Source organism: Centroberyx gerrardi, chromosome 17 (genome assembly GCF_048128805.1).
Source record: "Centroberyx gerrardi isolate f3 chromosome 17, fCenGer3.hap1.cur.20231027, whole genome shotgun sequence".
NCBI lineage: Eukaryota > Metazoa > Chordata > Actinopteri > Beryciformes > Berycidae > Centroberyx > Centroberyx gerrardi.
Window position 1 is genome coordinate 17397286 of NC_136013.1, and position 134254 is coordinate 17531539.

The following is a 134254-nucleotide window of genomic DNA, read 5'->3' on the forward strand; positions in this document are numbered from 1 at the left end:
AGCCCCAGTATGTCAGCAAGCACCTGGCTATACACTGGCTCCCAGACAGACAGCAGACACACACACACACACACACACACACGCAACATTCTGCACACAAGCAGCAAAAGATGCACACTTTGGCTTCTCGTTAGACTTATGAGGAACAAGATGAAAAAAGCACCTGCTTCCACCAAAGCCTTGCCATGAGAATGTGTGTAATGTGTATAGATGGAGCACTGCATGGATCACAGTGGGGGGTCACAAAGTTTGTGTGTGTGTGTGTGTGTGTGTGTGTGTGTGTGTGTGTGTGTGTATGTGTGTGTGTTTCAGTGAAACCCAGCAGCCTCTAGACCTATTTAAAGCGATGAGCGTGGGAAACAACATCAAAAGTGTTGTCTTCGAAAATGAGAGATGATGCAGTGAAGCACTATCATCTGTTGCTTAGACTTACACATAAAATCTAAATTTAAACACACACTACACATATATTACATATATGTAATGCTGTATCTTTGTTATCCTAGGGCACTGATATATGCTCCCTGACAGTGGTATTTTTGAAGTTTGCTAGTTTTGCTTCACACTTTACCACACACTTAGATACGGGCAAGCACCTACTATGGGCAAGTATCTGAACACATGTATTCACACATTTGTACACACATGCACACACACACACACATAGACACAAAAGCTAGTTTGGGCAGATGGTGAGATGGAATCAGTTGATTCAGGAGAAATAAGGACACACACTGAGGCCCAATCTAATAATAGAATCTCATAACAGTGAAAACCACAGCCACTATATATTGGACTTGATTCAACACACACATTAACTGCATTAATTGTATCACCATCCGCCTTATCGGCGTTACACCGCTCAACCTGCGCTGAGCACTCGACATTCAGTGCCAAAGGTGTTAAAACCACACAACCAGTGTCGATCTTTGTAACTTTCTCATTTCCTTATTGGTTGGTGCCAGTTAGGCACTCAAAGCCCAAGAGATCTGCCTATAATATCACTGTGTCAGACATTCCTGTTTGTTGGGGTTTCTGTATGTATAGCTGGCGAGACTTTACCACCACTACCTCTATTCCTTTTCATCCTAGACACAGTACCCACTAGTGGATCATTCTACCTGCATTTCCCTCCCTGTGAATAACCTGAGGAGCCCCGTCTGGATCAAACGTCAGTCTGAGGAAGAGAGTCATTAGAGTCAGTCTGAAGGTGCTCTTTGACACTGCAGGCACTACGGATGGGACAATATATCGAAATTCAATATATCGCAAAACAAAAATGTGACAATATGTATCGTGGAGCAGAAAAATAAATCGCGATATTAGCTCCATTTTATTCTGCTGTAGTAACCACAAATGAGACGGCTTGTCCATCACAATTTCATAAGCTCTCCATCAAAATTATATTATTTACACTTTCTAATGACATTTTTAAATTGTTGTTTACATTCTAGCAAGACAATGCCATTGCTAGAAAGATTTGTGGCATACTTTGTTGTAATTGAACTTATTTATTACATTGTATCGTGGTAGTACCGAATTGTGAACCCCATATCACATATTGAATCATATTGTGAGATAAGTATACTGTCCCATCCCTACAGTATATGTCTACACACTGCACACTGGAGGGAGGGGGGGGGGGGGGGGGGGTTATGCAGTGCCTACTCTGCTGTGCCCACCCTTCAGCCCCACCAGTCATCCAGCCTGCCAGCCAGTCCGGGGGGCCTGGGATGCATTAGAGGCCGGGGGAGAGGCCGCCCTGAGTGGCCTTCATTAGGAGCAGCCCCTGTCTCCCAGCTCTAGACCGCCCTGCACCCACACCCCACCCACCCTTCACCCCACAAAGGCAACACTGTCTGTCTCCCTCAGAATAAAAGCCAGCCCCGGCCCATACATCAGACACGTGTGTAGCGCCTGCTGCCTAGCCTGGCTCTGTACGGGTGAGGAGGGCCCGCCAGAGCCAGGGGATTCTGCCGCACACACACACACACACACACACACACACAGACAAAAGACAGCACAGGCATGCATCGCCATGGATGACAAAGAGCAATGAGCTCCAATATTAAAGAGCACAGAGGACGAACGAGGGTGAGAGAGAAAGAGAGAGAGAGAGAGAGAGAGAGAGAGAGAGTGTGTGTGTGTGTGTGTGCGTGTCTGGGGAGTTGAGACAGTGTTAGGGGCCGTCGAGAGCGCCCCGTGTCACCATCACCTCATAAAGCATCCTAATGGACGCCGCTCCTATTTGTCAAAGGGAGAGACAAATGAAAGAGAGACAGAGCGAGGGAGGGGTGAGAGAGAAAGTGAGAACGACATTTTGGAGAAAAATGGTGTGTGCTATTATGTTACTGGCTTTCAAAAGACTATAAAAGGCTTATGGCGCATATGCCTGCAGTTACAGTTACATGCACACACACGCAGACACACACACACACACACAGCCGCGGATTTTCAGAGCCCCCTTCCCTTGTTCTAGGTCAGTAAAAACCCACCGAGGTACTGAGATGTGTGGGCTACCAACTGAAAGCAGGTCATGTCCACACACACAAACATACACATGCACACACACACACACACACACACACATACAAAATACAGTGGAAGAGTGATGCGGAGCTGCATGGTTTCAGTGGTGACCACTGCAATGAGTCACGACATTCTGAGAAAGAAATGTCCCCCATCTGTCAATTGTGTGCCCTGCAAATAACGTTAAAGATAAACATCATTTAAATATGTAAACTGATCACTTTCTTCTTCACATAATGCCGCCCAGAGTTTGAGAGCTAGGAGTGTTTTCCAGCGGCCCTGTGGGTCTGTAAGCCGCCGGTCCTGAAATTTGTTAATTTTCTTAATATAGAAGACCATTTTGTGAAGAGAGGGTCGCACTCAGAAATATATCATTCACTTGATTTAATTGTTCATCTGTCACAGAACGTGACAGATGCCTCTTCATGGGCAAATTTGAGGAAGACTTTATTTACAACAACAATATTTATAGACAATATATTAAGCATTATTCCAGATTCATTGATGACATCTTTATGATTTGGTCAGGTGATGAAGAGGAACTTCTAAGATTCTTTTCTTATTTAAACTCGTGCATTGAATCAATTTCTTTCTCGATGGAAAAGAGTTTAGAATCTATACATTTTTTAGATGTTAAACTAATCAAAGATGGAGACAAAATAACCACAACAATCTTTAGGAAACCCACTGACAAAAACAATCTATTGAAATTCGAGAGCCACCATCCAATGTCCCTAAAAAGAAGTTTACCCCCTGTAGATCATGCACCTCATGTGGCAATATGGTGAAAACTAATTTATTTACTATTCTGTCAATGTAACAAATACTACATAGGTCAAACATCTCGAAAGTTGAAAATTAGGGTCAATGAGCACAGACGTAGCATCAGACGGGCAGATATGACATCACCCGTGGCACGCCATTTCTGTGAACATGGGCACAAAGTTGAGGATCTAAAATGTATTGGAATTGAAAAAGTGTGGCTCAACCAAAGAGGTGGTAATCATGAAAAATGACTCTTACAACGGGAGTGTTTTTGGATACATCAGCTAAAAACCCTTTATCCTGCTGGCATGAATGAAGAATGTCATTTGATCCCTTTTCTATAAACATAAGTCAAGTGACACTATATCTTCCAGAGTGTTATCTGTTCCTGCCGTTCAAAAAAAGTTCAAAAAAGTTTAAGTCACTTTGTAAGGAATAAAGAAAATTGTTCAAAGTTGCATTATACCAAATTAGCAAGTGTGGCTTTGATAACAGATGTAGCTTTGGAGGCTGTACTGATCCCTTGATTATATTTACATGTTTAAAGGTTTTTGCCAACTATTGGTTTGAACTGATTTATGAACAGTGAGAAACCTGAGGCCCACAGTGATAGCCATAGTTGTTTTGGAATATGCTTTGTGAATAATGCTATTTTAAATATTGTTATTTCAGTATGTCTAACTGGATGGTGGATGTACTTTAGATTAAATTGTTTGAAATTGCAATGCACAGTATTGACTGACAGTGAAATTCTATGTGATTCCATTCTATGTGATGTGTTTCCATGTGATTACAACACCACAATGATTAGAAATTAGGTTCACCTGGCAATCTACCTGTTCCCTGTTCCTTCATTTGTACACACTGATGAAGGCCGGATGGCCGAAAACGTTCTGTGACAGATGAACAATTAAATCAAGTGAATGATATACTTCTGAGTGCGACCCTCTCTTCACAAAATGGTTATATGCATCTAGGATAACGCACCAGGTGGTCAGAGCGCAGTGGCATCCCTGCAAACAGACTTAATATAGAAGACATCATCAGAAGTCTTTTTAGATTTAGATTGACCAATCAAACTGTGCACCATAACAATATGATCAAAATGACCTGCTGGGATGTAAAGAAACTGCGTATCAATGAAGTTGACAAAGTTGCACAAAAGGTAACACACTCATTTGCATAAGGTAGCCTGAAGACTCTGTTAGAGTGGGAATACTTTCTGAATATGGTCAAAATCTATGAAAATGGAGTAATCTTTGGCAATATAACTATAAACTAATTATTTGTACATTTTAAGGTTAACACCAAGGATCATTTCTCATGTTTTCTTTTTTGGTTAGGAATAGGGGAGACAATCAAATTTAGAGACTGAACCAGAAAAAATATTAATTTAATTATTACAGATTTTGTTTTTGGTTTAAGAGGAGGGGAAATAATCAAATTACTAATTATGTAGAGAGAGAGAGAGAGAGAGAAAGAGAGAGAGAGAGAGAAAGAGCTAGAGGCAGGGGGTGTATAAAAGTGACAGGTCGTTTCTGTCATCCAACTGCTCCGAACCTGTCAAACTCGTCAAACTCTAGAAAGCGCCTGATCAGAAAGCAACAGCATGATCCAACAGGGAGAAGCAATGAGCTTCACCCTGCCTCTCTCTCTCTCACAAACACACAGATACACACACACACACACACACACACACACGGTGCATCTCTACGGCACAAAGCCCCTGCAACAATGCGTGTTATCATGCTGCAATCTCTCTCAGTGAGCGGAGCGATTCTCTCTCACATATCTAGCTGTTTCTTTGTCTTATCGAGGGCAGATCTAGCATGACAGCGCCTGATCTCTGCCAACCTGATCTGATTAGCTTGTATAAGCAATGCTCAGATGCAACCTCCAATAGATACAGGTGGGCGAACTCTTCATAATACTGAAATGCGTCTCATTCTAACTGCAAAGTGTGTTGAAAGGCCTTCAGTTCGGGATACAGCAGCAGATATTTATATGTGGATGCACTGGACACACTTCCTTTTTACTTCTCTGAAATAAGCTGCAGGATTTATTTTCATTGCTTTTTTTACGCATCCACGCACTAAGACACACTGACACACACACACACACACAGTGTCTAAGCAAGCCGCTGTGCATCTGGCGTGGAGGAACATCCTGCCCCACACAGACAGACTAGCATGCTTGCAAGCAAGTCTGTCACATCCAAAACCCCTGTCTGAACCACAGGAAACACGTAGACGCACATACGTAGACACAAGCACACAGAACCCGTGCACGCATACGCACACAGGTAGTAAAACATGGTGAGCCGGAGTAGCAGTCTGACTTACTAACTGCAACCCTGCAAAGCGAAAGCCTCAGCCGCCCAGAAAGTATGCGTTTTCACATGAGTTACATGTCAGCGGGAGAGACGGCTACAACTATCAAGCAGTTTCAAAAAAATAAAAATGACTGCAACGTTGCAGCATTCCGCCTGCATGGGATCTGCAAGGTTTGAGGCAAGACTATGGTCTGGTCTGGTCTGGTCTGGGTTAGCCTGGTCTGGACCTGGCTGGGGGGGGGTGAGTGGGGAGTGTGTGCATGTGTGTGCGTGAGGAATGGGGCGTTTGGGGTAACTGAGGTCTCGGGTTTACTGGTGCTTTTTTTTGTGAGGCTGCAGCGCTTTTTCTTCCAGCTGCTCTATTGCCATGATGTGGTGCCTCTCCGTACCTCAAAGCATAGTGTAAATTTACCACACTGGTGAATACAAGCGGTTCACAAACAAAGATACACGCTGTGATAAGGATTGTCAACCAAAACATGTTACAGCTAGAAGGCACTCGGTAGAGCGCAAACCTTAAGCGCAACATAATTGTCCAACTTACAAAGCTGCAGCCTCCGTAACGGTTTGTGTTTGTTTATCGTTTGTCTTCCGGGTTTGATGTTCTGACAAAACACCATGTGAATGCAACGCTGTTTAGCAGCCGACTTGGAAGTCCCGGATGTCGGACGTTCCCACCAGCACATGAAGGCAGCATAATAGTTCCAGCGGAAAACACAAAAAAACAAAAATTCTAATGTCGGAAATCCCAGATCTGGATCATCACCAAAATCTAATCAACTATCTGGCCACCACATTTCAGTCAAAACCGTAACTTTTTTAGACATCTTGCTAACAAACAGACAGACAGGGGTGAGAAAATAACCTCCTTCTAACTTAAAAAAAACAAAAAAACAACTATATTTGTTGCGTGTGTGACTTCCCTATCGGTCACACCTCTTGGGTCCAGATTAAATACACTTTACATGTTAGCCTTGAACGTAATGTTTAAAGTTTAGTTTGGGTAATGACCCGCAACATTTTCATAGAAATAAATATCTGTTCTTTTGCTCTCTATTGCTAATTGATTTAGCACAATAGTGATTCGACCTATAGCCAGTTCATTAAAGCTTAAAGCTGTTCTAAACAGCCGGTGTCTGGTAGCTCTTTCCTGGGAAAAATCCTCTTGCGCACAGGGAGTGATGCGTTTTGTTTCCAGCAGCAGCAACAGCGGTTTGTTTGGAATAAAAGAAGAAGAAGAAGAAGAAGTGGGTAGTTAGCATGAGCAGCGATAGCCATCATGGCTGAACAGACAAAGAAAATAAACTACAGAAACTCAAACTTCATCAACAAAAAATCCAAGGAAACAGACGTCACAGTACTGGACACACTGTTTGATTGGCAGGTGATCTGTGGGAAGAGCAGTGCAGAAACACCACAGCAATGAACGCTTAGCATGGATAGCAGGGATTATGGATTACCACTTCATACTTAATCACTTATTCTTCTTTGCATAGGTTTGTTTAAATAGCTATAAATCATTATATCTGAGTTGAGGGGGCAGTAAGTGATTGAACTGTATTATATAAGCCTATTTGACAACCATTAATTCTCAAATTAGTTACACAGCTCATGCCAGTGGTTCTGAAGTTGAGGTCTGAGTTGACCTCCATAAGGAGACTGAATGCTTAGGCACACTGTGAGAACGAGCGTCATTGTTGGCTCAGTTTCAGAATAACAGGAAGAGCTTGGGTGAAGCGGGTGGGATGGAGGGTGAGACTACCTGTAAATACGGTAAATCTGTGTCACAGAGCTGGGTGACAGAGGGACGTAACCGCACTGAAGGAATAAAGCTACCAACTGTCACCTCACTGAACTTTCAATCAGTAAAATTCAACAAGGGCAAAGCCATACCAGCTCATGTGTTGCTGCCTGTATCGCTCATCTCTGCAGCTCTGAATGTCTCTCCGTCACCGACAGCGATCCCCTGCCATGTCTGAAGAGTCGATATCCATGTAGCAGTGACAGTGGTCTCCTAGTGTTACCTCCCTCCCCTCCCAGGCCGCAGCTATCTGCTGTCCCGGGCCCTGCCACAGGCTCTGTTGTGCAGATCCAGCGCTGTACAGGAACTCTGGGCTACGGCCTGCAGAGTGTGTGGCGACATGGCGGCCCTCCCTCTCCTCTCTGTGTGGTTACCACAGTCTCCATGTCTGCTGGAGCCAATAAATAAATAATGGGCCCGGTGATCACTTCCAACCGTGATACTGCACGCTAAAACCACTGCATCTGGGAGTGCCTCGCTTACAATGACAACAACAACACACAGGCACACACACACACACACACACACGTACAAAAACACACACACACACAGACTGAGCTGGCGGTAACAGTGAACTAATTTCTCATACAGCCTCAACTTTTTAAGAACTCCATCAGAACAGAACTAACGGCTCCAACTGTTTGGTCGCTGCGTTTTTAACACCAGGTTATTTAAAATGTGACAACTTGGGAATTTTTACACGTTTTATCTTCTATCTTTTTTTTTTCTTTTTTTTTGACACTGACTGGTACCAACTTCCCCTTGCGAGGGTTTTGGGGGTGCCACTGCTTCTAAAAATGCTGAGAAGTAACTTTAGAGTTTCCAGATAAAATACAGTCCTCTGAGTGTCTGGTGTTAGGCAGAGTTAAAGATAAAACTAAATGTCACGGCTGGTAATGCCAAGTCACTGGAGACTTCAGTATAACAGACATCGGATCTGAATGTCTGTATATCACATGAGTGCAACGTTACAATACTGTCAAAGTCATAAGAATAGCCTGTGTGCACGCTGTACCGAAAGCAGACAGGAATATCAATCAAAGGAATGTCCACTGTAATATAATTAGCAGGAAAAGGCCAGTCTGAGGTGTGAGTGAGTAGCTAGGACATTGGACCCGTGCACACAGCCCAAACAGGCTCCCATGGCCTATCCTAGAGGCAGGGCGGTCCGTAACCATGGTGTTTGATGCAATGACGGCCACTTCATTATAAAAGCCTCCTCAAGTCCCACGCTGCATTCCACGTTTATGGGGAACATATGGGGAAGCCTGCAATTTTTAGACCACAAAATAAGACCCTTTGCAGCTGGACGCACGACCGCACTGGGTCCTTTTTGCCTCGCGAGCCACACCCGAGAGGCGTAGGACCACTGACAGTGATTAAACCGCCACAGTTTTCTCAGCAAAACAGGAGTTATATTAAGCTTAAATACAGGGGCTTGATAAACAAGGCCTGGGCAGGGGAAAAAAGAATTGAGTGAAAGAAGGCCACAATGATCTTCAGACTATTTTCCCCTCACGGTCATGGGCAGTGCAAAGCCATGAGATACATTTCAAAACATGAAGCAGATGTTTACCTAGACAAAGAAGAGAAAATACAGAGAGGACTAAGAAAAAGGCCTTGACTCCAGAAGTTTCTTCAAATGTCAAGTTTGGTCTGTACTACAATGGAGCCAATTCCCGTTCTTGTGCAATGCTGCGGGATGATCCCATATTTGTTTTGCTTTTCTCTGTTCCTCATTGAAAATCCAGATGCAACGTCTTTCTTTCCACAAGTGGACAAAAATAAGGAAATTGGCAATAATCTGAAACAGTTTCCCTTGTGAAAACAACAGTAGTAGAAAAATATAATTCTCGCTTAAATGGAATACAAAAAAAATAATAAAACAAAATAAACTATTGCCAACAACAAGTCTCAATACTGATATGCACAAATGCACCATGCACATTAAATGATTGCACACTCAAACAACCACAAGCCCAGCCAAAGCCCCTGTACTGTGAAACCAATGATCCCATTACTGTTCCCCGCTAGCATCCCCCTTTCTAAACAAGCACAGATGAGGCCGGGCCAAAACCCTGCAGAGGCCCTCACTCCAAATGTACAGGACTGGAGGAGAAGAGACTGGGTCAGGCCTTCCACACGAACCCATTTAACTCTTTTACTCAGTTTGTTTGGTACAATGCATTTTACACTCATTCCCTAAAAATTGTTCATATAATTGCCCATGTAAGGGATTTCCCAGAAATGAAGTTGAAGCGGTCTGGCTAAATTAAAATATCATTCAGCATAAGGGTGCGGCCGGAGAGCAGTGTTTCCCGGCGGGTCTGTGTGACAGTCGTACCTCTTGTTCAGCTGAGAGAGACAGAGCTGTAATCTGTCCCCGGGCTGGCAGGCCAGGGCCGAGGCCATGTCGGGAGGCAGCGGAGGTGTGAGAAGAGGAAGCCTCGCTGTGTGTGTGAGGTTAAGTCGGAGGCCTGTAGTGGCCGGGTGGACGGATTGATAAAAGCCCTGGGGCCGCGGCTGTGGCCTCAGCCTTCGGCCACACTCGCCGACACGCCGTGTCATTTAGCCCGCGCTGCCGCCTAACCCAACGGCAACTGCTCATTTACAGGGCAGTGCGGGCTACCGGGAAGAGCGGCAAGCTCGCGCACACACACACACACACACACACACACACACACATACACACACACACACACTGAAAACATGGTACTGTATATACACATACAAACACACGCTGTGGTGCATGGAGCAGTTTTGTCCAGCAATTAGCAAGGGAGAACATGTGGGCTGCAAGTCATACACAAAGCAGTGTGAAACAAAAAAATACACAAGTGTGCAGACAGCTACACACACACACACACGTACAGACAGACGGGTTTTCCAGGGAAAGCGATTGGGTCACATGAGTGACCAGACGGTGGTTTGGGTCTGTTGTCCCGTGACCAGACATGGTTAGTGTGTCACAAAGAGACAGGAGAGAAAGAGAGGAAGTTTGGCCACCACAGGCTGGCTAAGGCCACCTATGACTCGTGCGGATACACACACACACGCACACACACGCACACACACACACACACTGTTATGTATGCTTGTCAGATGAATGTTATCTCAGTGAACATGCTTGTCTCTCTATCTGCCCATCTGTCACTCTGCCTGTCTGTCTGTCTGTCTGTTCTATAGGCATCTATCATTTCCTTTTTTCCTCATCACTGCTCATGAAAAAGAAACTTCAAATCAACAGCATCATAACTAGAGAAAATAAAGGCAAAGGCATTAGTGCCAATCACATCTCTGGGCGGTACTGTACTTTTAAGTACAAGTAGCTGCATCAGTGTAAACTTTTCAGTTCTTAATGTCAACCCAGAATATGAAAATGTGTGAAAACCACAATCAGGTTAAATCTGCTTTGCACTTTCAAAGGGGGAGACGACAGTAGCCCACAGATACTAACGTGTTGGCTATATTGCTAGTATTCTGTACTATTTAGTATTATGTTTTATTAGATATATTTTCCTCTTCTTAAATATCGGCTACATGATGAACTGCGATCAAATCGCACATCGGTAGGGTACAAATGAAACAATGCAGAGAGCAGGAGCTGAAGGTTTTGAAGAAAAGCCAAGTGAATTTGAAATGAAGTGTGGGGGTGTGCATATGTTTTGAGGTGGGGCAAAAATCAAAGAGAAATAAAGCCAAAGAAGGAGAGAGAGAGAGAGAGAGAGAGAGAGAGAGAGAGAGAGAGAGAGAGAGGAGAGAGACACGAGAGCGAGTGAGTGACGGCACGAATGTGAGAGAAAGAGTAAAATTGGGGCGCGAGGGGAGGACAGCAACGCGAAAGATATCGAGAGACGGTGAAATAAGAGAGCGAGGGAGCGGTGAGCGAGTGTGAGGGAAGAGAGTGAAGAGAGAGCAGGCAGAGCCGAGCAACTGGCACCGCTGCTTCTAATGAGGCTAAGATTATGATACTATCAAGTGGTAAGTGAGGGTGGAGGGTTGGTTTTGCAGGCCCAAAACCACCGGTTCTTACAAACACAGATGCGCTGTGAGTCAGACAAACATAAAACCCATGCAGAACATACACACACACACACACAGTCAACACACACGGTGTTGTTCAGCAGTTTGAGACAGAACACTCTCTGCTCCTTTCCTGTTTCCCGGCGGCGGCAAAAGCCACAGCTTAGCCTCTCTCTCTCTCTCTCTCTCTCTCTCTCTCTCTCTCAGTTTCTCTCTTTCTCTCTTTTGTTCTGCTTTGCTCCTGTCTTTTTCTCTCCCTCTCATTTGTGTTTGGCTTAATGCGTTTTAATGCCTCTCCGGTTCCTCACATTGGTTTCAGTGCCGTCTGAAAGCCTCGCTGAGCCACAGCGGCGTAGGCCGCTGCCTGGTTTGAACTCAAAAGAAAATAGAACGTTTCCAAAAACTTGGACGGCCAATGAAGAGTGAGGAGAGCGAGCTAGAGAGGGGAGCGAGGGAGAGCCACGGAAAGTAAAAACCAACCAGAGAAAAAAGCAAAGACGAATGAAAGAGTGGGAGGGAGGGAGGGAGGGAGGGAGAGGCCCGGTGACCTCACGTGACATGTGACGTGAGCTCCACCACTCGCGGAGGGGAGTGTGCATGTGTGTCTGTGTGTGGAGGATGGCGAGGAGGATGCAAGAGAGAGAGAGAGACTGTGGCTTTTAGCCTTTTGCAAGCGTTGACGCTCCAGTCAGGCCGCCACACATCGTAGCAGAGAGAAAGAGAGAGAGAGAGACAGAGAGAGAGAGAGAGACCACGCTATCAGGCTAGCTGGCTAACCTCAGACCCCCAGCCCGCTGCGTGACAGAGGACCACAAACCCGGCCCTCCCTGCCCGCCCGGCTCTACCACCCGGGTACAGTTAGGAGGACGCCCCCCCCACCCCCTCATGCCCAGCCCCGGTGAGTCCACCTCTACAGGCCAGAAACCTGTAGAGACCAAACGCTGCCGGTGCCTCTGTGTAAACTGGCCACAATTTCCTCTGCTGCTCTCTCAACTGGACTCTCTCACTCGCCCTCTCTGCTTCTTCTTTTCCTGCTCTCTCTCTCTGTCTCTCTCTCCCTCTCACCCTATCATTCTCTCTCCCCTTCTCTCTCTCTCTCTCTCTCAAATGTCTCCTTCCTCTGGTGCTGCTGCTGCTGCTAACATATGCTGCTGCTCTCTTCGCAGGCTTGTGGCTTGGGATTCCTGCGGTAGTCGCGAAACCCCAAATTCTTGGTTGCAAACGGGCTCCGAGTTCCAGGAGTTTTGTCCTCTCGCGCTCTCCTTCTCCTTCGCTCCTTAGTCTTTCATTCTGTCGTTCAATCCTCCCTCTCCCTCCAAGGTTGGTCGGCGTCGGCTGCAGCGAGGGCTCCGGAGCGTTCTGGCTTCCCTGTCATGGCATCCAACAGCATCTTTGACTCCTTCTCCAACTACAGCAGCAGTCTACTCCGAGGTGAGCGCCGTTTCCTCCCCTCCTCTCCCCTTCCCTCTCTCTCCCTCTCTCTCTCTCTCCCTCTCTTGTTTCTCCTCTCAGTCAGGTCCGTGGCTTGAGGCGTCAGAGGGAGGACAACTGTGGCATTCACCCCCCACCCCACCCCCCACCCCCCACCCCTCCTTTCCCACTGCTCCCAGTTGTTACGAACGTGTGGCCTTGTCAGTTTGGCAGCAGTATGCATGTGTGTGTGTGTGTGTGTGTGTGCGTTTCCACTGTCCAAAAAAAGCATGGACAGAAACACCTTCAGACGTGAGCGTTGGATGCTTATTCTGGTGTGTGTATGCGTCTATGCGTATCTGTACTCACATGTATGCATATGTAGTACGTTGTAGCACATGTAGAATGTCTCATATGTTACAATAGGAGTTTTACAAAAGGAGGAACTGCCCTGTACGGTAGCCCACATCTAGTTGACTGATATGGCCCTTAAAGGCCTTTGCCTCCCCACTGCTGTGTTTTCTGTAGACTTGATGGAGTGGGGCCATAATGGGATTCTCACCACAGACATTCATTATCAAGTGAAACTCGGGGCTCTCTGCGAGAATACGAGCTCAGAGGCTCCATGTGACTGGGCCCTTTACTGGAACACGGCAATACAATAAAAGAAAAAAGAAAAAAAAAAACATATTAAGCTCTTTCACTCTCCTTTACTTCCAGGAGGTACTTTTGGTCTGTGTGGTGAGGTGAGTGCACTACTTGGCGACGCTAAACGCTAGCTAGCCTCAATGAAGAAGCCATTTGTTGCCATGGCGATCTCAATCAGACAGCCTTTACTTGGAAGTAGTGAAGCCATTGAGTGGATGAGAACTAGGAGAACTCGAAGGAGAAGAAATGTCAAGACTTTTACACCAGTTTGTGTTTATGTGTCTGATTTTTAATAGTCTATTTGGCGAGTTTATTTGGAAAAGTTGTTGATAAACCTCTTGAAATATAGATTTCCTCAAGCAATCAATCTAAAAATCCCTCCACATGTCACTGCAACAGCAGCATGTCACGCTGACAGACGAGTCATTAATCTGATGGGGGCCAGGGGATTCAGTTGTTCCCACTGTTCCTCATGCAACCGCCGAGACAGCCACCGAAAGGCAGGAGGAAAAAAAAAAAGAAAAAATCTCCTTCCCGATTAAGGCCTCGTTGCAGTGTTAATTAGAGACAGCCACAGGAGAAGCACTACCAGCTCCTAATTGTTTGCAGAGTATATCTTAAAATCTCTGGAGCCTCAGCACACACACAAAGACGCAGACAGTCAGACATACACACACACACACACACTGAGTACATACATCTGTGGCTCACATGAGAACAATCCTCTGATATCCCCAGTGGAACCGCAGTGACAGGGGATGATGTTCCAGTGTTCTCACAGCTCCTACAGACACCAAGGCATTTATAGTTTCCTCCTGACAAGGCTCAGGCCTCTTCCTCCTTTCTTCTCTATAACCACCAGATCTGCATCCCTTTATCTCCTCAGTGTTTACTGTACAAGTCTACAGATCACTGTGTGTGTGTGTGTGTGTGTGTGTGTGTGCGTCTGTGTCACTGACTTCAGATTTCGTACATGCCCTCTGTAAGGCTTTGTAGCCGCTTTAACCTCTAATGTAATGTGCTTTTGGTCGCCTGATTTTGATTTTCAGCACTACCAGTGTAGCGAGGAGGGAAAGATGATGTGCTCACAAAAAGATAGGCCGAGGGGGAAAAAAAGAGACAAGCATTTAAAAGCTGTAATCACCATTGGAAATCATTAGCGAATATGCAATATCCTTTTACAATTCGTTCTGTCGGGAGACTGAAACCGAACTGCAAGAGAACAAAGGCCAAGAGTCATTAAATCCTCCAGTTCAATCTGAAAGCATTTCAAATAGGGACTACCTCATGTAAGCAAAATACCCCAGCGGTTAGTTTAACAACTTGCATTACACAGGCAAAGCAATTTGGCCAAGGTTCTCTTTTTTCAGACTCAAATCAAACTGAAATTAAGAGCAACAGTTAGAGAAAATCAAGGAGACTGTTAAATGTCTGTGGATAACTGTGGCTTTCCAAGCTCTGACTTTAATACTATGCTACATGAATCTTATGGAAATAAGAATGTGTTCATCTTTTCAGAAGTCAAGAGGTATTACTGTACGCAGAATTTTGCCTAGAGGGCAAAATGACACAAAAAGAGGATGAACCCACTAAAATTGCTAAGAAAAAGTGTCAGAATCATGATAAATAAAATAAAAAATAAAACAATTTAGTTCTTAATGACCATGTTTTTTGTAGTCTTCTTACCTCCTAATTTCATTTGTGATAAAATAGCACTAGCATTATCACAGATACATCAGCACGGGACAAACACAATGTCACACTATATACAGTCTGTATGTCGCTAACTGATACATTTTGGCTTATCTCACGCTGCAGAGAGAGAACACATGTAAGCATGTGATGTGCAACATCTGATGCACTTCGCGTGAGAAGAGAGAGGACGCCTCACCTCAGAAACCTCAGTCCCCCTGCTGAAGCTGAGGGACACACACACACACACACACACACACACACACACACCTACACACACACAAAAACACGAGACACACATGCACACTCACATGCATGCAACTCACTGACAGAACAGACAGACCAGCTGTCATTCTCATGGCACATCAAGTTCCATATACAAGAAATAGGTAGTAGGACCCTGACGGTTAGTACACTAACTGTGAGGGTGTATGTGCATGAGTGTGTATTGGAGGGAGAGAGAGAGAGAGAGAGAGAGAGAGAGCTTCCCTCCACGAGGCGCTAATCTGATGCAGACTCACAGTGCTCCTACCGTTCACTGATAATAACCACAATGAGGCTACACCTGCTAACTCTCACACAACAGCCCCACTATTTGGCCAGAGAGACGCTCACTTTCTTTCCTCTTTGACTTTAGAAAGCAGGAGGAACCAAAAAAAAAAGCAGCAGACTGACTCCCTGTGAAGCAGAATTGTATAAACTTTATTGGGTTTTCCGAACCTGACGTTTTGGCAGCGCGCGGTGTTTGCATCAGGTGGGGTACCTGGTTTATAGCAGCTGTGATTGGGCCTGTGCGGCGGGTCATATCCCTGGCCCGGGTTCTGTCACCGCATTTCCCTCCGCTTGGAAGGGCCGCCGGGTTCCCAGCAGGCTCTTTTACACAGGGGTCCGTTTTAGAGTGTTACGCTCTTGGGAGCCAGCTCCCTTTGTGGCAGAGAAAAAGGCCCCAGTTTATTAGGGTGGGAATGGTTTTATATGTTTGGCTTGTTGCGCTGTATGAATGGAAGTGAGGGTTTGTGTGTGAGAAACGCGCCATGCCTCACCACAGTAGTAGCGAGGTTATTTTGGTGGATTCTGGGAGGTGGTCTGGTTTGTTCAACAACTTTGGGGAGGGAAAAGCCTGAGAGACACATGCACAGTGAGAGAAAAGGACGTTTTTGAATGCAGTGCTAAAATGGATTCTTCACTGTGGATGAAAGTCAAAATCAAATTTATGATTTTCAGGCACAGAACCACTGAGAAATAAAAAGGCACTGTACAGTAGCTCAAAATACAAAAGAAACTATAAATTTGACAAAACACAAGGCCGGTCCTTGGTGAATTTATTAATGACACAGTCATGTGGTGAGGATTCTTTTCCTCTCTTAAATGAATAAAGCTTGATTGGAGTCCATTCAAAGCCCTTCTGCTGAGTGTTAGGCCTCCGACGCCAAAACATGGAGATTGGCTGAGCGCGCTGAAATCTGTAACCAGATATTAAGAGTTTCAATATTCTAAAGCGAAAGCAAATAATAGAAAACTCATGACAGCCACAGCGCGGCGAAACCCTGTCTCCAATTTAGCCGGGTATAATATCTATTTATAAAACTCTGAAGGCATATTGGATAGGAGGAACGCTCTGGACTTGATTAGGGCTGTAAACGTTTGGAGGTACTTATTTACTTTTTGGTCCGTCTCGCCGTTTTCACCGTCTGTCAACACGGCTTGATGGGGAACACTTTCAGGGGTTGCCAGTAAGATGGCTTCCAGGTAGAAGAGGCAAAGGGGCGTGCTGATTATGTGGTCGACTAATCCCAAACCTGCCTCCGCCCTTATACAGTTTGGCTCCAACCGCCAAGCTCCGCGTTTCGCTGGTCAAGGTTAAAGTCGTGCTAAGTGTTGTAGTAAATACAATTTTCTGGTGGTCGACGAGCAACCACAGGGGCCAGATTCCCTGCGGCTGGTCTCCAATCTGATAATATGGATTTATGCTGTAAAGGTCTCTTTGACTGGAAAAAAAAAAAAAAAAAAAAAGTCCTAACCAGGGAAGTGTTTTGAAAGGGTGAGCAACTTCTATCAACAAACGTTTCTGGAAGGGTTGGGCTAACGTATCGTGCTGTATGTTTCTGTAACTCTACTGGAAAGTAAACTGGAGGTAGAGTCTGGAGGAGCATGGCAACCCAGCAGAGAGCGAATGTGATCTGAGGCTGGTGCCGGGCCAGCGGAGGAACAGGAAGGCAGGGAGAGCGCTCGGCTCGGCTCGGCTCGGCGTCTCAGCCCCTTTCACACAGTTCACCCAGAGTTAGTCTGCATGTTAAACCCACTTCTCTGATTGTCCCTGGCAGTTGTGAGGGCAGTGAACTCGGTGAACGTATGCTGAATACATTACCTCGCCACCCTCCTGTGAAACAAAAAAGGAGTGAATATGTACTATAGTCTTACATAACAATTACGGAGTGGCGGTGTGAAATAATTGCTTTGGTGAGAGACACAAATGTCCCGAGTCAGTCCGGATACAATGCAAGTCGATGTCAGTGGAATTTATAATGTCTAGACGAGCTCTATTTTAACTGGGACCCTCTGACGTGGAAAAGAAATCGGAACAGGAACAAAATGCATGTAGGGAGGAAAATATGCAGACTTTGAAAATACTTGGATAATTGGATAATAAGGTGGAAATGATCACAATATGATTTTGTTTCATTTTTAAAAGGTCGTGCACACACACCGGATGTGGCTCTTATAGTTCGATGAGTCATTCCTTTAGGTTTAATTTGCTTCACTTCTGAGCTCCTAATGTTTCATTAAGCCTTTATGTTAAATTGATTAAATCCACATCACTGTTATTAAACTCTTCATGATCTCATCCCTATTGCTTGGTGGACAACTGAATTAAGAAAAAGCTGTTCTCGCAATTTTAACTTTATAACCTACGCCCTAAACCACAGGCCGACACCACAGCTTATTGCATGGTCAGGCAACACACACATATAATTGTACGTTAATTTAAACATTATTAACTGAAATTTATGCAGCAATTGGACTTCGCTTGTAATGTTCAGCACGGAATTCGGAGATAGCAGAGAAAAAATTAAAACAATTCCAAAGAAACTATAAAATAAAATATTTGTTTCATCTACACAAAGTGCAGTTCGTTTCAGTAACTCCACATATAATTAGAGACGTCAACACCCTTATGACCTGAATTTGACTCAGATTCAGAAGACTTATTGCTCGGACCCCTCCCTATATCGTTAAACAGATATTGTCAACAACATCCTTTCTGTCGCAGTAACATGAGGAAAAACAAAAAACGCCTATGACTAAGCACAACATCAATCGCTGTGTATTTTTGTTTTTAGCATTACAGTTGCGTTCTAATCCAGAACAAATACTTGCTCTCTAAATGGACGGGCAAGGGGTCTGGTCAACAGCACATGAAATGACTATGGAGATCCCACATGTTCAGAAACATAACAGGAGACAGTGAGTTTTTTTTATATACATGAGATGGAACACAGGTTTCAGAAAGCGAAGGGGTTATTTTATCATGTGTGAAAGTTTAGCAAAGATCTGAGGCCCGGAGGAACTCATTCTGTCACCATCAAAGGATTAAAAGGAATGTTTTTCACAGACAAATCCTTCCTCCAGACTGAATCTTCTTCACTTCATTACGAGCAACTTTAATCATGCTCAAAACATCCCTAGCCCATCCCTCTTCCCATAAGCAATAAAGCAAAAAAAAACAAAAAAAAAAACTTAATTACGGTGGAGGAAAAATGCAGATAATGATAGGATGTGAGAGGCTGCAGGCTATGAAATGGTTTTTGATTCTCTATTTTCCTCTATTTTCCCAGAATTTTTTTTCAGCTTGTTTACATACAGTTAATTGTCCTTGGTGCAATAAAACACGTTTCTGGGCTGCATCTAGCCTGCCCCCAAACATAATTCTAACCTAGGAGAATCGATTTTTGCAGAGATGGCATTCAAAAATGGGATTTTATTTTTCTCTTGGCCTATTCATCGGGGGGAACAAATAACTGAGGGTGAATCTCAGTGCTACTAACTGCATCAGTAATGGGCCACCTAATTGTGCTTTCCTACTCTGTGCTGCACATGGGGGACACAGATTTGAGCATTTAGTGTAATCACCCAAGTTTTGACTAAAAGATCATGAAGTGTAGCATTTCATAAAGCTTACATTTTACTAGCCAAATAGACGGCCTCCAGCCAGTCAAACTGATACAAAACTAATTCATTCACTATCTATTTCCCTGTATGCGCCAGGTTTGTCCTAAAGTAAACTTCAGCAGGCCTGTACTTTCTCTACAGCTGCTCACTTCTGTATTGGCTCGGTAGAAAACACCAGGCCAGGGATTCCCCCTCAGCTGTGCAGCAGAAGTGGCTCCTCCATCTCTTCTCCATTGTCTCACCCCTCTCCGTCTGCTGCGAGGTCACCCCGTCTGCTGCGAGCGCTCCCCTCTCACGGACATAGGAGAGTCATCGTGCGCGCAAACACACACGCACACGAACACGCGCAGGCTGCAACTGGCCCGCTCTTGTATGCATGCACGCACACAAACACGCACGTACACATACAGAAGCCAGCCGCCTGATTTTTCCCCCAGTGCTGAGTCAGAGGAGCAGCGCATGTCAACATGATGACCGTGACGTTTTCCCCCTCTAAATGCTGTCTGACCTCACCGTAATAGCTGGTCAGGGCTAACATATGGTCTCCCGATGCCTTAGTCCAGCACAGCCCACAGCCTTGACTAAACACCAGAGGTCTTAGCTGAAAAATATTGGTGACTGCTTTCTTGATTTTATGAAGTGCCAATTTATGTTTCATGCTTGAAAAAAATATTAAGCCAACTACTGTGTAGTGTGGTTCTCTCCTAGTGACAGGCCTGAAAATTCAAACTAATGGGCCTTTCCTGTGAGATACAAGCTTGTTGGACCCACATTAGCAGCACCATCCACATTACATCTTGTCTGTGTGACCAAGCATAGGGATTCCCAAACCTTTTTATGTCAAGGACCCCAAATATATGGCCTAGGCATTAGACCACTGTTTGATAAGACTTTGCCCTAACGGACCCCATTTTAGAAGATTTTAGTTGTTAGATATGACTTGTCATAGAATTATATAACTGTCTGTATTAAAAACCTATGATCATTATGGTAACCTCTAGTAAGTGAAATAACAGTGAAATTAAACTATTCCGTATTTTGATGGGGAGCCCCTGGAGCGACCCCCAGAGGTCCCCATACCTCACTTTGGGAACCTCTGATGTAGCATGTCACGGACAGCTAGCTGAGCCACAAAGCCAACCTGGCAGAGAGACGTTTGTGTTAGCTCGCAAAAGCCTGACGGACATGAACACAACTTTTCCCCTTTAATCAGTGTAATGACACAACAGGCAGACAGTGAGCCAGTCATTCAGTCAGTAGAGTTTGATTAACCTAATCACCAGGCAGCCAGACTCCAGGCTACTGATTGGGTTTACAAACGCTCCTTGTCATCGTTGTGTCGTTAGCTCGTCGTTAGCCGCGGCCGCCTTGACGTGGAGCAGCGACGTGCCGCGCCTAAACACAGCAATCAGGGGATTAGTGTGCAGTTACAGCAAAGCCTCAATGGACGCCTCGGGCTCTGAGTCAAAGAGAGGAAAGCCCTGCCATACTATGCTAGCTCCACGTGGCCAGGGTGCTAACTGTACACGGGCAACGCCACTAGTGATTAGCAGCGGAGATGATGAGAGGAAACATTCAGTCACCTCGGACACACAGGGGTGGTTTCCCAGACTCCAATTAAGCCAAGTCCTTGACTCAAGCAATGGTTTGAATGGAGGGACTCCATTGAAAATAAGTTTTAGCCTTGAATTAGGTTTGCTTAATCTAGATCTGGGAATCGGGCCCATAGGAATCAGAGAGAAAGAGTTGCATGCAACGCGTTCACTCTCTCCACTGCACAAAGGCTCAGTGACGTTTGGAGACGATTCATTTTCTTTTGATTTAATTTGAACTCAATTGGACTGAATTGGACTGATTGACAGTAATCATTTACTGCACAAAAGAGGGGATTTATGAGTGATGATAAAACGATTTATGTGTCTAAGTGCTCTCCTGAGCTCCTTGGCTTGCAGGCTGAGTGTCGCCACACCCTTGTTTCCTTACGATGAAAAGCCCTGAGGGCCAACCGAGTACTTTCCAAGAGTTGTCTCACGTCTGCAGAGGAAAGTGGCATGGACACTTGTCAGGAAACCAGCGCTGGGTCACTGCTTGAATCTGGTTGGATTCTGTGGTGAGTCAGATGGTGCTCGGGAGGCTGAACTCCTCTGAAGAGGGAAAGAAATGCAAATTCAATATCTGGGAGCTCTTTGAAGTCCGTTTACACTTGAGTGAGTGTGACAGAACCTGGGATGACCCCTTGTTATAAAACCCCTTAACAGTGATGAAAGGAGTTTAAAGGGACAAACTCTGAAGACAATAGTTGAAAAGTTGAAAGAATGTGTGCATGTGTATGGTGTGTGTGTGTGTGTGTGTGCATGTGTGTGCACGTGTGCATGTGTGTGTGTGTGTGCGCGTGTGTGTGCATGTGATTTTTTTCAGTAGTGCAGTACAGGCACAGAAAGCAGGAATGATTAAGAGGTACTTTGTCTCCATGTTAGAATGATTAAAATATAAATATGTAATAAACCCAAGAACAACACCTTTGGCACAGTGCCTGGTATGGCTGGTAGAGTCCCTTTTGCCTTTTGCTGGTTAACATTCATGCCATTCATTTCATTCGCTACATACCTCACCGTGTTCCTTCGCAGTTCTAAGTAACAGGGGCCTAGCCTTAGAAAATAAAAACATGTGGCTTTTGTTGCAGGGAGGAATGAACAACAGCATTCCATGTGCAACCACATCAAAGATCCCCCTCGCCATGGGGCTAAATGAGGGCAGACTCTCCTGCTTGCCTCTCCTGACGCGACTGCCACTAATTAAGCAGAGATCTAAAACTGACACTCCTCTCCATTCATGCCTCTCCATCTTCCTCTCCTTTCCCCTTTCTTCGCATCTTCACTCCATTCTCCACACTGTTCAAATGTGCGGCGCTTCTCTTCGGGTTCCAGCAAACGGGGACAGCCACACAGCTCGCACAAAGGGGCATTGTCTGCTGGTGAAAATGTGGTTTACAGGCTCTGCTATAATGGCTCGGTGGTTGCTGGAAGCCATGCGCACTTCCTAATATTCGGCTCACATGCGATTTCATTTTGAGAAAACACTGAGTTATGGGGCTTCGCCTTTGTGCGAGAGGGACGCCTCGCAACTTATTTTCGGAGCCGGCAGGCTTGGGCTCCCCACACCCGCCCCGCTCTTCACCCCCTCTTCCCCTCTCTGGTGGCGCTACTATATTTGTGTGGGATCTCGAGCGAGGGAAGAGTAGACGCAGGCTGCGTTGCCAGTCAAACGTGTTTGGGCTGTCAGACTGAAAGGCTTCCAGCGCTGCGATCTGTCTCCTCTCCTCGTCAGTGGGAGCCGTTTGATCTGACAGAGAGACTCCATTAGAGACGCAGGGAAGTTCAACTGCTGGGAGGTTGGATGGCTTCAGCAGTCAGAGTAGCAGCCCAGAGAGGAAAAGGTTTGCACACGCAGTCTGGTTGCAATCTTGGTGTCTGTGCTGTGTATCTATAAATGTCTCTGAGCATTACTCGTCCTTATACTAGGTGTGTGTGGTTACCCGTCGAGTGCAAAGTACGAAAGCCTAAATGAGCTGACATATCTTGGGGCTGTGTTGGGCAAAGGGGTGGTGACGCGGTGGATAATGATATCATAAACATGCGCCACAGCTGAGCCACAATGAGAGAGAGAGAGAGAGAGAGAGAGAGAGAGAGAGAGAGAGACAGAGAGAGAGAGTGAGTGATACATCATTTGCTGAGGTGGTGAAGGTACTGTCTTCATGAACACACGCCACAGTTCGTCCACAGTCTCGCACTGGAGCTGGGGAGGTGTGGGGTGGCGATGCGGTGGGTGATGACCTCATAAACCTGCGCCACAATCCAATAGAGGAGAGCAGACGCTGGTGTCAGAGTGGTAGAATGGTGGACGACGGTTTGATAAATATGCATCAATGGTCCGGCCACAGACCGACACAACGCTCCCTACATTTAACGTGGCTACAACTTCTACCAATCAGGAGGAACTCTTGACAAATGACTCAGTTCTCTAAGACATCTTTACAAGAAATAATAGGGGATTAGAATTAGACATACTGGGTAACACATCGGGGTAATTCCATCACCCATTTGTGCTGTGTGATAGCAAAATAGCTGTAAAAAAAAAAAAAAAAAAAAGAGCAGGGAGAGTGAATTGAGTGTGGCTCCTATGAAAGATTATTCTCCTGATCTGTGTGTGGCAGCTGGGCTCAGACAGGCTCTGGCACTGGAGCTGCATGGCAGTTAAACTGTCACTGGGAGGAACTGTAAATCTTTTGCAGAAGGTGAATGCAGCATGACAGTGCCACAGGTGTGTGTGTACTGCTCACCAGTTGCCAGTTGCTCACTATACTACAACTGCCTGTCTGTCTGTCTGTGTATCTCAGCCATCCTGAGGAGAAGTCTACAGAATTTTAGCTGGACACATTTGGCAAAGCAAAGAAAGGCAGAGTGAGTCAGGATACTGTGTTTGGCTGTGTGTGCATGTGTGCATGTGTGCATGTGTGCATGTGTGCGTGTGTGTGTGTGTGTGTGTCTGTAGGGGGTGGGGGTGCTGTCACTTTGGCAACGCCACTGCACATATTGCAGCGATTACCACAGCGGAAAAATGTTTTTCTGCAACATGCAATTACTACAGATTACAGATTGCCGTCCTTGCATCAGAAGCTCTAGCCAGAAAAGGAGAAACACTGTGCATTTGTATGTGTGTGTGTGTGTGTGCATGCGTGTGCATGTGTGGAGTTGTGTGTCGTTACACACAAATAGACAGACAGACACAGAGACAAAGAAAGATGAGAAATGATTATAGCTCACACTAAAAACCACAACTGAAAAAATGGGGGAGTTGACGTATTTATGGGACTCATTTAGATCTAAAAGTTATACTGACTTTCAGGGGTAAATAAAGACCCTGGAAGAAAATACAATCTGTCCTTCACTGAAATGAACAAATGTAGAGCAGGGTAGATTTTACAGGCCTTCGTCCATCATCATCAACGTTATGAAAAATGTAAACTGGCATTAATTCATGCCCTACCCACGAAGCACACAGCACTAAATGCTACACGTCGATTTTGAACTTGGCATTTTGTTCCAGGTTACAAATCACCCTGAATATCAAAAAGCTTCCTTCAGGTCACACTAAACAATATAACCCCAAAAGTGGTGCCCCGCAGCAAGGCAGGGCCCTATTTACATAACCCACCAGATCAAAACTCAACCCAAAGTGCTCCTATAATAGCACTGGGGCCTTTTGGTGAGCTTACCATCCAATGCTACTTTTAGTGGGTTCCAAAGAATAAACAGGCCCGGGAACCACATCACAGGCTGCTGACTGTCATCGTTGGGGTGAGTGTACCCGACGGATGATGTGAGGGCGGAGCCACCGTGACACCAGGGTTCACGCCGAGTGCCCCCCCTCCACCCCGCCTGCCTGCCTCGGGTGTGGTGTTACCCGCTGAACTGCCACTGCGAGGACAGGGAAGGGGCTTGACCGCAATCGCTGATCGCATTGAACACATCAGTGTGTGCCACCGTGCCCTTCACAACTTATTGTGTATGGCAAAGAGGTGAAGCTTAATTTTTTGAAGTATTAAAAACATGTTTGATCATACCATCCTATCTGCAGCAGCCCCTTCTAGAGGAGTGGGGAACATCAAAGTGGCACCACCAAACTCTCTTCCCATCTCCGTCCTAGTCACAGAGGTCACTGTCCTCGTATCCATGATGAATTAAATATGAAATGAGGATAAGGTGTTGTCATTAAGACAGATACGCGCTTGGTGTGTTCGAAAGCGAACGCGCTCATTCCGAAACCTGTCTGCATTCAGCGCGCGGAAATAAAAACACGGCCCTCCTTGAGTCGGAGCCGTCCCCCAACAGCCATTATGCAGCTCAATTGATTCAGAGGCCTTTAATAGGCCCTTGGCTACGCTCTGCACCTTTTATAAAATGTAAGCAGAGTATTAAAGATGCATGAGATGAATGTGCTCATTGTCTCCTCTGGTGACGGCCGTATCTCAGCTCGTCACGCTTACATAGCAATTAGCTGCTGGTTTTGGAAGTGTCACAAACTCGTTCATCATTTTAAGGGTAATGTATATTCTAAATGCCTTCAAGGATCCAGAATTGGGGCCTGACACTGTCATGAGTTACTGGATGTATACAATATTTAAATGGGTAAATTACAGAATTCAGTATGGCTCTCCAAAAGGCCTCATGTTGGGACTTTATGACCCAAAGCAAAGTTTGAGTGCAATATCCTACGCATGATTTCCAGTGATAGTTGGCAGAGAAAACTTAAAATAGGAAGTTAAATGATAAAAATTGGTCAATGTGTTCTCTATTTTCTTGTCTGAACATCAACATGGACAACAATGACCACCAATTGCAATGTGCTGACACATTATGTAATCACAATTTGAGAGCGAATCAGCCATCTGAGCACCAAAGCCTAAAACCCAAACAGTCTGTGCCTACTCATTGTTGTTTCAAAGTTTCTCCATATACTTGTGTATATAAACACTCCCGACGCTAGAATATGATTTGGCTTTGAGGGGACTGGCACAAATGGCTTTGGTGACTTACATCATGCTTGGAAGTCTAATCACAGACACTCTTGTCATATCAAGCAGAAAAAGTCCATTTCATAGCGAGCTACATTTCAAAAAGGAGGGAAGAGTAAACAAGTCCAGCATTCCAAGGCCACCGCAGAATTCATCATTCATACAAAAAAATACCCCGAGCCCCAAAGTAGAGCTAATTTAATCCGAGAGGAATAAAACTCCATTTCATAGGAGTCGTCCATTCAGAACACTCATATTTCCACTGAGCAGAAACCCCCGGCTGAAATTCGAGGAGACACTTTTCGGAAGGAATGCGTTCGGTGGGTTGAGGGCCAAGCTTGCCCTGTAATTTGTGAATGTACAGAAATGTGCGACCGCCACAGCCTCTCTAAAGATAGAAATCTTTGTCTTATGTCATCGCTGAACCTCAAACTATTTCTAATTGCCCCCATAGCCCCCTTTCCAAATGAATAGCTGCCCATCCAAAGGCTTATGTGTGCATGTCTGAAAATAGCCCGGGAGTTTGCACAGGCTAATAGATCATATTCAGATGAAAATGACAAGTTTAAAGGATCTCCACGTATCTGAGACTGTCCCCATCTTCAAAGTGGCTTTTAAGTGGCATTGAAGGCAGAGTGGGTGGCATTTAGAACCAGGTATAGGCTTACAGACCCCAAAGGCTTCCACTGCTTTCTCTGCTAATGGGGATCATGCTCATATTAGCTTTTACATTCTGACTCATTATCAGCGTAACCTAAAGTGGGTTTTCCCTTGGTTTCCCGCACACAGAAGAAGGAGGGTTCTTTAAGGATGCTTTGGTTAAGGTAGTGGTTCCATATAGAACCGTAAGGACTCTAAGAACCCTACAATTTGTTAAAATACATAAAAATGGTAAATCAGAACAAAAAAACAAGTGTGGTTCTTGAAATGTTCTTTTCTTTCTGCTGATTTGGAGCATTTTGTGCATTCTTAAATGGTTCTTCAAAGCACCATAAAGGTCAAATGCAGAACTATTTCAGCATGGTGCTTTAGAGAACCTTTCTTAAAGGGTTCTTAATAGCATCAAAAAGGGTTCTGCTATGCTACAGGCCCAAAGAACCACTTTCTGGGACTATATAGAACCCTTTTTGTTAAGAGTGTACATTTCAGATGAAAGTGTTATAGGGGTGAAGATAAACTCTCAGTAACAAGTTTTCAGAGAGATGCCATCAGTAAACAGTGATGACATTTACATCTGGAAAATACATACAGTTTTTTATCTTAAAAAATTGATCTTGCTTCCTTTTACCAATTGATGCTGGTATAAATTGTATATGCATCGGCCTACGTGAGGTGGGTCCGGGGTTTCACATATCCTCCAGGAGTTCTGTCTTGATTTCAGGCTCAACCCACCCGGATCATTAAAAATCGTTCAGGGGCACGGCGGGCTCGGTCCTCAATGTCTGTGCGGCTGAAACTGTAGAAACTGCGTGTTGAAATGTGGAGGTCTAAATGTGACAGGCGCCCGGAGCGCACATTACCGCTGTGCAGGGTAGTTTGGGCGTGTGGTCACATATTAATAATGAACTAGGGCAGGAGGACGACTGAAATATCACCGGCGTTGTCATTGTCCCAGTCAAGCTTTACTCAAAATAGCGGCCACTTGATAGGTGATCTTTTCAAAGATGATTTTTTTTTTTTTTTTGCATTTTGCATTGTAGGCATTTAGCTGCTGCTCTCATGCGGAGTGACTTACAATGAGTGTAACTGTAGAACAAGCTTCCTAGATCAGGGCTGCTCAAAGATTTTCATATCAAGAAAGACGCACATTAGGCCAGGGAACCCCATTTGATAAGATTTTCTGCCAGGAACCCCCATTAAAGGAAGATTTTTGTTACTGTTGTTGATTCAGTGTTGAATTGTGTAACTTTCCACAGTGAATGTGGAGGGATAATAATGATGAGATTGACACCTATGATTATTATGATCATTAGAATAGTCATTCCAATACAATCTCTAATTGGGATAATTTCTAGTAAATTAAATTAAACAAATTTTTGCTGTTAACCTGGGGTCTCCTCAACCCAGAGCCACTGTCATAGATCACCTAAAATTACATGCAACCAAAAATAAGGAGTGCAAAGGTCAGGGCCATAATCCACTTATAATATTCCTGTGAGCTCAGAATAATCATGAAAGACAAGAAGTGCTGAGAAAAGAAATAGAATAAGAGAGAGAGATAGAGAGGGATGTTTTCATGGATTCAAATGTAGACCAGGGCTGATCATCACTTCCTCCCTCTCTCTCTCAGCAGATAATTCACACTATGGTATATTTACTCAGTAGACTTTTCTTATAGACGTGTGAAATGCTGCTGTGACGCATCACCATTGACATTATTGGTGAGGTTATGTGGCGCGAGCGGGTCCCAAACAAACGGGGCTGACAGCTGAAGCCAAAGACGTGAGATAACGCTCAGAGGTTCAGACGTCGCATAATTATGGTTATCTATACGTTTTTGGCCCCTTTCCCTAATTAGAATTTCTCCATTTTTATTTATTTAATTTTAGTTTTGTTTGTTTTACTTCTCAAACGGCAGTCGTCTCATCCCACCCCCCTCTTTGCCTGTGGCTCCGAATGAGATCAGCGTGATAAAGAAAATTAAGGGTAAATCTAAAGCCACTCCGATGACTCCTCACACCCCTTAATTGCACTGGATTTATACTCTTGCAAGTAAACAACTTAAAAACCGCCACACACACACGCACACGCACACACACATGCACGCACGCACTCGAAAATAAAACAGTTATTTAGATGAAATAGGAGATTCTTAATCGATTGGAACAATGAGTTTTATAATGCGCATCAAATAAAATCTTGATGGTCTACTGAATGTTTCTCTTTATTTTAATGGTTGACTATTTAATGTTGTTTATTAGGCAATATTTAAAATTTCCGATGAAAGCAGCCAGGAATTTCTGAATTAATTTCTGCACCATTTAAATCACAAAATGCTTAAAAATAATCCAACCTGTCCCCATCCTATGATACTCTATTTAATGCTCACCAGTATATAAACAATATATAGGCCTATAGGCTATTTAACATCTGGTGACTAATTACTTTTTTTTTTAAAATAATATTAACAGAAAATAGTAAGGCATTGGCTTCCCAAAATGATGTATTCAACTCATTCAATTCATTATTTTCCATTGCAGGGCTTCAACATGCGGTTATTAAACGAATAAATCTCAGTGCATTTATAATACTTGATTTTTTAACAAGAATTAAGAATATTGTGATTCCAGCAAAATTCCCCAGTTTGGATGTAAAAAAACTCCCACAGGTTCTTCCTTCAGTAAAATAAAATACCTCGAAAAACGGGATTCGTTTAGTTGATTTGGACAGAGCCGAAATTAACTCATATTCCCGACTGTATTGGTGCACAAATAAAAGTTTCATTTTCTCTGCAGATTTGAAATGTCTGCCTCATGCTGTCAGCGCTGAGGGCGATTGAAAAGGCAAATGCGCCTACTAGTGTCTGAAAGCAGCATGACGGGGAGCTGGCAGGGTGTGCCGTCACCTCATGATCTAACCTCTTAACATATTGAGATTATAATTAATGCAGCCCGGGGAGATTTGGCACACACTTGCTTTGTTGTGTCGCTTGATGTAATGAAAAGATTACTTTGTTTGTTTTAATTTTCCAATTTATTAAGTTCAATTACACCAACGTGACATAAATCTATCATAAAGCCACAATTTCACTTTATGAAAAAGGTCCTGACCATAATACATTTTTGCCTTATAGGCATTGACTAATATGAAGCCGCAGAGCATAATGATAAATTAGCCTAATAAATGGGAATAAAACCTTAGGCCTATAGGCTAGTGGAAAATCCTATACTTTATAGCCTATAGGCCAAGGATAAATAATCAAAAATATAGTAAATAGGCCAGGCAGCCTACTGTGTTAACCCTATGTGAGAGGGGAAAAGGTGCAGAGCATTGAGATCTTACATATTCTTAAATTAATTCAGCTCGTGTTTCCTATAAGAGTAACAATTCACTATTGGTAATCTCACTGCAGACTTTGCTTTGCACTGAGCGAGAACAACTGCTTTTAAATTTGATTTAAAAACTCGTCTGATTTCTTGTCTTTAAAAACATTTCTGGAGTTCCTCCTCTTGATGCATAACGTGAAATACATTGGCTTTCTGACAATTACTGGCTTTAAACAGCGCACATGTAATATTAATTTATGGCGATGGATTGCTCATATTCATGCATGTATAACGTCTGATGAAGTTTCATTTTCAAAACCATAGCTCTTCTAACCTAAACACTTTTTTAATATATATATTTTAAGATACAATGTGATGCTCCATCTTTCATGTTAACCTCTCTGTATGCTAAATAAAAACACAGGGGTTTAAAAGCAGAGAGAAAAGCACAGATATTTATCAATAATTCAGGTCGTGTGTGGCAGAATAAAGGGTGAAGAAGGAGCGCCGGAGAGTTTGATTGGTCTGATGAAAGCCCAACCCAGCAGACTCATTGGTGGAAATCATCTCCACACTCCCAACCACTAAACACTAAAATGACTCGGGTAAAATAATATCACGGCACTCTGCACTCTGTTCAGCCACACGGCTCCTTCTCGCGCCCTATAACCCTGCGCTAAAGGATAACTTTAAAGGAAATCCAACTCAAACCAGAGGACAGTTCCTATTACGCAAGTATAGCATATTGTTTTTTGGGGGATTCGACGAGGATAAAGTTGCAAGAAGTCGTGCGCAAGAAAAGGACATTGATGTACTTCAGCAACTTCAGTTTGCCGTAGATATCCGGGCTTGAGAAACAGATTTGCCGACTTTATTTGAAGCGGCGTTTCCAGCGCGCACCGCGGAGTCTGGCGAGACCTGGAGACGCGCACGACTGGCTGTTTAGTCGTGATAATTCAGAAAAGAAGTTCAAGCCAGCGAGCCAGTCAACTGGATTGCCCCACTTTTTTTTTTACACAAGGACTGGATTACATTGATTGTTGCCAACAGATTGTCACTGCGCGGCAATAAATTATTTAGGGAAATCATTTTGAGGACTTCTGTAGTTCATGTGTTGCTGGTATATTGTATTTAAGCGGCTGAGTTTGTAATGTTCATTTGGGGCATTCCATCAAGTGTACTGTATAGATAAACGCGCCGATATAAGCAAAGCACGGGACCGTGAGAGACTTTGGAGAGCTCGTGCCTCTCGGGTTTTGCTGTAGTTAGTGAAACATAGCAATGTTCCTCAGGCTGAGACATCCTGTGCAGATGATCTAGCGCACAGTCACCAGGCTCTATCGTTTCTGTTAAGATAGCGGGGCTCTTGTTCACTCAGAGTTACCAGCTCGTCACTCTCTCTCAGAGGGGCTGCGCGCACTCGGCTCCATCCCTTGCGCTCAACCGCTGGACTTGACTGAGAGCTTCAGCGTCTAGTGGGGAAAACAGACAGTCTCTCTCTCCCAAAAGAGTTCCGCACTTCTGATACAGCCCAGTCAAGTGGCACTGACCCAAGCTGTTGTGATGCATATTCCCGTAGACCCGACCACTACCAGACGGTTCACGCCGCCCTCCACGTCCTTCCCCTGCAGTAAGATTGGAGACGGCAACGGGGCCATGGCCACCCCGGGGCCCCTCAGGTCAAGACCGGACACCAGGAACGTAGTGGACGTGCTGGCGGACCACGCCGGCGAGCTGGTCCGGACCGACAGCCCCAACTTCCTCTGCTCCGTCCTCCCCTCTCACTGGAGGTGCAACAAGACGCTCCCCGTGGCTTTCAAGGCAAGGCACATGGCTTCTAACTAACATGTATTATATTTTAATTATAGGAAACATGCAGGAGCATTTTGACTGAAAGACTTGATGGATTTTTTTTTACTGTTTTTACAACCAGTCAGATGGATTTAAAAGAGGCAATTTAATTCAATTTATTTATGAATCAGAGTGGGTAATATGAAGCTCAGCTTTTTAATTTCAAAATTTTACAGTTGATCTAGGCTATTAAATGATTAAAACGTAGAAATAAACATTGTTTTTCTTGGCTGTAGCCTGCATGCACAATGATCCTAAGGCCAGAAATTATTACAAATAATAAGTATGAAATTATCGACTTCAATTATTTGCTTATTATTTTGTATTATAATTTGGCTATTAAGATTTCGGTTTCACAGTTATGTGGATGTAGGTAAATGTTTGTGCCTTGTAGGTATTATGAATCACTATAAATCATGCGTTAGATAAGATCGGATGATGACACAAGGAAAAAATGACAGAGAGATAGAGGCCTATACTTTCGTTGGGAAATGAAATGGATCTCTAACAAATTTTATACAAATTTAATTTAAATGTTAATTTGTTGGCAGTGTCTGCTTTAGGAAACCCCACAGCAACAAAACAGTCAAATAAGCAGTTTTATAGTTTATTGTTGACCTAGTGGGGAAACGGCTGAGAGCATATTCGTGCTGAATATTGAGGGTTTGTGTAGTGAAACATTTTTCCCAGAACCGGATGCGGTTTTACGCATGCAGCGTGTTCATATGGTTTGGTGACCCAAGGTGACCGCCTGGTTTCTCCGTGCAGGTCGTGGCTCTGGGCGACGTCCCCGACGGGACCCTGGTCACCGTGATGGCCGGGAACGACGAGAACTACTCGGCCGAGCTGAGGAACGCCTCTGCCGTGATGAAGAACCAGGTGGCCCGCTTCAACGACCTGCGCTTCGTGGGCAGGAGCGGACGAGGTGAGCTGAGGAGACGCACGCGCGCACGTACACGTACACAACAGACACACACACACACACACACACACACACACACACACACACACACCATCTCCTCCTCTCAATTCACTAAAACCCTGTATGTAATATCATTTCAGCAACTCTTGGAAACCAGCTAATATAAATAGACTTGATTTCTGTTGAAGTGGAATGATGACTGACAAGATATTATTATTTAGTCAGTGTGGTAAATTATTTGACGTGTAGGTCACCAAACTGTGTTGCACAGACGCACACAGCTTGGAGGAGACACTGATCCTGAATGTTCCCTGATGTTTTTTTTATTTTTAAATATGGCTCTCAAATAATTTTCTGGCGATGTCTGCTGATCTCTGCTCTGCATTATAACGATAAAACTACAAAATCAAATTTAGACTCACTTAGGTAGCCTATAGCACGGCGAGTGCCCCTACCTTGCCAATTGACGCCCATGGGTGTCTTGCAAAACATCTGGCCTGCGTCACGGTGAACACACTTGCGGGTCTGACTGTAATTTTCGTAATCCAAGGGAATACAAATAATTATCCACGGGGTGTGGGCTAAGCAACGGATGAAAAACCACCTCGCAATTCATCTCCCGGGGCAATTTGTAAAACAATCCCCGCCGCCGTTTAGGCTGCAGAAAGCCTATATTACGCAGTGTTTAATTATATGTATTGTGTGCTTTAATTGATCTAAAAAAAAATTTTTAAAAATCAGAAATGATGCCTCGGTGAGGTTGTGTGTTGTGGTGCTGAGCAAAGTATTTTTTCTGCTATATTTTGTAAAACAAAGCCTTTCTATTTTCTGGTAAATAAACAAATGTCCTGGAGCAGAATATTCTAGTACACACTTTTAAAGGCTTGATTGCTCACACACCTCTTAAACCAGAAGTGGCATTTCTGTCATTCCTCCAGAGTATTTTCTCGCCCTCCTCCTCTCTGGCCTCGTGCCGGTGCGCTCACATTATTTCTCTCGAATGTTACACTCTAAATACTTGCGGGCTGATGAGTGGAAAAAAAGGTCTCGTCTCCGAATTAAAAAAAAAAAAAGTACCTTTCATTTCTGTAGTCAATTACCCCACCCGAGGCTTCTTCTTTTTATTCCCCCCCCCCCACACACACACACAGTCTCTATTTAACAAGAGATGCCTTTTTCCATAGCCGGGGACGAATACCGGACCCGCTGCATGATCCGGTCCTCTCCCCTCTGCATGGACTTTGATGCAGATGGGAGCAAGATCCTGCCTTGTTGAACAATAAACTGGCGCTGTAAGCCTTTCTGCGGACAATCTGGAATACATTCCCTCCATAATCTAAATCATCCCCGCAGACAGTCGGGCCATCAAAAGCGGTGGCCCCACGCGTTTTAATTCAAAAGCCTCGGCGCGGCGGGCCAGAATCCGGTGATAATTTGAAGTTGCACAAGCGAAGTATTGTTACAAAAAAAAAAAAAAAAGAGTTTCACAATAGGCTAAATTGTCCAAATAAAACGCCATTCATGAAGTGGAATGACATGTCTTCCATAAATCTGTGCTGGTGATGGCTGTCTAATTCTCCACCTTGACTTGTGTGCAGGGAAGAGCTTCACTCTCACCATCACCGTGTTCACCGGACCGCCACAAGTGGCCACCTACCACCGCGCCATCAAAGTCACCGTGGACGGACCCCGGGAACCTCGCAGTGAGTACATACACACACCACACCACACACACACACACACACACACACACACACACACACACACACACACACACACAGGTCAAGGTCCCGTCATAGTGCTGTTGTTAGAAACTAAACTGTATTATGGTGTAGAGTCTAACTGAGCATTGCAGAGTGACACAGTTAAAGAGAGCAGCTATTCTCGGCTGAAAGTGGGGGTGTGAGTGCAGCCTAAAAGAACAACATGAGTCATATGCAGATGATATAAGAAAATATAGCACTGTATGTCTGCGTGGGTGTGTGTGTGTGTGTGTGTGCGTGCGTGTGTGTGTGTCTGCATGCACCCACAATCATATCCCCACTTTCAGAGCTTGGTGGATCAACAAGAGTGGTTGACCAGTAATGACAATCAATAGACAATGCAGTTGTGTGTGTGTGTGTGTGTGTGTGTGTGTGTGTGTGTGCAGCAGGGGCACAGGGAGGGGCCCAGTCAGAGGAAACAGTAAAGCGTATTAAGGCATAACCCGAGACCGCTAAGAGGAGCCGTGTGAGTCTCCAAGCCGCAGATGGCTCAGTTCAGTGACCCCCCACCCCCCACCCCACCCTCTAACTCTCTTACACACACACTCAGCACTGGTCAGAGGGTCGTACCTGACCGACCACATAAGTGGCTCGTTGACTTAACACAGGGCAGGCCCCGGCCGCTGTTCGCCCTGGCAGAGAGGCTCGGCATGCTAAAGCTGTTAGCGCCACCATTTAGCCGCAGCTACATACTAATGTGGTTTAATGCTGCCGGTGTGAGAGATGGCGGAGAGTAGGGTTACTCAGATGAGTCAGTCGCTGAGGGCTGCTGGGGTCGTGCGTGTGCGTGCCTGCGTGTGTGTGTGTTGTGTGTATGCGCTTGAATTTCGCGTGCTCAAGCTGGGATAGACTAGGTGGGTAGGATTTCATGATCATTCCTGCGGAGCTATCGCGTTTATAATGGTTCTGGAGTACAGGGTTTTAGAGGCCTCTGAACGAGCGGATAGCTATGCCTTGCGCTCATGTCTGTGGAGGGGGATATTTGGGACAGGGTGGATTTAGCCCAGTCAAAACAGACCACCAGGCCACAGCAGGGAGAGGGAGAGGGAGAGAGCGGTAGCAAGTGCCACATGAGGAGGAGGGGAGAGGAGGTGGGGGTGGGGGTGGGGGGGGGTATGGCTGGCAGAGAGGGAGACGAGGGGCACAGAGAGAGGGGCATCTCCCCCCCCCTGCCAGGCCGGACACTATTTGAAGAGGCATTGAGCATGGAAGAGCAGTGTAGAGAGTGGGAGGGGGGAGATAATAATAAACACTGTGTATGTGTGTTTGTGTGTGTGTGTGTGTGTGTGTGTGTGTGTGAATGGTTTCAATTTGATAGTTATGAGTCTTTGTTTCACAGAAAACAGAGCGTGTGTGTGTTCTAAATGCATTCTTGCGTGCGTCTGCGAGCGTCCCGGCTTGAAATAAGAGTGTGTACATTAAGGACGTCTCCCGTCTGTCTCTGTCAACACGTCACGGCTCCAGCTGAGGCGTCAGAGTGGCCGTGCTACTTTTACACTGGCGCTGGGGTGCTATAAAGTGACACTGTTTAATATAGGGCAGGAGGAATTTAGGGCTCCATTAAACTCAGTTGCATGGTGCTGAGAGAGAAATTCATAGAATGGGAGCAAATAAACATCGGCAAAGGCTGGTTTTTGAAAAGAGTTGCACAAATACATGTGAATACGCTTCCAATATGTGTTAACTAGAGCTTTGCTTATCTGAAACCCTGCGGAAATGAAGATTGTTTGAATTGGTTGAATGCTGGATGGCTGGGAGTTTGAAATACTGAGCCAAAGCTTATTTAAAATATGAATAATGCATCCACACACTCTTTGCAGTCTAATGTGCAGTGGAAATAGTTTCAGTAGGAGTTCAGTAGAAATTTCAACAATTGATAGGGATCATTTTGCATCACATATTGTTAATTGTGTTGGTTTGATTAACCAGTCAGATGTGAGGCTGAGATCAGTTTTTACTCTAATTTAGTGCACTTGCAGTCTCAAAATAGACATATCACTGGCAAGATCAGATAAATCAAGCGCCTCTCGCTTCAAGAGGCAGTTTAAAAGAGCACAATATCAGTTAGTGGAGTCCTCACCCAACAACACAGGAACACACAGTACAATTCAGACATTATTAGGACTATAAAAATAATCTGATTCTGCCCTAACCACAAGGCGCAGCGCTCTACCGGCCGTACAGCGTTCTGAGCCAATGCAGAGGGCCAATTTTGCCAACACATAAAACTAACAGCATTTTTTCATTATACATGTGATCCTTAGAGCCCATTATGTGTTCCAGCGCCGCTTTTATCCCATTTCTCATCCCCGCTGAAGTCGACGTTGCCCTCTCTCTCGCCCCACAATGCCGCCTGTTACACCGCAGCCTTATCGCTCGCAGAGTGCAGACAGCCTGAAGACTGACTTGGCCCCGCTGCGTTCACCTGTTGGCAGGCTGGCAGGCTGCTGGGCTAGCCTGCGCAGGGCTTTACAGGCTGTTTGTATAGGGCCTGTATTTGCATGGCTGCCAGCAGAGCCGCGGCAGGAACTGGCACCGAGGGGGAGGAGGTTTTTATTAATGTTTACAGATCCAGTCGGGAGAACCTGATGGACAGGACTGCAGCAGCGGCTCGCCCGCGGCAGTGTAACAAAAAAACACACCGCGGCTGCTGAAAACACTTGAGCATTAAGAGAGACCCACACGCAGGGGCGCGCATGTGTGCGCGCGCAGTTCCACATGCCCACACACACATGCGTGTAAGTGGGGACGCGCACGCGCACGCACACACGCACATACACGCACACACAAAAGCATTCTGTTCCTCAACAGAAAGTAGCCTAATGTTCAGCTAAGTATTTTTGTCTTCCTTGCTGATGATTTCCTCATCACACATCCGTCATTCGCTCCCCCCCCCTTGCAGGCCCCACATCTATCTGTCATGCCATTATCAAAATTCTGCTGAAGCTAAACTGGAAGCGCAACTGCTGCAACTGTTGATCAGAGCCCTCCCTCCACTTACAGAGAAGCAGCACACCGAGAACAACAGAGGGACACGTTACAGCTAGAAAGAGAGAGACACGCAAAGGGAAAGACATGAGAGTGTCAAGACCCTCCCTTTCTGTCAATCCCCACACACACACACACACACACACACACACACACACACACACACACACACACACACACGCACACACACCACCCACACATCTTCCGACCCCAGCAGCTCATACGGGGTTATTCTCACCAATTAATCCCACAACTGTATTTTTGGCGCCCCACTCACTCTCTTGCTCAGAGATGACATCAGCCACCACCTATTTACCCGCAGGGGGAGGGGCTGTTTGTATTTCTGTATCGCTCACACTCTCTCCCCCCCCAGAATGAATCAGTTCCTGGGAAAAAAAAAAAAAAAAAAAAAAAGATGAACTCAGAGGTCTGAACGGTGTGAGAAGAGGGGAAGAGAAATGGAAACTGCACAGTAGCTCAGTGGGGTCAAAGTGGTAATTTGTCTGATGCGACTAGAAAATAATACACTTGAACGCAATCCAATCCAATTATACTGTCTATATGCAGCACAATTTGCCTGCATACATTCAGACAGAGCTGTCTCTCTCTCACACACACACAGACACACACACATTTTCCCACCCACAGTCCCATACATCCACAGAAATCACACAAGCGCTGTCGTGTTTTGTTGCCTCTATTTACTCGGCTGGGTGTGTTCAGCTCAGCTCCAGGAGGAGAATGGCGGGCGGTGGGGGTTGGGGCGGTGGGGGTGCATGTTGGAGTTGGCGGGTTGATTCTATTTGCATTTGGCACGCAGACTGTACAAAGTATGCAAATAGACAAACAATGACATTTGCTGTGTTATTTTTCCTGTGATATTGCAGTCTCTCCACAAAGTAAACAAAAGATAGCACGGGTAGAGTTGCGTGTGTGTGCGTGTGTGTGTTGCGTGTGTGTGTTGCGTGTGCGTGCGCTCGGCTCATGCACCTGCCAGGTGTGTCCATCTCTTTAAGTCGGGCCCGCGGCCACGCCCATGCTCCACAAATCACATGAAAGGCTCGCCCTCGCTGCGAATTGCTCTCTCAAAGGCAACTTTGATGTTTGAAAATGGAGATGGGTGTTTTTGAAAGAAAGGCCTACAGGTGTATCAGTGCCAGGGGAGGGGAAAGAAAAAAAAAAAAACAGTGGCATGTCTGACGTTGGGTGCTTTCCTGACTGCTAATGGCTCGCCATGACTCCCAGATGTATAACCTGGAGATATAGTGACGCGCCCACACACACACACACACACACACTCATAAATGATGGTGAGGTAAGATTTTAGAGGAAAACGCCTTGTAAAAAAAACCCATGATCACCTAATTTACAATTTGTTAGAGGAGACAGGCACAATAATGTTCATTTACAACTCAAATGGGAGCAGACAGAATGGAGAGATTTGAGAGAAATGGCGTCTGCAGTGACCTGAGGCTGTTCCCTCTGCCTGGGGTCACTCCAGACTTGTCACACTCGGCCTCAGCGATTAGAAACTGAGCAAATATTGGCCGACTGATAAATCCACTGGAATGCACAGACTGTATGTTGAATAGGTTTGGACTGATTTCAGAGGGGAACTTGTGTGCCGGGGCAAAACATTCACTGCATTCTGACAGGTAGCTGATGCAGAGAGTGTCCTCAGGTAACCACACACACGGCTGTCGAAGCACTAGGGGCAGTTGTTCTGTGAAACAATCTTTTTATGATTGGGTCTGATATATAGAGAGGAAGAAATTAGGGAAGTCAATTATAGTCTAGTGTAAAAAACAAATTAAGTGGTAATATATTTTGATGTTAGATATGAATGAATGCAGGGTTGTTACTGTCAGAGTCATCAAAGCATTATATATGTAACAAATTTTTAGTGGGAGGTAGGAGGGTAAATAGGACTGAGGTGGAAGCTCTTTGACCACTGTTGCCACCTCAACCACATCCAGCAGCCTAGAGGCCAACTCCCTTTGAAGGCTACACACACACACACACACACACACACACACAGATGTTGGTAATCCCACTAAGGCTTTCCTGTGACAGCATGGCTAATTAGCCTAAATACTTCAACTAAACAGAGATAGAAAGAAAAAAAAATTATGCCCGTTCGTCTATTACCGGCCCCTTTTTTTTATTTTGCTTCGCTCCTCTCGCCGTCTCTCTTGTTTGTTCTTCGGGCAAGTCGTTGCGGCGTCAATGCAAAACCTTCATCTAAAAATGGGAAAAAAGAAGCGCATTGTCTAGAGCTTTGTCACGGCCCCCTCTCTGCTCTTCGGGCCAGCTGAGGACCGTCTGAGAGACACACACAGCCGCCCGCCTGGGGGCAAAATACCCTTCCTTTTTCCACTCGGACAAAAAATTTCGCTCTGTATTTGCTGACGTCAGATAGAGCACCAGGACGCACGAGGAATTACCAAATTATTTACAGAAGCCCCAGACAGCACTTTTAATTCACTCTGATGATGCAAGCAAGGCGGCGAGGGGACGTTTTCTCAGAATCACAGAGAAGCTCAGCCAACTGCGCTGCTCAGCTCTCTCTCCCCCTCTCTCTCTGCCTCTCCACCTACTAAACTCACCGGCCAAGCGTCTTTCCTGTTTACCTACCTATGAAGGGAAGTAAAATGCCCACTCTGTGTGTACTCACTCTTCCTTATTTACACTGACCCATACAGGAGGGAGCCATTACGACCTTTCAGCCCTAATTCAATAAAAGTTCCGATCTGCATTTAGAAAAATAAATGGCCCATGAGTGGAGGAATATTTTCTCCCCCGCTGCATTATGACAATAAACCGTTTTCTGTGTCGGGGCATTTGGGACCGGGGTGGAGCCGGGTGGGGGGGGAGGTTTGTGGGAAGAAGGCACCTGCTGGTTACTGGAAAAGACGCTGTGTACCACCCTGCGGCTTGGATATTTATTTCCCCGGACCTTAATGGTTAGGAACAGTCAGCAAATAATAGGTGTAGCGAGGTCTTTCTTTCGCTTCCAGGAGCGGAGAAGGTTGTAATCCTCTGGGTAAACACAGAGGGAAGCCTTGGCTCTTCCACATCGCTGATGAAAAGAGGTCACTCATTCTAACCCTCAACACTGCTGCTGCAGCAGCCTGGTAACCTTGATCACAGTAGAGATAATACATCGAAAGTACTATATTTCGAGCGAAGTATGAGTATGCAGTGGAAAATTCACACATGCACTTTGACCCACCTCGTGTCTGTCTCACTCTCAATTGTTATTCTGTGCAGCCGTGAGTGCGAGTGTGTGTGTGTGTGTGTGTGTGTTAGTGAGTATATGTGCAAATGTACGCTTGCTGCACATGCTTGTGTGTAAGCTGGTGAGCACTGAGGTGTGAACGCAAAGCCGTTTGACACATCTGCTGGCGTTGCGTTGACGCATGTGACAGCGGCAGCTTGCTTTCCTTTCCCACAGCCGTGCGAGGCCCCCACCTCGCCACCTCTGCCCCCACCTCGTCACCTCTGCCCCCAGCACCTCGCTGCTTAGCACAACCTGGCTGCTCCCGCACAGACACACACACACACACACACACAAACAAACCCTTTCACCATTAGAGCTAAAATAACACTCTCGGAGCAGCTTATTTCTTTAATATGATCTGTCACAGAAGCCAAATAGGCCTTCTGTGCTCTACAAGGCCAAAGCAGCAGCAGTAGCAGCGGCAGTATTGGGAAATCTACTAGAGCTGCAGGAAAGCAGCCAAGAAGGCCTGAAAAACAACCTCACCCATATCACCCCCAACACACCTCACCCCCTCCCCCGCCGAGAAGACAGTTACACACACACACACACGCGCACACACACACACACACACACTGTATATGGTGGGACAAAAGAGGGATGATTGCTGTCGACGTGCTACGGGCCTCAGTGTATTGTTAGGGAATCCGGGTGCATTGGGCCTTACGTCTGCACCCCTTCACTGCCCTTGCCTGCCTCAACCTGCCTCACTGTAGGGTTGTCCCTGTGTGGCATTGCCTCTACACACACACACACACACACATGTGCACAGAGCTTTATCCTCTTATCAGGAAAGGAAGGCTGCAGTCTCTGCTCAAACAGTCTCACGTAGCGACTTCCGCTGTGAGCAGCTTGTTTTCAGGCCTGCGAGGGGGATTTTCACACTGCCTCTGTCCCCAGAGAGAGCCGCTCTGGTCTTTGGTCTGAGGCATCTGCCTAAGGGAGCCGGAGGACCAGACGATCCCCCAGCTGTGGCCAGAGAGAGGGGGGGGGGGGGGGGGGTGGCTAGAGACAATAGAGAGAGTGCTCAAACTTTAGCTGACCTCCCCCTGAAGCCTAGATGGAAATAATGTTACCACAAAAGCCCATCGGCCCCTTCGTCAGGACTTGCGAGGTTTATGAGGTTTTATCTCACGGTCACCAAGAAGTAAGTAGTCCATGTATTCAATCCGTGGTCATGATAGAGTTGTAAAAACTTGAGGCATTCATATCAAGAGTGTTACAGGAGTGTTATGTAAATGAGGGCAAAGTAGTGCAATGTCTGTGTGTGGCTAGCATCGACTCATTTAGGCCCAGACGAGACAGCCACAATCACCAGCCAAGAGTAAAACCCACATCCTTCAGGGTCAGCCTCAAAACAAGAACTTTGATTGGCCCCGCTGCAAATACCCAACTCTGTGATTGGTGGCGTTGGGAACAGCAGCACCGAGTTCACTGCTGCAGCGATGTTTTTGAACTGTGTGATGGCTCAGTATTATAGCGAAAGGGGAAGTACAAGAGAGGGTGGCGGGAAAAGGGGGTGGGGGTAAGAATAGAGGGGGGGGGGAGGGGGCTGGGGGGTCCGCTAGAGAGGAGGAAGAGGAAGACAGGTGTACGACACTTTGCTCAACAGATGTTGAAACATCCTCGGTGTCTGTTGAGGACAAAACGGAAGTTTGCTTGCAGGCAAGTAGGCCTTGCTGCAACATTTTCTCAACTGTCGCCCCACAGCGCACATAGGGGCTTAAAGGCAAGATAAGGATTCTGCTGTTAGGTTAATAGCTTCAAACGCTTAACTTTCAAACATCATTAACACATACAGAGCATGGGTTTCCCTGACACTAAACGTAACAGCAACACGACATGATATGTTTTGGTAGCGCTGTATTTCCTCACACTTGCAGCATCAACAAGAAAGCAGCTCATCCAAGCATGTTAAAACCACTTTAACATAAGAGAAAGAAAAAAATATCATAGTAAGCTGCCATTTTGTAGCATTGACAGTAAAATCAGAAGTGGTACGTACCGTGCCTAGACATTCTTGTATGTAATCCTATACAGGACTTACCATAGGTTTTACAGAACAGACATAGTATGTTTTCACTGTTCAGTTTGATACAGGCACTCCAAATCAATTCTAGTCTGTTATCAGGGGCCTATCAAGTCCATTTATACGTCGAATACAAATATTTACACTTCAAATATATTCAGTGCAGACTTGGGTCCGGGCCAAAGCACGTATTGCCCTTTGCCGTACAGATAGAGTTTCACTTTGCCCCTGAAAAAGCGCCCAGCCCTTTACTAAAAAGAGCTTGTGTTTAATGTGTCTCCCTTTGGACGGGAACATATGTTTCTTTCTTTCAATGGAGGGAGAGAGAGAGGGAGAGAGAGAGAGAGAGAGAGAGAGAGAGAGAGGGGGAGAGAGAAAATAGAGAAAAAGTGAGGGGTGAAGGGAGGAAACAGGCCGTATCGGGTGATCATTCAGTTGTGCCCGTCAGTGTTTAAGGCCTGGCTGTCACCTTACTGAGCAAACACTGTCTCTGTGTTGAGCTGATATGGGCTTTGTGGAGGGAAAGGCTGGGCAAGACGCGTTCGAGTTTGCTGTTCATGCAGTCTGGTCTCAGAGCACCGGGTTCAGCCGAATGAAAAAACAACTTCGCTCTTTTTTCCCATCACTTACACTTGAGCTTGAGATCTGCATGCTCTTCGCAACACCAGAGCGAAAGAACAAAGCAGCACGCTACGTCTCAAGATATTCTGCAGTGAAGATAAAACACTATCAGGAAATAAACACACACGCACACACACACACACACAAAACAAAGCGGGGGTGAGAACGGCACACCCATTCCTTCAAAACACAGCCATGGCCTTTCAGTACATCGTTAATACCAGACATTTTATATCAAGCATTTCATTTGTTCTTCGTAGACTTCCATAATGCTTTCAGATGATGTGACCGCTACTCTGAGAGGAGGCTAGTAAATCTACAACCTTTAGCATCCATTTTGGCTCCGGGTGCGTATTGAGCGCTGCTGTTTAGGCCTCATGTGTGCATTGGCCCCCATCTCCCAGCTCTATCTTGCGGTTATGATATCATAGAGAGAAAAACAGGGCATTCTCTCCTAAGTGCACCCTGACACATTAAATATTCATCCGACCACAGAAACCCCTCAGAAATGGGGCTGGTGTGGAGCGCCGGCACCCCTCTGGCCCCCCGGCCATGCAGAGTAGAAGTCAAACGTTGGCGGTCGGAGCAGACGCACTGCGGCTGCAGCTAGGGTCAGCTGGCCGAAGAGAGTATTAACACGAGCTTTAACTGCAGGCCACGGATTCTGTTTCTCTAGCACTGCCTAGACCGGGACGGTAACGGTCTAGATAGTCATTATAACTGTGCTGCCGCTTGTGCTTTCAACAAGACTTCATGTAACGGGAAGAAACAAAGAGGCAAAAGATAAAAAGTCCAAACAGAGTGTCTTGAAGAAAAGGAGAGGGGAAGTGAGTGTGTGAGCACTGTGTGCTACTCTCCAGATAGGAAACTGCTGAGGCTTTCTCTTATATAAAAAGCATGCATGAGAGAAAGGCAGAGGAGGGAGAGGAGGGAGAGAGAGCGTTTGACCCAAGGAGAGAAAAAAAGAAACTGTGTGCAGAGGGAGAGAACGAAGGGGAGTAAGCAAAGAAAGTGCAGAGCGGCCTCACAGTTGATTAGTGGTGTTAACAGTAACTGTGGGCCCTGGGTTAATGAGCTCCAGGCCTCATTCTAATGAAGCCTCTGCTCCCCCATACCGCCCTCTCGCAGCCCACTAAACCCCCTACTGGAAGCGCCGAACAGTGTGTCGCCACACACACCCTGCCAGCTGGACCTCAGCCACGGGATCCACAGGCTCAAGTGTGCGCATGTGTGTGTTTGCGGGCGGCTGAATGATCACTTTCATCCCTAAAGAGCCAGCCAATTCATCTTAGACCACCATTGGCCGCAGAAAAACTGACCAATTATCATTTTTTTCCTGCCGTCTGTCTCTTTTTCCAACCAGAGAGCGGTGGGATGTATCATTTCCCTGACCTCAGCCGTTTGAGGTGGTGTAAATCTCTTAATAACTACACAAGGACACATATAGGGGCTATATTTGGAGGGCTGCTTCCCCTGGCCGCCCCTGCTCTGGGCTGGAGCAGACAGTAGCCACACTGTCTATGTGGGTGATGGAGCCTGGCGGTGTGTGTGTGTGTGTGTGTGTGTGAGTGAGAGAGAGAGAGAGAGAACTCTGGCCTTCATTCCTTCCAACAGGGTTTAGAGAAAAGGCAGGCCGGGCCACATGTGAGTGTGAATAAAAAAGATATTGGAGAGAGAGAGAGAGGGTGTGTGTGTGCCTGTGTGCACACGTGTGTGTCCACCCAGGATGTGTCGCTGGGTAACAGCACGGAGCAAAGCGGTGGGCCGATGGGTGGAATCGCACACCGTCCCACGTCTTAACGCTAGGGAAAACAAACCGTTGGAGAGCAGCAACAGAGCCACTGTCTGTCCTGTGTTCAGACAGATTACTCACAACTGAGTCTCTCTCTCTGTCTCTCACTCTCTTTCTGTCTCTCTCTCACACACACACGCATGCCCACACACTCACAAAGTGCAACATAAGTGTTTGATCAGAGAGTGAATGCGTGGGCGGGTGTGAAGAAGTGCTGAAGTGGTGTGTGTGTGTGGCAGTTTGGATATGGGCAGGGGGGGGATTTTAAGTGTAGGCCTGTGTGCAAATGTGAGTGATGATTTAAGTGCCTGCCTGTGTCTAGACGTCGTCTCTGCACATGTGATGCGCGTCTGTGTGTGTCCTGTGTGTATCTGGTGTGTGCTTGCATGTCAAGGGGGGGGGGTCGGGGGATTATGTATGTGTGTGTGGGGTGAGGGGGGGTAGAAGATAGATATTTCTATATTGTTCGTAAAGGGAGGAGGGAGGGGAGCGGGTGGGCACAACCAAATGGACAGAGCGGTAAACGAGAGGAAACTTTACCCATGGGTCAACCTCGGAGGGAAGATATATTGCCCATGGGTCAGTGGAGAGAGAGGACGGGCAAAATCCATATTGGTCCGTCTGCCTTGCCCCCTTTATATAGTGATAAAATATTCAAATCCAGCCATTACTTCACATTAGGCTACTCTGTAGAGATGCCAGGGAGAAAACCACAGAATGTATACATGTTGGTTCACACACAGTTTTGGTGCATTGATAGTTACATTAAAATCTCTTCCTCCCATTAGAGGCATAGCCCTCATCCGGACTCTGACATTTAAGGTGTGTTCACATGTAGAGTATGTGCATGTATGTGTGTGTGTGTGTGTGTGTGTGTGTATTTGTACATGTCTGCATGAAAGGCAAGGAGATCGCACTGATATTGCACTACAGGTTTTTTTTTTTTCCTTAACCATTTCCCTGGATGGGACATCAAAGCGATCAGGGCGCTAAGTGTGTTGCTCAGTTTTCCAGGTCTGGATAAAAGAGATGGAGCAGATATGCTTCACTAACTCATGAGTACATTCGCACCTCCAGCAAATGCACGCGCACACACACACACACACACACACACATATACACACACACCTACACCTACACTTTTCTCTCCGTTATGTTTAAGACTGATGACTATATGGTCTGGTAGGCTTGTCTGGGTGTTTCCTTCTGACTAAGTGCTGTGTCAGTCAGACTTGACTGTGTGTGTGTGTGTGTGTGTAGGGGGGGTGTTAGAGCAGTTCTTCCACTTACTAAGATCCTGCCTTTTAAGCAGTAAGATGGTAAAATTAAAAACAGTTACACTTAACTCTGCATGAATACTGAGTTAAATTGAGTTATTGAGTTCATGGACCGAATGCCTATTGTAATAATTAACAATTGATGATTTCTTGAAAAAAAAAAAAACTCTTTAGATTTACGGAAACCAGCGTTCCTAAAGCAATTATTTTCTACCGCTTATGCTATTGTTATCTATGGGTGACAAGGGAGCAGGTGCAGCTTGGGTAATACTAGCCAATGTATTTCAAGGTCTGTTAACATTCAAATAATATTTTTGGAATTTATATTTGGAAGCTGAAAACATGGTGACAGTGTCTCTCTCCCCTTACATAATTTAATCCAATGTGTTTATGAATAACAATGGGCGATATTGAGGATCTTCACAGTCTAGGCAGAATGCACATTAATTACAGTTCAGTGGGAAAGGGAATTCGTTTAGCCAAGACCTGTCAAACTGTCAGGCGCCATGAAGGAATTAGGGAGAAGGGAAGGAAATATTTTCACATATGACTCTTATTATTGTTTTTGCTATTTTTACACCACCAAGAACTTCTCTGGAAATATAATCGAGTGCCATTTGGTTCCCAGTAGTGTAGGTGGTAAATTGGCTGTCCTTCACCTCTCTCCTTCCCTTCCCTCCCCGTGTCGCTGCTTCAGGGCACAGAGTGAAGATGGAGGATCCCCAGAAGATGCAGTTCTCTGATAGGCTGTCAGAGATCGAGCGCTACCAGCGGAGCATGAGGATAGGCCCGGTGAACAACAACCCCCGCCCCATCCACCAGAGCCACCTCAGCTCCACACAAGGTACGGATCACTGACAGACAGCCGCAGTGGGCGAGCCACTGGATCCCCGAGCAACCGCAGCCACGTAACCATAGTCACCACAACACTAACATATTAAATCAGGGCACCTTCAATTAGGGCTGGGTGATACTGACAAAATCAAATATTACAATATTTTTAGACTGAATACCTCGATATCGATAATGTGACGATATTTTGAGAAAGAAAATTTTGAAAATGAGTAATGATTATTAGTAATCAGTAATGTATAATCAGTAATAAGTGGATATGATGAGCAGGTAAAGCCAATCATCATTCATTTTACTCAGGCAGAACAGGCTAATAAGTTCAGAAAATTGTATCTTTTATCTTATCTATTTTAATTTGTATCTATACTGTAACGCAGCCTTCAAGACCAGGAAGTAACATTGAAGTTATTTTACAATATTACGAAACCAAAATCCCAGATGATATCTAGTCTCATATCACGATATCGATATTATACGATATATCGCCCAGCCCTACCTTCAACCACTCTTATTTTGAAGTAACTGGCTCCTTTAACAATACAAACTTATTTTGTATTATTTGGCAAAAGGGTAAGTAAATCAATAATACAAGTCAATCACACGTTCACCGTCACACTACGGACACAGTGAGCGACACAGTGCCTGTTGTCCACCTAACATCAAACTAACCCGAGTGGCCAAGACCGACGTTTCCTCCGCGAGTTCAGCGGCCGTTCCGCTGCCGGAGGAGGCCGGGCCGTATAGCTGTTGGCCGTCCAGGGGGAAGCTCGTGCCAGTTCTGTCCCCGGATGCCCTGCGTCGGTGGGTCCGGGGCCCCACACAGCAGGCAGGGTTGAGTCTGTGGCCAGGTGGCGCGGCGGGCGCTGCCAACCCGAGCCTTGGCCCGGGCGCTGGGGCGCTGGGCCTCCGCTGCACCGCACACTACAGCCTCAGGAATGTAACAGCCGCCCGCTACCTTGGCAATCACGTCACTCTCAGACTGGCCGAATTCGGAGGGGGGGGGGGGGGGCTGAGACACAGGCTGAGGAGGAGAGAGAGAGACACAGAGAGAAAGAGAGAGAGGTGGGGGTGGGGGGATCTTAAGCATGTGTGTGTGTGTGTGTGTGTGTGTGTGTGTGTGTGAGGGCAGAGGACAGCTGCGTGGGTGATGGTTGGACTGAGGATGAGTGTTCACTCTCAGTCATATGTCAGAGCCTCTTTAACAGGATGGCATGTCTGGGAGAATGCAGACTAAACACACACACACACACACACACACACACAAACAACACACTCACATGGTGTGCCCTCCTCCCGCCCGCCCACTCTCTAGTTCTCATGCTAGCTAATGAGTCCCATTACCTTTGTATCAGCATGTTGCTGTGTACAGGAGGGCTTGTTTGGGAGCGTTGGGCCGTGTGTGGGTGGAACTCTATCAGTGTGTATAACAACCATACACCAGTGTTTGGCCTTGTGCTTGCCTAGCCAGCGCTGAGTCACCAGTGTGGGCCTATCTAACAGCTGACTGCGGAGAACACAGGGTCTTTTACCCCGCTCCCCCATGTCCGTACTGTTGATATTGATTTTGTTCCCTCGCACAGCCTGTACCGAGCAGAAAACATGTCAGCCATTTTAGAAGCAGTTCCGCTGAAAATAAACAGCGAGCCGGCGAACGGGACTTCCACACAATACAGCCACTGTGACGATCATTTTCTGATGGTTTATAGCTTGGCGTTCGCTCTGTAGGTTGTCTGCCAATGAAAAGCCCCCTGCAGCTAAGCTTATCCAGGGAGTTTTAGTTCTGAGGGCTGGGCTGAAGACGGGGGGGAACGGCTCCGGTCTGCAGGGAGAGGTGTACAGACTTGGTCCAGACAGCAGCGGGACGGCAGATGAGAAGAGGAGCTCTCTTTGCTCTGCTCTCGTCTGTCTCGCACCGGGAGGATTAGGGCGGGAATTAGCGCTTTATGGGCTTGTCAGGCCTCAAAGGGCTGCGCTGTTGCAACACACAGACACACACACACACACACACACACACACACACCTTTAGCAGACACAACACATTGAAATTGTCAGGGATGGGGAAGGCACTGAGCTTCACAAAATAGCCGCCAGTGACTGGAGGCACCTCTATGAGAAAAGTGAGAGAGAAAAAGAGAGGGGGAGAGAGATAGAGAGAGAGAGAGAGAGAGAGAGAGAGAGAGAGAGAGAAGGGGAAGGGTTGTAAAAACCACACACCTTAATCTGTGGTATTACCATCATGACTGCATACCGCAGGGCAAGAGTGGTAAAATAATTAAATAACAGCGGAGAGGGCCCTCCTCCCTCCCACCTCGCCTGAGCAGCAGACTGGAGATGTATGTCATGGCACAGATCACACAGACACAGCACGCCCGTGTACTTATGTATAGGAGTCATGCACAGACAACAACACCGCACTACTACAAGCGCAGCTCCAAACCAAAATAGTCCCGCTGTAATAAATCCCATTCAGAGACACAGGGAGGTATTTACATATAAACAGGACACACGTCTCCGCTTTTTGGCAGCCCCCGCCAGACACGGTTGTATTTTGTAGATACATTTAATCCCGGGCCTGTTTGTTTGAGAATCGCTGGGTGATAGATAGCCCGTCAACACGTTGTAATTAAATGGATTCCCGTCTTGCTATTACAAAAGATGTTTTCCATTATCCGGGCTGGGGCCTTGCGTTTTCCCCATTCAAAGACAACTAAATAAGAAAATACAGTGTCATCTCCCGCTAAAGCCCCCTTGCTTCATTTTGTTGTCTGAGCCATGAAATACTGTCTCAGTTGTGTTGTCAACAGGACGCGTCTCCAGACATCTGCTCAGCGCTGCCCTGGATTCTGAGAACACACACACACACACACACACACACACGCACACAGACGATTGCACCATAGGCACACAGCAAATACAAACACACACACACGCACATAGTTCCGTGCCAGTGTTGCAAGTTCTAGTGCCAGACAGACAGGGTAATTAAGAGCTCATTACAGTGCATGCAGTGACAGGATTCCTGCACGCTGGCAGACGCTGCATTCGCCGCTTGTTTTTGTTCTGCTGTGGCCACAGGTAAGCCTGCTAGACATGTGGAATGATTCTCAGCAAGGGCGGAGGGAGTGTGTGTGTGTGTGTGTTTGTGTGTGTGTGTGGTTGGAAATGCGTGGTTCAACTAGTGCAGTCAAGCAAATCTGACAATCTCACAATCACGTACAAAATTGTTATTCTGGTTTTCTAAACCTCAAGTGAGGTACATGTGTATATGTGTCTGTGGGTGGCAGCTTTTTTTTCTACTTCTGATACTCGTCCATCTCCGTCCCTTCACATCGAGCTGTGATATTACGTTTATAATACGCACACAGCTCATGCCACCCTTAAGAAAAGCAAACGAGTGAGAGAAAATTAGATTTCAACAAGGTGCTACAGAAAAAAAAAAAAAATGATTCTCTGTTTTCCCTCGTCCCATTTTAAATGCAGACAAAACTCAACAAGCCCCTGGCACAGCCTCTAACAGACAGCCGAGACGAAAGCGGCTCTTTTAACTTAAATGTGTCTTAACAGTGAGAGAGAGAGAGAGAGAGAGAGAGAGAGAGAGAGGGAAAAAAAAAGAAATACAGCAGCAATTTAATCATCCAAAAAAAGAAAGTCCTGGCACTTTTGAGGTGGTATCGTTTAACATGTTATTTGTTCCAACACCTGTGTGTTCCTCACTGAAGATGAATATCAGACACTAGCATAACGTTCCGCCATCGAGTCAAGTGCTCGCTGCTTTGATGAGGGCCCAAAGGAAAAAGTGTGTGTGTGTGTGTGTGTGTCTTTGTGTGTGTGAGAGAGTGCGTGTCTGTCTGAATGTGTGACCCATGTGGTGAAACAGAACAGCAGTTGCGGGTATTAAAAAGCATCAAACCGATAAACCAAATGTCCAGCAGAATCTTTTATGAATTATATATTACACATTTCAGATATTCAATTTGCACTACCATTTATTTTTTTGCATTTTATTTCAAAAGGAGGCTGTTAAAGCTTTCCTCAAAATGATAATTCCACAAATGTTTGTCATACTGTACAACTGGTCCACATCTGCTGAAGCTCTGGCCCTGTTGTTCAGTGTGTTCAGGCTGTGGCTTAGCCTTTTGGACTGGACTTAACTCGAGAAAGTCCTGTTTGATGGAGGACCAGCCCGGTGCGACCGCCCCCCCCCCCCCCCCCCCCCTCCCTCCTCGTCCACAGTGACCACACTGTTTACTCCACATAAACAAGCTGACCGGCCCCCCAAGTTAGCGACGGCGCTCTGCTACTGGCGCGGCCGGAGCGCTCGCGCCGATTCACACATCCAGAGTGACATGATCAGCCAATTAGAAGCGAGAGCGGGACAGGAAATTAGCACCGTCAGGTAGCTGCGGTGCGGACTCGGGAGTGCAGCCGTCACGGCAGTTTGGTTTCATGCTGATCGGTGCCAAACCCGAGCAGGAAGCTGGCCCTTTGAGGCCAATACAACCAAAACTAGCAGGAATCTGGACCAGGGCTTTAGACACTCTGTTTTACTTCTGCGCTCCTCTATTTACATAATATGTCAATGGCCGCCACGGAGTTTATTTGTTATGGTGCCTGAAAGCTTCACTTGTGGTTAGTCTCTTTTTGTGACCCTGAGATGAATAATTCAAACTGAAAATGTTTCTGTTCTTCAATAAAAAAAGAATCTTTTGAAGCCGCCTCCTTGGTGAAAAAAGAAAGGAAAAAGAGAAGTGAGAGCAAGTTTTTTACCAGACTCAACTGTTTGTGTAAGTTATAATTTCACATCAGAGTCGGGCTGAGTTTTACATTTCAGCAATTACAGAAACTACATGTGTGCCATGAACAGTCTCTATTGAGTCTGGGGCGAGGGGAAGGGTGGGAGGACGCCGAGCTCTCAAAGAGAACATAGGATTTTTCAGCCCATGTGTTTGTTTTTGCTCATGTTATAAGTGAGGGCTCAAAAGACATATCAAATGTCCCACATAGCTGAGCCAAGGCCGTGTTCCTCCCCTCTCTAACACGCTCGCTCTTTTTCTCTCCTTCCCTCGCTGGCGTCTTTCTTTCTCTCCTGCTCGCTCGCTCACATTCTCTCCCCGTTGCGACGCCTAAGGCCTAAGCGAAACAGGAAGCCAGCACAAGGACCGGCATTCACTGTGTCTCAATGACACGCTTCATTACGGCAGGCGCATTACATGTCTCAGAGGCGCTGCTGGATCCGGAGTCACGAGGACGGACGCCATTTTGGCTCAAACATCTCGTCAGCCACCCTTTCATCTCCGCGAGCACTTCAAAAGCAGCGTGTGTGTTTATTTGTGTCCTCCCCAAAACTGCACTGGCACCACCCCAAAGCTACTTATTAGTGACGCAGTCGCTGCCTCTTCCCATGTCAGCCTCTACCTTTCCGAGTCCCAGGCTCCGCCCAGGGGGCTGGCCCTCTTATTAACAGGGGTAATCTGTGCCTCTGGTATTGACGTTGTCTGCTGGCCAATCAAAATATTTGAAGGAAATGTTTATTTTCTTGAGCGAATCGCACCAGCTGCTTGCAAGCCTTTCTGAATAAGGCCATTTATGTGTAAGAATTTGCCATTGTGAGGCATAGTGCGGGACCTCTCAGTGACTGAGTGCTGATTTGGGCCTTTGCAAAGGAAGTGGAGGAGCTCCAGGGGAAGCACAGCTTTTACACACCCTGAGCCCAGTGCGGCTATAGGTGAACAGCCCAGCGCCGCCCCTCTCTGCTTCTGGCATCCTTCACAGTCATAACTGCCTCTACAGGAGGTTGGGGGGTTACTGTATTGTGGTATCTTAGTAGTGGAGTGCAGTGTCACAGTAATACCACATGGTTGAGAGCCCCGGTTAAAATTAGAGCTGCTTGAGAAAAATGTACATTATGATTTCCCCTACAGCGAGAATGGGAATGTGAAGAAAGTAATTCTATACGTTTCTTGGAAAAACCAGGACATCACAGTATTTAACACTGACCCGTGGACTCAAACCAGGGTTTGAACATTGTGAAAAGTAGGTTCCTCTGTACCTGCCTCTGTGTTTGAGGCTGTCCGTGTCGGCCGTGGTTCGTGCAGGTTGTCTTGTAACAACTGCACCGTCTCAGACCGAGAGCAAACAGCCACTATTTGCATGTCAAATTGTCAGCCCTCCTGTGGTGTGGCCGTTGAGTGTGAACCAGGGTCCCACGCGCTGGGCCAGTAGGGACTCTACTCTCCCTCACTCCCTGACAGCCAGGCTGGACAGGCCACCAAAGACCTTGCGCCTCCAGTCTCGCCTGAAAGACCCAAAAATATCTCCCATGCACCCATCAAGCATGTTTTTCCAAGCCCCGGTCTCACTCTGGTGAGAAGACCCCCCCCCCCCCCCCCCTCCCCCTCCTCCTCCTCCTCTTCCCAGTCTTCACTGCTCAGTCAGCAGAGGCTGACCCGTCACAGGAAGACACATCTCCAAAACCGCCAGATGTCAAGACAGCTTTGACAAGTCTGTCATGATTTTTTTTTTTTTTCTTTTTTGGAATGTGCTTTAGATTTCTATGGCACAGGCTCCGACTTCCTCACCCTGCACACACATACAACTCACACGTTTCTCTCTGCTCTCCATAGAAATACTGACATTTTGCATTCCTGCACGAACAGAATTCCTCCACTGGTTTGTTTCTAATGAGTCCGGTCCCAGAGTTCAATCCGTTGTTCATAATGTGTGTTGCAGCAGCACTGTGGCCGGAGCAGATGGACCCCACCTCCACTCTGAAGACATGCAAGGTGGAGGAGGACCTGAGACCATGGCCAGGTAAGACACAGCCCAGGACTTCAGTCTGTAACAGGCTCCTCAGTGTTTCACTCCTCCATGCAGTTCTGTGAGACTTTTCTTTCTGGCTACTCCTTTAAGCCTTTCTTTCACTTTTCCTCACACAATGAGCTCACCACAGCAGGATGTAAACACAAACACTGCTCTCCTTAGATGACCCCATATTTTATGTGAATATGAGGAAAGTGTGTGTCTGCGCATGTGTGTGTAAGCATAAATATACGTGCATTTGTGCGTGTTGATGAGAAAATAGTTTTCAAGTGTGTTTGTTGGTTGCTGAGATTTAATCATAACATGCGAGGCCCAATCAGCAAGCAGTATGAGAGGCGTGGCCAGCAGTAAGCAATGGCCTTAATTACTAGTTTGAGAAAACAGGCATGAAAAACACAGAGATAATTGAGGCACTTTGGACTGTTCACACAATGCTAGCCAGAGTCAGTTTACATCATCCAAGCGGTACGTCTTCAAGAGCAACTCAGGACAACACAGGACTTTTTCCAACTAATTTCTTTTGATTAGTAGTCAATCTGTCAACTCTTCAAAATGGCACAAACAGTACTGAAGTGGAGAAGCTGGAAAGGCGGGCACGGCAGAGGGCGTGCCACGCATCGTGACGATTTCTGGAGCCTGTTTGGTTTTGCCCTTGGGGCTCCGCTGCATCCCAGAACATTCCTAGAACGCCACCACCCTGCCTGCCTTCTCCCTTCCCTCCCACTCCCTCTGTCTTTCTTTCGTTTTTGGATCTGGATCTTCGCTGGTGTCTAACAGCCCCCTCAGCCTCTTACCCACCCATTCCCAGAAACCACCACACCACACCACACCAGACTTGCTGAGTCATCCACTCACACTCTGATGAGTACACACACTAAGACACACATACACACACACACAGAGAAGGAAGAATAAAATGAGTTATTGATTTGGCTCACTGGTATTCCTCCTCTTTTCTCCAATTCATCGGATAAATTAAGGTTTGAGGCAGAAAACAAAAATATAACTGGGTCTAATATTCTCAAATTCAACACAGCAGCTTAGTTTTATAACTTTTTCACTCCATAATTATATGGACTGAGGAGATGGAATGACATATTTACATATGGCACTGCTTGTGCAAGGCATTTGCTAGCCAGAGATTCAATGCAGAGCAAGATATTCACTATGGTGTGAAAAATGTGATTGACAGTGATGGGTACTAAAAGCATATGGTTGAGGTCTTAAAGCCTAAACTGCAAATTCCGATCCATCCTAACAGTGAGGAAATAGAGATGGAAAAATGTGTAATAATGATGCTACTCATAGTATATAGCTTTATCATAGTAGACATGCCCCCAGCAAAACACACATGTCAATGGGCTACAGCTTTATGAGCAAGTTATTATACAACTCATAGTACAGGATTTAGTTAACAAACTCAAATAGATTAATCATGTCATGTTGTTTGTTGATGCATTAGGAAAATCTCAGGTTTTTGTAATCACAACCTCCCTTTTGCCTTGCTTATATTGCATGTCATAAGTTAAGGCCATGCAAAATCCTCCGTGCTCACATGATGGAGCGCCTAACATGGATGAGGCTTTGGGGTTGTTGACCATGCCGCCACAGTACAGAGGTGATTATCATTTGCATTCGACATGATGCTCCATCCCCAAAGCCTCGGCGCCTAAATAAACACCTGGAGATCATTTGTGTTCATTTGGGTCTCCTATTCTTTGGCTTGTGCAGCAGCATTACCGCCCTGGCATTATGTTGCCATGTCTCGCCCTGTTATCGAGAATGACTGCTCATCCTCATGGCATCCACCAAACCACCCAAACCAGTCGGCACTTCAAAGTAAAGCTCCCTACCGCTGAAAGAAACATATCCATTTGTTGAGAAAACCTTGGGTCTAATAGAGTCACGCGGCACTTTCGTTCTGGAGGTGTTACGAGGAAAGAGATGAGAAAACTATCTCACCATACAGTACAGTCTCTCTCTGTAAGCATGGCTGGAAGAGCCAGAGGTTTTCTCCCTCGCTTTTTCCCTTCCCTCCACTTATTTGCCTGAGACACCATTCCATGGGCGCTGGCCGTCACAGTTTGCATCAAGCCTGAGTAAACATTTCACAGGTGAGCGCCTGGATTTGCATCTCCCCATCGCCAGCCACCACACACACACACACACACACACACACACAGGGGCACACAATCACACACGCTGGGTTGCCGGCCTCAAACTTGCCCTTATGTTAACAACCAAAATCAGTTTCTCCCATAACCAAATGAGGCAAACCTCCCGTCATATCTGGGTTACACGCTTGACTGTGGACTAGTGGACTTCTTGAGGGAAGTAGCGAGGAGGAGGACTCCACCCTTGGTGTTGTAGAATTAAATAAGTGCGTGGCGCTTTGCTTAAGAGCAAAGGGGAGGAAAGGGTGCGCTGGAACACTGTGTTCTCTATAAAAGCCCTGATTCCCAGCTACCCGCTTCATAGACTGGGAACATCACAGACGGCAGGCTGTGCCAGCTAGCCCTCTGGGGTCCATCCCCTCTCCTGTCCCTGCAATTTAGTCAACACGTTTCAGATGAGCCTAATGGAGATCATGTGTGGTTTGGGCCGCAGAGGTTACAGGCAGCTACTACTAGGCCCAGTTAGGAAGACCCTCTCTGCCAAAGATACACCACTGTTACCACAGCCACAACATCGAAGCCTGTACTTATACTGGGTGGGGGAGGGTGGGGATGCAGGAAGGTATGCAACAGGGTTAAGAGGGAGAAAACGCAGAGCTGCAAAGTTTTGCCTCTGTGAGTTAGGCAGCGGTTGATTCGGCCCTCTCCTCCAGAGGGAGCTACTGTCCTGCAGAGAGTTGCCGGTGGTAGCGGGCACTCCCTGGCTCACAGCCAAGGGCTTGATATTGCACAAGCCCATTAAGGTGTTGTGATAAGTGTCCAGTCCAGTTTCCCCTGACAGAACACAGGAGTCTATCCCCACCGCAGTTTAGCCAACACGTTTCCACCGACTCCAATTAAATGGAGATCATGTGCGGGGTGGGCCGCAGCCGCCAGAGCCATCAAGTCCCCACACCGCAGATCCCCTCCCCGGCTTCACCCCGAAGCCTATATTTAGCAGGGAGAAAGAGAGAGAGACAGAGACAGAGAGAGAGAGAGAGCAAAGGCTTTTTGGGAGTCCGGTAGGAATTAGTGGGCCGACTCCACTTCTCCCGAATCAACAGCAGCTGAAGGCTTGGATTTTCCTTGCGTGAAATCAGATATGGAGCCCGACTCCGGTGCCTGGTAGACTCTGGAAAAAGAAACAGCCCCCCCACCACCACTTCCCAGCACCACCAAACTCCCTCATCCCAAAAAGAAGAGGAAATTCAACTGCAGAAATGTGTTGTTGAAAAAAAGCATAGCAGGGGCCATGGAAATTGCAAAGGAACAGATTTTTATTTTTTTTTTGTAGCTGAAAATGGACCCAGTTCTCCAGACGTAGGGAAAAGACATTTCAACAAGACTGTGGCACGCAAGTTTGGCATCCTCCCCCCTCAGGCCTGTGGCGTGCAAGCGCTTGCTATTTCACAAATACAAGCTCTCTTTTCTCTGCCATCCAAATCCACATTTTACACTTACAGTCATGTGGGCACACTGGGCCCATGAAAGCCACATGCGGACAAACAAATCACCAAGGACTGAGGTGTGTGTGTGTGTGTGTGTGTGTGGATGTATGTGTGTGAGTGTGTGTGTGTGTGCGTGCGTGTGTGTTTACGAGCAGCAGGTGCAGACACCAATGTAGCACATGTTGACATTAGGTATGAGGAACTCTCCCAGGCTATTGACGCATACAGTCAGATTGAAGACGTTCCAGATTCCCCAGCATCGCTGCCTGGCCAGTGGCCACCTTGCTATTTTCCAAAATATCTGACTGTCATAAGAAATGACTAGTCATGCTTAACTTGTCAGACTAGACGTATCAGTTCATCTTGCTTCTAAATGAGCCTTATCATGCAGTGTTGGTGGAGACAGAGAGCGACCAGGTATCAGGAAGAGAGGAAACTGGCCAGTTATGATGTTTTTCAGTCCTGGCTCGCAAACAATAAGATAAGGATTTGCATAAGATGATAATGTTATTCACCCAAAACAATGAAGATTTACTATAAAAGAAAATGCTAGGCCACTATACCCAGCATACCCACTGATAAAATACTGGATATTTTGGTAGCCTTTCGCTCACAAGCCTTCTAACTATGAGCTTATGTTACCCCAGAAATGTGTGTATGTAACCAAACTGTCCCTGCACCAGGACTCAAACCCAAACGCTTACAGCAGGTGGCAGCAGGCGGCCCTCAGTAGGCCTACATGACTGCAGGACTAACGGGTTCATATCCAAAGCCCAGGATGTCAGATCAGCTAACAGCCAACAATATACCCCAGTTAAGTGGAGTGGAGCAATGTGGTATTTTACTTAAGGAACTAAGTTGGTGACAGTAGCGGTCCCAAATCTCAGAGAAGCAAACCGCCAAGTCAAACCCTCAAGCCAGAGATTTCGATTTCCCTTTTGTCAGCTGAATAAATTAAGAGAATGTGTGCAGTGAAACTGAAGTCACAGCAGCTGGGCTTGGTGTGTTCTGTTACCTGTGAGATTACACTTCCAGAGAGGCTCGCAGTCAACACTGACAGGTCCTGCACCGCCATACACATTAGTTTATATCCACACACAGATGGACATACACACATGAAGTTTTTTCTTTCTTTCTCTTTCTTTCTTCCTCTCTTTCTTCCTCACTTTCTGTCTTTCTTCCTCGCTTCCCTTCTTTCTTTCCCCCCTTGTTCAGCTCTCTGTCTGTCTCTGATTGTGACGGTTTGCTTTCGTGTTTCCTGCCTCTGTCGCTTCGTATGATTTATGATGAGTTGCACAACAGCGCAACAAGCTGTCGGTGTTTATACAAAGCACCCCTCTGCACTGACAATGCCTCTTTTCATTGCTCCGAAAAAGGGAGAATACTGTACGTTGCTCTCCTTTTTGAAGGAGTGGTGGGAGGGCAACGGTGAGGGGGCGTTTTCATAACTTCGGTCTTGTGCGAGGGGCTGTGGGATGATGTGCTGTCAGTGCTTGATGACTGTTATTAAGCAAAAAAATGTCTCAGTTCATTACTTTGAGCAAACATTTCCATGGCCAAGCATATCGCGAGAAACCTGAGCTCAGGATCGGGGGGTTTGTGGAGCGTTTGCCGTTCTGGGGATGTGGCCCCTTTTTTTTTTTTTTAGAACGAGAGGAAATGAGAAAGCTCTGAACCCCGTGTTTCACATTCACGACGGCAGTTTTCATTAATGGCAGGATGTTTGTTGTGTGGTACGGTGCGGTTCTCCAGACGCCAACCTTTTCTGTTTCTCTCTACCAACAGGGACTACAGACCTCTTCCCCCAGAGGACCACCTTCCCGTCTCTGTCGCCGCTGACCGACCCGCGCTTCTCGGACCCGCGCATGCACTATCCCGGGGCCTTCACCTACTCCGCCAACTCCTCCAGCACCGGCATCAGCGGCCTGAGCATGCCGGCCTCCTCCCGCTACCACACCTACCTGCCGCCGCCCTACTCAAACAACCAGACCCAGAACTTCCAGTCCAACTCCTACCTGTATTACGGCACAGGCTCTGGGTCCTACCAGTTCTCCATGGTGGCGCCGGGGAACAGCGGGGGCGAGCGCTCCCCCACCCGCCTGCTGTCCTGCTCGGGGGCCGCGGGCGCCGGCGGGGCCAACAGCCTGATGAACCCGGGCCTGAACAACCAGAGCGAGGGGGTGGAGGCCGACGGCAGCCACAGCAACTCCCCCACGGCCATGAGCGCCTCGGGCCGCATGGACGAGTCCGTCTGGAGGCCCTACTGACTCACGGGCAGCTAGACGACGAGGGAGAGGGTGCGGGAGAAGTGAGAGAGGAAATGTAAAGAAGATGATGAACAAAAAAAACACAAAAAAAAGCTGAACACTGCAAAAAAAAAAAATTTACCCAAGAAGAAAAAGAAAAAAAAAAAGAAATGCTGCATGTTTGTCTTTTATTTCTCCGGCACTCGCTTCAAAGCCTTTCTGCATTTTGCCGACTGTCTGCCAGACTTCCATGTGTTTTGTAAATTGCGAGTGAACTCCTGCACTGTGCTAGGAAACGTACTCTTAAAGGACTATGAAAGCCATAGAAGTTGAGCTGATGATTTAGCCGAAAACTGTAAATAGAAGTGAGGGCAAAACCAGAGAAGCCATAGTAATATATCAGGATCATTTGTCTGGTATGAACCGGCACACATACTCACCAGAGACACTCAGACCACAAGAGACAATGGAGGAGCAACTGGGTATGATCAATCTGTACAGCTGATGAACTGAAAAAAAAAAAGAAAAGAGAAACATAACACAGCATACATTAGTTAAACACATTGTTCAAATGATGGCGACTCACTTGGCAGTTGGAGAAGAGCAGCCAGACGGGATGTTTGCTCCGAGGTGTGGCCGCACTACTGTAGCGATCGGTCTTTATGCTTTCATTTTGTGGAAATGTCTTTTTTTTTTAATAATGCAAATTATCGTGCCGGCTGTGAAAAGATCAGCAAGAACATCGACTGCATCCAGGGGACTGTTTGGTGTTCTCGCAGTACTTATGCATTATACCGTGATGCCTAATTTATTATCCAAAAGGACACCCCCAGCCTTTTGGCGCGACAGTATGCAATGGATGTTTCAACACGATCAACAGCGTTTTTGAGACAGAAGCGTTTTGTCTGTCACATGGTAAACGAGTCCTCCTCTGCGGTGTTTCAGCGGGACGGCGGCTGACATTTTGAGGAACGTACAAGACTAAAGCGGAGAGGTGTTTCTTGATTTTAATTCCGCGCGGGAATATTTTAGTCCTGTCGCGTCTATTCTTTAGGTTTTTCCTCAAATCTCTTATTCGAACCCGATTCTGAAAAAAATTGTCCTAGCGTAGTATTTTTGAACTGGATGACATGGTTTACTTTTTATATTTATTTGAGCCAAATTCTGAGGAAATGTACACACATACCCAAAATCCTTAAGCATTTCTCTCTACCTTTTCTTTTTTTATATATATATACCATTTTTTTGTTTGTTGTTGAGTATAAAATTGGAATTTGTGTAATATATTGCTCCTAAATTATAAAAAACAAAACTTTTAATGTAATTATTTTGTTTTCCAATGTAGCTTTGATGCACTAAAAACTTTTATTCCTTATGAACCACGCCCAACATCGATTCTGCCAATGAGATGGTGTATCTAGACCCCTATTTTTTTAAACAATCTCCCAATTGTCTTTCTGCGCTACATAAGCCATTCTCTTAATTTTTGCACTATGTTTAGACTTTAATTTCTCTTTGTCAGTTATGTATTTACCAACAAATCATATCTGCAACTCTGCTTTATCAAAGGGCAGGACTAAATATGAAAATATTCCTGCACATGTATTTGATGAACTCACTGAAAGTGTCCTTGTCCCAAACAAACCCCTCGCAGCTTCATTAGTGACCACATGATCACACACACACACACACACACACACACACAAACACACACACACACACACACACATTCCTGCACCACAGGTGTGAGTGTGCACATTCCCACTGTCCCAAGGGCCTTTCCCATGCTGTCACACATATGATCCCTCTATCCCTGCAGGAGGACGAGTGTGTGGATGAAGGGGTAGAGGGAGAAGGTGGGGTCAGAGCGGGATCTTCTTACCAACACCGAGGGCAATTATGCAAAAAAAACACTCCCTTGTTGTGCACAGGCCCCTTTGTTCTGCATAAGCAGTGAGCCCTTTGAAGCCTTTATGGTCCTGATTCTGTCTCTTCTGTTGTAATTTACTGATCATTAGTGCCAGGGGCTCACGGCTCTGCCAGCGATTGATATGCCTGCACACATCTTTGTACGAACCACGCTGAGCCACTTAGGGCATGTATCAGGTGTGTCATGTCTTCCACAAGGAGGAAGAGGAGCAGCATTAGTGCCTCTGAAAGATGGGTGTTCAGCTGCTACACAAGTGAGACTCAGATTCAAGGTGAATAAGGATCCAAACAAGCTAGCATCTGCAGCTCAGGAAGAAGAAGTTATGCAGTCTATTGTAGACCCCACATGTAGACCTTGTAGCCTTATTTCCCTTTGTGACAATCAGTAACGATGAAACTCATTCCTATCTTCCTTTGGGTTGGAGGAAAAGCTTTGCATGTTACCCTGCTCATTTCCTCTGGAGCCCCTCTGGGGTTGAAGGCCTTGCTTTATTACAGGCAACAATCATGCAGCTAGAGAAACCACATGTGTACCTTTATTTGTGTGGTTCCTTCCGAAAAAACCAAAGATCTTCACAACTGCCTGTAATATTGTTAGGATAATCATGACGAGAAAGTTTTGTGGTGAATGATTGATTTCTTGATTGGTCTCCAGTATCATTCTTCATGCAGGAGGCGGTGTCTGAACAGAGCTTTGGAGAGTTTCATAGACTTGGAAGCCAAATTGTACAATGGAATTGTATTTTATTGTATATTGGATAAAAGAGCACAATGCTATTGTTTTCTTTTTGATGTTTCTTTTTAAAAGAATCTCCTTTTCATTTTGGTATACCGTAATGTTAATTCATTTTGCTCTCTTCATCTTCTTTATGCTCAAAGCATGTACGTCTGAAACTGATATGTTAATTTAAGAATCTCATCTATGTATGTAATATCCTTAAAGCTTCCGTATTAAGTGCTTGTAAAGTGTGCAGATAATGTAGTTTTTAATCATTTTAATTAAAAAAGACCTGTCTCACTTTTTTCCTCACAACTGCTGTTTATTTTATGAAACCTGACACTGAGTTATATAAATTCAAATCAAAGAAACTGCAGGGGGAAGTTATGGCGATACAGTTTTTCTTTATACAAAGCCCCACCTGTTCTTTTGAGAAAATCACACACACATTCAAAAGGTTAAAAGATTTAGGTTCAATATTTATGGCCACATTCTTCAACATCATTTGCTTCACTATAAAAACAATTCCAATGTATAATAGTTCTCTAATTTTGAAACTCAATACGCAAAAGTCTGGATTGTGAAATCTTTTATGGTCTAAGAGAGGGAGGTGTTGAGAGTGCAACGTTAAACACGGAGGCACAGGGTGTAATTCACCTCCAGAAACCCAAACACCCTCAGCTGACAAATGAGCATGTGAATAGCAGGGCAAACAGCCTTAAAAGTTCATGAGACCCAATTCCATGCCAATACATTCTGATCCAGCAAAATCCTGCCTTCCCTGGTCCCATAAATACCGTGGATGCCATGCCCCTCCAGTTCATAACCCCGATCCCACTGGCGCTTCGTTCCCTCTTTTAATAATTATCCTCTTCACTCCCATTAGTAGGACTCTCGCTGGCAAATTACCCGCACTTCTCAGGGGTTTGCAAACGCCACAGCTGTCAACGCGGTGGTACCCAGGGCGTAAATAAAGCGCCGCTCAGGAATCCAACACCGCCCTGGCAGCCTCCATGTTAGCGCACGTCGGCAAGTTGTCACTTGTTAAAAACAATACAGGAGAAGTTTGGAATGTCAGCCGTCTTTTTTCCTGGCTACGAGGTTGTTAATTTATGCAGTGCTGATGGCATCTATTTGGCCCATTTGAGGCCTAGCCGCAAGATTAAACACTTGAGATGCTACCTTGTGGGGTGGTCCGATTTCAGATGACTCATGTGGTTAACCTGAAATACAATACCCACAATTCCTCACTCTTAAACTAATGCCACCTGTTGAGATGCCATGAAAGGGCTTTCACTTCTATCGCTCCCTTTTTTCTCTCCCCCAAATCTTTCATTCTGTTCCCCCCTATCTGTACTCTCCTATTCTCTTTTTTTCCCTTTCTTCTCCTCGTTCTATTCTCTCCTTTCTTTTCTTCTGTATGGCTTAAGCTGTGTGTGTCTCTGTGTCAGGCCTTCTATGGGGGCAGTGCTGGCAGAACAACAAAGCCCCAGGACGCACACACGCAGCCTCGATACACACTGTATTCAATTAACTCCGCGCACTCAAAAGCATTTCCACACACGCACACACCCAAGGAAGACAGGCATACACAAAAAACACACACACACACACACACACACACACACAGAGACAATCCCCTGCTGACAGATCTCACACTACCCTCACCCACGCAGTCTGAGCTCCACTTCACAGTGCGAGTGTATGACAGATCTGCGCCGTCTTAAAACATTCCCGACCATTTCCTCTAGGTCTCATCACAGAGGTTTTCTCTCCCTCTCCCTGCGTCGCTCCTCGCCGATCCCCCACAGCTCAGGAAGCACAAAGAGAAGATGATAAGCTTTCAATTAGGCCGGGCTCAGGGGAATTTTCCAGCTGTCTTCACACACTCCGTGAGATTGACTCTCCGGGTTCACATGTGGGGAGCAGAGGAGCGCTCATCTGGCTCGGCCTTTGTCATGGACGTACATGAGCCGCTTCCCCCCCCCCCCCCCCCCCCCCCCCGCCACCCCACCCCTGTCTCCGCTGCTGTTCCCGCTATGCCGCCCTTCTTCCTAAAATTGTAACTCTCCAGGAAGAGGGGGAAGACTGCGCCGGGATGAGGCCGCTTGTCTGGATGTAATTGTCGTCAGAGGCATGATGAATTGGTTTATAAGACGGCGGGCAGTTGCTTTCTAAATGGATGAAATATAAAAGAGAACTGTAATTGTGATCAAACATAAAAACAGAACTGGGGAAAAACTAAAACAGTGAGGATCATTGAAGAGAAAATACTTTGTAAAGTGAATCATTTAATCTGATGAACGCCACAGTGGCCTTGCATGATCCCTGTTGATTTTTTTTTTCTTTCGACAAAACCAAGCCTTGTCCCTCTTCCTCCTCTACACCCTCATTCAAACTCCTCTTCACCTCATCAGCTGGTAAATGGCAATTAACCAAGGATGTTTTACAGGAAAATAAAAATGCTATTTATAAATGCAAACTGGGAGACAGAGAGTGAGACAGAGAAACAGAGAGAAAAAATGAGCGAGAGAGAGGCAGAGAGAGAGAGAGAGAGAGAGAGGGAAAAGTCTTTTGGAAAGAGCACAGGATCGTTAAAGCCCTCTTATTTCTCATGAACACAATATCCCGCGTCGCCGCTGCGGTACCTGCATACGAAACCCATTAGGGCCTATTCTGGAGCCGCTGACCTCTCCTCCCCAGAACCCGTGAGAAGGAGCGGGCTAGAACCGGTTTGTTGGGTGCCTGGTACGCGACCAGAGGTCTATTTTCTAACCGGACTGGTGGTGGGAAAAGAGGCTGCCGTCCAAAATCAGGGTTCCCACAGATTGACCGAGAAACACAGGGGCCAGGGGCTACGAAAACCGCGAGAGCTGTGATGCAACCGTTCTCACACTGGCGACTACTGCTGCCTCGCGGACGGGGGGAGCAGGATGGGGAAGGAGAGATGAGGAGGAGGGAAAGAGAGAGAGAGAGAGAGAAGAAAAGATGGGGGGATGAGGGAAAAAGGGGAGTTAAGATGGAGCGGTACCCTCCCAGTTCAGAGGAATCCCAGTGAAGGTAGTTTCTCATCCAGCGTGGGTCTACAGAGACCGATCTGTGTTGCTCCACACCAGGCGCGGCTCCCAGTTCCCACAGTGGAGCACCTCTCCATGGAGCCAGCACTCCGTTCCCGCTCGTACCCAGAGGATCGCTGAGAGCCTCCGAGAAGCACTCGCAGACACAGTCCCACTATCAGGTCCATCTAGAGAGCCGCCACCATAAAGTTAAGGTCAACCATCATGGGGTGTGAGATTAGGACTGGCTGTGCAACCCCAGAAAGTTCAGACATGATGAGCAGAAGAGGGGAAACAATGATTAGTTTAAGCTTTAAGCTTTTGTTTCAGCATCACTGTATTAAGTGTTAAGATCTTGTTTTCCTTGAAACAAGTGAAAAAAATTTGACAGTAGGGTGAGATCGTTTCACTCATTTCCGCCCTTTTCCAGAATTTTATTGAATCAAGCGACAATATCTTGATGTAAGGCATATCACTCCATTAGTATCAAGATATAGCACTTTCTTGTGATCAACCGTTTTTACTTTTCAATGAATGTACAATCCACTACGTACAACAACAAATGAACAATATGCCATCACCTCCCGCAATCCCCACCCATCTTCACACACTCCCACATACACAGATACACACAGAAATTGAAATAATGCAAAGGTCTTTGATATTCTTAATGGCTACAGTTGATTCAAGATCATTCAAGTTGATTTGCATTGGAAACAACAAAATTATCTCACACTATTATTTTTACTTGTTTTAAGAAAAGATTAAGATTTGAAGACTCAGTACTAGACAGCGTGGCTTGCTGAGATGGATATTTCCGTGCACCAACGCAAAGAAAAATTCTGCATTTGCTATTGTTTACGTGGTAGCAGCCATACAGAGAGCCATCCTTATATTGCTGATCATAACAAGACCAAGCTGGAAACAATCTGCTGAACCTAGGGTGAGTCGTCCTTCTCCACTCATCTAGTCATTGGAAACCAAGAAATGTAAATGAGTCAAAACCAGAGACAGGCCTTTATAGTAACCCAACAGACCACTGCATGGCGGTGGACCTGTGGCCCAGACCATGGTTAGGGGATATTCTGGCTAAGACCACAACAGCTAACTTTCATTCTGATCTCCTAATGGGTTGGATTTAGATTCTTCTTGTTACATAATAACCACAGCTTTTCTGTGTCTAACCAATCTGCCCCTAATTTGATTACATGTTCGGGAAAGAAAGTAGAACATTTGATACGAGGGAATAATATCTTGTAGTGTTTCGGGACTTTTAGTTGATCGGAATAATAAAATGCCATGCTTTTCAAAGTTTGATTTAGATTTTATGCTCCTGTACTTGCGCTTTAGCAGTGCAGTGAACCAAGATATTTACTAAAGAGATGCAGAAAAAAAGCAGTTTCCCAGAAACAATGACAGTTGTTTCCCATAGATTCATGAGAATTGATACACACACTGCCCTTTTCTTTCTCACAGAGAAAATCTGAATAACAATCTGTACATGTGAACAGTTTCCTCTATAAAACAGGAAATTAACACACACACATACACACACACACAGACACACACACAAACACGCACACACACACACACACACACACACACACCACACACTGTATCGCTCTGCCAGGCAGGCAGGCTCTTGGAGGGAGCCTCCCCCGTCACGGTGGGGTCCTGAGTGGGGGGGGGGCGGCAAGGCGAGAAGGGGAAACGGGGATCCCTGTGGACCAGGTCTCTGTTCACTTCCTGCTTTGAGTAGGGAACACGCTAAATTGGCAGTTCACATAGGCCTACACGCTTTCTATCTTTTCTATCTTTCTTTACTTTTTTCATCCATGTGCGCAAGCAGTGAGTAAAATGAGGATGATTGCTTAAGTCTGTTTTGGATCACGTGGGAACATGAGCGGTCCTTGAAAGCTTGTGTCCTCTTTTCCCTTCTAGTTTCCAGTATCTGCTTGGGAAGCAGCGACGTCAGACACAATGCACGCTGAATTGTTTTGTCTCTTAAAACTCTGTCCCTCTAAATGTAAATGCCGTTCCAGGGCTGGCCTACACACTTCATGACTAATATCCTTTCACCAGTGAGAGTTCATGTGGCTGTAATGAAATCGGTGAAAACCACTGGAGCGCCGCAGAGCTGCAGCCTCCACTAACCTATAAACCTCCAGATATCAGACAGAGCAACAATGACAAAAACATCTTCTCCCTCACTTTCTCATGCGTTGGTGTCACTAAACACGAGAGCATTACTATAAAAAACGTGTCTGCATCGTTCTCATATAATCATTCTTTCCATAACAGTTGTTTTTATTGCTGTTGCTATTCTGGTGCTTTGATCAGCAAACATCGTCATCAAGACAACTGGAGTCCTGCCCAAATAAATCAAGTTACTGGTGACACCCAATGGTGGCAGGTACTTCCTTGTCGGTGTTGGGACAGGTGAGCAGACTGTATCGCTTTGGTGTTTATGCCTGCAGTCTGCAGTGTGTGTGGCGGTGTTACACACCCCCACGTCTGGCCATGGCTGCCCCGCAGGCCTCTCCTAACCAGTTCCCATGGTCCCATGCTTCCACTATAGCGACTATGGACGTCCTCAGGGGGGAACCTCCCACTCACTGGTTTGTTTTCATCCTTAATGGGAGATCATCTTACACTCTTTTTGGGTGTGTGCGCCTGTGAGTGAAGCAACGGGTTTGTGTGTGTGTGTGTGTTTTCTTGTTTTCTCTGTGTTCACCTGCGACGACAAAGGCATGTCACTGAGTGTGTGTCTATGTGTGTGTTTACGCACATGCTTACAGCAAACATACATGTGTATATGTGTGGTGGTCTGTAGACACCAGACACCTTGATATCATGCTCCTTTTTGTTTTTGCCCATGAGGCACAGAGGAAGATGAAGGAAGAAAAATATCTTTTGAGTGGCTGGCGACGTCTGTTAGGGAGCATTCATATTTAGGAATAATTGCTTTTAAGTGCTGAGATAAAACAGCCAAATGGGCCGTGGAACAAAGAGGGCTTGTGGGGGGATGGAAAATGAAGCATTTACATTCAGGGCCTGGTAATGAGGGGATTTTCCTGAGATGACAGTGAGGAGGAGGATCAGAGAGAGACGGAGGGAGGGAGACTGAGGGAGAGAGAGGTAAAAGAGAGAAAATATCTCAGACCAGGGGGTGGCAATTACAGCGCTGATCCCAGACAAGCTTTTTGGCTGTAAAGATGGCCTCAGACTGTGACACGCTCACGCACCGGCCAAGGGATCACACACACATGCATGCACACACGTAAGTCCGGCACGCATGCACACACACACACACACACACACACACACACTTCATCCTGAACCCAGTTTGAAGCCTACAGGTGTTTGTGCTTTGAGAGAGGCCCTATACTGTACCTCTGCAGGGGCTTGTGCAGCGGAGCGAGCCAGAGGAGGATTTGGGCTGTGGGGCGTCTTGGCTGATTCAGCCACATTGTGAGGTGCGGCCTTCTGGCGGGGCAGTCGCAGCGGGGCACAGCAGACCTGAGCACAAACACAGCCATTACTCAAAAACCATCCGTCAAACAGATCCACAAGGGAGCTAACTCCATCAATCTCACTCACTGACGCAGAGAGAGGAACAAATTATTGATGACACTGAGAAGGATTAACATGAGTAGGTGGACTTAAATTTAGCTGGTGAGCTAGGTGACTGGGTCGGATGCTTTCAGGAGATATTTATTGCTTTTACCATACAGTGTAAAAACAGTTTTCACCCTGTGTTTGCTGAAAAGTGCCATTCCATTCCACTCCACAGCCACTCCATATTTTGCCAAGGAGTGGCCCTGCAGTTTTCTTTTTGTGGTTTTTGGAAATGCCCCCACTTTTCCGGCCCTGCTCCAATTTTCTTTAAATACAACCGTAATTGGTTTGATTTCCTACCTCCGGCCTGGTGGCGGGGGGGGGCAGAGAGGGGCGGTGGGGGGAAGTGGGGGGCAGGCAAAGGGGACCCAGCCCACGGCAGGCGATCGGCACGCTTGGGTGGCAATACAGTCTGGGCCTCAATGCCAGCACTACCATTCCCCTGTTTAAAGGCTGTTTATGGGCAGAATCTGGAAGCCCATCACTGGAAACTGACATAAATCAGCACAGCAAACCTCCACACACACACTTACACACACAGCCACACACACACACAATACTCTGAAATATCAGTATCTGACACCATTTACCTGAGAGTGTCTGAATCATAAACATGCACACATCATAATTCCACCCCCCCCCCCCACCCCCCAAACTTCTCTCTGTTTCTCTCACACACATCTATCACACCCCCGCCAACATATCTTGCGACATTATCACAAAGGCATTCCTGCCTCCAAATCAAAACCAGTCTCCTTACAAAAAGCCTTTTCTTTGTGATTTCTTTCACGGGCAGGCAGACAGAAAGGAGTGTGAGTGTGCCGCTCATCAGGCAGGCGTGAGTAATCAAACAGGAAATAAGACGTAGCGTCTGGGAGAGGCCAAGCAGGGCCCTACTGATCTGCAGCCAGCTCATTGTTCTGGCCTTCTATTGTTTCCTGCTTGGTTGGCAGACCAGAGAGCAGCCAGCCAATAAGCAGCTAGCCTGGATCTGTCCATGTCTGCACGGCAGGCTGACAGCGTGGGCAGAGACTACCTGTGGAGTAATGATGGAGTAAGAGGGTGGGGGGGTGATGAGGGTGGGGGGGTGATGGGGGTGATGGGGGTGGGCAACGGCACCTCTGAGATATGCCTCAAGTGAAACTGATGGCGATATGGTAATCCTGCAAAATCATTGCCAACAAATGAATCGGTGTGAGGAGGGAACAAAGATGAAAGGGAGGGGATGTGAGAAAGCCTCGCAGGTATCAAAACATAATGACACACACTCTATTACAGCGTTATGTCAAATTGAGACAGGTCCGCAAGTCTTTGATAGAGCACCACACTTGCCTGTCTTGTGAAATCCGATGACCTGTTGGCAATCCGATCACTTAACAATGAGAGATCAAAGTCTGTGTGTTATTTATGAGAAACATGCAAGTGTGTTGTGAGGGTAGGAGTAAAAACACTCAATCTTTTCCATTAGAGGTCTATGTCCCCGTCTCAGTTACACATACGTTTCCATTCAACTCACAGGTGAATTCTGAGTTCACTTTTCAGATCTTTACCTACTAATTTCTGACTCAAACTTATTGATAATTATAGTTTGCATAAAAATACTTTTGATGGAAACCAAGCGACTGAGGGTGAAACCTACAGATTTCAAGCTGACTTAATTAACTGCCTTCAGAGGCCACAGTTAGAGGGCCTCAAAGACTAGGGAGAGAATGGCACACACACACACACACACACACACACACACCTCCTGATGAGTGAGCAGGCCAAGTGCGCGTGGGGGAAACTGGATCTGCACGTTGAAAAGTCTCAGTCTGGGGTAGAGGAGGTGTTGATTTTTGCTGTAACCAGCGGCAACCCAGAAAGGACCTGTTATGGTGAGGCCAGGGCCAACAGAGCCTTTTAATATGGGATGGGGAGAGAACGGAGGAGTTTGTCTTCTTTATGATGGCTGGAAAAAACAGACGCATTTCCAACCAAAGCAGGGTCCCGGGGCATGCGGTCCAGCCGCAGAAGAAATGGACCCAGGAGGCTTCCGTAGCCCCACGAGTCTCCTGAGCGCTGGTGCAGAGAGAACACAGGGACTCTTCCAAAAATGGCACAAACGCACGCACGCACGCACATACACGCGCGTACACACAGCACGCCGCTTTCCCGGCAAGCGACAGTCGTCTCTGTGGAAAAATACGGTCACAGATGCATTAAGGCCCAGGAGTTTGAGGGATTGCAGGGACACAGCGGCTCTAGAGACAGACCAGGAGGAAACACACCACACAATATCCAGCATGCAGAGGGGTTTGTTGGGCAAGATGGGTCAGTGGAGCGCCATACGCCTACAGGCTGCAGGGAGAGGGTCGGCCTAATGTGATTTGGGCTCATGTATGAAATACAGGTGGAGTATTATGTGCGTGTGCGTGCATGTGATTGTGTGTGTGTGTGTGTGTATTTGGGCACGAGTGTCGACACGCATACATATTAGATATGTGCACCCTCTCTGCATATCAACCCTTGCCAGCGTGTGTACCATCAAAGCCAGACCTACTCGATAATTACCGTGATTTGAAACAGTGTAGGCCACAGCGCCTTTCTCCGCAACCGAGAGGGACCTCGCTCCTAATAAACAACTTTTATAAAAACAAGATGGCTCGAGAAGCAGAACCAGACAGCAGCCCAACAACAAAAAACCAACACAGCTCCCCAAAACCCAACCCGCTCTGCCTTTCATGCTGGGCCAGGCCTGCGGTTCTGGTGCCATATAACACCGAACGAACTTACAGCCCCAGCTCCTACTGAGCCTCTCCCCCGGTGCCGAGCCACGGCTCTCTCCTCGTTAAGGCAAGTGAAGCCCACCAGTGTTCAGCGCTCCTGTCATTCCTTCAGAGGGCTGTCAGTGTGAGGCAGGGCATTTACTGCAACACGTCCAAGGACATTACCAGTTTACTGGGTGAGCGAGGCCACAGCTTTCACTGCTCCATGGAACAAATTTCCAAGAGTCTAAAAGCTAATCTGGCCCAGAGTTTACCAATAGCATTGTAGTCCAATCAACTTTCAGTGGTACTAAGATGACCTCAATGCTGAGATACCTTCAGTAAACCAGCCCCTTGGCTTTGAGCTGTCTGCATGTGCTGCGTGCTTCCTGATGTTCTGGCAGGCTGGAGCAGTAACACTGACGGTCTTATTAATGCTTAAAGCATTCTGACAGACCCTCTTGTTACTTACTTAAACCATGCCGCCTGCAACGACCTAATGGAGGTCTAAAAGCCATTAGGCCAGAGGGCTCGCCTTAGCCGACACAAGCCACGCACACTGTCTGTGAAGGAGTAGCTAAGGGCAATCAATACATCTCCCCTCTTCCTCCTCCTCCTGTTCTCCTCCAGTGTTAATTCTGAATGTCATAGCATCCACTATGGCTGCTGGCGAGTAAAGAGACACTTTAGATCAGAGAGAAACCGGGGGCGGAGGGCCAGCACCTGCAGTGTGGGCAGAGATCATACATTACCATTATAATGTAGATTGCAGGTGAATTGCCTTTTGCTCTAGGCTTTTCTACTCAGTTGTGTCTACTGTACTCTAATGTCTAGTCTTACCAGCTTGCCACTGCTTCTCTACATTCGACTTGTTTTTCCCCCCACTGTGCACTTCAGCTGTCTTCGCCAGTTGTCAACAAAACAGCCGATAGTCCGTTTTAAGTGCACCCAGCGAACACGGCCAGGATGCTATCAACAGAATCAAAATAGAGGACGGCTTTACTGGGCTGTCAGTGGAAGTACGCGACCATGGAGACACGGCAGGGAGGGGCAGGCCGGAGCGTTCCTCTTTAATGGGCCTGGCCTCCGCAGTGGCTGGCATGAAAAGAAAGCCAGCGAGCTGGAGACGGATGGCAGACCCAGAACTTCAAAGACCTCCTCTCCCCCTAGATGTGCTATACGGCTCTGAAAGGGAACCTGCTAGTTCACTTTAGTACAAAAGACATACAAAGACGTGCGCGCAGACTGTCTCGTACACAAACACACACACACTTGCACACACACACACACACACACACACGCACACACACCTGGGATTATCAGAGCACCCAATAGACGTTTCCTGATTCCTTTCAAGAGGAACAACAGGGGTATGGTTTGGTTATTCTGAAAATACACACACACACACTACACACATGCTTGCACACACGCATACTTATACACATGCGCGCACACGCCGACATACACACACACATACAAAAACAATTCACCACATACCAGACAGATTTTCCCCGCGGGCTTTGACACACTAACGTAACATAAATTGCAAGGTAAATCTTCCTGTGAGTAGGGCGGCGGGGGGGGGGGGGGGTTTGCTGACAGAGCAAAGTCTTTTATGTCTAATAGTTTTTCGTCACAGACAAAATAAAAACAGGCCACCATTGTAGTCATGTGAAGAGACAAAACAGCCTGGACAAAGGGCCCTAGAGGCATGCCATGCAACAGAAGACACCAGTGCTTAAGACGTCATTGTCTGTACAAAGTTGATGAGGATTCATGAGATTTTGTTCCTCTTTTTACTCTTTTAAACCACTTGCTTCACGGCCCACGTAACTCTTTATCCGTCTCCCTCATTCTCCCCGTCTACACATACACTCCCACACGCACACATCACCTCTCTCTCTTCCTGTGAAAAAGTGCTGACCATGTAGAGTAGATAAGAACAATACCCCAGGAGAATACTCCCTGCCAGCTTTGAGTGTTCCCCTTTTTTCTGTGCTTACTGTGGTTGAGTACCCTCTAGTGGACATTATGGTGAATGCCAATTTTCCTACTTTCTTTGTATCCTTGGGGCCCTCTCTCTCTCTCTCTCCCTCTCTCTCTCTCTCCCTCTGTCTCTCCCTCTGTCTCTCTCTGCCTTTCTACCAGCCAACAGCCACAGTTACCACAGCTCTGCCACAGGGTGTGACTGAGGGGGCCAGATGGGGCGAGGGGCAAAGAGAGGAAGGGGGTGAGGCAGCCCTTCCTGGGCAGCCCAAGGGGGTCCACCACACTCCCCTATCTCCCCACCACACTAGCCGCCGAGCCCCGGAGAGAGAAAGCCACCCCACCGCATTTTAATGAGGGCTAAAATAAACAATGTGAGCACACAAAACCCACCCTGGCTGGTTGACTGCAGGCGCTGGAGTGAGAGTGAACAGAGGGGAGCGGAGCAGATAAGTTGGGTTGTTACTCGGTGGTCTGGGAGCTGATGGGGTGGCTGATGCCACAATCAACTCCACTGTGAACTTCCACTCGTATGGTAACGTTAGACCCTTACAGTGCTGCTCGAATAATCACTAACAATATTTGTTACAGAGGCAGACTGTGCCCAGTGTAAGACAGCAAGCCTCTGGATGTGTCTCCTCTAAAGGCATTGTCATGTATACAGACTGAAGAAACAGAGGGAGCTTGTGGTCAATTCCAATTAAAGTACACTAACACCACTTTTGACACGTGAATCACCAATTACTCCTGTCCTGCCAGCAGACAGACCCCCAAACCACTGAGATCCATTGCATTGGAAAATGTATTTGAACCCTAGCAGGACAGACCGAACAGACCACATTTGAGAATATTCTTAAGTTTCAGGCTTGGAAAATCACTCCATTGTGCCACTCTGCATCACGCTTTGCATGTTGATGTATTTCGCTTAGACCTATCAGAGTATACAGGCCTATTTATGAAGACCTATATGGCACCAGACAAGAGCCCTCTGTTGCAGCCAAAAAAGACATACAGATGATGGGTGAACGACAGCCTGTATGAAATTCATAAGTCTGGCAAGAAAAACACACCTTGTCGGAGGATCAGCGTCTCATACCCTCGGCGCTCCGCCTAACAAGTCGCAGACGACGTGTTTTTTGGGGGACGCGGTGGATGCCAACATATTTTCTGAATAAAGGCCAACATTGCTGAAGATGTAAGGAGGAGATAATGCTGCATGGAAAGCATTATGCGGGTTGTGCGATTTACGGGACTGTAGTCAGAGGAATGTCTTAACCCCGACGCTTTCCAAGAACAACAACCCGCCGCCGTGCCAGGCTCGACGGTTGGCGCGTTGCGGTGCGCGTTTAGTTCCGGTCCTAGGTTCTGATTGGCTGAGTGACATTCGAAGCACACCGACCTGTGACAGCTAATTTGAAATATTAATGCTGAGTCACCACATAATCAGTAGCCTAGTACGTGTTGCTTAACAACCACATTGTTTAGATCTACTGTGGCTTAAGAATAACAATTATAATAATTATTATTATTACTTATTCGTTTACAAATTAAACCTATTGAACATTTGTGTTTTGTTTTGTTACAATGGGCCAGTGTGTATTACGGGGTTTTATAAATGCAATAGCCTACACCACAGGCCGTGCTGCTTTACAGTGATGTTAGACCAGCTAAAATGGTTTCATTCCGCTTCTAGTTGTGCCCAACAACGCCTCAGCTTGTCTAAAAACACTGTAAAGGGTCCTGCTTAAAGTGTAATTAATCTGGAATTGTTATGATGTTGTATATTGGATAACGTGTAATGTGGCTCTTACAGTATAGAGCTTGTCCTCTAGTGACTTGTTGCTAAAGCTAGGCTAATTCTAGTCGTCATTTCTAATTGGCTCAATTACGATCAAAGCCATTGTAAAATAGGAAATGCACAACTTGGACCGCATTACAGTACATATTAATGCGCCAACCAAAAATCCCCACTCTGTATGTGTCACTTAGCAACCACTTTATTTAGCTGCTGTTCAAAAACTGTTGCTTGGCAAAAGAATAATATTTAATTATTAGCAATGAAAAATAAAAGACTTCCTGAATATTGGCATCCATTCTTTTTAAATACAATGGTGCCTGACTCCTAGCTGTTCTAAAATCACTGTGCAGCAGGCTTCCTGTGGCTTATTTGTTAAATTCATGGTGGCAGGCCTTGCGTGTTGGCCCGGTGAATTGTGAAAACTGGGCTTTGTATCAGGAGTAGTGGCAGAGATCAACTGTGAACAGCTCTTGGCAGCAAACTGGCAGCGAAAATAATATTTATCCTTCCCTTTAATTTAAAGCTGTCATTCAAGTCATGATAGGGGGGAGATAATGTGGATGAATGGCATGTTATGGGCTACTTCAAAATGAAAAGAGTAGATTTCACTTCATGGACTGGCATTATCAAATTGTTTGAGAGAACGGTCTCTGTGCAAAATCCCAGTATTCAGCATATCCCTTGCCATGTGTTTTCTACATATAGGCCTCGGTGCTGTCAATCAACAGAGGGAGTCGAATACAAGGCAGCCCATGGCCACGTTAATGTCAGGTGCACAGGGTCCATATGTAAAGAATGCCTTCTACACATTGTAGGTCCAAAACCCAGTTGGGATATCACTATGTACCTTCGAGTGAGCTACTTCACTAGTGTAAATATTTATCCAGCTGTATAAATGGGTGTTGTGTAAAACCTGCAAACTCGACTGGCACTGCCCAGAAAGGGACGATGCCAAACACAGAGAAAAGACTGTACTATGCTTCTGGAGGTGATCATTCACATGGCAACTTAGATGAGCAGGGTGAAACAGGACACTTGTTTATGTCTGATACTGATAATGCCAAAACAATTAAGCCAAGGTTGAAGATGTATTTTGAAGTAAATGCATCCTTGCAGCATATAGGCTACAACAATCTTCTCATCCTAACAAACAAAGATCCAGGGAAATAATTGGGACTGTAATCGCCTGATGTATTCATAGCTTGAATTTTAGCATGTACAAGTGGTAGCTGACAGTGACTGGCTGGCTCCCTCTGTTGGTGTGTATGCAGCCTTGTTCTCCTGAGCAGGACTACAGTATATAGTCAACATGTCACACACACAAAACTCAACCCCTCCTGCTCTCACCTTCATTACCCAATTACCCTAATATACACTCACCCTGCTTCTAATGAGTGTGTGGTCTGAATGATAGCCAGCCTTGTTGTTTTTTCTCTTTCCTCACACAAACGCACACACATACTCACACACGTCCTGTCTGTTTGCGTCTGGGTGCATTTCCTCCCCATGAGTTACAAGCGGAGACCGTGTGGCAATGTTCTCCAGCGAGGGAGAAGAGAATGTCTGGTACTGAAACATGAGACTTTAATGATCTGGAGAGCACCCAAAAACTGTACGCCCCCACACCTTTTTTTTTTTTTTTTTGTGTCTTGCGAAACATTGGCTGCAATCAGCCTCGCAGAATAGACTTGTTTGTGCCTCGGAAAACAGTAGAGAATTGGGAACAGGCTGAAAAACATCATCAAAACTGACTGCGTGAGTAGGGTGTCTTCAGGGGGAGGAGGGGCGGGCAGGGTGGGTGGGCACCCACTTGAGACATTCCTTGGTGGTGAAAACTCTGGTTGGGAGGGTGAGGATTGGGGGGGGGGGGGGGGGGGGGCTGCAAACAAACATGTCTTGGTCCAGGGGTTCCCAAACTTTTTTGTGTCAAGGATCTCCAAATGGATACAGATTAGACTACAGAGTCCCATTTGAAAAGAGTGTATCCCAAGGAAACCAATGTGAGATTTTTTTTTCTAGATACAGAATTGCATAACAGCAAGTAGAGTGAAACCTCTGACCAAAACCGTTCTCGCATATTCTTTCATTGTGCTAACCTCTAGTGGGTGAAATAATAGTGAAATGAAACTATCATAAATGACAAGACAGAGGTCACAACAAAACACACAAGTCAGAGTGCCAATAAGAGGTTTATTTCAAATCTGTCAATATTGTTAAAAAAAAAAAAAAAAAAAAAAAAAAGCCATGACATAGCTCGGATATTTTCTTTGTACAACGTCACACTCGCGCCGCAATGCGGTGGTCTCTGAGGAACCACCTCGCAAAAACATCAGCAAAGAGAAAACGAGTAAGGCAAGAGGAGATGTTCTCTACAATTAAAATCCAAGCCGGCAAGAAATGGCCTATTTCCCCAAAATTCATAACAGATGAATGTATAAAATTTACACATTGAATTCTGAGCAATCAAAACAAATATTTACAATTCCTTTTTATCAAATTTGTTTCGTAACAAATGTCTGAAAAACATGGCAAACCAGGGAGGGGGGGGGACAAATGTGATCTGCTTTATCCAGACTAAAGCACTTTGGGAGCTACTGTATAATAACATACATTCACTACCTTAGAGATCAATCTACACACTGAAGAGAAAATGAAACTCTACCAGATATTCATTTCACCGCTACTCTCCTCTATTCATTTTCTCATAAATATCTTTAGTGTCACCTTTCCTAGTGCCTGACCGCACATTAGTGTCCTTCCTTCCGCACGCTACAGAGAAAGAGACTGAGAGAGAGTGTGTGTTTTTTTTTTTTTTTTTGACTTCACCAGTTTACATAGCAGGAGTCATCCTATCCACAGTGAGACCAGAATAATGTGCCCTTTTTTGGTCAGTGATGTGTAATCCAAACTACCGCTACTGCCAGCGCCACGCAAGTGAAGACTTCCCTTCATGCTTCATGAGAGAAGAAAAGAGCCGGCTTGCTTTTCTGCTAAATGGAGGCTTACCGCTCAGTGTGTCAGTGGACATTTTTTATGGCAATGTAGTGATTAATAAAAGGCCAGTTTACACTTCCGTACATCCTTGAATGATTCTGTAAGCTACATATCGTTGAATATTTCTTAGATCTCAGGTTGCATCTTTCCTGAGTTGAAAACATGTCGCCTCTGCAGCTGGTACAGGTATTTTCCTAGAATCCTACTGAGCTCAACTAGAACACTTCTGCCCATGTAAGGCAATGAGGAAATCAGAGCATGGATACCAGGTAGCCTTACCTGCAGTTACAGTTATTCTGATTTATTTGAGCAACTCAACATTAAAATAAAGCATCTCTCACTTGATATGTCAACTTTTCTTTTCTGGTTGAGGCTAGCTTCTACTTAAACAAAACTTTCAAATACTCTAGCCAAAAACACGGAAGCTTTCAACACTGTTTACACCGCTTCATAAGCCAAAGAGAGAGAGAGAAAAAACAGCTTCTCAGTGTTCATTTTTATAGCAAGCCTAGAAAGAGCAATTCATATTAAACAGACGACAGAAAATTAACAATAGCTTTGTGACCTTTCACCTGTATGGAGAGAGAAGGTCAGCTTGAAGGTCACTTATCAGGGAGCGTGTCAACGAGGCTCCCAACACTGATAAGCACTGATACACATGCAGGCCGCTACTGTCTGGCTGCTTCTCCGCTGCCTCGCCATCTCACAACGCCTCACAACATTCATCAGCAAAAAGGCAAAAAAAAAAAAAAAAAAAATGGTGATAATAAATGCGTAAATGATGGAAAGGTGGAACGACGGTGAGCTTTGCTGAATCAACTAAAGAGATCTTCATAAAAATCGGAGAATGAAAAACGAATAAGAAGGGTTCATGCATTGGGGGGAGGGGGGGGGGGGGGTTGCTCTGGATGAGGAGAGAAGGAAAGGAGTCCATAGTTTTTCTTTCTCGTGAGTGAGCGGATGAGTCCCGGTGCTGGGAGGGGGTGGGGTGGGGGTTGGGGTGGGTACGGGGTGAGTGAAGGAGGGAGCGGCGTCGGGACGGAGCGGCCTATTTGACCAGCCTCTTGGCCACGTCTGCGTAGGCGATCTCGATCTCCTTGTCGCTGGGGCAGGTGTTGGTGAACTCCTCGCGCGTGTAGGCGTTGTTCAGGTACTTCCAGATGGCCGTCATCTCCTTGGGGATGTCGAAGCCTCTGTACTTCTTGGCCACAACCTGGAGGAAGAGTTTAGGTATCGTGAGAAATGGCCTCACCAACTGAGCCGTGCATCAGAGAGTACAAATGAACTGAAATGATGTGTATCAAATACTTTTGACATCTGTATAGATGCAGTTTGTCATTTCTTTCCATTAGTTCAGAGTTGATAACTTTTTTAAGGTTACAGATTGTGACTCCAACAAGAATAGTTATTTTAGTCATCAGTTAATAAATAGTTTTCATAATTTTCATTGAGGGTCTAAGGTTTAGGTGTGTTGTTTTCGTCTATCATTTTAAAATGTGGGTGTATACAAATAAACTTAACTAAACAGCAATTATTAAAAAGGTGGTACATGCTACATTTTAACAACAATAAATCATTATTTTAATTTTGAGACATCAGTATAATTAATACCAAACAACCCTTGCTGAGAAGATTGGCAGCCTCTACCGGCCTCTACACTGCATTTTACATTGTGTGCCACAGTCAGATTTCGTATATGATCTGCTCGGCTTCTTTTCAGCATAAAGAGAGATTGCTTTATGGCACAAAACAGGAAGAGGGACACTGTTCTTCCAATACAAATGGAGCGAAAGCATTCTGAGTTCTTACAATGACAGCATCGCCTTTGCGGCAACGGCAATGTGGCTTATGGGAAAAGTCTTAATTTTGAGAAACACTAGCACTAACAATACCTCTGGTGTGAGACAGAGGCTACCACTCGTCTCCTCCATGGTCTCATTTGTTTACAGTAACTATACCAAGGTACACCTTTAAATTCCAGAATACGGTCTAAAGTGTGCATACTTGGTTAAACCCCGAGATCATTCTGCATTCATTTCAGTGAACGTTTCCTGCCAGGTGTTGTCTCTCACCTTGACTATATGCAGCTTGGGCAGCAGGTTGCAGTCAGCCAGGGTCATGTCGTCTCCGTCCAGGAACTTGCGGCTGGAGACCTTGACGTCCTCGATGCTGTTGTGGTCGATCTCGTCCGGCAGCGGCGAGCGCAGATACTCATCCAGCTTCTGCAGCGTCTTCAGCAGCCCGCGCTCCAGACCTACAAAACACACACACACACACACACACACACACACACACACACACACATATTATGGCATTATAAACAAAATCCGCAAAACCCTGAAAACTCTTCTGTGAGCCTATGAAGAAATTAAGTTTGCATGCTTTATGTATTCAATGAGAGCGTGTAATCTAATTTTCAATTTGCTATATTTTCCTGAGGCCTCCAACCACAGCTGCAGCAGCCATACTCTGATCAACCACATGAGGGCAGCATTTCATTGAGAGACAAACCCTTTAGTACATGCAGCACCATCATGTTTGACAGCAAGGATCGAGCCTTTACTTGGGGAAAATGGCAGATGTGAATTATTGATGTAGAGATCATTCATAAAAAAAGGAATCCATTGTTGGAAAATATGTGACTACACATGCTGTGTGCTACATCCAGTAGTGCAACAGCAATAAGATCTGTTAGTGGCTGTGGAGTGCGCTTATCATGAAAACATGACATTCAGCCTCAAAACTTTATTGACATAGCCCTGCTGGCCAACTCATAACGGGTCAATATTTTCCCAGGGTGGAGAGCAGCCAACTAAACTATGATACAAAATCTTGGCATTTTATGAATGCCATTAACATCTTTCTAGTGGATGAATTCCACACACACCAAAAAAAAAGTTTAACCCAGGATGTAACTCTTCATATCTAAGAAAGTTAATATGTACAGTCTCTAAGACAATACACTAGATTCATTGCCGTCTCATATAAAACATATTTTTCCTATTATTCCAACAGTGTTATCTGTTAGTTGGTGATATGACTGTTTTTCTCACAGCAGGGTCAGAGTGAGATCAGTTCGGAGCAGGAAGGTTGGGACTAAGAGCGCTAGTTCAGCCTCAGGACGGATCTCTGTTGTTCTGCAGAGCGCTCGGCCAGGTGAGACAGGGACGGAGAGGCTGGGCCATGGTGTCAGGAAAGGGCTTGGGGACGGAGGGAGGCGGGCAGCAGAACAAAAGCCCTGTGTTTCCTGAGTCAGGCCACACTCTGCCTCAACCCACCAATCACAGCGGGGCTACCGATGTCGCCTAGCAACCGGAGAACTCTCCCTGCACCATTCTGACACAATTGCAAGACTTCTGGGTCTTTTGCTCTGAACCAATGTACCTACCTACCGCTGTGTGTGTGTGTGTGTGTGTGTGTGTGTGTGTGTGTGTGTGTGTGTGTGTGTGTGTGTGTGTGTCAGAGAGAGAGAGAGGCAGAGAGAGCGAGAGAGGCAACTCACCTTCGTTGGCGTCTGGTTTTGAGTTCTTAATGAAGGCTGAAAACTTGGCAAAGATGTCCATACCAGCTGTGTTTGACTCAGGATGCCTGGCTCCAAGCTTAGCAAACCTGCACACAACCACATACACAAGTGCACACACACACACACACACACAAAGAGGTAAGACACCTGTCTAAATTTAAATCCGGTTCTACCCTTCATTGCACGCTCACAGTGTGTTTCCAAGCTATCACAGCGTGCTCATGACAGCATGTGCTTGTAGTATGGATGTGGCAAGCGGTTGCCGTGGAGATGAGAAAGCACTCACTTGGGTGGGCAGAGGACGTCCTCGAGGAACTCCTCGATCTTGTTGACGTCGGTCTTGACCTCGCCGTTGAAGGTGATGAAGGGCGGGTGTGTGCCTGGGGCCAGGTTCTGGAGGTCTGCCGGCTTCCTGCACAACACAAGACAGAGAGGGGACAACTGAGGCACGGGCAAACAGAAACGAGCCAGTAACCACTCGACAGATTTGTCGATGTGTTAGAAGATTTAGAGTCTTTTGGTTCTAAAGATTATTTTAATCCCCATGTATAAGCACGAGATGATTCAAATTCAAGTCAAAATAGATAAAAGACAAGATCTGCAACTTGTCTCTTATCCTGGTTAAATGTTATCCAATGTTATAGATCGATAACGTTATGCATTATTCATCTGTTATAGTTCAAAGGCTATGTAGACTCGTTTTCCTAGGTCAGTGGAGGGGGCTGTGGCAGCCTGCTGCACCATAAGCCACTTTCCTGGAAGCATCCAGCCGTTCTCCCTCTCCAAAAACCAGAGCTGGACTGTCTTCTTTCACTGTGTGTGCGCGTGTGTGTGCGTGTGTGTGTGCGTTCCCATCTCTCTGCGGCTCTCCAGCCAACACGTTTTGTACCAGATGTCTCTGGGAGGCAGATATGATAAACACGCACGCAAATGAGCATGTGTTGAATGATTAGTGTGAACACCACAGAGTTGCGCAAGAAACCTGACACTGAATCCCTCACCTATAAATCAGCATAACACACACACACACACACAGCACTGTCTTAACAATTGTCCGACCGTCAGAGTTTGATGTAAGCCAGTGGGCTGTGCGAATCCTCTTTGATCAAGTACAACTAGCCACAACAGTGTAACAGATCCAACCACAGAGACTATGAACATGGAGTCCACGTCGGTGTGCGGTGTGACGGTGCACACGGTGGATTTTGGGACGAGGCGTTCAAGGGCACTGAAAAAACAGGAAATGATTTCAACTCTGTGGCATGTGAATAGGAAGTGGCACGTGAATAGGAAGTGGCACCCTCGCCCTGTGGCAGCGCTAAGGAGCGGGCACAGAATCCCCTTGAGATGACCCGGCTTTCATCATGGCAAACATATTGATAGCCAAGAGGAGATGGACATTCACGTCCCTCTAAATGGCCAATAAAGAACACCGAATTCAAATTCCCATGCTGCAATAAAGGAGCCATAAAAATAAGGCAAACACACTCCATCTTATGCAATACACTCTTTTTTTGTTGACTCAAGATCACATACAACATGGAAGAAGTGAAGCCTGTGTCAGTGGTCCCCTTAGGAAAAAAACAAGAAGCAGAGCAGCAAGCGGTCACACCAGCTGAACAAAGGGTTGTTTCAAAAGCGAGGAGTAAACAGACACTGCTAAGTGGGCGGACGTCCTCCACTGCCTTTTACAGCACCTCGGCGAGCTCCGTTTTGTGTTACACGCCCTCTGCCAGAGTATTCAAGGGCAAATATATGCAAACATGCCCAAACCTATGCACAGAAATCCACAGAAAACAAAAACAAACGGACAGCCACACACGCAAACACTCCTTGCCTTTATCCAATCTATAACAAAACGGTACAGCATGTATGGAACACGTCGCCGTTGTGTTTTGTTAGCTAGCAGTGGTTGGCACGTCCCAGGGGAGGAGATGTGTGGGGATGAACCGAGTCTCCATATGGACGACCCACGCTTTGGAACCAAACATCTGAGATCCTTAACAGTGTTCCAGTCTATGAGTCAAACGCACACGATGAAAAAAAAAAAAGGGCCCATGGAAACCAGGAGCCCATCTGACCGCGTCTGAAAATAATCAGCCGCTTGCCTGTCCTGGCTTGGGAAGTGGAAAAACAATCAGGGAGCATTTAGATGAATCACACAGACAGACATAAGACACGGCGGGCCTGGTAAGGAGCTGGCTGTACTGGGGCGCAATTGAGGAAGCAAGTTCTCCGCAGCTGGGAGGAAAAAATTGTAGTCGAAATTGCAGAGGATCCTTGTTTTTGATCCCGTTTTTTTGAGTCATGGTGAACTTGGTGGTGAAAAATAACATGTTAGCCACCAAAATCAAGGCAGGAAGCAAGTGGAGTGAAGAACCTTAAATAGCCTCTCTCCGGAGTCGGCGTGTTTATTTTTCCCCGATTTTCTCCAGCCTGGGAAAGGGTCATGGGAAAACCAAATAAGCAGTCGGGAGGCAGCGAGCGTGTTAGAGGTGGGGCTGGATCAAAGCGTTTGGTCTTTGTGGAAACGCCCAGAAAAGCCATGGGAGGCGATGAAAGGAGGAGAGAGAGAGAGTGGATCTTTTTTTTTTTTTATCCTGGTTTTATCCTACAGCGGCTAAAAGCAGGATAGGAGGCAGGAGAGGAGGAAGGAGGAGGAAGCAGAGGATGAGGAGCGGGAGAAGAGGGAGGGAACGAGGGAGACCCAGCAGCTAGACAGGCTCACCTCTTGAGATCCACTGTGGTGACGTTGAAGACCACTCCCTTCAGCCATAGGATCATGAAGAGCCTCTGCGAGAAGGGGCAGTTCCCGATGCTCTCGCCATCACTCCCCGCCTAAGAGAAGACAGACAGAGAGAGAAAGGAGAGTCAGATTAGATTAAATATCTGTAATGCTACACAGGTGCTGTTCCTTATCTCGAACTGACTGAGTACACAAAAGATGCCATCTCTTTCCATCATGGAAGGACCACAAAGACATAAAGGTCACGCAGATTACATTATTGCAAGCAGAAAAATACAAGACAGCAGACAAAGAGCCGGATCTTAAAAAGCATCTGAAACGGGTCTTGAGCACCGATGGCAATCGGGGCCACGGTTCAGCCTTAAATGGAAAAGGTCCCGATACTCTGATACTGATCGCATCTCTGTTGCACAACCTTTATGGCCTGGGGCATTTTACTGCACTCACTCGGAGAGGGCCCATTTCAGACAATGACTCTTTCACACACATTACAGCCTGGCCTCTGAGGACTTAAGAGGGAGAGAAGGAGTAGAGAGCCGACCCCCTTGTCTCACATGCTTCAGCACACTTCCCCCTCCATTAATCTGCAGCACTAATGTCCAAGTGTAAGAGGAACCTTCTGAAGTGATTAAGAATAGGACAGCTTCTTGTTCCCCCCCACCCCCCACCCCCCCACTTGCTAGACTGATTTTGCACAGACACGAGACTGAGTAGCGGCGGTGGGAACAGGATACATGCAGGTAGTGTGATATGTTTTCTAAATGAATGGGGAATGCTCATCTATCAGCAAGAGACCAAAGAGAGCATTGAGTGGGCCTATCAAGCATTAAAACAACAAATGTAGGGTATTAGAAAACTGAACAAATGACTCATTACATTACAATCTGAAAGAACTAAGAAGAATGCGACTGATAACATAGGATCATAAAAACCAGTCTCACACAGAGAGACATCACCAGAGTGGGAGAGACTATGGGAGGCTGCTGCAAACTGTCAAGAGATATCTCCAGTCTTCACCACCATCATCCATCTCTCTGTCATGCACACTCCCCTTCTTTCTCTGACTTACCCCCCGCTTTGCAGGACTCTCCATAGCTATGTAGAGTGTGTACGTGTGTGTGTGAGAGAGAGAGGGGTGGGAGGAGGGTGGAGAAGAGGACAAATATGGTTTGGATTCTACATTAGAAGGCAGAATAAGCATTTCATTTGATTAACTGAGCTTTGCACAGTATCTTAATGAAATCTGCAACGATGACTGATGCACGGTCCTGTCCCCTCCAACAAAACCAATTTCATTTCAATTAAAGTGTATAGTAGGGCCAAACCGTGAGCCACGGAGTGTCATGAGACCGAAACCACAAAGACATTCCAGTTCGCTCTTTGTCATTCATGGCACAGTGACTGAAATACATGTGGCTTCTTTCTCCTTTTAGACCTGAACCGCAAGTCATATATCAAAGTCTTTGCTGTGGATTTGCTGCAGGTTGAGGAGCCGGCCATGTGGATGCTGAGGCTGTGGAGGTATGCCGTTCCCCAGGCCGGCCAAATAAAGAATGCCCAGTATTCATCTACACACAAGGACGAGCATGGAGGTCATTCAAGTATCGCAGGAATGGAATGCATCTCTTCATTCAGCCGATTACTGTAGCAAGGCCTCTGTGAAAAGGCTGAATATCTTTTCTTTTTGTCTGCCTCTTCTGTCGTCACTCACTCCTCAGCCTCCATTCACTGCACTTCTCGCCTCTGCATCGGTCCTTCTTTTCACTCCATTTTTTTTTGGCCACTGTAGAGGTGATATGTAACACTCTGGTATGTGTTACACACTGTAATGGAAAAGGCATACACAAAGCAACTGTGTTCATCAAACATGTGCTGATTGCCAAGTTACCAATAATTTGACCGCAACCACGGTGCTTATGAAGTACCAGAAGTTTCCAAACTAACACCAGATTGAAATCAGTCTCTAACTCAGCAACTATTTCACAAGAATATTCTTCTTACAATATCAGACACACAGGGTCTGAAACGACCTCTACAGAGGACTTTGTTTGGAAGTGTTCAGTCTCTCCAGCAGCTCCCTGCTGGTGTGGACAGGCCGGCTGCCGTTGTCCTCTGTGTGACGCCCAGTGGGATGGCTCTGTTTGATCTGCCTGCTAGCTCCCATTGTACTGCGGCTGTCCTCCGCGGCTGTCCCCCCCCCCCCCCCTCTCTGAATTCAATATCTGAAAAGCTTGGATTAGATCACTGCCTTTGTTCAGCAAATGAATGTCCCCTTTTCACCTTACATGATTCAATTCCTGTGTCAGAAGAAAGGTTCGGCTGTGAAATCTTCACGACATCAGAGGGTCCGTGGCCATCGCTGAGCTAGCATTAGCTGATCCTTAGGGGATCAAAAAGACATCAATGGGATGATTACTCCATTTTCCTCACAGCACTACATCTACACAGAGATCCATTCATGTTAGTTATGGATCAAGGGTGGCAATGCAGCTCAGCAACTGTTCCCATGGCAATGGCCAGACACATATGATATGGAGAGCGAAGCACACAGTGTGTGGGGGAGATTACCAATTCACAGGTAAGCGTCTGAAGCAACCTCTCTTTGTAGGGAGAAAAATGCAAACCGCACGACACAATGTCATTTGTAAATCAAAGGGGAACCGTGATGTTTGCTGTATTTCAACATATTATATTTAAGCTGAGCTCATCTAAGTTCTGGGCCTTGAGTGGTCAAAAAGAAGGCCGCAGCAGCTGAGAAAGACATTCATTCTTTCTTTTCTCCCAGTCTGTCCTCAGAAGCATGGCAGCGCTCCTACCCTCTGGAGTCTGCAGCAGAGCAGACTGCAGCCCTCTGCCAAAGACACTGATAGCAGGGATCTGCTGCAGAGCGAGGAAGAGACAGACAGAGAGAGAGACAGAGAGAGAGAGCGAGAGTGAGCGCCAAACCCTGAACTGAGCTGCTGCTTTGAGTCCAAGAGCCACATAGAGAGAGAGAGAGATGGGGAAATGATAGGAAAGAGGGAGGAAATAAGGGATCATAGGTGCTAACAGACACGGGAGACAGCAAGCGGTAAAAATAGATGCTTAAAGTGTGAGGAAGAGAAAGACAGAGTGTGAGGGGGATGGAAAAGAGAAAGGAGAGAAAAAGCCACACCCTCCGCCAGCATTATTAGCAAGCTACAGAGGCAGTGTGCTGCCTCTCTCTTCTCCCTCCTCCCCCTCTGCCCCTCTCCCCCATCCTGGGCCCCTCAGTAGAGCCGGTGGGGGGGTGGGGGGGGAGAGAGGGCATTTGGGGAGGAGGGAGAAACTATTCCAGAAATGTCCTGTTACTCCCGCCGAGGAGGAGGGTGCTTTGTTTAGTTTAAGCGATGATGCTTGTGGAGCTGCATTTCCGCTGCCTGTGACACATGAAACTGCTGCGTGTTTCAATGCAGGCCTGTCCCACAATCTGCCGTTACGGACTCAGCAGGTTGAATGTGAACTTCTGCTGATTGGATTTTTCCTACAGTATCTTTTGCTGCATAAGTGATCTGCCACATCCACTGAAAAAGCTCCCAAGAGATGTTGATGTCTGTTCTCTCAATGAGTGTGCGGTTGTATGTGTGTGTGTGCATGTGTGTGTGTGCGGAGCGACCTTGAGCAATCACATGCACAGTCTGCTAAAAGCAATCACGTACACATTCTGCTGAAAGCAATCACATACACATTCTGCTGAAAAACCCTTTCAAAGTAAGTTACAGAAAAGAGACAGCATACAACAAGACAAGCCAGCTAAAAAAAAATAAAAAAAAAACATTACATAAATAATTCTTTAAACTTATAAAAAAGGAACTGAAACTGGAAAGGGGGATTCACGAAAAAAGACGAGCTAAAACTAAAGCTCTACCTAAAGCCCAAGGCCTAAAACTCAGGTTGAATAGGTTCAGCACACCCCTCCAAACACGTCCTCTCCCACTTAACTAATGCCTTCCAGAGCGCCATTATTACAGTGCCACATTCAGAAAGAGCAGCTTCTGGAGAGACCTCTGTACAGCAACAACACAGAGCTCTTTTTGTTTGTGGAGAGTTTTAGGCACGTCACCAGTTGAGGGGGGAGAAGAAGAAAAAACACCCCAATAAAACACACAAGTGTAGGGTAAGAAATTATTTCGGGGCAGCCCCTTATAAGGCAAGGAACATCAGTTGAGCAAGAAGTTTATGCACATTTTCCAACAAATAAACCAGCGATTGAGCAGTCGCGCTCTATGACTTGAGTTACAGCGATTTCACATACAAGCACCATTCACAGGAACGCTTAGCGCTGCCCACTGTGTAGCCCGTGTCAGAAATGACTCATATCTTGCTGACAGTTGCACCGTCTTTCCTCAGCGATTCCACAGATATTCCACCCCGATGTGAAGCGGCTATAATAACGTCTGAGACACATATGCTGCAACAGCTGACTATTGCTAACAAACTCGTAAGCTTTATTTAGGCTCGATGGATGGAGCTCGAGTCGACAGATGCGTGTGTATAATGCCACACATACACACAGCTGCGTGGTGGAGGGTGTGAGTCATGCTGCAGTCAGGGGATGTTATCTAGGCGTCAGTGTCCAGGACAGGCTGGTCCCAAAAGCAGTACAATGGCACCTCAGTCAGCCAGTGGGCCACTCATCTCCTGGAAGCACACTGTGATTCTCTCTCACAGACACACACACACGGTGAGGTCATACCCTGACTTTGCTCATGCAGCCGCTGATGTAATGATCAACCTAACACATCTTAGGTAGCAGCGATGAGCATGACGCTAGGCCTTGACTAATTAGCTTGGAGGCTATGTGCACTTTAATAGGCACAAAGGTGTCGTCTTCGCAAGTCTGGTCCTAAAACATTTTATGACCAGGCACATAAAACACAAGAGCCATTCAGCTCAACCTCAACCTCTTTTATTCGTCTTACTCAGACTTTCTCTCTCTGCAAAGTTTACTGACATTTAAACCACGGATCTAATGGATTTATACTATAAAGGGCCCTCATCATTATATCTAAAACAGACCAAACAAACACTTTACTAGAATGGTGATGAGACATCAAAGTTACAGTAGCCAGCAGGCTGGGATAATGGACACGGTTTAGGCTGGCCACAGTCCTCCCAGTCTCTGCTCACGGCCTAATTTTAGCAACATGCCTTCCCCTCCCCAACACACTTCATATTCTAAATTGGGTGGGCTGCTCAGCAAGTTCAGGCCACACTTTGACCGAATAAGGAACTGCCGATCTAACAAGCGCCGCTGCTTTCTTCCTCTTGCTCCGCGACACAGCAGGAATGTCCTCTGGGAAGGGGCAGCCATGGTAACGTCATGGTAACGCCTCTCTCTGTTTGCTGGACGAGCAAGCAGACTGGGCTGGCCCTGTGGCTAGACTGAGTTGGACCAAAACCTGGCTGTTTTGGACAGGGAAAGTTAACTGGTGGTGGCCTAAGATGACTTTGCTAGGCTGAGTTAGGGTGAGTGGAATAATAATAATAATATCAGTACTAATAAGACACCTTAATGATACACAAGGAATTGTCTTTCACTTGTCCCACTGTATCATATCAGTGGTGGGCAATATTGGGCCCAATATAGACAGCATACCAATTCGTCTAACCCCTGCCTGCTGCCAAGTATCCACTCAAAGAAGGACAGGCTGTGCTCTACTGGGCTAGGGCAAATATCTACTACACATAAGATGAGTTGGCTGAGGGACTTGGGCTGGGTGTGTGGGTGGGTGGGTGACGAGGGCTGGGCCCCTGACTTTGACCATGGTCAGAAAGATGAGTGTATGGAGAAGTCAGACCCTGCTGGAACATGGAAACGCATCACATCCTTGGTGTGGCTCTGACTCAGGCTGACGTCACTCAGCGGAAACCTCAAGTCTTCCAGTCAGACACAGGCCCACTGTGCTGGAGCGCGTTCGCTCTGTCTAAGAACCGTCGGCTACTGTGGAAAGTTGGAGACTGAGAGCTAAAGAGGGTTACTGGATAAACATGCTGGAGCAATGATGTAAGCTAGGTCAATAATGTTATAACCGCTGCGTTTAGCCTCATTGTCGATCGGTGAGATAAGGCAACATTTCTAGCGGCACAGGGAGGAGAAGACGATACAGATCCAGTGATACAGATCCAGTGCGACGGAAAAAGAAACGGGCAGCTCTGTGGGAGATGAGCATGAACCAACAACCATCCTCGCTCTGACTGTTGTTTCAAGTGTTCTAAGAAAAACAACCAGCTGCATACTGAGGTCTGCACCAGCACCGACTCTACAGCCCCTTACACATTCACAGACCCAGACTGATGACAAGGCAGACGCATGCATTCATGCTTACACACACACCAAACACACACATCTATCTTGAGCCCCTTCCCTGCTTTTATTCACACACTTTCCAGGACAGTACTTGGGAACATCTTCCACCTCTTTAAAATTTCTCGTTTTGTCCTACATATAAAACAACTGAATAACCGTTCTTGTGTTAAACCAAATTTCTCTTTACAGGTGAAATTTTGATTTGAACTGAATTGAACCCTGTAGCGATTCCTTTAAGAGAAATCTGCTGTCTAGACAGCTGTGAACCAGCCTTTGGCACCAACACAGTGCCAGCGTGCTTTTACCATACTTGCCAGATCCACATGGCAGCAAAGCCTGTACCATGGCCACACAAACGCTGGCCTCATCGTTAATTCTGAGCAGACAGTTGGTCCCTCTGGCCACTCGCCACACATGACCCCTTTGACTTGCAGCTGGGTTGCTTTTCAGTACCACTCTGGGCCTCGGTCTGGTACATGCAAATGGGCCTCGGCTTACACATCATAAAAAGCAAACATGCAAAACACTTGAGCAGCAGCCCACACACAAGCATCCAAGTATAGCCTGAGTCTAGGCTGTATAATTGATTGTGTGTATTTGTATATCATGATTTTACCACAACAAAATATTGGTTCATCACCAGCATTGAAACATTTCATGTTGAGTGTCTGCTGTAGTTGAAAATAGTCAAGATGTTGATATAAAATGCAGAAAGTGCCTGTTCCTCAAATCATAAGATTAATTTTACCATTATTATGGCTAAACTGATTATCAGTTTAGCCATAATTGAGCAGCCCTAAGTGTGACACTAGACATTGGTTTAGTCTCAGTGGTGTGTTGGCTCAGTTGACCTACTCAAACCTTACATCTACTGCCAGGGTTTAAATGACAGAGAAAGCCTGAAGGGAGAGTTGGGTCACTTCAGGTTGAATGATGAGGTGAGGATGAGTCAGGTAGGCTCTGCCATCCTATCCTCCATGTTCAGGTAGTAGGATACACTTTGGGTTATATACACTTAAGCAGGCTCCCTGTCACTCATTTTACCACGTTGTCTCTTCGAGGAACGCAGCACGTGAAACATAAGCAGAGTGGATCGTGTGGTGACTGATTGAGTTACATGCGGCCAGCAGGGTAGATTCCCCTCATTTCTGGGGTCACACACCTTCTCACAGTGAAGATGATGTAACAGAGAAGTAACACAGTAGCGCAGTCGGAGGCTCATTTTTCTACTGTATCCAGATCTGGTTGGTTGTACTCGCTGCATCCTTCGTAGGCCTATTAGTTACAAAGTAAAACACACCATTCCCTGGACTAGCACTCCTCTCAAAGTCTCAGCGCCGACCCATCCAACGTAATCCATGTTTCTAAGCTGTTCTCATTTCCTGTCATTGAGCTCATAGGAGAAATGCCTCATTAGCAGTGGACTTCCTTGTCGGGCAGCAGCAATGAGACAAGCTCTTCCTCCTCCTAACACGTTGTACCAAGCTTTTCCTCTGGATAGGGTAGTGTTGGCACGTAGGCATAAAGTGGTTTTATAACAGAGCAAACGCAATAACATCCATTTATGCAAACAAAACGGCTTTGTGGCCTCTAGTGCTGCAAAGATCGACTCTATATTCTTCTGAAGTGAATGTGAAATTGACTTCTGAATATCCTGTCTCATAAAAATGCAAATGCTCCATCAGAAATCCCCCCCAGATTGGTGTAGCACAACATTGCCAGACCCGTTGGGCCAGCGTCCAGAGGCCCAGTCCAACAGCCAGTTATAATGAAGAAGTAGTGACAGGCCAGGTGCAAAAGCAAATCCACAGCACAGAACAACAGCCCACAGCTACAGCACAGCACTCAACAACAGTAACAAGCCATTAATCTTTGTCCCCTAACTCATGATGCTGACTGCAGCAGTGCTATAGTGCTTGGGAAAAATGAACTGCTATATTGATTTTCCTATAAAAAAAAAAAACAGGCAGCACTCAATTGCCTAGAATGTCACCCAAGGGGGAAAGCAATGTTTTATTCAAAGATGAAAGCAAACATGCAAACAACAGGCAAATTCTGGCTGAAATGAAGGCAGATTAGTTTAGAGTGCTGGCTCATGGCTTGATATTGTCTGATTATTATGATCATCATCCACTAAGGGTTACCTTAGGATCAATTATGCACTGGTGAAAACTATAAAAGAAATCAGCCTAAGACTGCAAGGAAAAGTCATACTTGACCCTTACATGCAATTTCATGTCGGCTAACTACATTGACCAAAGTACAGTAATTACTGAGAAAGATCATTGTGTTACCATAAAGTGGTACATCACATGACGTACGTCTGATTGTCACATGTTGACACCGAGCTCAGTATATGACATAAACAGCTCTATAAGTCTCATGGCCTTTCGAATAAACTTTGAGGAAGCACAAAGGGTCATCATGTCTACTCAGAACTGAGGGTGTGACACAGGCACAGAAGCATGTTTGCTCATCTCCACGGAAAAAAGACTGACAAAGATTATGGAGAATTCTGACTGTCACACCCCAAATTGACTGGACATAATGATTCTATTCAGCCTCAGTTCCCTCTAAAGAGTGAATCTGGAAGTGAATCTGGAGGTCTGTGACCTTCAGGATGTTCACCCACATCATCCCTGCAGGAGTGCTACTTTGTTGGGAGCCATCTCTGGTATGTTGCGGCTTTCCATCTCCATGGTTTCCACTGGATTGTCCTGAAGGACGTGCACAAACACAGACGGGCCCTCGTCCCATCCAGACTTAAGAGCCGTTCTCCAACGTGTTTACTGGCTCTGCTCTCTCACTGCTGGCAAGAGTATGGAAAGTGTGGAGGCAGCGGCCTTTACAGCCAGTAGTGTGACCTTGGCACACTTTCAGCCAAGAGAACTCAACAGAACTAGAGGTACAGCCTGCCCTTTTCTCTAGACTCATCTATATTCTGTAAACCTTCATACAGTTCGTTACATGCTGGCGGGGATTCATTCTTTCTGTCATGCCTGAATTAATCATGGGCAGATTTGTAAAGCTGTGAAAAATTGGAGGAAAACGAAATCGAAGGGACCTGAATCTGCAGCTCAAGGTATAAGGGAGAAATAGGAAAAGTGAAAAAAGGAAGAAAAAAAAAAAAATCAGATGGTGGAATGTTATCAATGCAGATAATGAGGATGTCATCTCCTAGCATAAACTTAATATTAACAACTTAGTCATCCTAGTGCTACACATCTACAGCAGTGAAGCGCCATCATCCTGTTGGAGAGGTAAAGCAAGACTAACCACCTTCTTGGAATCTGAACAGCTTTCAGTAGAATCACTGTCTGATTCAATCAGGTAGCGCTGAAATCAATAAGAGAGAGACAGATGGATGGATGGACCTCACTTAGCTCACAAGAGGAGAGGAGAGGAGAGGAGAGGATCAACCCAGTGAAGTTACTAGTGATAGTGGCTGGGGTTGTATGAAAAAGAGTGATCAAAATGAAGCTGAAGCTGGTGACGTGTCTAAGTTTTCAAATAGTGTATCATGCCAAAATGAATATTCCATATAATCGTATCGTCACTGTTGGGTGAAAGCGTTATATCTCCAAAATGTCAAATTTTCAGGAACAAAGAAAAACGGCCTTGTTTTCAGATTGACACTATGCATTTGAGTTTTTCCACTGGTTTTTCAAAGGTTTTATAAGCCCAAGGAGTCGTAGAATTTTCTCAACCTGTGGAAGACCATGTAATCCTTCAGTTGAAGTTAAAACACGAAAATCACCAAAATCACAGTTACAAGGTTTTCACACGACAACAGCGATATGCGGTTTTATTTTTTCATCCCTTTTGGCTTCATGTTGCAATAATACATCTGCCATTTGCCTCAGCACATAAATACATAACATTTGGGGTTTCAAAGTACCACTTTAGCTGCCATGTGATGTGTAGAAGAGCTGACTGCGACTAACAAGGGTGGGTGGTGAGAATTCACACTCCACAGCGAACCGGCATGGACTATTACTCATGTGTGAAGAATATCTAATCTGCTGTACTGCGAGGGGGTCAAGGGTTGATCCCCCCCCCCCTACCAAGACATCAGGCTCATTCATTCGCAACTACGGGCAATAAACCCTGTGACAATGACGAGCTTCACCTCTTCAACCTCAAAGAAGAGAACAATCTGAAGTGATGTGGCAACTGTTGCTATAAACAGTGCAGGTGGATTTAACGCAGGCGGTCACATCTAAATATCTCCATAATCCAGGACAGTCAGCTACTTTTAGCGGGTCAACAGGGTCCTAGTCGCTTCTCAGTCCATACAGACATAGTGGCAACTCAGGTTTTACAAGTATAATGAGGCAGCTTCAATATGTGGCATTGCCCTGACAGATCTGACACCGGTCTATGTGGAGAGCACACACAGCGCGTTATCAGCTGTTCCCAGAGGCCAGGCTTGTAGCAGTGTGCCTATGGCAACCTGCATGCCTGCCATTGTCTCCCATGACTGTGTTTAACGCAGCACAGTGAGAACAATGACACACAACCTGGGACATCAATAATGGATGTGGACGTGTCAGCCGCTAGTACACAAAACAGAGCCACGCGAGGGTGATGGGGAGGAGAGGCCATCTCACACACACACACACACACTGACAGAGTAAGACACACAATGGGACAAACTTCTGTACACAACGTGCTGCACAGGCCAAGGAGGGAGGGGCTGGAGGAAGAGAGCTGGCCACATGTGTAAACCTTCCAGGCCTGGGGATGATGTAACCGCTCCCCGGAGGCTGTAAGAGGTAGTTAGAGAAATGGCGCTGGCCAGATCGTCCCCATCTGTTCTGCCGCTACGCTGAGGGACAAACTGGACAGAGGCTCGACGTCCATCAATGCTTCACACTCATCCACAACAAAGGACTCTCTTTAAAGACTCAATAGGAACAATAAAAAGGAGAGAGCTTCTTTATGTCTACTGACCCTAAAGACTAGAAAAAGCACAAATAAAAAGGCCCGATGTCACCCTTATTTACAACCGAAGCATAACAAATTACAAGTTTTGCACTGGTCTTTCACCATCCCAATTTTGACAATATGAGACGCTCCAAGGCAGAGGGCAGGCCATGTGACTGCGACATCCTGGGTTCGAATCCGGCCTGGGACCTTTGTCGCATGTTATCCCCCTGTCTCTCTCCACTGTGCCGCCCAGTAACGCAGAAATACCATTAAACAACGTTTTGAAAAAAAATAGAATTATCCATTTTTAGTCTTATGGTGTAGATCTGATCATATAACCATCTTTTGAGTGTACTTTCCAGAAGTAGGCTCATGATCACCATTTAACAATATCTGTGCAGGGCTGCATGCGTCTGCGTCACCATTGACACACACACACACACGCATACATACACTCTCCCAATTGAATTCAGGACCCCATATCCCCCTCCCACTCCCCTGTTCCCTGGGGTCCCACCCCCCGCTCCCCCTTTTCTCTCCACTACCATTTTCCCGCCCTGCAAAGCAACAGGCTGAAGAAAGAAAAACAGCCATTCTTGGTCCTCCCCCCCCCCATCATCATCATCACTGCTGTGGGGGAGATGGGTTCAGTTTTATGGCAGGTGCTAGTTCTGGGCTTGTTCCATGAAGTTCATACATATATAAAAAAGAAAGGTATCCAAAAGGTTATCCATGAGGTTCCCTTATTTATCACCAAATCTATATTAAATGATGAATTCTGCTGTCCACTAAACAATACAGCAACCAACAGTTACTGTACATTAAATATCAACCAGCTTGAGGGGAATGGCAGTCCATTAATGCCTGGCAACTGCCTGCAAAACACCAATAGACCACAATTCTATCTATATCTAATAATACTAATAGTAGGGGTTATATCCATCCCCAAATTTGTTCGCTCTGTCCAAGCCGCCCTTTGCTGTCAGACAGTGAGTGATGACAGTGTGACTAAACTAGTGTTAATGTGACCCGTTTGAGCCCATGCGACTACCACGTAGCCTGCGACCGCTACACTGTATCATCACTGACCGGAATGAAACAATGTAATAGTATCCAGTAAGTGACTAAATGTTACAGTGTCGAACTGGTATTGGTAACTACTGAGCTTTTGTTACAATTGCACCAAATAAACGCCTAATTTCGAGCATGGCAGGCTTCTCTTCCCCCGTTGTGGGGGAAAAACTGCATCCGCCCTGCTTGTGACACTGCAGGCTCCACATGGCCATGGAGGCAGAGGGGTTATGGATCCCAGACTGGTAGAAAAATCAAACTTACTATGGCAAGAAACCCTGTTCTCGTGAAGCTGGCTGCTCTGAAGGACAAGCCTTGGAGTGAAATAACATATGTTGGTCTTAAAAAACCCCTCATATGTAGCAGTAGCAGATATTGCTTTCCTTTCCAAGGTAGAAATAAAGCTTTCGTCACAACTCACTGAATAAGTACAGATGGGTTTAAGTGATCAAAAAATAAAACTTCTCCCATGCGACTTTGCAGGAGTGGTCTTACCTTCACAAAGAGCTCGATAACGGGTTCGTTGTCCGCCTTTACTCCGTTCTGCGGTACCGACAGAGACATGGTAGACACTACTTTTTTTTAAGTTTTGCGAGTAAAAATGAGTCTTTTTAGCTACCACGCCCGACTAAGCTCGATCCTCTACTCCGCCGCCCCCTTTTCCGCACTGAAGCCCGATAACCGCTGTTTTTTTTCCCAGGACCGGTGCTGGTAGCAGAAAGTCTGGTTAACGTAAAGCGGACAAGGCAGCGGTAGACTCTATCCACAGACCGGAGACGTTTGTACGGTGTTGTACAAGCTACAAAACCATCGCTGAACCGTAAGGCTCTTTCCACTGCTTGAGTAGTGATGAGGACGAGAGGAAAGAAGCAACGGGAATTTAAAGGCGTGATGTCATCTGCAGAGCAAACATACAAAAATGTGGGCAGGGTTTGAGGAGAAGAGGAGTCTTGGAGGGAGGAGGATGCCTGCTGGGCCGCTCACTGCTGCAAGGAGGTAATGCTGCCTTCAAGTGCTCCTCGATAGGAAGTCGTAATGTAGCTTGTCCCGCATTCAAGTGCTTTTGGTCTGGGAATAATAAAAAGTATTTTGGTGGCTGTTGTTTAATTTTAGAAGTCAATCAAAACAGAGCTTTGTCCCGAAGTGGCAGAATGAAGATGAGAAAATGCAGATCACGCAATTGATGTTTTCATTAACCAGAAGTTTTGTATTACAATGCACGAAATAAATGACATCTTAGAGTGAAAAAACATGCATTAATTACACAGAGTACCAAAAACATTTTTTTAATACATAATAAAAATACACATTCACTCTTCTGATTAGTTGTTGACAATGCTTCCATGCTTTCTGCCCCCTACAAGTCGCGTCTTGTCATGGAATGTTCCGACTTTCCAAGTCTTGTTTAAGACTTTGTTTGGTTGCTCACGTGCGCTCAACTCTGTTAAAATAATTACGACAGCACATGAAGGCATCATATGCCTAACTTCTCCATCTAGGATCGGCGGCTATTTCAACAGATGTTGCAGGCCTATTAATTGCATCCAATCGCATGTCATAATTTCATCCAAATCAATATGAAAGTTCTGATAGCATCCTATGTAAACCCTCAGATTTAGGTATATAATATTTTCCATCCCTTTAATGAATCTAAACATGTTTGTAAATAAAAATAAGCACAGATCTTATAAAAAATCTTTTAATTTTGAAAGGATGACAAGAGCCAGGAGTAGTAAATACAAATTATATAGCACTCCCATACAACTGATTGGCTTGATGCGAGAGCGTTAACATAAAACTGCATATCAATCCATTTGGAAAAAATTACCGTGTACTCTCTGGATTAGGTCAGACCATTTCAGAGCCAGAAATAACAGCAAGGTTAAACAATGCCAAACACCTCTATTAAGTTACAATATGGGACAAGACATTCTGTTACGACCTCTTTTACAGTGCACACAGCAGTGCCACACTGTATCCACTGATAAAGGCAATAGTAACAGTATGTTACTGTATGTTAGCTTCTGTCTACACTCCATAAGGTCAGTGGTTCATGCACATCAGAGACGATCACTGCACATGCAATCAATTCCCCATGGAATCTACTGTATGTTGTGTGAAAGATTTGAAACTTGCCCAACGCAAACCTCAGTGTTTAAACCGTTTCCCTCCATGATTATTTAAAAGCAGGGACAACACAAGCATCTTTACAGATTAGATAATACACTATGGGTCAAATAAAAATCAAAACGAGATCTCCTTGTGACAAATCAAGCTCTTAATGAAACCCACACTTCAGAACATACCAAACCCGTAAAAAGAAAACAAAAAGACTAAAGAATAAATCTGTACATTCTAAAGCTGAACCAGGTTGATGACAAACTTCAAAAGAGTGAGTGGAAGATTTGGGGGTGGGGGGGAAGGGGAGTGAGAGGTGGCCCTTGTTTTCAGGACATCTGTGAGGGGGACATCTGTGCCTTCCTCATGGAGCGCAGGGCCTTCTCTCGTAGGTGCTTCTCCAGGTCATCCAAGCTGTCCTCTACTTCACTGTCTGATTCCTTAAAGAAAGGTAGCATTAATTATATCTCACTCAACTTAGCCAGCTGGATAGATGCAGAATGCTGGTGCATGAGAGACAATTTAAAAAAAAAACGGAACATCCATTACTTAGATGTACACTAATATTGATTTAGACACCCAGGACAGAAAGTCTAAACAGACGGCCTTGGTCGCTCAAATCAGAGAAATAGACTTCACCTTTTTTGAATCTCCATCCTCGTCCACGCCCTGGTTCTCTTGTCCGTCTCCGGCCCCAGCGGCACCGCTCTTCTCCTTCTTGTGCTTCTTGTGCTTCTTATGCTTCTTCTCTTTCTTGTGTTTCTTTTCCTTCTTCTTCTTCTTTTTCTTTCCTCCGGCGTCAGTGTCAGAATTCTGCAGTAAAACCAATTTCATGAGCATGTCATTGAGAGTCTTACACAGAGACAGACACAAAGAACACCTTGCACTACCATATTTCTCAGTAAGCTGATGTATCTAACCTTGCTTGGGGACTGACTGCCAGAGCCGCTGCTGGCCTTTTTGGCTGGGGGTGGAGACCCACTGACAGAGCGGGAAGGTGAGGGGGAGGCAGATGCAGGGGCTGGACGTTTCTGAGCTGCTGGTTGAGGGGAAACGGATCTGGAGGACGCTCTCCTCATAGGCTGGGGGCTTTGAGAGGCTCTGGAGAGGAGAAAGACAAGATGACATCAGGAGTAAATAAAATAGCAATGCAAAAAGAATAAAATTGCATCATTGTGACTATGATCATATTGAAGGATCAATGCTTGCTGCCTTGCTTACCTCTGGTTCTTGCGTGGCTCTGGGGTCCGGGACACCCTGCGGATGGGTCTGCCGGCATGGGAAGGGGACTGCTGCCTCCTCTGGTTAGACGGAGATGTACTGGAGGTCTCAAAATGCCCCTGAGGACTGCTGGAGCCCCTCACCGTGCGACCGCGGTTAGCAGGGGACGGGGAGAGGCGGTTAGCCGGCACAACAGGGGATCGTGTGTCCCTGCTTGGCCGGTTAGAAGGCAACATGGGGCTCCTCCTGTGTCTGGGGGGAGACGTGGAGGAGGGAGGTGTGCGTCTCTTTTGAGCAGGAGAACTCCTGCGCTTGGGGGACCTGGAGGGGCGTCGCTTGGCCCCTGGAGAGGGGCGTTTTGTGGGAGAGCTAGACAGCTTTCTCTTCTGAGGGGGCAGGGGTGAGGGGCTGTAGCGGCGCTGGATAGGGGGAGAGTACCGTCTGGGGGATGGAGATCGTCGTCGGGCAGGTGGGGAAGGAGACCTGGGGAGCACCAAAGACAATCGATCAAAAACAATTCTTGCATTGCCAACGTTAACAACACTCAAATGTTCATCTAGAGATAAAATGAACATGCCTGTACCTGCGTCTGGCAGGAGAAGGGGATCTGCGGCGGCGTGGGGGAGAGGGGGAGCGACGTCTGCGTCCTCCAGGAGATGGAGAACGTCTTTTCCTGAAGAGAGGAGGCCAAATACACAACAACAGATGAAGAAAGCAAAACTTTGTGAACTTTGATTTCTATCAAGCTAATTGAGTTAAGTGGCATTCATATTGTGAATAAAGTGCTAAGTGTCTGACCTTGGAGAGGTGTCCCGGTGTCGTCTCCGTGGGGAGGGTGTATGGCTGCGCCTCCTCCTGACTTCACCGTTCCTGGCCCCTGGACCCCCTGCTGGCCTCTTTGGCCCCTCATCCTCTGACGAAGAGGAAGACCCTGTATCTGAAACCAAACAGACAGAGGACCCCAACAGTCATTCTATTATAGCCTCAACTGGATGTGTATAGAGGAAAAAACACCAAGGTTGGGGTTAGGGCACGGCTTCAAAGGTCCAAGAGACGATGAGTGCAAGATGACACGGACAACAAGGACTTGGTTAGAGAGAGAGGGGGATGGGAGGGGACAGAACATGGATAAAAACGCTTATAACCTGAAGACGACTGCCGATTCTGCCTGCGATACTGACGTCGTTGCTGCACAGAATCTGCTGTTGCCCCTTTCTCATTTTTATCCTCCTCTGAAATGTAAAGCAGTGAGCGTCCAATCAGTGTTAAGAAAACCAGTGACACAAACAGAGACAGACATGCATAATTTATATAGACAACATAGGAAACAGATTTGTATCCTTGTGGCTTGTGTTTTTTCCTTTCCGTTTGGTTTCTCTATGGCATAGTGCAATTTGTGCGGTGCCTCTGTATATACACAGAGTAGTTTTACTTCTATAGTCTGGGGTGTTTGTGTGCCCTCAGTCTGTAATGATAAATTAACTTACTATAGCTGCTATCAATCAACTACATAACTATTACACAAATGCAAATGGGGGCACTGTGCTGAGGCTCTTGGGACAAGGAGATAGATTAGCTAACTTGTGACTTCTTTTTAGTAAGTGGCATGGAAAGATTAACAAAACAATAAATGATCCTTAAATTTGAGCTCCTGGTTTGTGTTGTTTGAGTTTGTCTATCCTATCATGGAGGACTGGCCGAGTAGTGGGTTAGGGTTAAAAAAAAAAAAAAAAAGAGCTTCCACTTCTGACAGGTGAAGGAGTGGCTGCACACATGATTGGACTTCTAGATTTGTGAGTTGAGACATCCTGAGGACCACTAGTGTTATTGTTCTTCAAACACACACCAACAAATGCTCACCTGACTCAGACCCTTCAGATGGTCTGGGTTTGGTATTATCAGATGGAGAATCACTCCTCCCTCCTTGTTTTCGCTTTAAACCTGAAAAACAAGGAACATAGATCTGTAGATGCATTTATAGTAATCAAACTACTTGTAATATGGGTGTAGTCCTACAGCTGTGCACATTTTAAGCAAAGGAATGCTGTGGTTCCACTTGCCCTTATTAACCCACAGAGCCAGTTATGGTTTGTTCAAGAGCCTTGCTAAATTCTAAAACCTTACCTACACAGGAATTAAAGCATCATGACATTTGAAACAATGAAATTAAATCCAATTTCCAAGTCACCGAGTTCAATAGACAGTCATAGCATATTGCGTCTACGCAATCCTGTGCCTTTTCCTGTCTCACCCTCAGCACTAGTAGAATATATTCTGCTGCCACTGGCAGATCATTGTGTAAAATGAGACAGTCGTTGTGGTCTGATGAGTCAGTCTGATGGTAGAGAGAGAGTGATGTGATGCTTACAATACAGCATGGGATAACATCTATTTTCCAATTTCCTATTTTACCAAGGCCCTATGTAAGAATATTGCAACTGCGTTTCCTTTACATTAATTTAGCGGTGGCCCCCACAGCTAAAAAAATGTAAATACAATGAAAATGAATCATCAAAAACATCACAATTGCAGTACAACTGTCCATATTTCATTATATAAATATTCAACTAAACGCCATTTACAACACCTACTGAATTGATCCTGGAATGGGCCTAGGAGTAAACCTGAGTCTCCAAATCAAAATTCCCCAAAAACAGACCTACACAATATTTATTGCAATCCAGAAGACCATCCTGTAAACTTGCTATCTGCACTCTAATAGCCAAGTGGTTGAAAATGTTGCTACACTGTTATCAGTGTAGGACAAGGAGGTAATAATTATAGAGTGCAATGGAAGAAGAAAGGTCTTCATACCAGATGATCTGGATGGGGACACAGAGCCCCGGCCCTTTCTGGCCCGTGGAGATGGTGATCGTCTGTCCTTCCCTGATGGGCTGATGGAGACGTCAGGGTGGCGGGCCTGTTTTCGGGGTGGTGTGTTAGATGTTCTCTTCACAGCTTTCTTAGGTGAGCGAGAGGTGGAGGAGCTGCTGCCCGAGGATGAAGCAGAGCGAGAGCGCCTCCTGCGGGCCACAAATAACATTAACAACATCATTAGTACATTTCAACACAATAAAGTCATGTGACAGTTTTATTGATCCACGTTGGGAAGTTCTTTTTGCTTGCCCCCCCCCCCCCCCCCCAGGCAGGTCAGAGGTCAGGGTGAACTACAGAATAGCACCCCTGGAGCTGGCAGCGATTCATTATCTTGCTCAAAGACACCTCAGCAGGGTGCATGCTTGCTGGCATGGGGTTTAACCAGAGGTCATGCGGTTTAAGGACGGTTCCTCAAACCACTAAGCCACCCTTCACCCGCTTTTCTTAAATAAGCCTGACAACACACTGACCTGCGGACAGGCGAGCGTCTGTGTCTGTGTCTGGAACTGGTGGGGCCACGTCTAGGGGGGCTCCTACGGCGGGGGGACATTCTCCTCCTGGGACTCGGCCTTCTACGGGGGGAGTAAGATCTGAATAGGACAGAGAGGGAATGTTTAGAAAGCTTCAAAGACCAAAAACATACAAAACACAGTAAGCCATCAACAGGGTCAGGGTGTCTGTAGGTTCCATCAAGTGAAATGAAGATTTTTAACAATGCTAGTTAGAATTACATATAAGACCAGATAAGGTGGGGAAAAATGACTTATCAAAATATATAGCTTCATGACAGGGGTGGTATAACCGTAGAAATCTTTGCTACGGTTTAGATTTGTCGATACGGTTTCTACTGGAAGAACCAAAAAGCCTTGAGGTCAACAATGTTTGGTTGAACAGTAGCCATGTGGATGTATGATCTACAGACTTAACACCAAGCATTAGTTGCAATATTGCTAAAAACACACTTCACGAGTACCACCCACATGTTGTGTTCCAAATAAAAAAAGTAAAAACTGTGATACCTCCCCTTGAATTAACAAAATGTTTAATTAATTGCACTGTTGAAATCCCAGGCAAAAAAATGCATTCCCAGGGTTCTTGTACTTAACATTTTTCAAATGTCGAGTATACTGTGATATGCTGTTACCGTCCACAACTTTTTTTTTTAAATGTGATATAAAAATACTTAAAATGCTATATTTGTCTATATTCAAGATCTTTGAAGGCCTTGAGTTAAGATAATATAATTTAGACAATAAGACTTTCCAAGACCTCCACACATCCTGATAATACCTTTATGCCATGAATGGTGGAAAGTACCTGGAACGAGAGCGTCGTCTGCGAGAGCGGGAATGGGAACGTGAGCGGTGGCGAGGCCTGTCCCTCCTGCTGTCCTTCTCCCTCTCCCGGGACTTCGGCCTCTCCTCCTTCTTGAGAGTCTTTTCTGGGGTGGGCTCTTTGACTTCAGTCAGAGCGTCTGCTTTCACCACCTCTACGACTGCATCACTACAGGCCAGGGAAAAGGCACAGAGTTAAACATCAAACATCTTTCCACTAAATTGCCTCACTCGGGATGAGAACCCGGGATTTCTGACAGGGCAAACTATGCCTCACCAAACGAGCTAAACTCAAAGCAATGCAACAGTCAGGAGTCGACCGAGTGAAAGAGTGACTGCTGGTCGCACCTAACAAACTAAAGCTGAACTCTAATTATATTGCCTGGTTCCAAAAAACGAACTAAAATTAATTTGCTCATGGGTCATCTTTGGTTTTTGTTTTGATCCAGGAGCATTGAGAGCGCAGTCATTTCTTTCATTACGGTAAATCATTCTCCCACCTTAAGGGAATTTGACTAAAGTCATGTAAACCCCACAAATAATGTACTTTCTAAACCATTTCATTCCAACAACCCCCCCCCCCCGGCCCCCCCATGATAAAAATAAAAACTATATTATGTGTAAAAACAAACTGACCTAAAACTGAAATGCAATACTTAAACATAAACAAAACTTAAAAAAAAAAAAAAAAAAAAAAAAACAACTCTTAAACTGAATTAGAAAGTGAATTTGAACCTCAAACTTAAATTAAAAACATTATACTATAATAACTTTGCATACAAGACAAAGTAAGCACTCTGGCCAACCTGGCAGAAGAGGCTTCTTGGACGACTGGCTCTGGCATGGCTCTTTCTGACGTATCGGGCTCTGGATGCTGCTCCACGGGCTTTGGGGGCAGCTGCATCAGGGCTGGGAGGGGTGAATTGCCGCCGACTGGACTGGGTTTGCGTCGCGGAGAGCGTGAGGGACTGTGCTTCCTGTCCCGCTTCACTGGTGACCTTCGTCGCGGTGATGGCGACCTTGACTTTCGCCTGAGCAGAGAAGCACCAACCAGAGAGATAAGATTTTCATGTTTTGTGATAAATATCCAATTTCCATTCACTGAAACACAATATTGAGGACATTTTGCATTACCTCCTCGGGCTCTTGGACTGAGCTCTCTCTCTGATGTCTTTGTTGTCTTTTTCCTTCTTGTCCTCATCCACTTTCTTCAGAGAAGCAAGCTTCTCCTGTTCAATCTGCCAGGGAAAGAAAAATGCAGTACAATTACATTACAATCAGAAACATATCTTGTTCTATCCATGTTACATCTTTAACACCAGCATTTAGCAGATACTGGGCCTAACAACAATATGATTGATGATTGTGGTAGCCTTTAAGTTACTGGACAGAGCTTGTCAAAGTTTGTAGTTCAGAGAGAATCTCACCTGTCTCTGTTTGATTTCCTCTTTCTTCTGCTCCAGGAAGGCAGAGGGGATGCCAGCGATGTTCTCCTGGGCACTGAGCAGCAGGGGCCACAGGTCCTTCATGAACTCCCGGGCATTCTTTCCATTCAGGAAGCCTGTCAGGTTGATCTGCATCATCTTGCTATCCGGGTGCTGCAACACACACACGAAGGGGGGAAGAGAAAAGACCATACAGCCATTGAAACATGGAAGGAAAACGATCAGGAGGAGGTAGGATCCCATTAAGGGGACTGCCTACCCCATAGTCCTCACTAAACTATACCTGTTGGCTATGTACAGTTAACCATACTCAAATCAAGTGAAAAAAAATGACTAGAATATTCAACATCCCTGGGTCCAAAAGTGGACTCAATAACAACCTATCAAAATGAGGGTGTGATTGATTTAAATTGTATTCACAAACTCCTGAAACTGAGAATGTGAGCTAGCTGAGGGGAGACATATCTAGCAATATAAAGAGTTATCCAACTGCATGCAATACTGCTGTTAGGCCCATGTCAGATTCTGTTATGCCCCTCATCTAATAGCTATCATATTTATGAAATTTGTAAGCCCCATACTTCTAAAACAACTTGAGTCCCACCCCCCACCACCTTACAACTCTACATCCCTGCCCACCTCTTGTTTTCCCGTCTCCCCACAGTCTACTCTTCAGGAGATAGAACAGATAGCCACAATACAGAGAGCATTAAAACCCAACACTGCAAGTACAGTTCCGGTGTCTTCAGTGAGTCCCGTGGGATCAGTGGGTACGGAGCTCCCTTGGCTTGCTTCCGCCTCCCTACTGCTTGAGACTCAACCACCTTGAGCTTAATGTTATATCATTTATCTAAATTGCAAGAGACGAACAAGCAATAATGAGTACACAGTACATAAAGGGGTTTTATTTCAACAACTGATACAAGAATGATTGTGAGATACCGGCTTCACAGGTCAAAAAGCCTTTCTTAGCAATGTGCTACAGTAGCCTTTAAAGGACAATTCCAGCGCAATTAGATTTTTGCTCATTTCGTGCATTCCCTTACTGTTTCACATCACTGTAGATTGTTTTCCAGTGCTTTTCCATATTATGAAATGTTTGCTATTTTGCCTTGGTTGTTTTTCAAAGTAAATATTTTGAAACAAACGTTGTCTAAATAATACGAGTTACTCCAATTAAAGAAAAGCAAATTTAAGCCAATTTCAAAACTTGCAACTCGCTCTCTCTCTAATATGGTCTATTGTATAATTACAGAGTTGTTAGCTTGGAAATCACATTTGTATGCAAATTCTCCACAGGTGGGAGAGAGAATACTGCCATATTTTATATTCGAGGTGCATGTCTGTGTAACTCATAACTTGTGGCGTTCCCGAATGCGTGCATTAATATGAAACGGTGAACGTAACTTCTTTCAACATGTAAAAGTTTGTAGCTTGATATTAGCGTTCTGGTGCAACTCTGCAAAACGCGATTGTCAGCTTCTCATTCACAGTGGATGGATTTTGTTTACTGACCAAATCAGAAGTCTCCAGAGTTGTTTTCTATGCCGTTTGGAATTGAATGGGAGTGAATGACCCGAGAGGTATTGCAAAACTCATTTCAAAATATCTTTAATCGTGGTGTATGCATGTAAAAACAGTCCGAATTAACACTAAAGGGATGGAAAATGTGAGAACAGAGCAAAAAACTCCAATCACACTGGAATTGTTTCAAACATAGCTTTAACGTCCCTCCCACAACCCCAAATGATATAGCAAACAAAATAAAATCAAAAACAATTTTATAATGCAACTATTTTCCCCCAAATACCCTGACCAAAAAAAAGATACCTTTCTGGTCTTCAGCACCTTAAAGAGAATAAAAATCCTATAGACTAAGACTTGCAGTCAACTATGCTATGGGATACTAATAATAACCTTATGAAGGATGCTTCTTAAAAATTATTTGGGTTTCTTCCATTTTACTTTTTCAATTTCCAAAAGTAAGCCTGTGTAATGGAAATAATCCCTTACTCTATGAGACCCCAAGTGGTGTGAAATATCAGTGGGGCACAGAATATGACAAACAGAAGAAATGCCTTAGACAAAAGACTCATCTAAGTGTACTAATTCAATTTATGTAATGTATGTGGCCTATGGGCTATAAAATGAGGCACATGCACACTTCAGTCTTAAAAAATATGATACATAACATCAGCAGGGCTTAGCATTACAGCTCTACTGACATGAAGGATTTTGCTTAACTCCAAAGTTTGACTGACACAGACATCCTTTGAACTTGTACTTTTTCAAGGATGTAAAAAAGGAAAGTCATTAATCTTACCAGTGGGCTATATCATATTGATAAACTGCCCTGTTTTCAACCCCTGTTGCGTCTAAGGGGATTTAGAACCGTCTAATGATGCATTGCAAATATCTATGGAGAATATGATTATGGCATTGTTCAGGTGTGTCTATCACTGACATGATATTGTTGATCCCTGCACATAACTCACCTCAAACCACACACTGCATCATGAAGGGAGAGTTGGGCTCAGTGACTTTGGGCTCAGGAGAGAGCTAATTAGGTGTTGGTGCTATACTTCTGATGCAAGGTATAACATCCATATTGGTTCAGGCCTTTTAAATCATAAATCACATCATCATTAGAAGACTGCTGAATAAAAGGCACTTTGTCACATCACAGCAACAACAAGGTTATGTCATTATAAATTCAGTTTATACCAATTGTTACTTTCCCCATTCAATTTAAAAATTTACTAGAATGTCAATTATTTTCTTACAACCTCTGATTCTCATCTTACTGACTAAGCAATACCCTGCAATTTATAACACTTGTAAAAACAAAAAAATTCACACAATAAATGACATTACCTTCTCCTCGAGCTGGTTAAATATGAACTCTATGACGACATCATCCTCGAACCCCAAAATCTCTGTCACTCGCTGAGTAATCCAAGGTTTGATGACTTCCAGGTTCACTTTGGTCATGTCCACCTAAGGATTAACCAAGCAACAAACAGCATTCAGTCGTCATAACAATTTCAAGGACTGTACATTGTCCTGAGAGTAATAACATTATTCACAGGGAACTGTGTGTTGCACAGGGCATGCTGGGAAGCTAACTTCTGTCTACAGGCCACAGTGTCTGGTAAATCATAAAATTAACCAGTCAATTTCACAATTTAACGGGGCAATTAGATTTTTAGAACAGAATAGGATATCAACACAATGGTCAGATACCTGCAAAAGTGGCTGGTAGAGAAGCTAAAGATTTATCAACACTAGCACTTGGCTGTATTTATTTAAAACCTTGGTAGTGGAGAAACTGTACCTTCTTGTCCAGACATTCTGCAAATTTCAGCTGCTTCAGCAGTTTCTTCTGCTTGTTGCTGAAGCGGTTGTCTTGTTCCGCACTTGTGCCCTAGAGAACAAATAAGCACATCTTAGTTGGCTTGATTAATTAACAAGTACAAATACAAATACACGCATCGCTGTAACGCAGAGTACAGCTAACCAGAACTGGCTTGAAGGTGTGTCTTGTTGTAACATCATCTAGCTAAGTGACCCGACAACTTCCTTAACATTTGGCCTGGGTTAGCATGTTCAGCTAACATGGTATTGACTTGGAAGCCAAACTCAACATACGTGAAAACTATGCTGTTAGTGACTTTACTTATTTGAGTAACGTTGCCTCACACTTATATTGGAGTTAGAGAAACAATGGGACAGACAGATCAGACAGAGTCAGAGACAGATGTCATTCATACTAATTAGCTAGGTTAACTGTTGGTTAGCCTGCTACTGTTAATCCTCCGTGGGAAGCCAACGTTAGCTACAGCTGGTTTGTTAACTAACGTACACCGACAACATCACTGACATGGACATTAGGGCAAAAGAGACATTTGTAAGTTAAAGTTAACAACATACGCACGTTGGTTGCAATGTGTTTTTACGTCTAGTTACACTAACATTAGCTAATGCATTAGCCGTCGTGGTTAGCTCAGGGGGAAAGAGGCGATGCACCGCCATAGATACTGAACGCACGGGCGCCATCTTTAACCAAGGCTAACAAGTTAGCGTTAGCTAGCTTGGCCCGTCTATTTGCTGCCACTGTATGAATATCTCTCAAATTTGAGGCAAACGCGGTGGTCTGCAAGTAATATACTCAAACATATTAGGTGACAAATGTTCTTAATTTAGTTATGATACATATTATCTATGACTAATTCACTTGAACAGGAAGCTTAAGTCCAAAAATGTTTCTCATCAGTTGATAGTCTGAGCCCTAACCATACCGTTTCCAACTGAATGGCGCACGACCTAGCTACATGTACCACATTCATGTACTGAACATGGAGTAATGTCCTGCAAATTAGTAACAACACAATGCAAATGTCAGAAATATTTTTTAAAGAGCTTACGCGGAAGAATCCCGCGTCCATTATTGTTGGAGAAGGATATTAGCGGGCGCTGTTGAAGAAAGACGTGCCGCTCCGGTTAAAATCCAAGAGTCGAGGTCCGTCTGAAGGAAGTGCGCCCCTGCAGGAAGCAGACAGCACTGCAGCTACTGGGATGACAGCGGCGAGCAAAGGATGGACGAGGGCAACAGTCTATGGGGCAAACTGGCTCGTTTATAGATAAAGCAGAAAAATCAAATTTTGCTCAGGCACTACTGGCAGCATTGTTCACATTGTCGTTGTTATCATCAGCCCCAGTAAACTACGGCGCTGCGAGGATCAAATAATACTAAAATAATCATTCATTGTTCAGAAATAACTCTCATCACATTTGACCTGGCTCTCGATTTATTCTTTACAGTTGTATATTGGCCACATAGGCCACCGGTTCTCTGATCATCACCATCATCATCGTCATCATCATCACAATCATCATTATCATAATCATCATCATTATCATCACCACCACAATCATCATCATCATCATCAAAACGGAAATACCTAGTTGAGTAAAAATCGATATGACAGACATGGCCCACTAAGTCATATAAATATTAGCCTACCTTAGTAGTATGCAATAAATTCTGAAAATTGGAATAATGATTAATAATTGGGCAAATGAGAGATGTATTACTCAAGGTCTGATTCAAAGCACACTGCAATGTTTTTATACATTTTCTTTTTATACATAGGAACATATGGTTTCAAATTAATCTACAATTGAAAATAAGGCTTCATTTTTTATTGGTACTCATTCATACCCAAAATCACACTGCTGGTAAAGAAAGAAATTTTAAATAGGGTTCCTGTTAGGTGCTTGGGCAAGGGTAATGGAGTTGTATACAATGGGTGATTGTCCTTTGACAAAATATTACTTCCGCCTTTCTTATAAAACACTCAGAATACATATCATTTTGAGAAGTGATAGTGCCAGTTGGACCAACATGGACCAGGCCAAATCCTAGATTAAAATTGCATTTTAACTGTGGATTAAGTGAATTGGCCCTTCACAAATATTTCTCAAAATAGAGCCCTGTAGGTTTAGCCTTGTCAACATTTAATGAAAAATGTGCTTCTGTGGAGGAGTCGAACCGCTAGGACTAAATGAGGGTTTAAATTAAACGTCCAATGAGGCAGGTCTAACATTCGATAGATTATGTTGAATAATGGTAGTATAGGAGCAGTATGCATAATGACTGCAGTACCATATAATGGCCGTATCATAACACCAACGAAGGCCAAGATGTATGAATGCAGATTGCTGCAGAATTTTAAATCATTTGAATCAAGAAAAAATATTTTTATTTTAATAGGTTTTCCCGATGAGTCATTATAGTTCATAGTAACTAAACCAAATTCAAGACATGTTTATGACAGCCAGATGATTATGGTAATATGGTAAGAATTCCAGATTAAAGCCTACTTCAGATTTGCTACGCTTAATGTGCAACGATCCATATAGTATTAAACACTGTAATAGATTGATGTTTTCATGGATGCAATAACGTAACATTTTAAAATCTATGATGCTTAGAGAAAAGTAAAAAATGAAAGTCATTTGCTGTTTCATTGGAGGCAAGATCCCCATGTGTAAAATGATGTTTAAACCATTATAACAAAACAACAGAGAATGAAGATAGTAACAACCGAAGAGAATGTTTGACAGTATATGGTTCCCTGAAAAAGAACAAGGCTGCAGTGTGTGTGTGTGTGTGTGTGTGTGTGTGTGTGTGTGTGTGTGTATGTGTATGTGTGAGAGACTCTTTGGCAGTCAACTTCTCAGTGTCCACTGTAAGTTGAGAGGCTCTGGCTGAGAATTCCTACTGTGGTTCATTGCTGTAATATTCCAGAGTAACAGAAGATTCCGGTAGACAACATAAGTCAAAGGAAGATTCACTGTATTGTGCGTAAACACAGGTTGAAGAAAACTTGTGGGCTAGGGGATTGGTTGCTCAGTTTCTGTGAAGCAGGCTTTGCTAGCTGACTGGCAGTCCCTCGTTGGTCCTCTTGTCTCGAATGGAGCTGAGCATGTCTGCGACCAGCTCTTCCAGCGCAAAGTCTGGTGCCCAGCCCCAATCTCTCCTGGCATTGGAGTCATCAAACCTCACTGGCCAGCTGTCCGCTGCAAAATGACAATCCAGATGACCACATTACTTCCATCCCAACAGTTGTAGTGACAGAGAACAATATCAATCCCACCAATGAGTGTGCAATTAGGAGAAGATAAAACTAAAAAGTAAGAACTCATTGCTTTTAGGCCCATCCAGGAAGGTTGGACCTTGAAAACCTCATAGATTTTGCATAGTTTGAACTCATCACAGCCTATAACAAGTAAACATCGTCGTCTCCCATGAAAGATGCAGGCAGTCAAAAACAAGATGCATCATCCCTCCAAGTTTCATCAAAATTGCACCAGGGGTGTCTGAGGTATCACATAAATATCACAAAATTTTGACCTTTAATTTGGTAAATGTTGGAACACAGTGCGAAGATGCATCGTCCCTAGCAAGGTTTGTCAAAATACCTGTGACCTGTGGTGTCTGAGATATCACCTGAGAATTCACATTTTGACGGACAGACATGGAGGCAACCTGATCCACAGATTTCATCACGTGGGGAATGAAAACACACACACACACACCACAGACATTTAAGACGTACCGATGGTCTGGCGGACAGAGTCAGGGTTGTAGGTGACCTTGAGGTGAGGCAGATGCTTGCGGATTTCCTTGGCCACCTCTTCTGGGGTGAAGCTCATGGCAGCGATGTTGTAGGTGCGCAGGGACAGCTGGCACTCTGGAGCCTGCATGAACTCCACTGTGGCACGGTGGCAGTCGGAGATGTGCATCATGGGAAGACGGGTGTCTGGGCGCAGGTAGCACTCGTGGTGACCTGTGCTGAGAGCATCGTGGAAGATCTGGACTGCATAGTCTGCGGAAAGAGAGATGAGGAGTGCTTAGTCCGGAATTTCTGGTTGATCGTGAGCTTGCAGCATGTATTCTAAGCGGAGGTGAGGTGAAGGAATACCTGTTGTTCCTCCCCCAGGTTGTGTATTGGCTGAGATCACGCCAGGGTAGCGTAGGCAGCGGAAGTCCAGGCCATATTTATGATGGAGATACTAAAAGAAAAAGGAAGCAGACAAGATGGAGATCATATCCTGCTAGATTGTGAGAATCCATGGATGGGAGTGGGTCCACCCTTGTATACATGCGTGCATAGGTCAGTCTGTATGGGTGTGTGTGCATGCGAAGATAGTCCAACCTCCCCCATCAGTTCTCCATGCACTTTGGACACCCCGTAGATGGTTCGAGGCCTTTGGACACAGAGGTCCGGCGCAGGGTCCCGGGGAGAAGAAGGCCCAAAGGCTCCAATGGTGCTGGGGACGAAGAGACGCAGGCAGTTCTCCAAGGCCAAGTCCAGCACATTATGAAGGCCTAGATGGATAGCAGCAGAGGTGTCAACTTTGCTTGAGTCGCAAGTCAGTCTCAAGTCTTGAGGCACAAGTCTCAAGTCAAGTCCCAAGTCTAAATGTAGATTTTCAAGTCCAAGTGAAGTCCATGTCGTTAATGTCAAGTCTCAAGTCAAGTCTCAAGTCTAAATGTAGAAAACCAAGTCAAGTCAGAACAAATCAAGAGTCTAGTATCAATTTAATATTCTAAAGAAAACAAAATATCTAGGACTTTTCAATGCAATATGGTTTTAATAGGATAAAAACTTGGTAAGAGCATCATGAGTTTGATTTCTATAATCAGATCCATCTTCAATATATTCAATCATCATACTATAAAGCAAGGAATCTCTGTCTGTATGTGTGTCCTTCGCATATCTCGAGAAGCGTTCGTCCAATTTACTTCACACTTGGCGGGTGTATTGCTGAGGACCCAAGGATGTGCAGTTTCGGATTTGGTGCAATATGGACACGCGACACGTTCAATATTAATAAACTTTGAATAAACAAGCGAACAGCGCTCTGTGCAGCAGCGGGGCGAACGGGCACTGCACTAGTTCCATAAAAATTCAATACAAATCAGAAAACAGAATTTAAATTCAGTCGTCTGGTGGAACAAATCTCATAACTTTCAATCTAAGTAATTAACACATGCACAAAATCTTTTGTCAAGACTTTAGAAACCTTTTCAAGTCATCAAAGTACAAGTCCCACGTCACCAAAACCCAAGTCAAGTCTCAAGTATTCTCTTCATGCATTAAGATTGCACTTTATTGATCCCCTAGGGGAAATTCAAGTCCCAAGAAATTAGACTTGTGACTCAAGTCTGACTTGAGTCCAAGTCATGTGACTCGAGTCCCCACCTCTGGATAGCAGAAAAGTGCAGGAAGAGTTTAAACAGAATCGTCCATAAAAGGCGGCGCATGGTGTTTGTGTGCAATATTGGAGCAGACCTGTGATGTTGATCTTGCGCGCCAAGGCCACATTAGCCTCTCCCACAGCGCTGAGCAGAGCGCTGTAGTGCACCAGCCAAGTGATACGATTATTTACAATCAGTTCTCTGAGGTGCTTGTAGTCCAACACATCGGCATACACAAATGGACCTAATGGGAAGAGAGAGGGAGGTGGGGAGATCACTTAAGGGCAGGCAAGGAAGTAACAAGGAAGTAAGTTGTACATTCTGTGAACTGTGAGTGGGAGAAGAATGTCAATTGTATGAGAAAAACAGAACATCTTAAATATTTAAAAAAATGACTTCCATTTGATTTTGCGTACCACTGCTGAACACATGTGGTGGAGGCTTCTTTATGTCTGACAGGATTACATTCTCTGTTCCGTACTGTTTCCTAAGAATATACAAATCATCACATTCAAATCAGGAATATTTTGAATTTTGAACATTTTGCAAACATTCAGGGAATTGTGAATATCTCACCTCAGCATCTGTGCAAGTCCCACACCTAACTGTCCAAGGCCACCTACATACAGAGACAAAGATAAATACTGTATTTGCATCTGTCCACATAAAAGAAAAGATGTTTGGAGTTGTGCATGAATATGAAATACATGTTTTCGATGCACCATGCTTCAACAGCAACCTTTTTTTGTTGTCACCACAGCTTTATCCAGAGACAAAAAGTGCGTGCAGGCTATTGTTCTCCCCTCAGTCACTCACTGGCTCTTTTATGGCACCAGCACTGTCTGCAAGCGATCTATTGTGATGAGTCAAAATGGGGTCCTGCTGCCAGTGACCAGTGAAAACAACTCGAAAAGAAAAAAATGACGACACATGCGTCTGTAGTATCCTCCCATTGATGCCACAATGTTATGAATCCTCCCTCGGAACAAAGTTCTTGCACTTCATTGTACTGTATTTGGAACCCAGGACCTACAGGGAAAATGTGGTTGGGTTGAAGGAGTAAGTAACACTCTCCCCTTCCCTTGAGCAAGGCATTGATCCCCCATCTGATCCAGTGTAGCTGCTCAGTGACCAACAGTAGAAGATTGATTGCACTGTGTAGCTCCAAGGTATGTGTGTGTGTGTGTGTGTGTGTGTAACTGTATGAACGTGAAACTAGATAAATAAAGAAGCTACAGTGCCCTAGAAGGAAAGCCGTATGTCACCTGTGATGAGGACGCGGGGGTTGTCCCGGGGAAGCGGGGGGTTGCAGGTGTCCTGGCTGTTCCACCTGCTGGTCTGCCGGGGCGAGCAGCTGAAGCTCCGGCCGGGCAAACTGCGCGCCCTGCTGCGACACCCGCGGCAAAACGGGGCCAGCAGAGCCACAGTGGACACACAGACCCGCACACCCGATTGCATCTCGCACAGCACTGCCTGAAAAAGTTGAGCTGAGCATTTAATTCTCCAGGCCATACTGATGAACTGCAATTTCTACCTCCCAGTATTAACCACCGCGTTAAAATCATAGTATTACAAACTGAAATAGAGCTGAAACAGGAAGAATATGGGAAAATATTACCTGTGAGCTGACGAAATCCGGGATCCCTGTCAGATCAACGGGCGATCACTTGTTGATCCGAGACCAAAAGTTGCAACTCGTAGTCGTACGATTCCACTTAACAAATTTATGAAATATGAGCTGATAAAAAGGATGTCGTGGCATTTAAGTGTTAGAATTAAGAGATTACCATCCGATTGGTTACTGTTTGAGCGCACCGAGCAACCATTGGGTAAATAAGCAAGTGTAGAAAGTCATGCTGGGGTATGTGGTTCTTGTCCAGTTTGTGGAATCACCGGGGCTCGTGGCTCTGGACTGAACAGGACTACAGTCTCCAGCTTGCAAAGCTCCATGTGTGCAAACATGCTGACTTGCTGCTCACGGGGATTTGTATTGTGAAGAGTGTTTAGCTGAGCTTAACAGGACTGGGAGGTGTGTCAGTTGTAGCCTTCTTCTATTGATAATATTTATGAGTGGAAATACACAGGGAAGTAATTTAGACCCATTTGCAATTACAAATGAGCATTCCATGGACAGTTTAGATAAAATAAATGTGAAAATACACAGGGCTAAATATTTTTTTTCTGAGTGGACATTAAAGGAAACATCAAAAATGACACTAACAATGCAATTTCTTCAAAAACAATTTTTATGAAAGCATTACTCAACATAATACATAGGACGTTTATGAAGGAACAATTCCACAGTAGAAAAGCATTGCACATTGGTAACAGTCCACCTTAAACGGCAAAATACTCATCCCTCATCAGTCAGGATGATCATCCAACACATTGTATTTTCACTTTGTCTGGGTATTGAAAAGCTCCACATCAGCTGTCAACTTGCCCCACTCAATCACCATGTTCCTTATCTCCTCCTGGGCCTCTTCCAGGTGACGAGCCTGTTGGGTCCACCTCAGAAAACAGGCTGAGGATGAGAGTGATGATGGGAGTGAGTCAGAAAGAATATTCTTGCTAATAATAAAACATTTTGACATAAATTCCTAGCATCAAAGTCACCAAGACCAGAAGCATACAAAACTAAACAACAAAAGCATCATACACTAATCAGATAGGAAGCTTAGATGAATGAGCATCACCGGTGATAGTAATTAACATGTCAAAAAAAAGACAAGAAGATGAAGTTTATATGTATGCGTCTACTTAAGCTCACCTCTCCAGAGCTGCAGGGACTGGGGGTGGACTGAGGGCCAGATGGCCAGCTCAGTGGGCTCATACAGGGGGTTGGAGTAGCGGTCTCTCTCCCTGGGCCTCAGCAGGGCCTGAAACAAACAGTGAGTCTTCTCCTTCACCCCTAAGGCACACCTGAGAATGAGGGAGAGAGAACGAAGAGTGAGGTGGTCAGGTGCTGCAGCGGGCGACAGAAGGAAATAACACCCTTTATTTGACCCATAGGGATGTGATGTGTGAATTCAGAGCCTGGAATGTCAAACCCGTGACTGACCTCTCCTGGTCGCTGTTACAGAGGAAGGTGCCGTAGTTGGAGGCGTAGGCCTCTGTGGCCAGCCTCAGCAGCAGGGCCTCGGTGAAGCCCAGTGCCAGGGGGAACTGGCGCCACAGCTGCCACACGCAGTCCAGCAGCAGCAGGAAGACTGGCGCCTCCTGCTGGAGACGGGCGTGGGAGTGGGCCGAGTGGGCACACCGCTGCTGCAATGGGTGACCCGCCTGGGGAGGACACACAAATACACAAATATATATCAGAAATATATTGTTGGTTTGTTGGTTATTTGGTTGGTTTGGTATCAAAATCTCTTTTCATGGTAATGTTAGATAAGTAAGTAACACAACTTAATGAGAACATTGTGTTATTGGCTATGGGTTGTGATGAAGGAAATGCATGTTTATTTATTTATATTTATGTATTCCAGAGGGTCCAACACTTAATCTTAAACTTAATTTAAACAAATGACTGCAGGTTAGCCTCAAGGTAGTGTTGTTACATTGTAATTGACGTGGAACAGCTGAAATCTAATTGGTTACACTTAGATGTACAGCTATGACTAACAATATGGAGGATGATCTGATAGAACAGGATTTATGCCTCTGAGCGCATCACTGGCAGAAGCCTGGCAATGGTTTCTTGAATGGCTTTTGTTTTTATCATATCCACCCATAGTTCATGATACAGCAATCATTGCCATCATGACTGACAAAATATACTGAGCTGCATAACCTGCCCTCTTGTGGATTATCATGTACACAAGGATGATATCAGTTGCCCTCCAGCTGTGGAACTGTGGAACTGAAAGATCATTTTTAACTTGCAGCTGTAATGTCAGATCCCTCAAAAAAATACAGCACTGGAGGCAGACATTTGTTGGAAAAGAGAAATAACACTCTCATTTCACTCTCGTCTTTTTGGGTGACTGACAATAAGAGCCACCGGGGGCACAGGGGGGAGTGAAGGGTCAGAATTTATGTTAACCCCATGACCGCTACATGAAATAATAGCAAGCCAATTCAACATTTTGTCAAGATACGCCCTGCTAAGAGGATATTGCGATATTGCAAAAGACTTGGTCATACCAAACAAAAAACAACAGCAAACTCTGTGGTACAACCACAAACATTAATGGCCAATATACCAATTATAATACTATCCGTCCTCACTTTGGGTGTAACTGCTTCACCTTTAAAGATTTTTGCAACAGTCTTTAGTTCATTAGGGTATTTAGATAAGTAGATATTTGGAATGCTTAACCTTCACTTTTCTATGCACATTACAGAAGTCACTGAGCTTTAATTAATACGATAAGCGTTCTGCATCCCCAAGATGATTTCAGACTCAAAATAAGTTGTGCAAAAAATGTTCACAGTTTGGGATATATCTTGGAGATAATGCATAAAACATATCAGCTTTGTTATGTGGGTGAAGTGACACTATTTAATTTGACCATTGCTACCAATACTGGTGTGCTTGTGTGTATTTCTCTCTCTCTCTCTCTCTGTTTAACTTCAAACAGGGACAGCTGACCCGAAGACATAAAAGAGAGTGATAGAGGTGTTTTCTCAGGCAGAGTGTAATCTCCTGGAAGACAATGAGAGAGTGTTTCTGTAACGATTTGTAATGTTTGTGTGTTTTTTTTATCTCATGACCTATGCCCAAAATGTATTCTCACGAGTATTTGCAATGGCGACAGACCCCAAGCATGTTTCCCCTTTCAGTACATTTGCAGCTGCATGTACAGTATGCTTGCTTACACACACACACACTCACACACACTCACCTGTACCCACTCCCTTTCCAGCAGAGCGAGGAAGCCCTCTAGAGTGCGGCAGCATGGGTCCATGATGAGCTGAGCCAGAGTGCTGATGAGCAGAGTGGAGTCCGTCCCTTCAGAGCCGTGGACCAGAACCGAATGACCGTCCCTGGCAAAAACCAACACACATACTACAGTTCTCCTGCATGCAGCAGCTAGAAGCGAGCCTGCGCTCTGACTTCTCTGCAGAAATGCATGTGTGTAGGGAGCTATGGGTGTGTGTACTTGGCTAAATTGGCTAATGAAACTAAGTAGTATCTAATGCTTATCCTTAAAGCTGCACTGGGCAATTTTACATGCTTGCAGCCCCAAATTGCAGTGAAACGTAACTGTTTGGATTTGAGAACTGCAATGGCTGCGTTGGTGTTTAGAAGCAATTTTTGTATTTTGCTCTTAAGTTTCGATTCATCACTTCCTGTGCTCAGATAGAGAAGATTTCCTGCCAGCAACCAGACCCAGCTCACACATAATAATAATAATAGTAATACTAATTTGGACAAATAGGGTGAATCTAGGGTATCTCAATTCAGGGCGGTGTAGCACTGCAGTCTTCTCAGTTACAGCCCCACTTTGTGATTTGCTGAAAAGACAGGTGTATTTTTACATGAAAAGGTGAAGGAGGCCAGGGTCAAACTTAATGTGTCGAATGAGTTACCATTGCATCATTCCCCATAAATGCATAAATGCCCCCAGAGTTCAAACCTCCCTTGGCCACTCCTCATTCCAGTTCGCTGCTCCCACTGACTGGAATGAGTTGCAAAACACTTTAAAACTGGACAATTTCATCTCTGTCTCTGCCTTCCAGGACTCTATCACAGACATTTACTGGCAAATGACTACATTAACTTCTCTGCCAGTGCTGTCACATTCTAATTGCTTTTAGTGGTGTCCTTGTTGTTGATGGTGTTTTTTGTTTGCTGTCCTCATGTGTTTTTGGGCAGCTTATGCCTGTGCCACTTCACTATCTCTTTCAACACGACTGTTTCTATTATGTTTTCCACTGCCTTCGGCGGACTGCTAGCCTTTTTGTCTCCCTGTTTTTTCCCCCTTTCGCCCAATTGACTTGCCTGGTTACATAAAGGTTAAATAAAAATTGAATCCAATTTTGTTGCAGCTGATGCAGATGTTGCATATCTTTGCATTTATTCTACTTATGTATTATGTGTATCTAACAAAATGAATATTATTTTACTGTGTTTTTACTAGCGCTATGTGAAGTTTTCATGATGAAAACAGTTTATCAGTGAAACAGAGTTTCGAGAAAAATGTATGTATCTACAGTCAATATTCATGTCTGACCAGTTTCATTTCAATACATTTGAACCGTGGGATCCTTGCACAGCGCTCTGCACACAGTTTGCAGCAGTACAGCGGTGTTACAGATGAAGCAGCGACACCCTGGCTGTGGTACCTACCTCTCCACACACTCTGCCAGCAGGCCAGCGGTCGACAGGGCGGTTTGGACGTGAGACAGCCACTTAGAGTTCTCTAGCTTACTGAGCCAACGGTCCATATTGTGGGACTGGTCTCCACAGGCCTCCACCAGCTTAATTAGACTCTCCTGGAGTGCTTTACCCCTGTACACACACACATATATATATATATATATATATACACACTTGAACTTGCAGGAAAATGCCGTGAGTGAGGCATAACTTCGATGGTAGAGGTCAGCATCATTTAATGGGGAAGAACAGCACCTACTATCACTATTCACTACCACTTTTCATTACCGCCATACACACACACACACACACACACCTTTCCATCTGTCTGTGCAGTCTCTTCCAGCAGCTGTAGGTGGATTTGGACTCGAACCCGCCGCCTGTCATCCGGGCCTGCTGAACCTGCTGACTGGAACGGGTGTCGATGATGTAACCTTTGTCCGAGTCGTTGATCACGGCCTGGAGGAGGAGCTCATCTTCCCTGCAGCGCTTCCTATTGGCTCCTATCAGCGGCTGACTGCTGCGCATGATAACCTGAGTGTTGGATTAATCAGAAATGTTTGTTTGTGTGTGAATCGTAGGCTACATTATCCTGTATACAACAACTCAATGAAGGTATCTGTCTCTTCATTGCTCTCTATGTCTCTCTCTCTCTCACACACACACACACACACACACACTGCGAACACCTCACCATGCCATTCTTCCTGTGGTAGTAGCAGAGAACGGGGAAGCGTCCTCCCTGTCTGAACTTGGCCACCTTCAGCAGCATGTCATCATCTATGACCTTGGGGACAATGACAGCCGGAGGGTAGGAGGGACACACTGAGTAGTCTCTGTTTACATCACTCAGCCTCCACCTGTCATGCTGCAAACAGAGGAGACAGAAGGTGATGAGAGCCAGGCACAGTGACAAATGACTGACTGACTGAATGAATGAATGAATGAATGGATGGATGGATGAATGAATGGATGAATGGATGAATGAATGAAGATGCTCGAAAGGAGGGGAAATTATATTGTTAAAGCTACACTATGCAACTTTGCATGTTGGTGGCTCCAAATGGCAGTGAGAGGTAACTGTTATTTAAACTTCAACACCCAGAAATCATGCTACTATTATTTTTATTTTGTGCTTTCATCATTGCTTTGCCTCTTGTGATGTTGATTGTCTGTCTGCTGGAAAGCACTTTGAATTGCTTCTCTGCATGAAAGTTGCCATACAAATAAAGTTATTATTATTATTATTATATAACGTGACATGAGTAAACTCTGTTGCAGCCGCACTTTGTGATTTAGGCTAAGACGGGTGTATTTTTACATAAAAATCTTGTCTAGTGCAGCTTTAAATGTTAATGAATGCTTCATGATGAAAAAAAAAATACACTTGACAAAACTAAACTGCATAATTCATCTTCATGAATAACCATCTAATTTTTCAGTTTATGCTTTCCGCTTGCCCCCTGCATTCAGGATTCAGTGTCTTGCTCAAGGACACTTCAGTTTTCCCACTGAAGGACAGTCTCCTTCACCATGCTAGACCATGCTAGGCTGCCTCCCCATGTAATGTACTCATATCCCACATAGTACACCATGTGCACTTTATTGGGTCTATGTGGCCCGTTGCCACATGCAGCACTGCCCTCGGGGTCCTCTACCACTTACCATAACAACATTCCCAGAGCGGGACCTATTTCGAGTAAGCAAGGATTCAAGCTGTTTGCGGCACATCTAATATACGAGCTACACGATCCAGCCAGTCTGAAGTAAAGGGAAAACACATGTACGCTGTGGTGATAGTGCTGCAACAGGGGATGTTCTGCATCTTGACCCCGACATTCAGTGTGCCTGACATTTTCCTGTCATGTGGCTGCTTGGATCATTGTTGGGAATGATTGTCTCTGAGTGTGTGTGTGGGTGTGTGTGTGTGTGTGTGTGTGTGTGCGAGCGTGCCTGTGGGTGTGTGTAGTACATTCCTGTCCTCATCTGTGTATTGGCGTATCAGTGAGTGTGAGTGCACATAGTCGTTTCTGTTTCTTACTAGCTCCTCCATCTGAGCGTAGTGCTTTTCAGGGCTTGAGAGACCCCACTGGTCCTGCAGGTTGAGATCAGGCGGCCTGTAAAAGAAGGGATACATCTCCGAGACGCAGTCCAGAGAGGACAGGGTCTAGAGAGAGAGAGAGAGAGAGTGTGTTGTGAGAGACTGGGAGAGATTGTTATCGGACTGTAAAGCAGACATGAGGGCGCGGAGGAAATAGCAAGAAGGAGAGGAACAGAGATCACATCATGAGACAGAAAAACAACTACTGACTCCCTTAACCTGGTGTACTCTGTTTCTGTGAATAAGGGCAGAGGGGGATTAACTATTGTACCTCAATAGAGTGGGCAATGTTGAGACACTGCTCCATGCCTGGGATGTCTAGCTGGAGCACACACAGGTCCTTACACTTGATGGTGATGGTCCCTGAGGATCCAGATATCCTGGACATGACACACACACACACACAGCATTATAAAACTTACGCAAGACAATGAAACAATAGGCTGCCCCTCCGTCCGTCCGCCCTCCCCCCTCAGCACCCCATGTTTTGACTCTAGCACCGCAGAAAACTTTTACTGGCAGCAGGAAAGGAAGACAGCAGGGCAAACCCCAGTCAGCTGGGCTGTGTGTGGGAGGAGAGCTTCTCTTGCTGACAAATGGGTCCAGCCTTGGTTTTCCCTTATTAACGGTCCACTTATCAAGTGGTTTAAGCAATGTAGCTTCCGTAAAGCGAAAAAAAAAAAAAGGGTTCATAGCAGGCAATAGTGAGAGTGTGTCTGGAAGGTGACAAGAAAGAGGAATGGGTGTAAACTTTGTAAAGGATTAGCAAATGTCCTCATCCTCAGCACTGGGGGCGAGGAGAGCAGCACGCGGGCAGAAAACACACACAGCAACACAAATGATGTCCAACCTTTCACTCTGGCCTGCACTAGAGAAGAAGCCGGAATAGCCCAAAAGGTTTTCCACACTGGTTAGAAAGGATTTGAGGGATACAGGAATTAGACATTAATTAGACACTCAAGCAGATTTCATGTTGATTAGTTGTTGTTGATTAGTGTGATTATCTGTTTGACCGTGACCAAGTTTTCTATACAATTCATAAGGTCAATATAGGCCACATCACTGCAAAAAAGATCTATCATAACAAGTCATTCAGTGTGGCATTGAGGCTTAAAATATTGTTTTACTTAAGTGAAAAAAATATATATGTCAGTGAAGTGTGATAATTCCAATGCAGATCAAGTTGTCCAGTGTCATTTTCTTCATACTGATAGACTGATCTGTCTTATTTCAAGACATTATCAGAAATCTCTTGAAACACATGAAACTGCATTGGAAACAAATGAAATGATCCCACCCCAATTGGAAACAATTTTTTTCCACTCGTCTTAAAAATACTTTATGATTCAATACTCGACTAAATGACTTGTCGAGACGGACATTTCTCGCCCCTCACCTCTTCTCTATGGCATCGATGTTCCTGAGGAGGAGGAAGACGTGCCGCGAGCCGCCCTCCTCCCTGTCCGAGAAGAGGAGGTGATGCCCGGTGACGCACAGCGTGCCTCTGCTCGGCGGGTGGAACGGCTGCCGGAGCACCACAGCCTCCACATTGGCGGTCTTGATGTGCTCGGAAAACTCCATCAACTCCCCCGCTAAACCCGAGTCTTCCGCTACCGGACAAGTGGACAAGTGGACAAGTGGCCCTCCTCCTCGACTCAAAATCACTTCCTCGCGTCTTGTTTTTAGTTAGACTGAAACTGAAAACGTGATTCTTGAGCCACTCCGCCCCCCCCACCTCCCCTTCCCCTTTACCTCGTTGGTAGCGGTTGCTCTCTGTTTGTTTGACGATAAGGAGCCTATAAATAGATGTTCTTTCATTTTCTCCCAGCCGTAGCCAGGCCCGAACTTGCACCTTTTTTTTTAAAAACAAGTGGCTGAACACTGCACCGCGCTGAAAAAATGTGAAAACATCTTGTGGGTACAAAAGACGGAAGTGAACGTTTCCTGAGAGCAACAGTGAGGTGTGACACACTGCTGGCTAACGTTTTTCTGAGTGAGGGGTAGACTTTGGCATGATGTGCGTGTGTGTGTGCGCGCGCGGAAAAAGACAGAGTTAGGGGGACAGAGCTCATGGACCCCCCAAACTGGAGAGAGGAAATAACTTTAATTGGGGTGGGTGGGTGTCATATCTTTCACATCTTGTATAACCGGTCCAGAAATTCTAGTAATACCCATGTGTGCGTGTGTGTGTGTGTGTGTGTCGAGGAGGGGAGGGGAGGGGAGGGGTGTCCGAGATTGATTGAGCCTCGTCAGCTTTTTGTGACAGCCGGCGATGTGCTTGCTATATGACCGACGAAGTGTGGCAGTATTATACACAACAGTATCACATGAGTGTATGTGTCTGAAGCAGACCCAGCTAGGAGGCAGATCTTAGGTGGCAGAGACAATATCAATAATATAATGTAATTAATAATGTTAGCATGCATAAAATATAATTTACTGGTAACCCCATTGTTCAGTAACTGAACAATTGGGTTTGGTGGTGACTTTCTGAACTGTTGGTTTAATCAACTGTTTACAAATCTTGTGATTTCATGTTTGATTTATTGATCAGTAGTCTTAAGTATTTTCCCCCTAAAATTCACCAGAAATTACCATTTCACAGCTGTTCTTTAAAAAAAATCTCCCAAGGTTAACAGGTAACACTTGACACTAAGAGCAGGGATGTAGTGGAGGGTAAACCCACCTAAACTTACTTCATCCACCTTTATGTAGGCTATGCAAAATAAAGTTTACCCGCCCTTCTAGAGTGACATGAATCTAGTAGTGGTAGTAGGCCTATGTGTAAACAGAAATTTCCGTTGGGATAGTTGCTGGTGGTATTTCATATTCACATCATCACTAGAGCATCTTTGTTTTTCTGATAATATATGGTAGTAAAACATTAGGTCTACCTGCGTCGACTTATATTTGATTTGGTGTAGGCTATTACAGTTACTGACTGTAAATTGCTGGGATCCCATTCCCTCTAGGGTATCACAATTATTAGCTGATAAGTAATATCATGATCCTAGAGCAACTTATAGCCTACTGTATGAACAGTTGCATATGCCTGTTTTCCTTTATTTGTTTGATAAAGGGATCATGGTGTACTCAAGGATCGGCCTCTGGGAACGTGTCAGTGCCTTTCGGAGACGCTTGAAAAATGCCTTGAACTTTCCCTTCTTGGGCTTTCCGGGCTTGGTTCCATCTGTATTGGAAAAACAAAAGAAAAAGAATAATAGCAGCGATATATTTTCTAATTTTTTGGTTCCCTATTCACATCTTCTCTTGTTTTACCTTTGTCACATTTAACAGCATCATTGTTCTTCTATATAGGCTATTACTTACTTTTCTCTGTTTGAAAATATATCAGATGGTTTGTGTAATTCACATCAACAATATCTGTAACTCACCCAGTGTGGCCACAGCTTCAGGAGCTCCAGATTCCTCCTCCTCACCAAGGACTGCTTTCATAGCAGGTGTGGAGACAAGAGGATCCACAGGTGCAGAGGTGGGAGGGTGTGGTCCAGTGTGATCCTGCTCCACTTTGGCAGAATGCATGTCAATCACTATGGTCATCTTATACCTTGAAGCTGAAGAAGCCGCTTTTGCTTCTACATTTGTGGAGACACAAACATCTGAAGGAGCATAGGTGAGTTTTGCAGTGGCATCTAGGCCGGCCCTGACATCCTGTTTGGTAGCAAACTTTGCTGCCATCTTTCTTACAACAGCTTTGCAAGAACTGGAATTCTTCTTTCCTGTCTTTGCTCTGATGAAGGCCAGAGAGTCCACAGGAGCAAAGCTGAGAAGTTTGGAAATGGCTTCCTGGAATGTTGTGATGGACAACTTAGAGCCAGCCTCCAAAGCCAGTATGTAGAAGTCACCAATGAAATGTGTGGAGTATTCATTTAAAGTTATAATTGTCATGACAGTTGTCCCCAGGGGAGCAGAGGTGGGAAGCTGTAGAGGGGCTTCTTGTTCTGCTTTGATGGCCTGCTTAGAGGCAACATCTGGATCCAACACACTGAGTCTGGAAGACACAGAGTCCTCCTTTACAGCTCCAGAGTGGGTGGCAAGAGTGTCTACTGGAGCAGAACTCAGAGGTCTTGCAATGGCTTCTGGGATTGCTAGGGCAGCCATCGTAGTGGAAAGCTCAGGAGCCAAATTGCTGAAATCTTTCTCTGAAATTTGCAGAAACCTTGGTTGAAGGAGCATAGGTGAGTTTTCCAGTGACATTTGGAGAAGAAAGATTACCAAATGAGACGGACTGTCCTTTCCCTCCAGTGATGTTCCAACATCTTCCGGTTTTCTGCGCCTTCTTTGGCCCGTTAAGATGCTCATCCAGAAGGTATCCTGAGATTTCTGTGGCTGCTACATTCACAATAAGTTTCCTGAACCAGTCGGCCTCCAATGGTTCCGTAGATTTGTTTTTTCTTAAGACTGCATCAACTTCTTTTGCTGTTCTCTCCACAATCAGCGACACGTCTCTGTCATAAGCATGTTGTCCTCCGTAGTGATGTAAACCCACGAGAAGTAACTGAGAAGGGTTAGTAGATTCTCCGTCAGTGGTTTGACCTTGGTTCCCAGTGTTTCTCAGCAGGTGATGGAATGAAATGTTCAAAGACACCATCAAGTGTTGCCATGACAGCAGCTTCCTGGACCATTGACGCCCTGGGGAACACTGACTTCTTTGCTGGTTTGGGCTTCAGACTGTCAGCAGTTGTCTTTAGGTAAAAAAAATAAAAATAAAAAAAAGGATTAACAAGTTACACCAGCACCAATATACAGTAATAGTTACAGTAAAATAGTCATTGTTATTTATTGTTTCAGAGGAAAAAATAGTTCTACCTTTCTGTCAAGGAGGCGTTTGAAGTGTTCCTTTTCAATCTCCATTTGAAGCTCCACTGATATTTTTCGGAGGGTCAAAAGCCATTTCTGGTGCCATGCCTGTGTAGAACACAGAGCTTTAACACTCACTCTCTTTTCATTGATAAGCAGCAGTATCTATATAGGTAGTACACTAGTTTCAGGTTGTTTACTATGCTTACCAAGTCAAGTGGTTGGAGGGTGTCCAACAGTTTGCTGTCAGTCATTCCAATGCACCTACATGTGAAAATGAAATGTGTCACATTTCACATTTTCAAACGTGTTACTGTCTGTCTAGAGAATCTGCAGTCTCTCCATACTTTATCTTCCATCAAAGTGTTTTCTTACTTACTTATTGACAAAGACGGTCTCCTCCCTGAGCCATTTTCCTAGCTCTTTGATGTTTTCTTGAGGTAGACGGCCACGCTTCGCAGCCAGGAACCTCTTTACACGTTTTTGCAGAGAGGGACATTTGGTTACAACCTCAGTGAAGGCACTGTCATGTTTATTCAGCAAAGTGACTGTTCTTACCTCAGTCAAGAAACTGTTTTCCTTCCATCCAGGACCCTCCATGCTGTTGGGTTGGAAGGAGTCTCAAAATGATTTTCACTGACAGGTACAGAGTGACATAAAGCTAATCCAAAAATGTAGTATTTTAAAATGCTGTTGAAATGTCTCATTCAGAACTGCAAATGGCACTTTGCAGGGTTAGGGTTAGTATTATGGCTAAATTGCTTTTCATGCAAGAAATAGATAAATAATGTCTACTTTATTTTCCTTTTTCTCACCAAATTAGTAAAGCATGTCTGTTGTTGCACCATGACAGAACACTGCTGAAGGTTCTGTACTGTAAATACTCAAAGACACTATAGTGATTCAGTGTAAAATATAAAACATATACTGCAATAACATTAATGTCTATAAAAATGTCAATTGTGTAAATTGAGTGGGAAATGAAGCAGGTTGCTGTTAAAGTGTACCCAGAATATAACACAATGGCACAATGCAGAATATTTCCAAGTTTACACACAGTACATCTTATTGCTGAACGTTCTTATGACCGACGCCCACTAGATGGCAGTATATTCTCAAACTTAGGCAAACATGGGGTCCAAATGACCGAGCCGGTCACCATCTGACAAGGATTTCCTAATAACTCTGAGCAATAATGCAGAGTAACTGCAAACATTCTAATCGTACTTATTTAAGCATTTAGGTCTATTTGAAATTATGAAATTGACAGAAATATGCAACACACACTATGCAGCCACAGCTGTAAAGTTTATTTGTATTTTTCAATTAAAAATAATGTAAGAACGTGTCACCTAGACATTGCCCACCTCTGAGATATAATTGTAAAACTATTAACCATAAACTAAGAGAGTGATTTAGGAAGTTTAGGAAAGCTAGACATAAAAGCGCATTAACTATCCAGCTCCTCTGTCCTCGGCCGGGGATATGGGCGGTCACTGCTTCTTATCTCCCTATAAATGAGGCAAGGATCTGTTGCGCTCCAATCGCCAAGTTTCCAATCCAGACGGCGCACTTTAATGCAGCCTCATTCATTTGCTTCTAGCCGAACTTCCCACGTCGCACCTATGGATTTTAAAGAGTTTGGGGGAGATGACATCTCCGAGGCAGACACAGAAGATTTGGATAGCGTGAAGGCGCTGACAGAAAAGCTGAAATTACAGACGCGCAGACCATCTTATTTTGAATGGCAAGAGCGGTTACAGAGCCGACCGTGGGAAGAAAGTGCAGAGGACAGTCCGAAAGACAGCCCAGACTCAGGAGGAGAAGCTGTGAACATGCCTGTCATTTTGAGAGATGAGAATTCAGAACTAGTTGTGCGCAACATCTGCGGCTTTGATACCATTGACGATGCTTTGGACTTTCTGAGAAAAGAGCTGGTGAGTGACTGCTTATTATCCTTCTCAAAGAGCAGTTATAATTAAATTGAATGATGTTTAACTTGCTTCATGTAATGCTTCAAAGTGTGTCTGCAGGTTCCAAAACTTTTGAAAATCATAGAGCCTTTTTAAACCTTTTAAACCAAGATGTCTAAGAGTTTGTGTACTCTTATCTGTAGTGATGTCTGCACACTGCTGCACCAGCTATTCAGCAGTGTCACTAGCCTATGGTGATCTGCTTTGCATGAATGCCTGGCTTACAGAGGATGGCATGACTGACTTCATGCCATTCTCACATCCTCAACAAAGAGTTTGTGAAACAATAGGAACGCTGTGTTCTCACACTCAGATTTTGCAACCCGTATAACAAACATGGCAGTGATTTACATCTATGATAAGAAAGATAAAGACTATGATAAGACACCTCTGCATCCATGTGAAGCACACTTGAGTCTTCCTCTGGGTATAAAATGTGCTATATAAATAAAGTTTGATTCAGTATGATCAATTCACTCCAAGAGCTCTTGCATCAAAATTTCATTTTGCTCTCTCATTGACGCCCCCTCTCTCCCACCCTCTTCCTCTCCCCCTCCCTCCCCAGAGAGAGATGCAGGTTCAGGACAACCGCCTGGCCCGCCAGCTGATCCGCCTGCGGGGGGAGATCCACCGGCTGAAAGTGGAGCAGGTGTGCCACCGTCACAAGGAGATGCTCGACGACGCCACGTACGAGCTGGAGGAGTGCGGTGAGGAGTCGGACCTGCTCTGCGACATCCCCATGAAGGCCACCTTCGCCCTGTCCACCCCCCTCAAGCACCTGGGCCTCACCAAGATGAACATCAACTCCAGGCGCTTCTCGCTGTGTTAAAGTTGATCTCGCGGAGGACGGACCCAAAGCCTCTGTGTTTGCCTAGGTGGACTGATGGGGCTGTTTCCACTTCAGGATGTGGTTTGGCAAAAGAGTGAAGAATGGTTGCCAGCAATTGGTGCAATGGTGGGAAGTGGAAATGAGTCCTTTGATGTGCACACTGGCTTCAACATGTATGAGGAAGCCTCCGTGTTCCACCCTGTAGGGGCACACACCCAAAACACAGAAGCACCTTTCGACTGAACCTACAGAGCCTGAGCTGCTCTGGCATTGTCTGTTCTCTGCACAACACAGTCTGAATGAGAGTAGATATAGACTGGTGGATAGATGAATGCACAGAAAGAGGTATCTTTTACATAACTTCAGTTAAAGTTCCCTGGAGTTGATTGAGATGGACAGGTATGAAGACAGCTCTCAGCATTTCTTCCCTGTGTTCTGGTCTGATCTGGTCTGTTACTGTCCCGCAAACAGCAGTCTTACGGGAGGCAGGAGGTCACGCTCCAGCATTCTCACACGTCTTCTTCACAAACCAAAAATAACAGGGATCTCTATAGGGTCGCCACTGAAATGACAGGACCCAGTAGGGAGGATGTCCCCGATGCATTTGACTTTCCATTACAATGTCCAGATGCTGCCAAGTGCAGATTACAGGCTGTATAGATTGCTGAACATGTACCAGCTGTGTTCTATTACATAGTATGCAATATAGTCAAGTTAAATGGTTTTTCAGATAGATTAATAGAGTGAGGAGCATTGGGACAATTGATGATGGTTATGGTTGTTGAGTTATCGTTCTATGCATATGGTTAAATGATTCTACTGTAATATGGATGTACTTTTTTGACAAAACTGTACAGTGAATATAATACAAATACAAAATATTTTGAAATGTAGTTACTGAATTGTTATTTTCTCTTGCACACACACCACAACGCCAGTTTAAAGAGACTTTACAAAAGTCCATGTCAATTTTCAATTCTATTTTTTTTAGAATGTATATATAAAGAAGTAAAAAAAAAAAAAGATTATTAAATGTTTGTAAAAAAATAAAAATAAAAAAATGCTTGCATTCAATTCTATGTGTCTGTCTATCCACTTGTCAATCTCCTATCCATCCTACCTAGGGCAAATGACCTCAGTCACCCACTGCTCCGTCAGATCTATATACCCTTTAACACAGTCACCCAGCACAATAGTTTCCTCTTTCCCTCCATCACACATTCATGTAATATCCAAACATAAGGAGTGCGGCCCTAGAGGCACGTGCAGAACCACAGACAATGTTGTTAGATGTAATTAGTATAACAAGAAACCAAATATGCCTTGGCAGAGTGCGGCCATTATCGAGCACAACTAGGACTGTTGTAATGACATACTTTAGCACATGCATGACCTCATGTGTGACGTTAGACCTCAATAGTGAGGGCAACTGACTCCATTGAAATGGGTGCTATCATATGGAGGATGCATAGAGACTGAAGCAGCACCTTGAGGCCTTATTTGTCAGTGCGTGCTTTCACAATAACGCGCCACAGGGTGACTAATGTTTCTCATGCCACTCAAGTCGAGTTTCCCCTGACCTTTTCCCCATATCACACCATATATCACCGTATCAGCACTATAGGTGATATTACTGAGTGTAAATACAACATACAATAATGTCACAAATACATCCATCTCTTTATTTGAAACTACGCAAATGAATTTAAAGATATGATAAGAATTTGTTAAAGAACAGTCTCTGCTTTATGCTTCCTTGCTGCTTGTTTTGTTGGATTATTTTGCTCCGCTGCATTATGTGTACATGAGTAAGCATTAACAGCAAACAAAAGCTCGCTCACTCACCTGAAACCAGCCAGCCAGCTGCATCATGAAGCAGGCAATATAGGCCTAGAGGGGCTGGAAAACTTTGTGCACACTGATAGTATCTCAGTTAGATTGCGTAAGAGAATGTGATTTCCAACCACATTTGGAATTGGTGACAACTATAGTGGAGGGGAAAACAGGATTACCCCGAAAACCTCATGAAGCATACATTCTGGTGATGGCTGATCTCTATAGATAGTGCTACTCTTTTAGGCATGCGCAATTTGATCTGCACTATTATCTCATCACAAGAATGTAATAACTGGTATTACTGCTACAGCAAAGCACATGCCTCTCATCATTTAATCTGTTTTTCTTATTGAAACCATCTCAATAAATGGGTACATACTGTACGTCGTTATCAAAATGAACGTGAAACTACTTCTAACATAATTTATCTCCTCGGCACAATTCAAGTTACACTCTCCGAGCTGCTCTTTCCCTCAGGTATGCACTCGTTTAATGGAAAAAGAGTCAACTTAGGTGGTTAGTGTGTGCAAACTAATCTATGCTGCGGCAGTCATCTGAGTGCCTATTTCTGTGCACTTCCTGTAAGGTTTGGACCAACTTCCTGTCAGTGCACGCTCTGAAGCTGCAGCCTGCCACCACAAGAAAAAAGATGTGGCCCATAGCAGAATGTGTCTGGTAGGGAGCGAGCATGAGAGCTTGTTAGGAACTATGTGGAAGACTTGTTAATTCATGTCTTTTCTCAGGGCTAAATATGATCACAGTGCAGCCCACTACTGCCAAAGAGCCCTGGTGTACATAATGGTTCATAAGAGTCCAGTGGTTGGCGTTTGTATACATTTGTTTTGTTTTTTGTCAGTGAGATATATATATATATGTGACCATTTTGTTAAAAATATGAGTCAGTGGCGAAAACCAAAGCCAAATTTCAGAATAGAGACAAACCGCACAGATAACTGACAAAAATATCCTTGCGTTGTTGAGGATACTGCACCTCAGGCCTGAAACCACTGCAGAGGAAGTGTGACTGATATTGATGTTAACTTGCAGGACGTTTCCTTTGGTTGAACATGGACAAAATGCCACTTCTCTGCATCTGTTTGGATCTGTTCCTTTGAAAAACCCACTTCAACCCCAAAACTGATAGTGTTCCTCATCTTAACAGTCACAGACACACAGATGTTATATGCAAAAGTTCCACC

At 45.3% G+C, this 134254-nt stretch overlaps 6 protein-coding genes across 12 annotated transcripts; 2 read left to right on the top strand and 4 right to left on the bottom strand.

Annotated features, from left to right (window-relative positions):
- The first annotated feature begins 12059 nt into the window (after positions 1 to 12059).
- runx3 (RUNX family transcription factor 3) lies at positions 12060 to 62933 on the top strand. Of its 3 annotated transcripts, XM_071900433.2 has the most exons (8): positions 12060 to 12348; positions 12771 to 12881; positions 31510 to 31751; positions 32550 to 32706; positions 34302 to 34406; positions 47151 to 47297; positions 54035 to 54115; positions 59511 to 62933. In XM_071900433.2, exons 1-8 carry the CDS (start codon positions 12336 to 12338, stop codon positions 59990 to 59992), a joined length of 1338 nt encoding a protein of 445 aa, XP_071756534.1. In that variant the 5' UTR covers positions 12060 to 12335; the 3' UTR covers positions 59993 to 62933. The 3 variants fall into 3 exon arrangements, with proteins under 3 accessions (XP_071756534.1, XP_071756541.2, XP_078145558.1); XM_071900440.2 differs by lacking the exon at positions 12060 to 12348 and having other exon boundaries at positions 54038 to 54115; XM_078289432.1 differs by lacking the exons at positions 12060 to 12348; positions 54035 to 54115.
- A 15057-nt stretch (positions 62934 to 77990) lies between these two features.
- On the bottom strand, positions 77991 to 98255 carry clic4 (chloride intracellular channel 4). The gene is made up of 6 exons (XM_071899722.2): positions 97907 to 98255; positions 85066 to 85175; positions 82624 to 82749; positions 82317 to 82423; positions 80887 to 81068; positions 77991 to 80027 (listed from the first exon to the last, which is right to left on the bottom strand). Exons 1-6 carry the CDS (start codon positions 97973 to 97975, stop codon positions 79863 to 79865), a joined length of 759 nt encoding a protein of 252 aa, XP_071755823.1. The 5' UTR covers positions 97976 to 98255; the 3' UTR covers positions 77991 to 79862.
- An 839-nt stretch (positions 98256 to 99094) lies between these two features.
- Positions 99095 to 110944, bottom strand: srrm1 (serine/arginine repetitive matrix 1). 4 transcript variants are annotated; one of them, XM_071900373.2, is made up of 17 exons: positions 110831 to 110944; positions 109741 to 109830; positions 109281 to 109403; positions 106389 to 106559; positions 106096 to 106199; positions 105768 to 105992; positions 104945 to 105130; positions 104098 to 104217; positions 103565 to 103773; positions 102611 to 102691; positions 101896 to 101982; positions 101549 to 101687; positions 101334 to 101423; positions 100751 to 101233; positions 100450 to 100630; positions 100169 to 100342; positions 99095 to 99969 (listed from the first exon to the last, which is right to left on the bottom strand). In XM_071900373.2, exons 1-17 carry the CDS (start codon positions 110849 to 110851, stop codon positions 99859 to 99861), a joined length of 2595 nt encoding a protein of 864 aa, XP_071756474.1. In that variant the 5' UTR covers positions 110852 to 110944; the 3' UTR covers positions 99095 to 99858. The 4 variants fall into 4 exon arrangements, with proteins under 4 accessions (XP_071756474.1, XP_071756481.1, XP_071756464.1 ...); XM_071900380.2 differs by having other exon boundaries at positions 99095 to 99962; positions 101328 to 101423; XM_071900363.2 differs by having other exon boundaries at positions 101328 to 101423.
- A 1626-nt stretch (positions 110945 to 112570) lies between these two features.
- On the bottom strand, positions 112571 to 116631 carry tdh2 (L-threonine dehydrogenase 2). The gene is made up of 8 exons (XM_071900250.2): positions 116439 to 116631; positions 115750 to 115792; positions 115590 to 115660; positions 115268 to 115417; positions 114128 to 114300; positions 113894 to 113984; positions 113528 to 113797; positions 112571 to 112988 (listed from the first exon to the last, which is right to left on the bottom strand). Exons 1-8 carry the CDS (start codon positions 116629 to 116631, stop codon positions 112843 to 112845), a joined length of 1137 nt encoding a protein of 378 aa, XP_071756351.1. The 3' UTR covers positions 112571 to 112842.
- A 770-nt stretch (positions 116632 to 117401) lies between these two features.
- Positions 117402 to 125330, bottom strand: LOC139912559 (myotubularin-related protein 9). Of its 2 annotated transcripts, XM_071900396.2 has the most exons (11): positions 124993 to 125330; positions 124447 to 124503; positions 123868 to 123976; positions 123537 to 123662; positions 122190 to 122363; positions 121812 to 122029; positions 121466 to 121627; positions 120018 to 120159; positions 118235 to 118455; positions 117944 to 118095; positions 117402 to 117697 (listed from the first exon to the last, which is right to left on the bottom strand). In XM_071900396.2, the coding sequence occupies exons 1-11, from the start codon at positions 125175 to 125177 to the stop codon at positions 117570 to 117572; spliced, it is 1674 nt and encodes a 557-aa protein (XP_071756497.2). In that variant the 5' UTR covers positions 125178 to 125330; the 3' UTR covers positions 117402 to 117569. The 2 variants fall into 2 exon arrangements, with proteins under 2 accessions (XP_071756497.2, XP_071756505.2); XM_071900404.2 differs by lacking the exon at positions 124447 to 124503.
- Positions 125331 to 129923: 4593 nt separating this feature from the next.
- fam167b (family with sequence similarity 167 member B) lies at positions 129924 to 132112 on the top strand. Its single transcript, XM_071900145.2, has 2 exons — positions 129924 to 130354; positions 130956 to 132112. Exons 1-2 carry the CDS (start codon positions 129935 to 129937, stop codon positions 131217 to 131219), a joined length of 684 nt encoding a protein of 227 aa, XP_071756246.1. The 5' UTR covers positions 129924 to 129934; the 3' UTR covers positions 131220 to 132112.
- Positions 132113 to 134254: the final 2142 nt, after the last annotated feature.

Coding starts and splice junctions, on each gene's coding strand:
- srrm1 (XM_071900363.2), bottom strand. CDS start 110,851: ATGGACGCGGGATTCTTCCGC. Junction 106,560..109,280: donor TTAACCAGCTCGAGGAGAAG/GTAATGTCATTT, acceptor TGTGTGTTGCAG/CACCCGGATAGCAAGATGAT. Junction 106,200..106,388: donor AGGAAATCAAACAGAGACAG/GTGAGATTCTCT, acceptor TTTCCCTGGCAG/ATTGAACAGGAGAAGCTTGC.
- clic4 (XM_071899722.2), bottom strand. CDS start 97,975: ATGTCTCTGTCGGTACCGCAGAACGGAGTAAAGGCGGACAACGAACCC. Junction 81,069..82,316: donor AAAACCAGACGCCAACGAAG/GTGAGTTGCCTC, acceptor TGTGTTTTGTAG/GTCTGGAGCGCGGGCTGCTG. Junction 80,028..80,886: donor CCAAGCTGCATATAGTCAAG/GTGAGAGACAAC, acceptor CTCTTCCTCCAG/GTTGTGGCCAAGAAGTACAG.
- tdh2 (XM_071900250.2), bottom strand. CDS start 116,631: ATGCAATCGGGTGTGCGGGTCTGTGTGTCCACTGTGGCTCTGCTGGCC. Junction 115,418..115,589: donor ACCACATGTGTTCAGCAGTG/GTACGCAAAATC, acceptor TCTTCCCATTAG/GTCCATTTGTGTATGCCGAT. Junction 112,989..113,527: donor CTCTGTCCGCCAGACCATCG/GTACGTCTTAAA, acceptor GTCATTTTGCAG/CGGACAGCTGGCCAGTGAGG.
- LOC139912559 (XM_071900396.2), bottom strand. CDS start 125,177: ATGGAGTTTTCCGAGCACATCAAGACCGCCAATGTGGAGGCTGTGGTG. Junction 121,628..121,811: donor CTGCACAGACAGATGGAAAG/GTGTGTGTGTGT, acceptor GTGTGTGTACAG/GGGTAAAGCACTCCAGGAGA. Junction 120,160..121,465: donor CTGGCAGAGTGTGTGGAGAG/GTAGGTACCACA, acceptor GGTTTTTGCCAG/GGACGGTCATTCGGTTCTGG.
- fam167b (XM_071900145.2), top strand. CDS start 129,935: ATGAGGCAAGGATCTGTTGCGCTCCAATCGCCAAGTTTCCAATCCAGA. Junction 130,355..130,955: donor ACTTTCTGAGAAAAGAGCTG/GTGAGTGACTGC, acceptor CTCCCTCCCCAG/AGAGAGATGCAGGTTCAGGA.
- runx3 (XM_071900433.2), top strand. Junction 31,752..32,549: donor CGCTCCCCGTGGCTTTCAAG/GCAAGGCACATG, acceptor TTCTCCGTGCAG/GTCGTGGCTCTGGGCGACGT. Junction 54,116..59,510: donor GGACCTGAGACCATGGCCAG/GTAAGACACAGC, acceptor CTCTACCAACAG/GGACTACAGACCTCTTCCCC.